At 43.2% G+C, this 144,179-nt stretch overlaps 2 protein-coding genes across 2 annotated transcripts; both read right to left on the bottom strand.

The window, feature by feature from the left end:
• Window positions 1-2,147: 2,147 nt before the first annotated feature.
• On the bottom strand, window positions 2,148-24,630 carry TNFSF8 (TNF superfamily member 8). Its single transcript, XM_026059770.1, is given in 5 exon segments — window positions 2,148-7,652; window positions 8,202-8,273; window positions 16,658-16,703; window positions 24,341-24,561; window positions 24,564-24,630. Coding segments are annotated over 5 exon segments (804 nt in total). The 3' UTR covers window positions 2,148-7,254.
• A 30,746-nt stretch (window positions 24,631-55,376) lies between these two features.
• TNC (tenascin C) lies at window positions 55,377-103,452 on the bottom strand. The gene is made up of 24 exons (XM_026059704.1): window positions 102,990-103,452; window positions 100,503-101,603; window positions 100,197-100,409; window positions 98,159-98,422; window positions 97,188-97,303; window positions 96,937-97,093; window positions 96,057-96,326; window positions 94,727-94,912; window positions 93,893-93,982; window positions 92,917-93,180; window positions 82,594-82,866; window positions 80,294-80,566; window positions 71,717-71,989; window positions 67,023-67,145; window positions 65,595-65,738; window positions 64,310-64,429; window positions 63,695-63,838; window positions 62,689-62,819; window positions 61,560-61,692; window positions 59,470-59,621; window positions 58,378-58,474; window positions 57,512-57,673; window positions 56,093-56,256; window positions 55,377-55,549 (listed from the first exon to the last, which is right to left on the bottom strand). The coding sequence occupies exons 1-24, from the start codon at window positions 103,450-103,452 to the stop codon at window positions 55,439-55,441; spliced, it is 5,424 nt and encodes a 1,807-aa protein (XP_025915489.1). The 3' UTR covers window positions 55,377-55,438.
• Window positions 103,453-144,179: the final 40,727 nt, after the last annotated feature.

Below are 144,179 nucleotides of genomic sequence, written 5' to 3'. Positions count from 1 at the left end.
ATGAGTCACACCTGTGTTTTCCTATGTGAACTTATAGTTATTATATTAGAATTGTTCTGATTTTCTCTATTAGTTTAATTTATTTTTTTTTAAATCCAGTGCCAGATTTTTTGGGCCTTTTGACTCTTAAATTCCTGTTGTCTTTTAAGTGACTTTATGTAATACCTAAACAAAATGCACACAGAAGTTCTTCTTTATTGAATTTTACAACCTTAAAGTTGAATTGAAGTTATTTGGGGCTTTAAAAAAATTAGTCTATATGGTAATGAGGAATCAAAGTCTAAGGAAAAGCTTGAGTGACTCTTTAAATTATTAAGACTGGACAAATGCGCACTACTGAACTGTTCGTATAATGTCACGGCTGAGAATTGCTTAGGCTTCTCATACGAAAGCACCAAAATGCAATCTCTCTGTCTATCCCTATTTAAAAACACTGAAGTATTTAAGTCATCTCATGTTTTTAGGGCCTCTTGGCTGCAATTAAACACCTGCTTAATGTGAAGTGCGTGCTGAAGTGTTCCTCTGAGTCAGGGCAAAAGTACTGAACGCTTTTCAGAATTGTATGCCAAATTTTAATTAGCATCCAACCGAAATGCTCAAAGCACTAAATCTTCATACAGATATTTTACTGGCATTGGAGAAAAACAAAATGCAAAGCATTGAAAGACCATGACAACTTTCTGCAAGCTTTTCTGTAATGCATGAAAGGCATTGCAGGATCATAGCCTCTGCTATGTTTTCAGGGCTAAAGCCTCCTCTCATCACTACTGTGTTACACCCAGAGCACAGTGTTACTTTTCATCACCGTTGTTCAGATTCCACTGACTCAGATGAGCCCAGAGGCAGCCCAGCCTCTTGCTCTGGTAACTGCTGCACAAGCCCATCCTGCCGCTGCAGCACCGACACGTGCACGAGGAGTTATTCAACTCACGTTGCATTTAAACCAGCCAAAAATGTTAAGCACTCCCCTGACATCAGAAGCCGTAATCAGTAAAAGGACAACTAGACGGGTGACTGAATGCTAGAGTTWTCCAGGAAGCTCGGATTTTTGACTTGGGAATTGAGCCCATGCCCGCGCGGTCCAGTCCCTGCATGTCTTATCAACAGCAGGGCTGTGAATAAGAACCCTCTTTTATTAGGCCCGCTGACATACATAGGAAAAGGATCTCAGGCACACAAGCCCGCAACCTCTACTAGCAAATGCAGCTTTTCTCGTGCCCCTAGCCAGCCCAGGTAAGGCAGCACCGCAGCTGTAACAAGGTTGGCCGGCGACAGCGCTTGGGCCRTTCTCCATCCTGCCTAGATGTGGGCTGGCCCTGGCGAAGGGCAGACGTTCACTGCAACCCTCTGCCCGAGCCAATGGTCTTGGTGGGAGGCAGAGGGTTGCTCTGGTCCAGCATCAGGCCGACGTGCCTGTGAGGAGCAGGTTTGAGTTTGGCTAGGCTGGAGGATCCAGGTCTGGACGCACCCCTATCTGGAGGTATGCTCTGCGATAGGTCTGAAGATGATGAAAGACAAGCTGATCCCCCTGTTGTGAATCAGACATGTTTATTCAGGAAAACAAAAATTAAAAAAAAAATACATTCTGCAACATTTAAATTGCAATAATTAACAAAATAACTATTGCAGTTTACATGATATAATTACTTTGACATTTTATATCTATGTCCATTGCTAAAGCCCCGGATGCACTGTCTCACAATGCAGTCAGGTTTCTACATGAAGAAAATACCCTTTAAATATAAAGGCTCTGATATACTGCATACAATTCTGCTTGCCAAAGGCAAAAGTTCTGTTCTTCTACCACTGTCAAGCTTCAGGAACTCAACTAAAGCCCCTAGAATTACATTCATATAAAGTTTTGATGTATTAAAAAATTACATATTTTCATTTTTAAGCACTTTCCCCCTTGAGCATAAGCTTTAGAAATACCTATTTTCAGATTATTCTGTATGCCAATATTCGTTAACACCCATGGAGTTAGAGCCTCAGTAGACCTCATTTAACTGTTTAAGCATTTTTTCCAATTCTTCAGGTTTCTTTGGTTTCCTTCCTYCCCCCCCCCTTTTCTTTCTATCTTATTTGCTTTTTCCATTCATTTTAATGAGGAAAAAGAAAAATAGAGGCAGAGAGGGAAAGAAGCAGAATAATGGAAACACAAGGAAATTAAAAATATATAAACTGAAGGGAAGAAAAAATTGCCAAATATTTATTAAACAGTTTTAGATGAACAAACACTCCTTTCAAAACCTAAGTACTAAATTGCTGGATAATTCCAAAATGTTCATTTCCCTCTACTGGTTCTGGGCACGTCCAAGTGAAAAGAGGTTGGTAGAAGTGAAAATAACCAAAGCATGAATAACTCCTTTTTTTTTTTCATCTATAAATATAACAATTTACGCAGGACTGAACACACAATTCCTGAACTAGTCTCCAACATTATAATGCAGCTGGCACTTGCATTTTGCCTTACAGACATTCTCYACTGGAGAGCCATGGGCTCTCCATGGATCACGCACAGCCTCAAGGCATAGGTAGCTTTCTGTAGGAAGCTCAGAAAATGTCCGTGAGTTATCAATACGCAGATTAAATCCTTTTTCAGTAATCTTGTGGCAAATGGAGCTGCTGAGAACGAGGGCCTGGGGTGTCTAAGCCTGCTGGGACCCCTGTGGAAATGCCGGTCCTGCACCTACTGGTGACGTGACTGAGTAAAGACTCCCCCACCGAGAACGGCAGTTTGCAGCATCTAATTGAGGCAGTTAATTTGGGTGCTCTGACTCACCTCCTGGAGCTTCCTGCTTCACCACTGACTATATAGGAAACGAGGAGCCTAAATTTAGATGCTGCGAACACGTCTGAAGGGAAATGGTGTACCAGTACTGCAGGATATGGCATCTCATAAAAAAGTCAGCAAATTTACTCATGATGCACAGCATCCTCCTCTTACAACAGAGGAAGGGGGTTGCTGCCTGCAGGGAGACCTTTGCGGGTGAAAGTTGCGTTGGGTGGGGAGTTTGTGAAGGCTCTGGCCCAGCACAAGCGTCTTGCACCAGAGCCTGTGCTTCTGGGAGCTCAGTCCTTCTAGCGCCACGAAAGGGTCTGAATTTCAGAAAGTGCTGCGCTTTCACTCTTTGGCCCCTGCCCCCTTCCACCCCAAGTCCTCAAGCTCCTGCTATTAGTCTTGAAAATAGAAACTGGAARTTTAGGTCGCTTAAGCTGAGCTCCTCTGGGGCTGTGGGCACTGCTGCAGAATGGGCTCTTCCAAAACACTTTGCCAAGACTCTGTATCCTCACAGTCCATCGTATGTTCTCACAATTGAACCTTCTTTAGCCAAAAAAAACAGAAGCTAGAGGGGATTTTGAGGACACAGAGCGCAGCTCCTGCTGTCACAAGTGTTGCTTGTCAGAGGTTACGTTTTTACAGTGGTTCCTCCTAGAGAAGCTGCCTGTGCTTTGAGGCTTTCCCTTGCTCTTCGCACTGAACACAGGTTATATCACTTCCACTCTGGAAAGGCACCTGTCAGCCAGGCCCATATAGAGGTCCCAGAAAACCAAGGTCTCTTATTTATTCAGGCTCTTTGTTTGCTTATTTGTGTTGATTAGTCTCTTTCTTCCTTAAATTGCAAGATAGGGCTCATTAAAATAAATAGAACTGCTGGTAATCTTTGTATCTAATAGCATTATGAAGAAAAACAATGTTAAGAGCATAAGTCAATGGCCCAGGCTTTTGCAGAAAGCTGTTTGCCCTCTGAAGAAATTTGCATGAGTAAGAGGACTGCAGAGGCAGTGATTTATTTTGCAGAAGGTCAGAACAAAGTTCATGCACTGTTGATCCAAGTGGTATCCTTAAAAGAGGAATGCTGCACATTTTTAGGTAGTACGTAGCCCCTGGTCTGGGCCATGGCATAGTAAAGATTTCACTCTAAGTGACTACAATGTTTCTTCCCTCTCAGAAGGAAGAAAATAAAATAAAACAAAAACAGAACAGAAGTGAATGCAAAACTCCAAGTTCCTCAGTAAGCACTTGTGTAGCCACAACCTAATTTTCGGATCTGAATTTTGAGGAGYCTGGGTTCAGGCCAGTTACATTGTAGATGTCATCAAGCCTCACGACGTGTAATTGCAATCCTGGACTCAAAGTCTCCCCAGCTCTGGGGAAGTTCAGATCCAGCTCTATAAGCTCTGATATTAAACTTGATCTGATTTGGTTTGCTGCCCCCGGGTGAGCTTGGATGGAAGTGTATGGCATTGACTTGATTTCTATTTAAGTGTCTATTAAAATTCCTAGAGTGGTTAACAGCCAGTATTAGGCCAATACTACACATTTTTTATATCAACCAGGATTGTGAATAATGGCGTATGTTAACACCTATAGTTGCTGCTTAACCCAAAAGAAAACAGTTTGAGAATGCAACTTTCTCAGTCTCTGAGAAAGGCTAAGAAACCTCAATGTAGCAGACTTCCTTGTGAGATTKCTGCTGCTTCCTGTTTCTGGTCAAGTTAGCAATAGAGCATACGCACAGAAAGCCACGTTTGCCACATCTGAGGACAAGGGGAGGAATTTTCAAAAATCCTCCGTGACCTCGGTACTTTCAGTAATCCACATTTCTCCAGGACTGAGCTCTGCGGTGGGGAACCGGAGCAGGATCTCCTGTCCCCTGGGACCGCAGTAGCTGAAGCAAAGCCAGTTTCCAGCAGGGACCCTCTGCTGAAAAGCCGGTTGCTGCAAATGGTGAAGTCAAGACCATGGGAACAAACACCCAAAGTGCCTTGCTGTTGACCTTGCCAAAAAGACATGGTATTGTGCAAAGATTCAGCCTGGACTTTTTTAGTATAGGATTGTCGTCAAGAATAAAGAAACTGCTTCAGACAGACTAGAAAGTAAGAAAAATGATGAGAGAGTGAAGTGAGTTGGAGTGTGCCAGAAAATAGGGATTGCTTGGCTCAGGGCTTTGTTTTAATGAAAGCTATTTAACATTCTTATAACTGATGGAAAAATTGCACACTATTAATGGGCTCTCTTTATGGCTATAATTTATTCTTATTTCTCAGCGGCAATGGAGTAGCGGCCAGATTGCTTTATCCTGTGGTATTACAAAGCCTGGAGGCTGAGAAGCTTAGCACTGTTTTGTCATGATATTCTCCATCTGGCAAAATAATAGAATAAAATGATCCTATGCAGAGAGATTTTTTATTTTTCTTAAAAAGAATCGTCTTTCTCCTTCAATTCAAAGCCTTAAGGGAAGGCGGGGTGTGTGKGGGGGAATAAAAATGTATATTTTAATTCATTAGCTGCCTTTCCTATATTCAGTAGCCATGATCCCTGTCTGGAAGACATACTTAAACTTCTCTGGGCACTAGTTGTGTACATCAAGGTGCAGGCAGATAGCAGTTAAAAACGCTATTCAGAGACACGAGAGTTTTATAGGGTCAAAGGGGTGAGGTGATCTCCATGGAGGTTAGAAGGTCTTAAGCAGGGCAAGGTGAGTCTTACAAAATGTGATTTCTTCTCTTTAAGGGGAGAAGGAAAGGAAGAAAGCACAGATTTAGTTTTCTTTTTCTTTTTTCCCAACTGCTCTTAGTGAAAGGAATTTTTTTTTGGCATCGATGTTTATCAAACCAGAAAGTTTTGTCAATTGCTGTATAAACAGGTATCTATATGCTGATATCTGCTAGGTACCTCTAACAGTGAAGCAGATTTGCGCTTTGTGATCCTTTGAAAGCTTTTTGTGTGTTTTGAAGTCACCCGGTCAAAGAGAAGAAACCTCACTGTATGCACCATGAGTCAAGTAGCACAAGCAGCAAATTACTACTGTCAGGAGTATCTCGAGTATGTTCACACAAACCATTCATTAGATAAGCCCGAATGATAAAACAGTTTATGGGTACTGAAGCCAGAAACAGATTTTGTTGCTAACTCCGTGACTAAATGGTTTTATGGAGACGGTTCATGCAGCTCTAGTCATGTGAGGGAAAGAAGGTATAGGTACGGAGGGGAAAAAACAGAGGCCAATGAAACAAACCTTGGTAGAACCTCAGTGACTAAGGGAAAAGAAATGTATTTGGTCCCTTCTCTCCCTTACTGTAAAAATTACATTTCAAGTAAATATCTTTGTGTTACTGAAATGCATAGATTAAGAGGGCCTGAGATTACTGGTTTATCCGTCATTTTCTAAGTTTTTTAGTGACCTAAAGAAGCTCAAATAAAACTCTATCCTCTGGATGGTCCAAGTACCACATCTCTCAGTTGGGGGCCRGCTTTGAAGTCGTCTTTGGGAAAGTTGGAACCTCAGATCTCAGTCTTGGATTTTCAGGAAGTTTTGTTGTTAGATAAAGGTGTGTTTACACACCTCAGTGCTACAGTGTCATTCAGTTTACTGTCAGATAGGCTGGACAAGATTCAAGGAAAACCTATCATAATGAACTTTGTTTTGCAGCACAACTAGATTACTATTTTACTATTTGTTATGGAAGGCTCTAGAAGTCCCAGATGAGAACAGAGGCTAAGCACTGTGCCTATACACGGTCGCTACCTCCAAAGAGCTTAATGTTTAAATAGAAAAGATGTATAAATAGTGAAAAAGGAGACATTTGGAACAAAATCCCATGAAGTCCCTAGCAGAATGCAGCACAGAAATATTTTGCAAGTCCCAAATCTCTTACATCCTGTCCCAGAGCAATAGCTACCAGCCTGTGAGTCAACGATTTCCTCATCTTTGCTTCTGTACAAGCTACCCATAAAGCTGCTCAAGAGTTGCAGTTGCACACTCCAGTTGTAAAGAAAGCATTAATTACGAGCTTTGACCRTTAGCTTTTGGAAAGACTAGCTCAAAAAACTATTGGATATAATTCAGATAAAGAGATTCCCCCATCTCCTGAGCACAGGCACCTTGCCGGCAGTCCATTAGCCAAAAATTCTCAATGTTGCCTATTCTTCCCATAATCTGGTTGGGTTTTGGTCTGTGTTTGCGCAGTATTGTTTTGAGGAACCATTGGCATGCCTGCGGGTTACATGCCGGATAGCCCAACATCACAGCAGTCCTACTCTGAGCCAAAACAGAGTGATCCTACGTCTGTCAGATGCGGGTGCTACAGTGTTTTAGGTTTCATTCTGGGACACTGCCACAAAGTTCCTTGTTTACCCTAGCGACGGAGTAAGATAGGAAATTTAAAACAAGGTTTTGCCTAGTAAAAGCAGGCTACTGTTGTTCAGAGAAAGATAGTCTGGGCAGCCGCGGGGAGGCAGAGAGCCGCTCACATTTCGTCACTGTACCTCAAGACCCCGAGAACATTTTCATTGGGAAGGGAAACTACATTCAAAAATTCAGGCCGATTAAGTCTTACTGATATCCGGTCCTTCACGTTTAGGTGTGTCAAATGGAGCTGGAACAAAGTCTTAAAAGTCTTGTTTTGGCAGGTGTCTGACGCGCACCATGTGGATAACGTCTGCCTGTTGATTTCGTCATTCACAAGGAGCTCTATGTTCAGGTCTCTGGGGTCTTTTGTGCAGTTGTCGAAGTGAAAGTTCAAGTGGCAGTAGATCAAGTAGAGACCTTGTTTCTGTATCACCAGCTCCTCACTCTTGCACTGGATGTCTTCACAAATACCCTTCTCGATCAAGCTCAGTTTTGAACTGTTTGCTGGGTTTGACACTAGAAAGGAAAGCAAACAAATTTTAAAATGAGCCACTGAACTCTAGCGACATAAATTTAGGKTTTTTTTGACTGCAACAGTATTTCCTGGTAAATGGGGATGCCTGTTCTGTGGTTTTCCTGCCAGAAACTCCAACAGAGGGCCCTGATCCCAGCTGAGAGGATCACACTTAAAAGTGGGGTGTTAAGTCCCAAGGACTGTGCAGCCCTTTGGGAAACCCAAAACAAAGACAAGCAGTGAAAATGGCTTTCTGCAATATTCAAGGGAAATAATGGGGATATACACTTGTGTATGTTGCGGGGGAGAAGGTATTTCCTTATTTACATTTTCTTATCAAGTTAAAAAAATATGCCTATGTGATCAGATAGGGGATTTACTGAAACCCCACATTTTCAAGAAAACTAAGGAATTTTTCCTATAAAATGCCTGCTTGATCAAAAAGCTATTTGCCACTGAATTCATTTTGAATAATACAAATAGCCTGCTCTCCAGCCGGCTCTGAAACATGCATTTGCCGTAGCTTGCCCTCAGCTGGGCTCCCCACTGACCTCTCATGTACGCGGCGGCTGTCTTGATCGGGACACTCTGTAGGATTCTTAAATAGTCTTCGGAGGTGTTCCCTGAAGGAAACAACAGATTAAATAACCACTCCAGAGCTGTTTGGGTTATGGGAGATGCTGTCAGCTGCCCATTGCAGTGATCCCCACCTCCTACTGTCCAGCTCAACCTTCAACTCTTCCCAGACGCCCCATCACCGCTGGAGGTGAGGGAAGCGAATGCTTGCTCCATCGCCCGCATGATGGGGTGCAGGACCCATGCCTGGGGCTGTGCGGGGGCCCAGATGCTGGTCGCGGATACAAGCGCTGCTCTGCATCCGAGCAGAATGAAGTGACTGTCTCATCACCACCACCTCRCTGGCTTTTACTCCCCTCGCAAAGCAATGTGTGGAGCTCCCTCCCACCTGAGTTTCCTTAAATAGTTTGAATTGCGTGTATTCTTCCAGACCTGCCTTRTTTAATGAAACAGGGCTATGGACAAACTGCACGTGCAATTGCGGCAGCTGCTCCAGAAGGTCAGTGATCTCCAGCAAGGGCCTGTGACAAACAGCTGGAGCTGGAGCAGAGTGTCCCAGTGCTGCTTTTTACCACGTGCCCAGCAGTATCTGATCCACATGTGGATTTTGTAGCAGCGTTAACTCTATCGGTAAACTTCTAGCAGTCCAAGGCCCTGGTAGCCTATAGTTATTGCTTCAAAAAATTGCATTTCTTATTCTGCTTCCCAGAAATTATGTGGGGATAAGCCTATTTAACCATCCTAGAGGGCTGAATTATTTGCGTGGTACAGTTACAGACAGAGAGCTTTGCACCTGTAGCTGGAACACGGTTCTGCAAATGACCTTTGGGGAGCTTTTGAATTGTTACTCTGTTCTCTTAGAGGCAAAATGTGGATGTCTCCAAGGCTGCAGGTGAAGCTGTTGACTGTTCAGAGCTGAGAGCTCCTGGCTAGAGCAGGCCACACTTTGCTTGTGTGAGGTTCTTCGTACAAGATCACCATCAGAGAGGAACTGTCATGCACCCTGCAAGTGCCTCAGCTCCATGCAGGAAGGAAGCTGGGCCGGCGGCGGTCACGGGAAGGCCCCCAAATCCCACAGCACATGTCAGGGGGGAGACCAGGGCAACAGAGCAGGGGACAGGTCCCTCTAGTGGGGTCACAAGCAGATACATTGGGGCAGCTGTGCCTGCACCCTGGGCCCAGCATCCCCACTCCTGCATCCCTGCTCCTCCACCCTGGGCCCTGCACACCTGGTGTGCACACCCTGGCCTGGCATCCCCACTCCTGCGTCCCTGCTCCTGCATCCCTGGCCTTACACCTCGCTGCTCACCCTTGCGCTTCACATCCTCACCAGATACGTTTCATTTTCTTGTCTGTTCTGTGTAAGCCTTTCCTTGCCCTTCTTACCAAGGGAGGCTTTCAGTGGCTGGCACTGATTATTCCGACTTTATTCTCTGACTGTGTAGAGAACAGGTTATACAGCCCTGTGGCTTTTGTGCTATACCCCACATGCATGTGAATGCAGCAACTAGATACACATTCAGGAAAATAAATAGAGTATATCCCTATGTGTCCTGGGTGGCTGCACCCAGGCAGATGATTATTTCCCGTTGCATTGACCTCTTCTTCTTTACATTTCCTAGCCCTGCCTTGGATGTGGATGTGCCTAAGCAGCTCAGGCAGGAGATCGGGAAAGTCCTGTGTTTTATTCTACAGCTGAATACAAAGAATACAGCGTGAACAAGTTTCAGCAGAGCCATATATAGTATATCAGTATATATCAGTAAATTCACTATATCCCCCTATGCCAGGGTCTGCGTATCACCCAAGTTTTCCTATGAATCAGTTTATAAAATTGGTATGATAGTTACCTACACTACAAGGTTCTCAGAAGGACGGATAAAACACAGAACTAAATTCAGCTCCCAGTTATAACATAAGTAAATCTGCAATAACTCCATGCAATAACTGCAATAACAGATGATATATTTCTTGTTGTTCCTAACATGAACAGTACAGAAAGGGTCTACTAAATGCAGAGCGAGTTAAGGATCTTAATTTTCATAAAATTCCTGAAACTAAGGGTGCAAAAAAGGCAGTTCAAGTCTCCAGACCTCTATGGTGTCTGCTTGGCCTGATAAGAGATTCCTGGTCAGGAGGGTGGACAAGTCAGGGAGAAGCTGGTCACATGTACGAGTCACACTGGTTGATGTTTTGTGACATTGCCATCTTCACACTCGTACCATTGGAGAAGCAGTCTGTGGATGTCTTGAAAGAATTGCAATCTTTTTCTAGATGCATTAACCGAAACTCTCTGGAAGGAAGCAGGTGCTCCCTATGCTCTAAAAATGAATAGGTTGTGTACCAAACTCCCTTGGCTGTGCTGGAAATCCCCGGAGGAAGAGCAAAACTTACTTTCCTGCTGTTAGTCATGTCAATGTAGTTTCTAGTGAGTGTGCAGACACTACGCAGATATGAAGATATGGAATAGGATAGGGAAAAAAAAAAAAGAAAACCCTTCTGGCCCTTGCTCCAGACCAACACTGTTAGAATGGCAGCAGCAGTCTCTGGTAAGGCATATTCAGCAGCCCTGAGCCCACTCACCTTGCGGATGTCCTGCATGAAGGGAGACTATCTTTGTAGAAACTCAGGGGCATTTAAGGGGGTTTTACCCTCTAAGGCTGAAAATCCCCTGCTGCTCAAGCAGACTTTGGAAGCTGCAGCCCTGTAACTTTTGCTAACCCAGCAAAGTGCTGCACCTGCCCACAAGCGGGCTGCTGCTTCCAGGAGCCGTATCCGTCCTGAGCTGTCTCAGGATATTCGCATGGCATCTCTCCCCATCGACTCCTTGCTGATCTGRCTGTATTTCGCATTTGCAAACTTGCACTTACATTCATTGACGTCAGCAAGTTTGTGTGTGTGTGTTTGTAAGCCATTTATTTGGTGACATCAGCTGTGTTTCTGAGAAGACATGGTATGGAAAAAAAAAAAGTTGTATAGAGACATTTCCTGTCCTCACTCTGCTGAGGCAGCTTATAACCATTTTCCAGGTTTATTTCTAAAGTTAATTCTTTTATTTGAAACATTACTGAAACTACCAGAGTTTCAGCACTGATCAGTGGATATGTTCAGCCACATCACCTAATTGGCTTTGCACTAATAGCATGTAAATCGGAAGTAATCCCACTGAAGTCAATAGGATTATATGGGCTAAAAAGTATGGTAAGAAGGAGGAAAAGCAAAGCCACGCTGTGGACTAAGTACCAAGGAGACCATACTGGTTTCACTTGTCCCCTGTGATGCAGGATACACGGACACTGCTCCAGACCAGGCTGCTCCAAGGCTACCCGCTGATAAAGGAGTCTCGATAGGAACCTGTTTAGGTTATTTTGTCCTAAGGAAGCTATGAGAAGATAATTCCCTTTCATCTTCCCGATCCCCTTTGTCTCCCGATGAGCATCCCGAGGGGCAGCCCTGCGGGAAAGGGCCAGAGAATTTGCTTGAGCCTAACGCAGCTTTTGCCCACCGAGCCAAAGGGGATGCACCTCAGGGCTGTGAAACGGGAGCTGCGGCTGAGGCTYGCGCAACTTCCACCCATGCTGCAAACGGGCGAGCGCCTTGTGCAGAAAGGCGGCAGCACCTGGCAGGCTGCGTCTGCCGGGCGTGGGAACGGGAGGGCCGTGGGGCTCGTGGACTGACACGGTGCCGCCGGTCAGCGCCCGGCAGGGCCTGGGGAGAAGCTGCTCAGCCTGGGGAGCTCTCCTGCCTCCTGGCTGCCTCAGTTTTCCCACCTGTGAGATGGGTACAGCAGCAGTATAAAGGGTGTTGAAACCAAGTGGCCTGGCAGAGCAAAGCTTTGCTACCAAGACGGGCAAAGGCCCCCCCACAGGACATTTGAGGCTCCTCCGAGTAGCAGTCATCTCTTGCAGTGCAATTCCTCTGCAGCGCCTGCAACATCAGGGCTGGCTGGAGATTTGAGCGTGGGCAGACACAAGAGCCTTTCAAACACTTGAACTCATCTTACGGATAAATTAAATAAGAAAATTATCCTAAGAGGTAAAGGCCGGTAATACACAGCTTTAACCCCCCTCACCCCCAGTTTAAGTGCCTTTAAAATTAAGCGAGATGATTTAGTCTCTAGCAGTATACTGGAGTTAGCAGGACTGACTTCCTCTTATTTCTCTGCAGTGCCTGTCTGAAGTCTCCTTAACTATCGCTAACTCATCCCCTTCCAGTTGTGTCCTGCAAGCAGCTGCCAGCCAGCAGAGGTAGACAAGTCAGAGAGGACTGGCTCAGTAAAGCAAACCGAGATTTGCGTCCCCAAGTGATGTTTCTCACCTAGGCACTGCTGTACGTGCTCTAGCCTGCTCCTCAGTATAGCAAAGGCTGCATAATTTCATGAGCTATATGTCTATACAGCCCCATAACTTGTGTTTTAAGTATTGAAGAGGCAGAGGACCCATCGTTTGGCATTTGGCAATACCAATCACCTCATTATTAATTAAATAAGAAACCAGCCACCCGTTATGACTAACTTGAATGCGTTTAGCTGCAGTTTCCTCCGGATGCTTGCTTAGGAGGATGCCTGCGCACTTTCTCTAGCATTTGCGAACCCAGGCTTACCAAATTTTTTTTAAGTGAAAAGCACAGCTCTTCTGCCCTGACTTCCCTAAAAGTAGACAGAGTTTCACACACATACATGCCCGCACTGAAGCTGAGAGAATAAAAATCTCTATGGTCTGAACGTGAGCTGTCCGTTTCTGAAGGAGGCACCGTGCCAGGATTAGTGACTGAGACCCCCGGGGGTTTCAGTGGTGCTATGCTGGAATGATGCCAGCCTGGAGGAGACCAGAATTAGTTGCAGCAGGCCCAACTGCGCGCGGTTATACCGCTGCCAATCTGGAACGACTCTCTTTACTTCGTTGGCTTCAGCCTGGTTTACCTTAGTGTAGCAAGGATGTGAGTCATCTGTATTATCTTAAATTCTCAGGGCCAGATTTTTATTTGGGAACCCATTTCCCATCGAAACTGTGAACGGGATGCTTAATTCCCTTTGCTTCTCTGTCTGCCAGTCTTACTGCCAGACAAAAATATACATGGTGTGCGTATGTATCTCTACGTTTTTCCTTTTGCAAATGAGAACAGGTTGTGTTACGTGTCTTTGTGATTCAAATAATAACAGGAAAAGCTAGCAATTGAGGGATACGACATTTATAGGGAAACAAGGCCTGGAGAGGAGAGCTAGGATGTCGTGAGCCCTGATCCTTGGCAGGCCATTACAAATTTCTCTGTGCCTTGGTTTTCCCTCCATAAAGTGAATGTAATGATAATGCCTCTGTGGTATTTATTAGCTTGCGATTCAGTGGCTGTGAAAAGTGGATGGGTTTCCATGGAGAAATATACCCTCAGAAAGAGCGTTTCACAAACATTTATTTCATGGCAAATTTAATTATTTCCYCTGTTGTTCAGCCATTCCACAGAGTATGGCAAAGAGGTTTTCGGGAGACTGGTGTCGTTTTTCACACCAACATTTAATTAGCATCGCTCTCAGCCACTGCTTGCAGATTACTGCAAACCCATCCATTGAGGATTGACAGCTGAGTCAGGAAGGTGCACCCTCCCCAGCTCTGCTTTAGCGTCCACTGGTATTTAGCTAATAATAGAATATAATCTCATCGGAAATCTAAATGAAATACTGCTTGTTTTTTTTTTTCTGTTTGGCTGTTTTAACATTACTGAATTAATTCAGGGAAGTAGCTATGTCTGGGCGACCGTCCATTTACGTTACAGAGCAGTCTCTGCCCGCGGGAACCCAAACCCTTCTCACTGGCACATTCCCGCATCCCCCCTTAGCATCCCCAAGGCGTTCTGCACAAGCAGGTACCACCAGCTTAGCCAGCGCCTGTAGCCTCCCCATCGGTACAAAGGTACACGCAGGGCTAGAGGGAGGCTGAGCGCTGGCATCTCAGCGTTGCTCAGTTTCTCCATCCTTGGCCGCTCTTATAGCTTCGAGGGCAATGTTGTGAACCAGGGGGTGAAGCACACAGCCAGACTGCTCTACCCGCATCTGGGGTGCCTGCGTGGCAGACACCCTGCCGATCTAAATCTCCAGCAATGCTCTGCCTGGCGCCATCCGGCAGCGCCGCGCCGCGTTTCTGTCCCTCGCGGCGCGCCGGGACCCCGCGGCGGGTCACTGCCTCCCCCTGCTTAGAAGTCAGCGAGCAATGCCCAGCGCCGCGCGACAGGCTTTCCTGCCGAGGGGGCCTCCGTAAATTAACCCGTGGGATAAATTAATCAATTAGCCCTGCTTTATGCATTTTAACAGAAAAATAAAAGGCCGTTGTAATTCACTCACACTTTACTGCTCCATTATCCTGCCGGAGCCATATAATAGACCCTGACAGGCAATGACAGCGAGGCTGATAAAGTGCTCGCACCCATCKCAAACAGCTTTCAGAGACCTTTCCTGCCTTGCGGGGTTTCTCTCTCATTCCCTCCTCTATCTTTCACTCATGGCATCGTCTYGGATTTACCAGCAGGATTCAGAGCAAGAGGGTGCCTGTAATCGATATTGACCCAAAGACAGAAAGGTTTCCAGCTAATGGAACGACATCTTGCAAATGCCTCCTGCCTGGCAGCTGCCAGTTATTGATGAGGAGAGAAAGCAAGAGGCACCAGCTGGCTGGGTTAAAAAAAAATAATAAAAAAAAATCAATGCACTTCTTTTGGATTAGATAGACTCCTCCTTCCTGCTCTGGTCATGCCAGCATTGCTCGTGCTTTGCATTAAAGTAATACTGACTGACTGACTGACTGATAATGTCTCTGTGGCTCCTCCTCTGTCAATCAGTGCACTCCACTCCGACAGCTTTCACTACTTCTTGCTACCTAGCGGTAAAACTCAGCCATGGAAACCAGCGCAGTTCTGGTGACTTCCCTGAGGTTACGTTGGTTTATGAGAGCGGAGGCTCTGCTCTGGGGTGTCTCTCTGGGGCCGCACCTTCTCGCAGTCACTGCCTGCCTTTTCCATTGCCACGGAGGTTAGAAACAGCCCGGCTGCAGAGGCAGGTGCTCGGCAAACCGTTGGGGAGGGATTAATTGAGGCGACTCGGTGACGAGCTGCAACAGCCTGTGTAAGGGCTCCCTTCTGGGCACCCCGCGGGGCGCGTTGGAGGGCCACAGCGACACATCTACCCAAATGCCCTTAGCCACCTCCGCCTTGTATATCAACACGCTGCTTTATTTCTGAGGAGCTTCAGGTACAAAATAATGCACCAGAAACACTTAGCAAGAYGTAACGACGTGCTTCAGATGATGGAGAGAAACCAATACATGCTTTGGATGTCCTGGCCCAGGGAGAAGAAAATGCCTCCAGTTTTACGTGAATTTTTAAAAAAATGATGGTTAGGCCAATGTGAGGTTCTGAGGTAGGGCACTGTGACATGCAGGGACCACTTCAAGACCTTTGGGGCACGAAAAAGCCCCAAAAGAGCCCTGGATTCAGAATTTCTCCTAGGCAGAGGATACGTTGGCCAGAGGCCTCATTATCCTGATTCAGTGCAAATACTGAGGTGCAGAAGAGCTGGTTACATAGTTAGGACTCTCTGAACCTTGAAGTTCGATTCCCAGTTCTGCCAACCCCTCTAGAGGAACCCTGTGCCTCAGTTTCCCCCAGTGTAGAGTGGAAGGCAATAGCATCTCCTATCCACCTGGGCTGAGTAGACGGTCCTGTTTGCAGTAGGCCAAAATACTTGGTACTAAGGGCCATATAACCTGGGAAGCAATTGCAACAAAATAAATAGGGCTATTCCTGATTTACGCTAAGCAAAAGCAGAACCTTGGCACACAAGTCTCTGCTAGTCTTGTTAGAAAGTTTTCACCTGCTTTGGGCTCCCTGTGTCCATAGTCTGCCTGTTTTAATTTCTTGCTCTGCATCTCTTGCTACTGTTTTCCACTTGCTTCTCCTAGATCTACCCCTCCTCTCCTCCTTTTTCCTGCAAACCAGTAAGAAACACATGACTACTCCAGACCAAGGGAGTTCAGGAGGAGTCAGTTGCTTTGAAACACATGCCGGTGCCTTTGCACCCAGGGCTTGCAAAAACAGGGACGCTACGCCCACATGTGCAGGAGCCAGCCTTTAAACCAAGACTAATAGTCAGACTGATGTTCACATCCTCTGGCAAAAATGCTCTGTTGCAAAAGACATCTCAGGGTAAGTTCAGAAATGCTTGTTATTTCCTCATGTACTGGTTTCCGGAGGTACCGAGTAATCTGAAAGCTTTTTTCTTCTTCTTTTTTTTTTTTTTTTTAAACACTGCTGTGGCTTTTCACCAAGAATAAGCTTTATGTGAAAGGTTAAGATGTGCACAATTAGCTTGACTGATTGTCATCTTGGGCAATATTTGCATTACAGATCAAACAGCTTGTACCTATTGACATTTTAGGTGTCTTACCTGTCCTGATAGGTTTTGCAACACCCTCCGTGGCAGGATCGGCTGCCTGAAAGAGAGGCATGAGAACGGATGGTTATTCGGAGAGCTGGGCATATCAGTGGTTAAGCAGGGCCCAGTTTTAAAAATGGATCTTAAAAATTTCCATTGCATCCCAGGAGGGCAATACAGAGACTGATGCACAAGGAGCCAGCACCAGCCACTGTGGATCATGTGGCTCCTATAGAGACACATGGGTCTGAGGGGGCTTGCTAGGGAGCACAGGCCTCCAGATATAACTTTCTTCACACACCCAAATTTCACCCTCACGCATCTCTCATCACAGCTTGTGGCAGAAAAATGATGCAAGCAGGTGTTTGTGTGGCCTGAAAAGTTCCATTTTTTTCCGAATTTATAAATCTGTGTTGCTGACATGGCCAGCAAGTCTCCTGGTGCCGTAGGAAATCTGTGCAGCTTTTGTTGGGGTCATTTTGGAAGCAAAAGCCCTGAACCCCCCATGTTTTGTGACTTGCAAAGCTTGGAAAGAGTAGGACAGAGCAGGGTTCCTCATACAGGACTGGTGGCCTTTGAGAACAACGTCCATCTCCAGAAAGCCCGTGGGTGGCCAGAAATAGAAGCTGTAATGCCCAGGACAGGTCTCAGAGCAGCGGTACATCTGTCCTGCCTCACAGCTCTTCTGGCTGGGATGTAAACCCAAGGGTCAAGATGGCAGAGGAAGTTGTCCTCGCATAGCAGGAAACATGCCCTGAGTGTGTAAATGTGGTAGACTTAGCCTGTGGTGTTTCATCACACCTCCACCATCCAAATGTCAAATCCTCGAGTGTGTGCTTGCTTGCATATTATTTCCATGCAGGTTAAATCACTGACAACTCACAGACCTGCAGCAATGTCCTTGAGGAGCAAACAAATTCTCCCAACAGACCAGGAAAGAAACTGAGAGTGTCTCAGCACTGGAAACTGTGTGTCATGTCCCTTCGCGCACACACATCAGGGCAGATCCACAGTAATTTTAGTATCAGGGAGTGGTTTTGCTCCCTTTCAGACTAGCCTAAACCAGCTCCTTTATTCTGGATACTGATTACCTGGGGTAATTGTGCAGTCTGATGTAGGCAGCCCAATTTAGCATATTCAAGAACAAGACAGTAGGGAAGCAAGTACTGACTTTGGCAGGACATCTAAAACCTCCTGTGAGCAAGGAGGCAGACCATGTGCCGGTAGGCTGGAGAAATCAAGGGTCTTATGACAGCAGTCTGGGATAAGTACTTTATTTCTGGACATAAATAGGATAATGTGTAGCATGGGGAGAAGAAAGATAGTTGGACAGTAAGAGAAGTCATCTTGTGTCTCTCTGCGGTACTTAAGGTCTTGGCCTTCAATGTGTAAATGTAGTTTTACTTAGACTCTGACCTAACGTGACCATTTTTTCAAATGCAGCTAAAGTACAGACCTGCTTCTGCTCTCAGCAAAACAATATTACCCTTGTGCTCTAATAGCAAAATGCTGTGTCTTGCAGACAGAGTTCGTGCAGGTAGTGTGTGATTTGGGTATCTGTAATACCTGATTTGTTGACTTTCTCTCCCCACACCTGTGTAAGACAGGGGAGAAGTTATCTATATTACAGCTGCAGGAGAGCCAAGGTGTTTCTCCATGTGATCTGCCTACGATGTACAGGCAATCTGCTGCGTTAGGAGCCGAAAGGGAATCTAGAGCTGTAATTTGGAAGAGCAGGGATTTCCAAGCTTTTTGGTCCCCTCCCATAACATCTATCCTCCCAAACTCCCATGGATCCCATGCACACCTATCATCAAATGTGGGACTGAAAACACCCTCAAGTCTTCGTGGTCCCGAGGACCACCTGCCACAGCCTCTCTGCTCCAGCCTAGAGTGCCTTGCATGACGCCATCCCTCCCATCCCGCTCTCAGGGCACGGAGAAACATTGCATTTCAGTGCAATGTATGAGCATTTCTGCCCTCTGCAGAGGATTAAAGGCATTTTTTCAGGAGAGAAAGGAGATGCGACATCCACAACTACATTACACCAAATGAAATCAGACAACAGTCCCACTGCTGCCTGCACAGGAGCTCTCGGTAAAGCAATTGAGACATTATTGTCAGAGCGAGGCGTTCACCTTGTAGACCTCCCTTGGAGACGGCGTGCAGGAAAAGAGTCTGATGACTCGCAGCTTGCTTTGTAGTCAGGGCAACAGGACCAAAATTAAAATATATTAATGTATCATCTTCTCACCAGTGGGTGAAAACACCAGATACTAATGCAATTTAATTAGCGACAATTGAGTAGTTATTCAAATAAAACTTTAGAGCTTGGTTTGAAATATTACTGACATTGCTGTTTTCTTTTCTGACAGCAGGAATATTCTATATAATGCCATAATTTGAAATGTAAAGAGTCTCTCTTGAGAGACTAGAAGCTCAAAGAGATTAAATTCTACTGCACAAGCTCAGGAAAAAAATCATTACAATGAATTTCACCCTGTCTGAAGTGACTTTGGGTGCTGGTAATAAAGGATTTCAGCCATTACTCAGCAAACAGAATAATTTGAGTTTGCTTCATTAGAGAAAATGATAATCAGGTCCTAGTGAAAGCCATTTCTTTCTTCTTTCCTCAAGAAATTTTTCCAAACCAAATCAGACTGGACCCTCATCTGTTATATGGTCAAAACCTTCTTATTAAATGTATCTTGCAATCCCCCTCTCATTAGAAGAAAATCTATAAAGTCAGGCTGGTCCCAACTGCAGAGGAATCGTACACACACACTTAGCAGTCAAGCAACAGCAAAGAGTGAGTGTTGCAAGGTGTTGTTATACCGGTGTTGGCGTATGCCATGATAATTCCTGAGCAGTGATGGGTAAATGAGCTCAGAAAGATGTACTCCCTGACCAGAACTGTTACCTGCTTTTAGGGCTTTAATTCCTGGACTGAAGAAGGGATTGCTCCACTAACTTCAGTGCTTTGGCTTAAGCCAGCATACTGAATTGCAGCTTGCCTTGATATTTTGGGTTATCTGTGAGATATTTGAGCAATCATTCTATTCCACTTCCATGTCTGGCTGTAGCCAGAGCCTGCAATGCCCGAGTGGCATATTCAGGATTTGGCCATTGTAAGCGAATGGTGTGGCTGGAGCCATTCGTCACAGAGGTATGGGCCCCAAGTGGTTTGAGCCCAGTAATTGCAATAAGACACAGATAAGCACCAACATTTCAAGGTGGGCAGGCAGTAACTTGAAGCCATGGTCTTATGGTGATGCTCTGGCAAAAGTGTCATCCTTGGAAAAGCACCCAGACTTTTGAGATTCCTCCCCCAGTTTTCAGGCAGAGGGTTATGGGTTAATTCTAACATCCAGGTCAGAACTGAATAACTGAGGTCTTTGGAGCACGTATCTGCCCCCCAGAAAGTCCAAGAGAAAAACCACCTCCAAAACACAATCCCCAGAAAACTGCACTGGGCCAGCTTCACTAGGGCCAGGTTTCTTCTGAGAGCCAAGCACATGTCCAGGCGTGTGCACACACAGCAGCTCTGCTGAGCGGATCCCAGGGACAAGCTCTTTGGACTACCACCCTCAAAGGAAGTTTTGCAATTGAACAACCTATCATCAGGACACCAGCTGAAAACACCACAGCGATGCCTGGGTTTCTGCTCTCTTGGGGCAGAAAATGAAGGGTCCCAGCTACTGACCTCCAGGACGTTGGTTCATCCCTGAGCCTCGAACTGTCTCATGGTCAAGACAGTGAGGAAGGTAGTGGTGGCTAAGGCAGCTGGCTCTGAGTCACCAGGAGGCAAAGGTAAAATCAGACATGAATCCTGCAGAAAATGTGACACTGTCTCCACTGCTGATGTGGTGACAAGTGCCACGGGAAATGGAGGCCCATCTTAAATTCAGTTATTCCAGTATTGACAAAACCTATTGAACTGACGCCTTTAGACGGCATACAGCTCTTAATTTACAGACTTGTTATGGCGAGAGTCAGAACAGCGCACTCGTCTCCTAAAATGCCTCAGTGGTTTTCCTGCACAAGTTCAACAAGTGGGAAAGCAACTTTCAGTGGAGATTTTCGGTTGTTTTTTCCGCTTCTGTCAAGATTGCCCAGCAGAGGGGGCCAATTAGCATTGATTGTGGCAGGCTAAGGCAGACCTTTTTTTAAGCATACATAAATCACCAAGTTGTTAGTGCAGGAACATGCTAGGTAGTATAGGAATAATTTCCAATTATTGCAGTCCCACTGCTAATGGGGTTTTAAGTTTTAACTGCAGCACTCTTGGAAATTAGTTCAGCAAGTATAAATACTCTACTGACTGTAAGTATTTGCCACTCTGGTGCCTTTACAGTACAGAGAAGATTAACCCACACAGTGTGGAGGTTAAAAACATGAATTCTATAAAACCCAGAACAGTGATGGACTGTCTCAGCATATATGCTTTGTATATTCACACGGAATTTGCCCATAGCACTAAATCTTGTGACTTAGGTGTCAAATACAGCATGCTTAACAGGACATCATAAGATAACCTATGGTTGGAGTGTCATAGTAACTACCTTTGCATAGCACTTTCTGTCCTGAAGTCTTCCACTAGATTTATATATACCTATATACATATACACAAATCCCTATATATACCTGTGTGTGTGTGTGTGTGTGTGTGTGCATGCGTGTGTGTGTGTGTGTGTGTGTATATATATATCCAGCAGCAGTGAAATGCAGCAGGCAGAAGGGTAGAGGTTTTGAGACTCTTAAACAGTATTAAGAAGGAAAATATAGGCAAAGAACCCCCATACAACAAACATTCTTATCCTATAGAAAATGAAAATCACTTCTGAAAGATCCATATAAGTGAATGACCTGATGCCCAGTGTCTGCACAGCTGCAAGCTGAACAACTAAAATGACCACAGCTCTGCATGTGATTCCAAAAAATGACACTTCCCTGGCCAAATATTAAATGTGCAGTGCTGCCCTTCTTGAAAACATGGTATGACGGAAAATTTTTAGGGTGCTGGAAAATGTGAGGGGATGAATATTGTATATTAGAAACAGTGTTTGTTAGGTTTAGAGAAGCAACTCTGGAATCATAGTTCTTTTGTTTGTTTGTTTTGGTCTTTCATGTTGGATAAATACTCAGAGCACCCAGATTTTGGATGGCGAGAACGCCTCCTTTTCACACCGTTTGAGTTTCCCCTTCTCAATGCATCTTCCTTCAGGCTGAATCAGACAAGTGTAAATTCATCAAAAGGGATGAAGGAGATTAAGCAGCCAATTTCCATGTACCTGCAATGGGGTGAGGTGACTTTAAGATCTGTATGCCACCAGAAGCCTCCACTTCATACGGTAGTACCTAAGACATGCCCCAAGGACCATATTGTCCCTGAGACCCTCTAGCACTCCTTTGACCAGAGAAACATGAAAGTTTCTTCTCGGCTCAGCATAAGGAGAGCATGAAGTTACCAGCATTGCACCAGTGGTCAAGGACCTCTCATGCACTTCAGCTGACAGCATCCTGGAGAGAAAATCAGATCATCCCATGGGGCTGATCACTCAAAATGTTGGTCCTCTCTTGAGAAGTTACAAAGAAAATAATTAAGCCAACTGATGATGCTTTACTCCCTACAGCAACAGGACTTAATAGCCACAGGCACTGAATTATGACAACTCCCCAGATCCCTGCTCTGGCACCTGCTTAAGTCAGTACTAAAAGATGCTCAGCTCAAGCCACAACTATATCACCAAAGCAGTTTCTGCCCAACCTAGCGCTGACAGGGTGATCATGAGCCAAGGTTTTTTTGGAGCAAACCCTGGAGTTCCTTGAGGGAACCCCTCTCACAAAATCAGCATTTTTTTCCCTGGTCTGGAAATTCAAGACGAGCCATGGATGGAGAATGACTCTGCTGCTTGTGGACTGAGYGTCTTTTAGCTCACAGAGAGCAAGAACACAAATCACATTTTTACTGCCAAATTCTGCTTGCAGTGTAAAATTGCTGCTCGACTTCCTTGTGTTTCTCACACACCTCAGCTTCCTACTTTCTCCTTCAGCCAAGCTCAGTTTCCAAAGCAGCTGCAATAATGTCATTATTCTTTTAAATGAAAACCCTGACTCTCTCAGTAATATAATTCCTCTGGCAAGTGGTGTAACTGCATTTATCCTGATAGCGAGCTAATTTAATGCTTACTTTCATAACAGGTACAAATGAAAGCCACATTATATAGGATAGCTGTGGCAATTCGGTAATTACCCAGGCTGTAATTTTAAAGATCTCCCTTAATGTCCCACTRCTTATCATTTAAAAATACCTATGTGTGATTCTAACCATGCCCAAACTGCTTCTTTTTTGGAAGAACAGTAATTTCAGGTAAATGACTCCTTGCTGATACAACTTAAAAAAAATATCACTCAAGCCCTAATGGTTCCATTTCTGGATAATATGCATATATAGACACATAAATGCGCACACGATCAATTTAGTAAGAGAAAATATTGTGCTAAAAGGTCATATATTGTTTTCCATGGCCAGCTTCCTTCAGCAGCCCAGAGCTGATGCTTTCCTTCTAAGAATAGCAGCGGAGGTTACTTCAGCACTTAGATTTTGTGATAAGATTTCTAAGCTTATAAAACTTCTAATGTGGCATTTTACCCCAGTGAAGTTTGTGGCAAACTTCAGAAATGCACYCTTTATTCTCACAGTCACCTGCACCAGAAGAAAATACTACCTCTCCCCTGGCTGGAACCACGCTGCTGGTTCCCTGTTCAAACCCAGCCCCACTTCGGAGAGGTCCTCTTTATTTTAAAAAGGTAGAAACAGTTGCAGGGAGAGGCAAGCATCTTTTGTCGGAATTTGCCTCACTTAAATCCTTCAGTTATCGTTGCTACAACTCTCCTTTTGCATTAGAATCACACGCAGGAGCAAGACGGACAAAAAAGAGAGGCACAGTGAACTGCTGCTCCCCGTCCACTGCTCTGAGTTCAAGAGAGCTCTGCTTCACCACATCACGGTACATGCTAACAGACAGCACCGTGGTCTCACCCCTCCACTCAGCAGCATCCCCGTCTCTTTCTTCGTCTAGCTGGGTCCCCCCACTGAAGGAAGCTGAAGGCTTTTAGGCATTCACTACAAAGGTTCTCTCTATTCTTGTTTTTTGTTTTGGTCTTTCCTGTATCAGTATCAGGCAATGTCAGACACCATGTCACATCTAGAGATGCCATGTTTTATGTCTGCCACCAAAGCAGTTAGCAGCATATCAGAGAAACAACTGTAGGCACTGCCAGACCAGACCAGACCATCTCACACCGCAGTTGGTCTCCAGAGAAGCCACAGGAGACCCTTCAGAAAAGGGTAAATAACCAGGTAGTAGACACTGAGGGAGTGATCTCTCTACACCTCTCCTCCTAAGTAGGCTGGACAGAGGATGACTTGAACCTTGGATTACGAGCTTTCCACTTCCATTGATAGAGAAGAAATTGCATGCTAGAAATTAATGTTGCCCATAGAGAAATCACTTTTTTTCTTGAAAGTTCTTTTATCTCCCTCTTTGTTTTGTCCTTCTCACCACTAACTCGTGTGTGTGCATTTATAACAGGTGGCAGTGACTGATTTTTCTGGCACAGGATAATTTTTGGAAAATGGGAGTTTAAAAAAATAAAAGAGAAAGCCAAGGAGTAAAGTTAGAAATTGCTTACCGTCCTCTGAATGACTAAGACCATGATGGTGGCTAACGCAAAGACGAGTAAAGCAACAAGGGTAGCGATGATGAAATACAAACATGTTTTGTTAGTGGCCCCAAGCCTCCTTGAAACGGTGTCTTCGGTCATATGCATGGCTGATTCATGAGAGTCCTTCACCTGAAAAAGAGTTTGCTCTTGTGCCGAGCACATTCTTATATAGCTCTCAGAGTACTGCTCTGTATCTCCCCTTGATCAGATTCAACTCGCAGCCCATCTCTGTTCCTGGCAGGATTTTCCCCCTTCATCCTGGCTCATGTGATCTGGAAAAAAAACTTCATCATTTGTGGTACAAAGAAAGAGGGACCTGGGGGCGTGAAGCAGGATGCAGCTGTGAAGAGGGGAAGGAGCTTCATGTTCTTGATCAGGGATTTCGCGACGGCAGTCTTGTATGCTGCATCGGAGGTTTCTGATGTCAGAAGGTGAATAGTTACCCAGATCAGTCCCCCCTCCCCTGCCACTGGCTTTCTGTGAAATGGAGTGCTATGCAAATTCTGTTTCGCTTTATACTCAGCGCAGTTGCAGTTCAGTACAGTAAATCACCCCTGAATACTGCCTTCCTGTTATACAGAGTAATCTCTTCTTATTCTTAGTAGCATCCTAGCGTTGCGATCTCCAGAGGTCTGGGTTCAGATATGACCTATGCTTTGAGTTTGGTGACTGTTGCTCCTGCCTGCAAAGATCTGGAGATGCTGGGTGGGATTCTCAGTGAAGCATTTCATAGAAAAGTGTCAGGAAGGTGTCTTAGATGCAGGACGCAAGTTCCAGGGAAAGCCATAGCAAGAAAGCAATCACATCAAAATAGCTGAAAGGGTGATGGCAAGATGTGCCCACAGAGTTCTGGGTGTCTGTATTCACTGTCGAGTCCTGAGTTATTTGCAGTTGGTGAATTAATTCTGATTTCTACTTTGTCCCTGAGACCCTCAGATACTCTAGACTAGGACTAGCTCCCAGCCATGGGGAATTGCCACAGAACCCAAATGAGATTTCTTTAACTGGGAAAATCTCTCTTCCATTCCAATGTGACATGAACAGTAATTGCAAACTCTGCATTTTTTATGAGAGATGACTCCTTGCTTTCTGGTTTGCCCAAATCTAAAGTTACTTCTGTGTTTTTGAAAATTTTTGCAGCTAGATACATGTCTTCTTTTGATTTATATCTGTGCAAGCCTGTTAACTCATGGAACATGATCAAACTGGCTAGGTGCATTAGTTGTACCAGTTCACAGTTCAATGATATAAGGACATAAGAATGGCCAAACAGGGTCTTACTAATGGTCCATTTAAATCAATATTTTGCCTTCAGCACAGAGCAATGAGAGATGCCTTAGGAAGACTATATCAGAACAGGAAAAGCAGGTAAACTTACTTCTTGAATGAAGCACACTACAAAAGCTCTTATAGATTTCCAAAATTATGTTGTTCAGAGAAAAAGCATCCCTCTATCACCATGGAAACAGGTGCTATCCATTTTAATCAGAGAAAAAGGGAAGCATCCTTCTGTCCATAAAGCTGAGACAATAGTGTAACACCCTTGCTTAGGGCTTTCTCAGTAAATTGGTCACTCAAGGTTGGATGATGTGGATTTTCACCCACAGAGACCTGCCTGGTGGGTGCAAAACTTTTGTGCAGCTGCTAACAGCAGTGGTTCTTGCTTGTCCTGGTTTTCACTGGCAATTAATCTTGACTTGCAAGGAAAAGACTTGCACATTCTTGCCAGTGAAGGGCCATTTGAACACTTAAACCAGTCGGTCCTGTACAGCAGCAAACCCATGCTTTGGGAAGCAGACCATGGACCTCCCCTAACACAGTCATTGCTACAGTCATTGCTACAGTCCTTGCTACCCTGTCAGTCCTCCCTGACAGTGTGACAGCTCTGAAAAGCAGGAGGGAGAATCCAAGCTAAAAAAGATCTTGAAGTGACCTGCTAGCATCTCCTATACTTGAAAAGATGGTTCAGCATCTCTTGCTCATGGTGGATTCCAGGTATATACCTCAGCAAGGAAGATGCCTTGCTAAAGAGGAATAGTGGTGGTGTAGTTTTAAGGCAGTTTTCTGGTTATGAAGCTGGGCTTAAATCCAGAGGTCTGGGAAAAGCCGCATGGTGAGTCAGGCTCTGTGTCACCTCGTCCTCTGTACCATGAAGAGGGTGCTGTTCTCTGTGGGCTTGTGGGCTTCTATGGTTGCACAGGGATTTGCACGGTCAGCTCTCCAAACTCTAAAATGCTTGTGCTAAATGTACTTATTAGTAGGCAGCCAGATACTACGCTGGTGAAAACCGCAAAAGAAAGAGATTAAGGAAGACCAGTGAGGGGAAAAAGGGACAAATTCAGCCCCTGTGTAAAGAGGTATAATGCAGATTACATTTGGCCTGTTACTTTCTAAGCTAAATTCAGTATCAGCCCACTCGTATGGCATTGAAAAACCGCAATGTTTAGACTGATTTCTTCTGTTTCCAGGTGTGGCTCAAAAAGCAGAATCTCTCTGACAAGTGTCAGAGCCCATCGCAGCCCTGAGCCAGCAATGCCAAAATCTGCTGGTAAGATCGCGTAATATATGAATGCATGGGAGCACAGAGCATCCACTCCTGCAATGATATTATGCAACAGAGAATTCCAAAATAGCAAAGGTAAGCGCCTAAGGCTGTCCTAAGTAAGGACAGGATTGATGAATGATTCCCCTTTTGTGTTGGAGGAAATATCTTGAAATGTAGCTAAAAGGGAAGCATTCTGTTAAGGCAGCTAGTAATTTTTAAGAGGTGAGTGTTACAGGATGAATGAATACTTCTGTAACTTTCTCTTAGGCAGTAAATAAACAACCTCACATCTTCATTAAACAGGTGAGCTTGGGGTGCTGTAGCCTCTATCCCCAGGCCTGTAGATGGTGAGGAATTTTCAGAAATAGCTTTAGTGCAATGCTCCATTACCCTTTACGTCCTAATAACTTCACTCTGCAAACCCTGTCCTACTCTCTGCTTAATTATGTAGTGTCTGATTTCCAGGGCACAGATCGCTGCTTCGGTGCCTGCTGACCAGCGTTGCGTCCATTCTCACGAGCTCTGGTTCGAGAGGCTGAACAGCAGGTGTTCGCCCTGTATTTGCATTGGCTCTTTAATACGAAGCACGTGCTGCAGCCTTGGCAGCAATGATCTTTGCATAAAAGGACAAAGAGGGAGAAAACAAGTGAACCACAAAACCAGAAATTCTAATTATTTCTTGGTAGAGTTTTCAAGTGACTCTGTTTAGCAGAAAAATACAAAATATCCCAGCCCCTTCTTAATATTTGTTTAGCTATTTTTCAGCTGAAAGAAACCAAACTTGCTGAGAACTGAAAACCCATCCATGTAGTCGATGGAAATTTACCCTCGCTTGAAGTCTGTGAGAACTGAAAACCTTCCTGAAAGACACTAATAGCCAATTCTTCAGAGATACTTGGGAACCCCAACTGCCACTGAAATCCAGGGGCGCTGAGGGCATAGATATCTTTAGGACTCTCTGTTTCATCCTCCTCTTGAATTGGGTCCATTTCTCATGAAAACCATCGCTCATGCTTATATGTGTAGTTTGCTGCCAAACTCTGGTCCTTAGCTTTTAAAGATCTAAGCTAGCTCAGAGAAAATGCACCATACTGTATTTTTCATTACCCAAACAGATTCCTAGAACAGCAGTGATGATGACAATTAAGTGTCTTTCTTACATAGCAAATGTATGCTATTAGCTTCTTACCTCCAAAGAGAGACCCCTACTCTAACCTCTTCCCTTAATGATGATAGTGCCATTTCAGCTGAAGTGTTCTTGAGTCCCCCCMCACACACATATGCACACACATAAACACACGCAAACACACTCAGGCACTTGTAGATCGCTTGAAATGGAAATGCAAAATCAGTAAACTGAGGTTACTGCAAAATGCCATTAGTACTCAAGGTATGAATCACAGGTTCTTAAGTTTTCTGCGATGACTCACTCTCTTGTATTGTGCTCTGGCGTATGTTTGTACCCCACGTCTCAGCCCGGGCTGAGGAAGATGGGTGCTTGGGCCCAGATCTTGTTCCTGAGCACAAACTACCACCTCGCTCCTGAAAAATGCTGCAATATTTGATCCTACGGGAGTAACATGTGAATTCTCATTTGGGGAGCAGAAGAGGTGCAGCCCACCTTGCCTTTCAGCTTCTAGTACACAGTGCGGTATATTCCCCATCGGAGGGGGAGATGAAGCTGGGCAGTTTCCAGACTAGAAATGTTCTGCCATTAATTGGAAGCGTAGAGAACCCCCCACTTCTGCCAGGGGAAAGCACTACAGGTAAGATTTTCAAAAACATAGTGTAGCCTCATTCCTATTGAAAGCCAGTAATTTAGCCTGGAACAAAGATTTTTTTTAAAAAAAAAAAGGCAGTTATGCGAATCGGTGCCTGTTGTGCTCCTGATCCAAGCTCGGTCACAGAACAAAGTAAACGACACTCCAGTATCATACTCTTAACATTGTYGTGATGATATTTTTGGCCATTGCCATAAAACAGGCTTTTGAGGGAGATGCTGTGTATCTGTCATCCAAGCTTTCATAACTTATTGGAAGGTTTCCATGAATGGAAATGTTCTTTTCCCATTTTGTTTCTCAAACAAAAATACTGAATAAAAATAGACATCAGATGGGAATAAAATAAGAGAAAAAAAGAAAGGTTAGTGCTACTGTTGTGCAGTATTAGCTCCCTGGGAAGCTACACAGTGTTTATTCTTGCTGTGAAGCTGTCTTCTTTGTTCAAAAGAATTATATCAGTCGGCCTTGTAAGGCAATAGAAAAGCAGGTATATTAAATTAGCTGAAAATTGGCTCTAGGGGGAAAAAACACCCTTTTATACTGTATGTGATATGCACCATCCATCTTTCTCTAAGTGCAGGTAGAAACCAGAGGCATTAAGATAGATAATAAAATGCAATAATAAAGCAGTACAAATGGAACAGTTATAAAAGCACAATAACTTCCACAGATTTGTCGGTTAGTGCCTTCCCTCAGCAGGAGTTACTGTCTGCCCAGACAGTAACTGTTCTTACCATGTAACCTCCTCTCCGGAGAGGAGAGATGTCTACTCTGCTGGAAAATCTTTGGTATCTTTCAGCAGCATTTGCTCATAATATTCAATCAAAATGAAAAAACTCTTTTCTGGGTATTACACCTTTCTCTATTCTCATTAATGACTCAGGAGTGGGATGAAGAAGATAATGCAGGAATTACCGAACTGGAAGAAATGGGATGATTAAAATCATTGCTTAAATTAAAAATGTACAATTATTTAGAAAGAGATTTTCAGCTGTGTCTGGAAATTTCGGGCACCGGAAGTTCCAGAAAACTGGAAGGATGCTCATTTCTAGTACGGTGCTCGTCACTTCCTGAAAATCAGGTCATTTCTGTGTGATTCAAGCAGCATAATCAAAAATTGAGCCACCCAGAGCTATATTCAGCTCTATTTGTGCCTCACTTTGCAGTTCAGTAAGAGAGAGAAAGAGGACATATACACTTGCTGGTCTGCGTATGGTCCTCTGGACACATCTGAAAATCTTGGCCTCAGAAAATCAACGATGCAGTTTCAAGACAGCCGTATGAAGTTCTAACAAATGGATTTGGGTGGTAGGAGAAGGTACCCATAAGTGCTAAAACACACAGAAGCGAAGGGAAAGGCTCCATTTGATTATGCTGGGCTTTGGATGAGGTCTACAGAGACCATGGTTTGACCATGTGCGATATGAGGGAAACCGGCACTGAACTCAGAGGTGTCTGTACACACCTAGGACTGGCAGGTAAGTGCAGCACTGTGATTGAGGGATCATTGACAAGTATCTTGCATTCTCATTTTGGGCCTAATACCTTGTTTTTTGAGGAAAACCTGAAAAAAAAATAATGACAAGCCAGGCAAAGAAACACTCCTCAGGTGGGGTCTGTGCCGTGGTGGGGGATCAGACTTGGGTGGCTTTAGGCATTTGCATGCTGCCCTCCCACCACCCCTAAGGATGAGTCCTCAGCATGTAGGGACTTTGGGCTGCAGATGAGCAATAGTTTTGAAAATGCCTCTCAGGTAAAAAAGAGGAGCTCAAGCTTCTCTGGAGGCATGGCTATAAGGATCTGGGTTAGGAAATGCTTTGCTTTTGAAATGTTAGGCTGTAATGATAGGAATTTCCCTGCATATGAAATGAATATAAAACTTGTAGTATCAGCCACTGTAGGAAGTGTAATCCTGAACTTGTTCAGGCTTGTTGGTCTGATTTATGTCAAAGCCTGTTATTTGTGTTCCTGCACAACAAAAGTGTATTAAAAGCTTTTGGTTAAGGAGAGATGAGTGGTTTGAAGGTCAGATGGAAAATAATTAAACCTTCATAGGGACCGAATCATCGCTGGTTAAAATTCACTAGAGGAGTGGAATTGCATCACAGCTGAATTTAGCTGGCAGCGTAATGTATCCAGATTAGAAAAAAGACCACACGAAAGGATGGCAGTCTACATTTGACTGTTAATAAATCTCCCTGTCTTATAAAAAGGGGAAATATACACAATCTGCTGAGCGTGGTGTTCGTATATTAAATCCAATAGGGAAATAATATGAGAACCAGGGAAAAGCCAAAGTCACATCTAACTTGAAATGCGGTCTATACATCACAGGAAGAAAAAGAATGCAGGATAAAAGTATATTTATAATTCTGGCAAGCTGAAAGGCTTCAATAGTTTGCTTCCCTCAAAATAATAAAAATCCATTACTCTTCTTCTTAGGGAAGAGGCTGTGAAGTTGTTTGTTTTTCCCATCCTTGTAGCCCAAGGAAGAAAAGAGCTTGCAAAACTTCCACTGTAGTGTATGTTAGCTGCCTTAGATACCAGAGCCACAGGTCACCACAAAGTCTGAGATGGGTTTGTCCTCACAGCACTGAGGCATTTAAGGTGGGTCAGCGCTGCTGTTTTCCCCATCTCCCTGTCCAAGACAGGAGATGAAGCATACAGAAGCCAAAAGTGCCTCCATATGGGCTTGGGGGTTTAATCACTGCTGTGCACTCAAGTCTCTGGACCGTCTTTAGGTGCAGGTGCACGCAAAAGCTCTGCTTTGGCCCTTTCCAGCTGGAAAGGGGACTTGTTGGGGATGTAGCTTAAGTGATCTGTCCAAAGCCACGCAAGAAATCACTGTTAAAAGAAGGAATTAAACACTGACTGCTCAGACAGTGCCCTTATCACTAGGCTGTGCTTTCCCTCAGGATGCGGGACTGGTGGGAATCCTGAGACTGGGGCAAGAAAGATGTTTTGGCCAGCCTTGAATCATGAAAGTCACCTGGAACTTTTTATTCATGGTAATTAGCGCAGGTCAGACCCAAGCCCCTGGCAGCTTTCAGTTATGAGTCTGGGCCACCTGCCAGCACTGGCTCCATTCTAGTCTCCCACAGATATAGTTAAAAGTAAAAAAAAATCACCATAAAAAAATTAGCAAGTCACCTCTGTGGAGCAATACAGTGTTTAGCTGCAATCAACACCTCTAAATGGAGCTGTTCAGAGTCCAGCCCTGTGTAATCTGCAATTATGCAAATTTGCAACTGTGAAAATTTACAGCTCCAGATGAGCATTTTTGTGCGTTGAATTTTCAGGGTTGTTTGGCAGCAGGTAAGCTTGGCTCTCGCAAGCTCTGCTTGTTGACAAGGGGTAGGATTTCCAGGAATGCCGTGGGTAAAATGTGTCTCAGCTCCCTGTGCCAATTCTGAGGGCAGGTGTCAGTGTAACCAGCACTGTGCTCTCTAGATAGTGGGGAGAAATGGGACCTCTGGTAAGTGATTCATCCTAGCCTAAAACAGTTATCTTAGGTTGAGTGAATCACTCTGGTAGCGTTCGTGTCCCCAGCCACTACCAGGGAGAAATTATAGACGTGGCCTAGAGAAGCAGTTTGGTCTGGATGCCTTTCCGATAGCTAAAGGCAGGGGAAATGACTGGGGTCTTGTGAATTAGGAGGGTGAATCCTGTTAGCAGTGTTTGCGAAAAATCATACCCACCGTATGGGAGACATGCCACCTTTCTGAGTGGGTACCAATTGAGAATAAAGCTGTTGAGAACACCAAGTTTGGGAATTAAATGATATCACCCACTATCACCCTGCTGCAGTGACCCAGGGAATGAGTGCCACCTCGGTCAGGTGCATCTGGGGAGGGGGATAGGGAAACCAAGGCATCACTGTGTCACACTACAGCCATGGCTGCCCAGGACCGTCAGGGCATGATTGCTTCTGAAAAACTGGCCAGTCATTTACATAAGCAAGAGAAAATTTATTGGGGAGATTGAAAAAGCAAAAGCAAAATCTCAGCCTTGAGATAGTTTTTATTTGTCCCTACAAAGGGAAATGTCAGGCAAAATACTGCGTCTGCTAGTACTTTCACAGGAGCAGTTACCCTAGAAATATCCAAAGCTGTATTTCTTATCCATGAGAAGGACATATCCAACATGTATCCTGTTCTGTATGCCCTCTGCAGAATTAAATTTGGTGTTTCTGTCTTTGATTGCAGTCACAGTGCACAAAAGCTCTGTGCATTTCCATTGATATTCACATCATTTCTCCTTCAGCTTCTCTTGAATTAATGTAACCCAGGAAACTTAGCAATGTCAGGCTCAATTTCTGTAGGCTTAGGCTGAAAAATTTAATCTTGGGCATTCTTGATTTTTTTCCCCCAAATTCCTTTTTTTCTGATTTTGATGCCTTTATACAAATGTCTTAGTATTTCCTTTGGCATGCAACACACCACAGGAGCACTTCTGATGGAAAAGCAGGTTTTTCACCCTTCTCAGAACAGCTGGACAACAGCTGAGAGGTCCAAAAGACAATCAAAGGGACCATCACCATGAATTGCTGCACCACATAACCAGTGCTTTTCTGGCAGCACTACTCCTCTTATGTTTTCTCTGCTTTGGAGAAATCCACCACGTGGATATCCAGTTGATTAGAGAAAAGCAGAAGGAATTCTGCAAGACTCTAGGCTCATCTGTGCATTCAAACACGCTGCCTTGAAAACAGCAATGTGTTGGTACATGTGTGTTCCCACAACAGCACGGCAATCACAAGTAGCCAAGAGTCATGGGGTCCACTGAACAGCAACCGTGGTTCAGTGAGTCAGCAGCAAACAACGCGGAGCGACTCAAACTGGTGCTAAGCTCAATTAGCAAACCTGGCCTGCGGTTTCATGCAAACCCTTTTTCCTCCTTTTAGACTATATGGGTTCATGTCCCCTGCATTTCGCTCTCAGTTTCAGGTATGAATGAATTCAAAATCTCTAAGTAAAATTCAGCCAGAAAAAGCTACCTAGTTTTGACTAGTTTCAGTACAAACCCAAGCAAAACCACAGAATTGCTCATGGTTTCCAGACCAAACCATATATTTCACCTAGTTTTTTGGGGTTTCATTACGAAAACTTCATGGAGTCTGAAAGAACAAACACAAAGCTTAAGGTCCTTTGAAACAAAGCTTAAGGCATTTTGAATTGCTATCTATATAAACACTTTTGTTATCTTAGAATAAAATGGTTGAAAATGCATCTCTTTAGAATAGGCCAATGTTGYGCCATATGGCTGCAAAGAGATGGTTCTTTGCAATCTGTAAACCCTCAGTTCCTTTTAAGTAAGAGTGGTCCATCTTGGCTCCTGAGCGCTGAACTCAATTTTGGCCCTCAGATTTGTCATGTTAGTGTATTTTCAGCCTTGAACACGTGCCTGGAAGAGAAAAATCAAGGATTCTCATTGCCGTCTTGGGAAAATAATAGATGGTGCAGGCATGGCATAGGTAGCATTTATATCCTTTAGGATAAAGAACATCTTGGGGTTTAGAGACTGAGAAAGCATTAATGCTCTAGTGATGTTCTCTCTTACTGATTAACAGCTGCTTCTTTCTTGGATCATCTCTAAGTCAGGCCAGAAAACTCCTGAAGCACTCGATAGCTCAAGCTTGAGGAATAGAAATCTGGCAGTCATACACATGTGTAAGTGTTGTACTGCAGGAACAGCGAATGCTAAAGATGGCTCCAGCCATGAATTCGCTATAGACAAACATTAGAAAAACAAAAATTGGAATGAGGTGAAGGATGGTTGTTGATAGGGTATATTTTATTGTAGAAAATTTGTCCCAAATTGTAACACATTTTTTTTGTAACGTATAAACAGATGCGTGTATTTTTTGCTGCATACATTTCCAAAGGCTGTGTCTTCTGTATTGAGCTAATTCTGTCTTCCAGGATCCATCAACATGAATCCTCCTTCTGACTTCCCTGGAAATCACCTTACTGAGCACAACTGAACCAGTAAATTTGTCTGGACTAGAAGATATTTAACAAGACATCTAGCTCTCATTTCCAAGACTTCAAGTGATGATGGACTTGCCATTTCTTTCAAGGAGCTGTGCCAATGATTAATTAACCTCAATTTCGCAGAGTTGTTTCTCTTTCCTACTGGATTGACAGGCAGACAGACAGAAGGAAAGAGAAGATGAAAGCCTTGGTGGTTTTTCCCCTCATCTGTCAATACTTCTTATTTCCATTGACTAGTAGGTCAAACCTTTCCTTTTCCCAACCTAAATTCACATGGACCAGGATCAAATTGTCTCTTAATTCCTCAATTGGATTAAATAGATCAAATCACTTGAATTTCTCTTCATAAGGGCACTTTCCAGACCCTGAATCATCTGCTCACTCATGCTACTCTAACTATTTAGCAGGGAAAATCTGTAATGGTATTTTTGTCAGAACATACAGGATAGGAAACTGCAAACTGCAACTTCAAACAATGCTTCAAATGAAAAAAAAGAACACACCAAATAATTGAAAGTTTGAGGCACCCACTAAACTGCAAAAAATGTCCCATATCTCTGTGGCTATTGTTAATGTAATTAGGCAGTTTCAGGATGTGTCTTGACAGGCTGTTTTGTTTTGTTTTAGCTATTTTCTAGAGGTGGTTGGCCCATGGGTACAACTCAGACTGAAAGGAAACCTGGTTTCACATCTGGGCTCTGCCACAGCCTTCCTGTGTGACCAGAGCCATGTCACTCAAACTCTGTGGCCCACTTTCCCCAGCTGCACAGTGAGGAAAAGAGCATATTTATTTGCTCAAGTAAGAGCTATGCAAACGTATGGCCTCGCCAGCTGGCTGAATCCCTTGAAAGAGGAGGGTAATTTTAGAAGAGGTGTTAAAGATGGCTTTGCCTTAAGTTTCTTAGGACAAAAGCATAAGGGAAGCAGATGGGAAGGGAGCAAATGACCACTCCGCAAGGAAAGACAGTGACGCCCACTCTAAACTTGTCTGTTTATTCTGTGAACTCTTTGGGAAGGGAGATATTTGAACCCAGTATTGAGCACAAAGAGATGCCAATGCCTTTGGGTCTATCACAATAGTTCTAACTCCAGCCTTTTCCACCCTGGACCTCAAACYCTTTTACAGGAAAGATCTACTTGATTTCTCCCATTTTACAGCCAGGAAAACTGAGGCAGAAGATGGAGAAACGATTAATAGTGCAGAGGCACCTTATGTGCTTCTGAAGCCTTTGCCAAAGCCACTGGGCAGGCGACCTCCATAAAGCTACAGTGAGTGCCCCACCAAGCTGCCTSCACAGCCAGTTGTCAGAGACGGCACCACAGGCCAAGGCTGTGAGAAAAAGCCACGCAGTCCCTGGAGGCAGCTGGTAGCTCCTGACCTTGCCTGGGTGGGCCCGGACAGTTGCTTCACATGTAACCAGGCACCCCAAGGAATGAGGGAAGGAGTTTGGTGAAGATAATGAGAAAGAAGAGGTGGTGGTGTAGGTTGTGAGAGCAGATGAAACAGCTTTGACATAAGCAAAGGAAACTTCACATTTGGAATTTCAAAAAATCGACTCAACATTTCTGTCGCAGCAGATAAACATCTATCTATCTGTTTTATTACTGGGAATCATCTTTTTTCTGATTATAAATAGAAACAACATATTACTTCATGTTATTTCCTCTGGGGTTTTTTGGGGGTAGATGTGTGTGGGTGGTAAACAGCTTGCGAAGAACTTGTTGTTGTTATTATTATTAGTCAATATGAATAACAGGAGAGGAGCATCTGGGGTTGTGATGTACCAGGTACTGTGTAGCCACAAACCAAATATAGGTCATTCCCTCAAGCACATCTGCCGTGAAGGAAGGACAGCATGGCTGAACAGCTAATCTGTAGCTGTGATTGTCATTGCTTTGTGATAGTGTCTGTATTGCCATAAGCATTTTTGTTGCGTAAAAGACAACTTAGGCAGAGACACAAAGAACTCAAAATCTAGAAGCTAACAAGATCTATGACCATTGATAAGCAGCTAGACAGAGTTGTCTGTGCACTTATTTCAGAAAGCTGAAAGCGCCTTTGCAAAGTCCTACCGTGTCATGGTAACAACTAGCAGTGGAAACATGCTGCATTAGTTGTGGTACACACGTATTATAAGGCACAGTCCCTCATCAAAGAATTTGTAGTCTCAACAGGCAATTAAGATACAAAGTCTGATAGAAAATAAAAGCACTGAGCTCAGGTTTTCTGGCATTTAATGCTCTGTCTTTCCGCCTGAAGGACCTGAACTTCCCTTGCTTGCCTGGGGCATTGCCAGCAGTATGCAGCAAGGCTGATTGATTGGCTCCGGTACCCAAAGCACCATCCTGCAAGGAATCGGCCTGGCTTTGGGGGAGAAGAGGAAGGAAGGACTGGCTGGAGCAGTGTCTCTGGAGATGGAGCACCCCACCTGCATTTCTGACACCCGGGTGGGCTCCAAGCGTGACCGAGACTGCCAGCAAGGCCAGCAGGGAGGTGAGTGCCAGCGGGGTCACCAAGCCCAAGGAAGCCGGTGGTCCCATGGGTGAGTAGGGCAGCTACCAACAAACAGCTGCATTTGGGGGCTCGCTATGGATATATCTGGGCAGTATGGGCTTTAGAGTGACCTACAGGGCAAGCTTAATCATCAGTGCAGCTGCAGGCTGAAGGAAGTGACCTGATGGCAATCATGCTGCAGGTCTGTGTCACCTCCCAGACCAGGACTTTGGCCAACTGAGTCCCAGTCTGATAGGGAGTGCAACTGTCTGGAAAGTTCGCAATGGAAAGAATATATACACACACACACACACACACACACACACACATATATATATATATATACACACATATATGTACATGCATATACATATATTTATTTATTTATTTTCTCACTGGAAAATGCTATCTTGTTAAAAGCAAACCCCTTTTTCAGGAAGGTGCCCATTCAGACAAAATGTTTCAGAAAATGAAAAAAAAAATGAGACATTTTAATAAGTTTGAAAGATGCCACTTCATTTTTGGAATAGAATGATTTGATTTTTTTATAAAAAATGATGTTTTGTTTTGAAACACTTCACTTAATACTTTGTTATTTATTCAATGTATTTTTTCAGCCTGGAATTATGGGCAAATTTAAACCCTTTGATCCCCCCCCCCCTTGTTATAGTTCAGTGGAGAAAGGGATTTTTGCATTATGACAGCTTCTTGAATCTCCTTTCTTTCTTTTTTTCTTTCTTTCTTTTCTTTTTCTTCTTCTCTGAATAAGTTATTGTTAAATTGCAGAACCATAACCTAAATACAAAAGATGATAGCTCCCAATGAAGTATCTGAGTGACCAGCAGGTCTCCAGTGATAGCAAATGTTATCAGCATTTTTATTTAGTAATTCAGGAAGACTTCTCTTACCGTCTTACTGAATTTTGTTACACTTTGAATATCGAGCAGTGTGCTTTGCTTCCCAAAGAGACAACTCAGTTTAATAAGAACTGGATGACAGCACACATAGATGGTGGAAGAAGGGTCAAGGTTTAGCAGACAGATAAGGTGAGTGGAATACAAAAGCTGTGAAGAGCTGCAGGAAAAGTTAGTAGCTGTAGAAATAAGTGAGGGACTGGGTGACTGAAATATCAAGTCCACGGGCCCACTGGCCCACAGCTCCACCGCGATGTGATCTAGAGCAGGGGCTCCCTGCTTCTTCCACCGCTAAATGTCGCTTGGGAACATTGCCAAATACTCTGTGCCTCACTGGAAAGGAAACGAAGGGCCAAAAAAAAGTTGTAACTATTCAAAGTTTACTCGTACGTGTCACAGATGAACTGCTATGCTATATCAGTGACAAAACTAAGGTCTCATTAGCTGCCTTGCTGTCCCTAGCAAGGGACCTTCTTCTGCCTTTCTTCATGCAGTACATGAGAGTGACAGGGCTGGAGAAGGGAGCTGGGTGATGCTGGGGACATGGGATGAGCCTGGGAGTTTGGCAGTAAAAAAGCTTGGGGTACTCTGAGGATGAGAATACTGGCATGGATATGGCCCGGACAGGACCCTTACCCTCATGCTTCAGGGACTGAGGAAGAGAAGAGGTTGCTGGGGCTGAAGGGAGGTAGCGGCACCTGCGTGTTGAGCTGCCACCAGCAAGGAGCACAGACGCGAGTTGAACGGTTGGTGGTGAGTCAGGACGTAGGCAGGGGAAGTGGTGCGTGGCCTGGATGGAAGGGGAAGACCCAGCCCCATGGTGCTTTCTCGCTCCTCTGGGTACTTGGAGAAGAGCGAGCAGCAGTGGTGGAAGAAGGCCAAGGACATGAGTTGGCCAGGTCTCAAGGGTGAGGGGCGCTGGCACGAGTCCTCACAGGCTCCTGCAGCCGCAGGACGTGGAGGGATGGAGGAAGGCAAAACAGACAGCTCTTCCCACCAGCCTGGAGAGGCGCATCAGGCAACACTGTGGTGACGGCACTCTGTCTCATCAGGGCAGTTGCTGGTTTGAGAACAATTTTCTGAATACAGCTGGGGCAGCTTCTCCATACAAGGGAGAAATATCTGTAGACCAAATAAGAGACTTTTTTTGTCTTCCCTTCCTATATGGTGTCACGTTGCAAATCTTCGGCATGACCCGCAGCTGACTCTGCAGCCTCCAGGAGGTGAAACCAGTCAAGCTGAAAGCAGAGGGACAGGCAGAGCACACAATGGCCACAGAAATCAAAGCGCAAGCCAATCAGAAAGAGAATATGAAGTTTGACAAGTTTATCTCTGGTAAATAGTATACTGCAAATCTGATAGATTACATGAAAGAAGACAGGGGAGTAAGTGCCAAAAGCATTCAACTTACTGCAGAAGATAGTTCTAGATGGCTGTACAGCCCACGAACCAGGCTTTCAACACTCCTACAGTGGAATCAGCTCTGATAGTCATCACTGAGCGAAGAGCCGGCTTCCATGAAATGCTGAGGCTCTAGAACTGGGAGAAATTGGTTTAATGAGTCACTGATTCATTGTAAAATGCACCTTCAGGCTGGCCAAGCCAAGCATTTTGCTGAATGGTGGTGGCAAAACCACAAATGCTGAAAACTTTTGGAAATGCTGAAACACTGAAGTTAGGCAGGATTAAGGAGCTTTAGGCAGTTCCGAGGTAAACTGCTTTGATATATCCAAAAGGTTTTGGTTTTGAAGACAATGCCAAAAAACTGAGTTAGGTTCCCAGAGTTGCTGGTGATGGAGGCACTATTCTTCATTCGCTAGCTAGATGATTAAGGTACTAATGCAGACTGTAATAACTATAGATACAATTTTCTTCTGTGACTGATTTGGAGAACATATTGTGCAATGCTCTCCCATCCTCAATAAATTGTTCTCAAGATCTTTCTTTCAATAAATTAACGGTTAAATAGTACACACAAATCAGAATAGAATACCACAACTAGAATGAAAGAGTGAGAAACTATCTGATAATTATTTCCTGAAAATTGCATGTTAAAATTCCCTATCTGAGACTCAGTTTTACTAGATAAGTATCTATTAGGTAAGTCTGTGACTTCAGACAATTATGGCCTGGACCCTGCAGTAGATCAACAACCAATTCAACACTAGTTGGAAAAGGAGAGAGCTGTAATTTTAATTTCATTCCAGCAGCAGCAATGGGCACTAGGGTGGTGGGACCTGTGTGTACAATAAAACCATTCTGGAGCTAGCGGGCACAGGCTGTCAAGAGCTGTCTAACAAAACACCAGAAGAGTTCACCACTTGCTGTTTTTGGCCAATGCAATGAGTCAGACCAAATGCCTATCTAGCCCACTATGCCATCTTCAGCCATAGTCATTAAGTAGCAGATGCCTCTGAAGAGAGTGTAAGAAACAGGCAAATACAGTGATCATCCACCTGAGTTGACTGATTCCTTTTTGAGTCCAGTTACATGCTGTGACAATGGGATCTATAATTTAATGGTGAAATGGACAAAACAAATGTTCTTTTCATTTATTTAAAATATTTTAACGTGCTTATTTTCCYGGGGTGCCCCTTAGACTTGTTATATAAAGAGCTAGAATCATCCCCTGACTCACTGCCTCCATCGCATTGGTTATTTCATAGTGCTCTTTCATATCGCCTCTCTTAAGAAAGGCAGAGAAGCCCAAAAGCTGTTGAATCCTCTGACTGTCCTTGTCTCCTTTAGTTGTTCTCCTACCAGTCCATCCAACTCCACATGGGGTGAGACAACAGCAAAAGATGCCTTTTCAAATAGATGGCAGTTTTTGCCGAACAATTGTTGGAGGAAATAACTAAGAGCATCAGCCCCATCGCACAAGGCTTTTGCTGTAACCAGACCTTGGCACAAGAGGGTCTCCCGGGCAACACAAGAGCTGTGAACATCTGGTCGCAGGAGATGGAAGTCGATGAGGAGCTTTTGCTTAACTGAAAGGACACCTAGCTCTGTGCCAGGAACTGTCTTTTACACTGACAGTAGAAGGACTGAGCCGGAAGAGCACTGAGATCCTTTTTATTTGATGGCTGCTGACTTTGGAGGCCACTAGAGTGCTGCTTTCACCTATCTGTAGCCATCTGCAATGCAACTTGCCTGCATGTACACCCATCACTTTGCAATGAACAGAAAGAAATAGACATTTTTAGGAGGGGTTTGGTCTAACTTTTTTACATATCTGCTTCAGGATGAGATGATTTGTGCCCTGGATGTGCCTGTTTCTCTCCATCGACTCAGATGCTGCCCGCTTTTCGTTAGAGGGCTCCATCTGCAGACGCTAAGGTGCCTGGACAGGCAGGGAGCCCAGCAGGACAGAGGAGCAGCCCCCCAGCTTTCCAGGTGCAGTACTCACCCGTGTGGTGCCTGGGAGGTCTTTGGGAGGTTAGTACACACAGCGCAGCGTGAAAGCACCCGGAGGTCTAAGAACATGGGGAAGAACAAGGCAAATCAAAGGCAAGGTGTGCTCTAATATGAAACCTGCAGGGCAGCTAGACCCGGAGGGCAGTGTCCTCAAGCCTCCCCTGGCAGCTGCAAATAAAACCCCAAAAGCCAAAGAGGGAAAAGGGGTTGTGCAGCTGTGTATTTGACCTGGACCAAAAGGCAGAAAAGTGAGCAGTGTGAAAAAGGACAGTGTCACTGTGGGTTTCTGGAAGGAAGAGGCACCAGCACCAGGAAGGGCTCCCTGCCTGTGCCGAGGGCGGATGGTGCCGCCCACACTTCTGTGCCCTCTGAGCCAGTCGGATGGGAAATGCAGCCCTTTCCCGCTACTGCCCAGCACAGGGAGCGTGGCAAAGCTAAGCTGGTCTCTCTTTGGTTTGAGATTTTTCACCTTCAAGTTTATCCAACAGCAGGAAATCCCAAAGCAGCCAAACTTATAAAGAAAACCCCAAATGCAAAGATATTTACTTTTTTTAAAAGCTGAAGCAGGTTTTAACATTCGTTTTCGTTGCAGTTTCGGGCATAATGTCAGGTCAGTTTTTCTGTTGGTCTGTCTTAGTCTCCTCATCCCTACCGAGGCAGGCACAGTGAGAACGCGTTTCAGAATATCTGACAGATTTCTAGTGTGGTTTTGTATGGTTTCCTGAGAATCAGGGGACATTTGTTGTTTTGCAATTTTACAGAAAGCCACAAGTATGCTTAAGTGCTATAAAGACCTAATAAACAGGTAGGTGTTGTGAAAGGTTAGAGAGGGGCAAAAAAATCGTAGCACTACCACCGTCGACTAGTCTTCTGGTCTCCCTTTGGTCTCGGCAAACGGGCTTTGAGGTTATTTGTAGCTGTATAGCATGCACGGCACCGAGGGATTTCAACGTACCGATGAGGCAGATGGTTATGAAGCTGCAAGAAAAATGCGGTTAGTTTTTACTAGCACCTGTGGCAAATTCCTCTCAGAGGTCCTCCCACAAGGCAGCGTATGTTGTACAAGACAGCGCTGAAAGAAAAGGAGGAGGGAGACTGTGTCATATGTTCCCCTGGGGCTCGCTATTTTATTTTTAAAAAAAGCCTTAGATTTCTTTCCTTTTTTTAATTTTTTTTCACAGAGGAGAGAACATGCAGTGGAAACTATTACAGTGGCATCCTACGGAAGTGCCAGGAGGCCTCCACCCGAGCGCTGCCTTCGTCCTCATCCCTGCCCCTCGAGGAGGCGCAGCAGAGGTCGACGGGAGATGCTCGCATGGCCGAAGCCATGGCGATGGCGGTCAAGAGAGGAAGGTGACGCTTGCGATTCTGCTCTGTACCCTTGAACCGGACATTTACTGTCTCTGTGCTTGGGTTTTGACCCAGATAAAGCAGAAATCCCCAGGGAGCTAGGAGGTTGGATATGGGGCTACTTGATGTATTTCAGAGGTTCCTATAGGAAGTGTTTTCCATGAAATTACTGTAGGAGAAGAAAAATTTAATATAAGAAGAAGGTTAGAAAAACATTTAAAGAAAGGAATGGTAGTAAATAGCCCTTACTTCGTACTCGTCTCCAGGCCACATAAAGTACAAGCTACTAGGCTACCCCTCAAGAGCACCAATAGCTGGCTATGGTTTTTTGCAGTTATACAAACAAAAATATATAGATAGGCTTCTCCCATAAGTGATGCTCTAAGGAGAAAGCAAGAAAGTTAGTGAGTCAATTATATTAGATGATTTACGTGCAAACCATCTCTCTTCTTCCAACCACAGCACTGTACAGTTGGTTTTCACTTTCTCCCAATGGCCTTGAAAACATCATCACCTTGAGGAGCAGACTGTTTTGAGCTAAGGTTTGTTTACCTCAGTCTACAAAAGTAAGCTGGAGTTCTTACAGAGGAAAGCACTTCTATGTAATTTCTGATATATTGCTCTTTTTTTTTGATTCATGGGTAAGAAGCATTGAAACAGTGTGATGTCTTTTACTCCTTAGAACACACGAAGCAGCTTTTGAAAGGAGAAAGACATGAAAAATAATCCTGTGACTCTTACAAGGACTATTTATCCTTCAACTCAATAAGTTAGAAATAGCACYAGTGCCATTTATTGCTGTATACCCAGCTAGAACCAATGTAAGCAGTGAAATAAGATCTGTCAGATGTGAAAACTGGCCAGAATGATGAGATTTGGACAATAGCTCTAGGTTTCCTGCTTTTCGAAGTCCATCTTGATAAACTTTGGACTAATTTTCAGAGGTGCTGTGTACGTACAACCCCACTGGGAGTGGARGGCTGGGCCTGCAGCTACGTGTCTCTGAAGAAAGGAAGCCTCTGAACCTCTCCCGTTGGCCACCCAGGAATGGAGGCCCCAAGGGCGCAGAGAACTTCGCACTGTGGTCACACTGGCCAACATGAGGGGCCTTTTTGTGTGTGTAGGCATAAGTCTGTCAACAGTTTCACATCCAGTTTGCTGTAAACTATAAAAAAAGAAAAAGAAAAAAAAAAGAAGAGAAAGAGTCCATCAGGGAATTTTAAGAGGGCAATGCCAAGACTCTGTAGTCATGGATGTTTGTGCAAATGTGTAGTTCAAGGGACATCAGTAGTGACTCCAGAAAAATACACCGGGAAGTTGTAGTAATTTTTGGCCAGGAATTTTCCTTCCCAGTACAGTCCACCTGGCAGCTCACCCATGGGGAGGCAAAGAGAGCAATGGCTCCGGGGCCATCGTGCCAGCTTGCAGCGTGGTGGAGACGTGGCACTTGTGTTTGTTAGAGCTGGTGGGGGGAGAGGGGGGGGAATTTACTTTGAAGAGTGTTTGCTTTCTGTGCTTTTATTTTTTTTTCCAGGAAGAGACAGCTGAATCTCAGAACTGATGCGCTCCAAAATCTTAAATGTTGGCACTGCTTATTAGTTGCTTGCTCAGTGGAGAATATTCTTCCTTATATAGGCCTTTTTAGAAACTAGGTCAGAAGATTTATGTGAGTACGGGTTGCTAAAATCCTCTTTGACAGCCTGCCTGCTTTTATTATTTTCTTGCCTTGCCCATTACATAAGCCAACGTACCAGCTTCCAGGCTGATTTCTCCTGGGCTGAGCTGGGATGACCACAGCAGACACCTTCGTTTCCTGATGCTGTGAACACCCTCCAGGCAGCGCTCATCCCTGTGGCCCGTTCAGCGGGTCTGACCCCCGGCAGCGGTTGTCTCCCCAGAAGGGAGACGCTGCTTCTCAAAGAAATGTGGTAGTGCCACAACAACCTGGGCACGCCGTTGATTTATCAGCGGACAAACATCTAAACGTCAGAGGCCCTCGGGTGCTAAAGGCTGATGTGCTCCGGATACGGTGCCTTTGCAGCAAGTACTGTGCTGAGAAGAGGGTAAGTGTCCAGCCAGGGTGTTATGGGCTCATCCAAAGCACCCCCTAAAAGTCCATCATCTCAAGCGGAGCTTCTAGGAAATAGTGCACTGCAAATAATAGCACTAATAACAACAGAAGCCTTCTGTGAAGTGTTTGCACTGAAACATAAAACCACACAGAATAGTCTTGCTTTTAGACACTCCTGTGAACTCAGAATGCACTGACGATCATTTGTGCTGATGGGATATTTCTCGCTATGTTGTTTGCGGGAGATGGTATCTTTCTGTGATATAYATATGTCTATATATATGTCTATAACCACATGTATTCATATATGCAGATCACCAATAAAAGTTAAGATTTAAAAATAATTATTATACACCCACTTGTCTGAAATAAAACAGATTTTCAAGCAGTGATTGCACAGACTATTATCATACGTTCACTTTATATACATGCTTAACCTGATTCTTCACCTGTATGAACATACATACTAACCTCAGGATTAAAACTGACATAAAATGAAACTCTCAGTGTAGGTTTTAAGATCTCTAGATGGTCACTTAACAAGATGCTCTTATTTTCAGAAATGTTAAGTGCACAACAGCCCCCCCAAAACGTGCTGTGCTTCCAGCACTTTGGAAATCTCATTGCTGGAGTGGGTGCAAAGTCCTCACAAGAGGCTCTGACTTTGTTGATGAGCACGTGGCCACCACGGACAGTAACGCAGCTGAGGTTTCTTTGGCCAGCAACGTATGYGAAGCTCAGTTCTCGTGGCTGAAGAAAGCCTGAAGTCCCACCGGTTTGATCTTCAGTAAGAATCAAAGTTGCTCGCCAGCCATGCTTAACATTTCTGTTGTTTCTGCTCTGCCTCCACAGTCTAATCCTCAAGTGTACAGGGAAGTAAATCCAACTTATCCGTTTTGAGTTTGGGCCCAAGCTGGTCAGTCTAGAACAACAGAGAGCTGAGCGTACCCATGTTCTGATCTCTTGCTACATGCTAATGCCAGATAGTCCATTCGCTGTAGCAGCCGTTGCCTTTGTGATAAAGCTGATGGGATATCCTCGTTTTTAAACCCTCTCATTTAAATGAAAAGATTATCTCTTTTTTGAGATACACCAAGTGTCTCAATTTTTCCAGTACTGTAAAGATCCCTGGGTATCCACATATGTAACACTGTCAGGTGATGTTTATTCAGTGGTCAACTAACATGGAAAAGGAAACAGTCTTCTCTAGAATAGAGCATGGTGCAAAGCCTCCCCAATCAGTGCTTTATTGACRTGGAAAAGCTGATGAGAATTGCCAAACGGTAGCAAGGAGACAAGCTCTAAAGGCACAGGCTGTTAAAGCCTTCCCTGGGAGAAGCAAAACTTTCCAGCTAGGAATATTAAACAAACACAGTAAGTACATGATTACTGGTCCTTTGGCTTGATTCATGTTCCTCACCTGCTCAGGTCTTAGGCAAATAAAGCAAGCTCTGGTCTGGGACAAATCCATCCCAGGACAGAGGCACCTGTTTGGTTTTTCCCTTCTTTTCTTTTCCTGTAACGTACTTTAAGTCCATTACCAGCAGCTTCTGAGGGCTGACGCTGAGCTCCTGTATCAAGGCAGCAGGTACCAGAGCTCAGTGGTTTCCTTTACCAGTGGTCTTTCTACCAGCGATGCTCAGCTGAACACCTCCCAGCATTGCAATGCACACACACACATGCGCACACACGCATGCATGCGCGTGCTCGTAGAACAAATACATGCTCGTATAGATGTACATTTGTGGACAAATACGTACACAGTCATGGATAATTTCTATATAYGCATAAACATTATACACACGGCTATATTCACTCAGCCTGGCAGAGTGCAGGACGCTCCCTGGCCTGGGAAGCGGGCAGGGAGCGCCTTCGCCCGGGCAAGGCATCGCTCAAGAGCCCGACAAAGCCACAACAGCCCACACGAGCGAGCAAGCGAGCATCAAACAGGAAAGAAAACAAGGCTGAGGTGCCCGCACCCGCCAGCGCTGCAGCAAGTCGGGACTCTGGAGTGACCAGAGATGTGTCACCTGCGTTGGCTCTTACGTCCTCCAGCACCGGGGGGTTTTACCAGAGGAGTTTCCCACCTGAATCGCTGCAGTGCTCTGATTATATGACGGCAGTCGCAAGGCAGCACAGCTAACGGCACGCGTGTACACGCGCACACACGCTAACACTCGTGTACGGGAGTGTTGCAGTCTAGGCATATGGCAACCTCGGTCCCTCTCTCCRTTAAAGACGGACTCTCCTGCTACCGTCTGGATGCAGCACCACGTCAGAGCCGCTGCTCAACTCCACGGCTACCCGGGCTTTTTTGGGAGAGCGGGGAGAGACGCAGGGCTTAGAAATAAGGTTTTGTTCAGAGGCACGGACGTTCTCGCAGCTGAGAGCCTCTAGCCCRTTTCAGCGAGATGAATTCCCAGCACGGGCTGCTGCTGTGACCTCTTGGAAAGCCTTCGGAAAGCAAAAGGTTCAAGCTGCCCAGAATCAATCGTAAATGTGCAATCAGGGTACTCCCCCCCAGGATATCCCCACTTTATGTATACATATATACACACACATRTATGCATATATACAACTATATATATAATGTTTTATGTGTRTGTGTGTGTGTGTATATATATATATTTTTTATAGCTATACACACACATACACACACACACACACACTCACATCTATTGCTATCATCTCCATTGCTGGACTATATTCACACACAGGGTTCGGATGTGACTACTGGCTGCCTGGAGACTGCCCCCCCCCCCCAGCCCTGCCTCCTGTGTCATTTGTTCTGATCAAATTCCTATTAAAAACAAACAAAAAAAGCCTCTGCAACTAATCTGACGCCGCCGTGCCAACACTGCAGGCAGGTGCCTTATTCTAGTCTGACTGCTACAAGGCAGAGCGTGAGGCACACAGCTCGTACTTAAAGCATGTATTAAAGTCGAGATCTCAAGAGTCTGAGCTCATATTTACCAATTATTTTCTAGGGAAAAGTCAAATGGTTTGGTGTATACACATATCAAAATATGATTATTTTTTTTCCCCACCCAGGTTTACTGCAGTCAGTTACACTTCTTGGCTCTCTGGGCTAGAAACATCTCTGCTGGGGCTGCTTGAACATTTCCCTTAGGAACAATTCTCTAGGGGAAATAGGTTTTTTTGGCTAAAAGTACCCCTCTCCCTTTTTTTTTTTAAAGGCAGCATCTCATTTGCATGGAAACCTACATTTTATTCATAAAAACATCTCAGCTCTTCCCGAAGCTTTTGCAATTGGTTTGATGAAACATTGGAAATTACCTGCAAGACTCAACTTGACTAGCTCTGCTCTCTAGTGACACAGCCAGGCGTTTCTCTTCCATTTGGGCAAGAAACAGTCTTTTTCACATCATTCCTGCTCGCTCATTGCCAGGTGCAGAAGCAGCAGGACAAGGCAGCAAGTAAAGTAAAAGTAAAGCGGCAGGGGAGGGGCGGGGAGGAAACCAGCACTTTCAGTCTTGAAAGTAGTTTCAGTTTAAGCAGTGGACAGAGTTGCAGGTTAGCTGTTGTTTTTAACCCCTCCTTGAACGACCGGAAAGAAGGGTGATGCCTTAGGCAAGCGGAGCCGCGGAGGTGCCGGTGAAAGGAATCGTCTGCACCGAAACCGTCCCCRGGTGCTTTTCTTTCCCTAATCTGTCTGTCGGTCTTGCTCTCTTTCTCTCTTTCCTCTTCGCAGCATATAATTTACAGTAAAAACACAGGAAGCTGAACGATTTCCTCTGAGGAAAGTACCTGACAAAGAGGTGAACGAGTAATAYTAGTAAGTAAATTCAGCAGGCCGGTTGACTTCATCGCTCCTCCTGTATCCTCCACGGTTTCAGGCCGAGATGYGATCTCGCGGCGCCGGGGCCGTTGAGGTGGGCACGCCGGTGTGCCGCAGGCGGYGGGGACGCCGGGCTGGGATTTTTCCCTACACCATTCCAAGACGTAGCCATAGCTGCCGTTTCGAACCGGTCCCCTCGACCGCCCTCCCCAGCCCTCCGAGAAGCCGAGTGAGGGACCAAAACCTCAGCCGTAAGGAAAGAGACTTGAGCAGCCTAAATTGCAAGGCCGCTTTGAAAAGCTCAACCCAAAGTGCTGCAATTTCAGAAGTCCTAAAGAGGGACTTTTACTCTAAAAAAAACTTAGCCAGCGTGTCACCTAAAAGGGCACAAGTGAGTAACTCCTCAGATAGCATCTCAGCGAGACCATGAGTTTCCTCACACTTTAAAAGTGACTAAAACTGAGGTGGGTTTTTGAGTGTGCACGTATCTAAATGTAGGAGTGGAAGGGATGAAAGATAAAGAAAAACAGAGATTGCATACTTCAGTAGAATATCAGCTTCTTTGCTTCTCTATAGTGCAATATCTTCCCCTTTCTGTCTTTCTTCTCCAACTCCCACTACCTCCACAAAACCATCCTTTCACTAGACRTGTTGCAACGCTTTCAGGTGATTATATTTTCCTGCTCCATCCTCCACTCGGGATGCCATTTCTACTGCAAAATAAAGTAGGGCTGATTCCTATTGCAAAAGGAAGATGAGTTGATACAAGCCCAGCTGGAGAATCCTCCTCAACACCACGGACATTGCCCCCAGGGCTGCTAGGCAAGGGAAAACCTCTGCACCTTACAACCATCAGGGCTGCTGCTCCCAGCTTGCTCAAGCTGGAGCCAGGAGCAGGCTGCAAGCACTGAGGACAACCCAGAAGGCCACAGCTGTTCTAACATTAAGGTTTTTTTGTTCTTTTATTTCCTGAGAATTGTCCTTGCCTCTCACCTAAACCAGCTTCTTCTTCTTCTTCACCACAGAAAGGTTGCGTTATTCTCTAGATTGAAGGTCTGATTGTGTTTTTGTTTTACAGTGAGGCTGTCAGCCTTCCAAGAACGACGATCATACGCGCAGCTCTTGCTGATACGTGCTCGCAGCCACTCACCTTGTTTATCAGGACAAACATATGTTGTACCCACACAACGCTGCTGCTATGGCACCTAAGGCTGAGATTTCTCTACCTGATGAGGCCGACGGGGAAATACCCAAGAAGAATGCATACGAATAAAGACAGGAGTCAAGAGGGTTTCTAAGCAGACTTTTTCAAAGAAAACGCTAAGGAAATCCTGAACAGGGGATATCCCCACCTGAAAATCTAGAGCTGCTGAAGGGTTTGTTTCTTCTTTTTTTTCTTTTATACAGGTATTTCTCCCCCCACTTCCCACAAAATACTTTTTATGATTTTTCTTGACTTAATTCAGTGGTGATGTGATAGTGCATGGAAGACCTAATACACGTAACATTATACGACTGTGTCTCAAATCTGTTCTTGGCTTCCAGTCTGTCTGTAACTGCTGACCAAGTGCAGGGAACCAGGAGCAATCGGCCACCCGTCTGTCTGGGCCCTCCTGCCTCTGCTCCGGAGGCTCACGTCACCTTGCCCAAGCCCCTTGGAAGCAGACTTTTGAAGTAGGACCCAAACTTAGCATCTGATAACTTTGACGTGCAAGTGCCCCAGCATCAGCCAAATGAGGCACGTCCGTGTGCATCTGCTGCGGTGGTTCCACCCTGCCTTCACGGCTCGGGGAGGAGCGAGGGCGCAGGAATGTACAAAATGGCTGTGAATACTACAAGACATTCTCCAGAGCCATCCTAGTCCTAAGCAATTTTTTCAGAATATCTTGGGATGCCAAAGGGCCTGGGCAGTAAYGACCTGTCAAGGAGAGCCTGCAGGGAGGCATCACTATCAGCTGAGGTTTCATAGCTGAGAGCATTGCTCTGACGGGAGGGTCTTCAACCTTATCTTTCAAAGAACAAATTCTTCCAGAGTTTGCCCAGAGACAGTGCCATTTGGGGGCCTACAGCCCTTCCTTAGTGAGGCTTCAAATGTGGGACACAAATGACCATCTCCAAAAGATTCAAAGATTCATAAAGATCCACAAGATCCACTAGCCATCAAGGGTTATGAGAAAGATATTGTCCTAGCAGCACACCTGGGCCTTCCTCCAGCCACTTGCCAGGTGGAGAATCACACTGCTGTTTATTGGTAACACATAAACATTTGTATTCAGTTTTCATTGCTACTAATCGATGTCTGATAAAGAAGGTTCACAAAGTTAAGGACAAAGGACACAAAAAAAAGAAAAAGTACTGCTCTGCCCAAGTCTAGCAACCCTCAGAGTTAACGTAGCAGCTGCAAGCAGGTTTTTTGGGGCTGCAGTTTTGGATTTAAGCACTTAAAACTGAGGCCGAATGGGTGGGGGGTGCAAAGGCAGGCACTGAATCACACAGTGCTTGACTCCTAGTTATGCATGCTCTTCAACCCGCGGGAGCCTTGCACATCTGTCCCCAAAAGGCTTCTTTGCATGCCGAAAGCCCTTTTAAAGGAGAGCGATTCAAAGCTGTAATTCTGAATGAAGTAACCTCCAAGGAAATACAGAAAATAGAAGCTGCCTTCTGTTATAGACCACTGCAATAGTGTGGGCCACTTGTTCACTCATGCGGGCTCGGGGAAGATGCCCTGGGCTGGTGGTTACATTTAGTCCAGCAGTAGGCGGGATTAAATTCATGGATTAATAAACAAAATGTAACAGTATCAGGAAGAGACGGAAGAGAGCTGCACCCAAAGGCAGGGCAGCCTAAGAGGCTGCTCATCTGGAGTCAGGAAGATGGAGGAATTAAAAGCATCTTCCACATCCCACAGGAGTGCTCTAGCCACTAGCTTATTCCAGCTGCACGCTCATGCTTGGATTTGCAAAAAGCAGCATTTAGTAGCCCAAGTCCCACTAAAACCCCAAGGGTTTAATATATTAACAGCTGCCATGAATTTGAGCCTCAGTCCCAACGCTGACCTATCCAGCTGTCTTTTGCACAAAGCTTGACCTACCGGCTTGAGGGCCCCACCGTGCCCCCACGAGTAAGCAATCCACGTCTGAGAGCTTACTAGGGCTGGAGTGCGAATAAGGGCATGGGTGTCTGGCAGACCGGGGCACGCACGCTGGCTGAATCAGGGAGGATAGGTGCAGCTGCGCTGGAATAGATTTGCCATCTACATGTCTCAGAAATACTTGATTCCTGTATGGATGTGGTCCTACCATGCAGATCCCATTCACTTCCCCCAATATCTCCTTCAATGCCTTTGAGAGCCTGGGCTTTGCTGCCTATGTATTTTTGAAACCCTTCTCCTCCTGCCCCCTTGAGGCTCCTACACTGCTTAATCTCATGATTTAAAAGCATTAACCTTGATGCTAACATGGTTTATACTGAGTTTGCAAACCAGCCAGCCAGCAATTTGGCACAACCTGGGCAGGTTTGAAATGAATTTCAAAACTGAGTGTGTTTTTAAGTTATTCTCACAAGTTGCAATCAGGGGAAGGAGGGGAGAGAAAAACACGGACAGAAAATACCCCTTAGAATAGCCTATGGTGTAGATGCTTGGTACCAAGTCAAGCTTGTGTCAGGTCTGAAGGGTATTTTGGCATTCATTGCTTCAACGATTTGCCAGTTTCTCTCTCAGTAGTAATCATGAAAAATACCAAGCAGGGCACCTACCAGAGGGTAATTACAGGAAACATCACCTTCCTTCTGTGCAGCTTGTTAGCGTCATTTCTGGGGCTAGGTGCAACGCTGAGCCTGTCTCCAGCAGCCGTGTTTGGATCTGCCAAAGCTACGTGACAACGCAGCCAGATACAGGCAGCTTTGTGATGTTACTAGAAACGAGGAAATCGTTTTATAAATGTCACTTCTTTCTCTGCATGTCTGCAAACAGACTGCAAGGGCTTTCGTGTTCCCAGTTATACAGAATTATTTACTGCCATTTCCTAATACCTTGAAAAATATCTTAAGGGGGGGCATGATTCTTCAGTGCTGCATTTGCTCTCTTYTATAGTGCCCATCATTTGCTCTGACAAACACCAAAGAAGGACTGTTAATTACAGAGAGGGAGTTTAATGTTGTGCTGCAGCTCAGACCCCACCAGTGCTCCGGAAGGGTAAGAGACACTCATGCTCCCTGTGCAAAACAAACAATATTCACTAGTATAACTTCAATTTGGGGAAAAGAAAAAAGAAATTCAAAGGCACATGAAATCATTTTCACAGAGAAAGTAAACATGAGTTCCTCTTTGTTGAGTAATTTTGCTGTGACATAGCTTCTGCAAGCCCAGAATCTTTTATCTCAAAGAGAAAAAGCCTTTTATCACAAGGAGCAAAATTGCTGCTCTGTGGCCATAGGGCTTGGCTTTACGCGAGGAGCTCTCCTCACAAAGAACACGGCTGCAGAGACACTGAGGACAGCTAAGAAGCTCCCAGTGCCAGATGCCACCGTATGAGAAGATGGCAGTGAATGACGGCAGTGCATGGGCTGATGCCGGATACCTGCAAGATTTCCAAGTGTTGCCAAGCAGAGTCCAGGCACAGACCAAGACAGACTCCGTGTGCCACCTGCCGGCCATCAGGGCACAGAAGTGCATTTGAACTGCACTAGAGAGAGTTCGGGGCTGCCAAAAGATGCTGGAATAAGGACCAAATGAACAGAAGACTTCCAATGTACTCCTAATTCTCTGAGGAACTGCTCCCACTTCCCCAGCCAGGTTTTTCCCTTTCTCATCCTCTGCACTGTCCCTGTGCAGTCTCCCAACCTGTGGTCCTAAAGCTGGCTTCATGGTGAACAGCTGAGCGCTGCGTGAAATGACTCCTGGGAGACACATTACAGGCACCTACAGCAGAATCATGCTTCAGGTAACGTTGGACATTTCTGAAATGTACTTGCTGAGACTGACTTTATTGCCAGTCTATTGCTGAGACTGACTTTTTTGTGCTTTACTGCCCAGCACGCAGGCTCTCATGCTCGTGCCTGCAGCCCCTCGTGCCTCGGCACGGCGCTCCCGGCTGTCTCAGTGCTCTCCCCCAGGGAGGCTGGTCCCAGTGCAGACCCTGGTGATGGGGTCTCCTCTGAGGCAGCGCCAGAGCTTAGGTCAAGACTGTGAACAAGACAGCCCTGGGACACAACCATGCCCAAGTGGCCAAAAAGCTCAGGAATGTAAAAATCAAAGGATTGCAATAAAGAAAAAGATACAAATTAGGATTAAGTGACCTAAGGGGAAGTGGTCTTTCACACCCTATGTCAAATCAACAATATCTGACCTTACCTAATAGCTACCACTCCACATTACGTCTTATTCACGGAGCTGGTCACATCTGCTCCTACCGAAAGCCTCTTCTTGCCCAGCCACATTCCAGTGATGGCAAAGGAAGGGGCAGAAACATTTGCTCTGTTTTAAAAAGTGCAACCTTGAAGTAGGGTAGAGAGACTGGATTAAAACAAAAGATCTTTTATTGTCTTCACTTGAAGAATATGATACAGAGGAACTACACATAACGTTCATTCATATAAAAAAGAGAGCCCTTTATTTACACAAGTGTTCAGAGTCACCGTTGGTACCCAGCCCCAGCTCTGCATTTTCCTTGTTCTCCTGTGTTAGCTATTCCCACCTAGACGGAGCAAGTGTTGGTCAGTAACACTTAGAAATACATGTAAAAAGCTTTTGGGCAGAAAAAAGAAGTAGTATGTTCTAAAAGAAATCAAATCATACAGGCCTTTCACTGTAACAAGCCCACCACAATACTCACAACCAACCACTAATAAAAGGAACCGTTTTCTGTATGTGCTTAGCAGCCCGACCCATTCTCAGCCTTTCTTTAACTTCCCCATGTAAGTAAATATACCCTGGACATGCACAAACTCAACATGTATGAAAAAAAGTAGAAATTTATTTAAAAGTAATTGTGCTTTTATTAAAAAAAAAAATTTACAATCAGACACTGTCCTGCTGTGTTTCGGAAAGCATGGTTCTCTTAAAAATGACAAAAACTTAGCTTATTATTATCATTATTATTATTACTTTGTCATTATATTAATAATATTAATTTTATGCTTAAGTTTAAAAACATACTGCTTTCCCCTTCCCACCCCATCCTTCTCTGTGGTACTTGATATATATATAAAAAAGGCTTTCCAATGACCAAAGGATTTCAGTTATAACTAATAATAATAATAATGATAATTAATCATACCCATTTCTGCGTGTAAAATATGGCTGGTTCTAAAACAAACTACCAATGTACAAGCTGTTCTCCCTCCCCTACCCTGGGCCACCCAAGAGATAGTCAGACTGTGCAAGAACTTCATCCCAGAGGCTTTCTGAGAAAATAAAAATTAATAAAACAACATACAACCCTTGAGATCATTGTCTTTGGTGTAAAGGACATCAACTGTGGGCAGCTGGAGCTGCTCTGCTGAAAACGCGGTGGCTGCGTAAGGCTTGTTGTTGGGATGCTGCAGAAGCCTCTGTCGGACCAAGTCAAGGGTCGCTGATGCTTTGGTAAGGTTACCAGCTCCTCACACCCCACCACCCCATGATGCCAGAGGATCCCCCCTCACCCCCGCTCTCTCCCTCCCCCCCATCGCCCTGCCTGTAGCCCTTTCATCACCCCGGGGCTTTACGCTCGCTTTCGTCTTCCTTCCAGATTTCGGAAGCTGGAGGGTCTCAGCTTCATCTCTGCAAACTGGATGGAGTACTCGTGGCCCTTCCAGTGGAACCAGTTAACACCCTGCAAAGGCAAAGATGAAGCATGAGAGGTTGCATATTCACTTGCCCTCTGTTTTCAGCCTTTACTGCCCTCATTTCAGATTGTAGGTTCAGTTTTCTACCTCAGGGAACAGAAGCACAGCAAAGTTAAGGGGCTTTGGGAAGCACAGGCCAGGGCTCTAGCACGCACAGCCCATATGGGCCAGACCGCATGCTGTCCCCCAGAGCTGCCACTCTTTGCCTGGCCTTCATGGCAGAGAAAACATTTTGTTTCACATGTGGGAACCTACGGTTGAATGGTTGATAGTTCTTCCCTGCACATTTGGGATGTTCCCATGGAAAAACATATGAAAAAAATCATCAGTATTTCCCCAGCTGACATGAAATTATTGTTTAGTGAGAAATTGCCCATGTCTTTCCCTACAATCCTTTGGCCTATAGAGTGGGCTTTATGCTCTGACATCTGGCTACCTGAACCACCTGAATGAATGAATGAACAATAGATCCACTATTGCAATTCCCATTCTTCTATTGCATTATGGAAGCCTTCAAACACCAAGCTCACCTGACTGTGGCTGTTGTCACCATATCTGCCCATCAGATTGACTCGGTGACAGTTCTTGTACCAGAATGCACCCTTGTATGACAAAGCACAGTTGGTGATGGCAGAATCATTGTCTTTGTCGAAGGTGGAGAAGGACCTTCCATTATGGTAGGTCATGGAGTCACCTGGATGAGGGGACAAAAGAAAGAGCAGGGTTCTGGTTTGCATGGTTTAGATTACACGGAGGGGACCATTCTGCACAAAATATTTGCACTGTGCCATGCGCCAACTGTAAGGCCTGGCTGTGTGTTTTTCAAAGTGGACTTGTTTTACTTCAGAAGGAAGTACACAGTTTTTGTCATTGGAAGCCACTCAGAACATTTTTCCGGGTCATCTGTAATCCCCAAGCTATTAAATGGTCATTCATGCAGCTCTATTTCTGCACTTCTTATTGTAAACCAGATTTTGGCCCTCTGTACATAAGGTAGTGTAAACAAGCCAGGTTCAAAGGGACCTCCACAAAGAGCAAGTTGAGGCCAGGGGAGTCTCCACACTTAGCTGGCCCATGCAGTTAAGCTACTCATCTTCATTAGCCAGCAACACAGCATACAGATGTCTGCCTACTGTTGACTTCCCAGGCCCAAGGTCTGGGTGCCCATTTATAGTTGGGTGCAACGAGGGAAGCCTTCAATATATGCATGGAGTTGAGCTCATATTCAATGCCTTCAGATCTCCTTTTACTTAGCCCTGAACACTCATGAAGAAGAAGTAGTCAGATCAGATCCTACTCGCAGTAGCAGCCCCCAGGTTAAATCCTGTAATAGACATTCATTCTAATACTGCTGAAAAACCTTTGTCTGCACCCCTATTAGCTGTGCAGAAGCTCATGTGATGGTCAGAGGGCAGAGTCCACAAACGGATCTTCCTGTGATCTGTTTTATACACCTTGCACTATAAAAGTATTTCCCTTTAAGACATCCTGTGGAGCTGGATTTATGTCCTACTCCTCGGAAGCCCCAAAGAGGACTCGATAAGGGCTGCAGGGTTTGCCCCAGTATAATTACAAAAGGCAGATGATTTGTTCAGCAAAATTGTATATCATGTTATAGCAGGAATATAGCATATTCCACTGACAAGAGCTGAGACTGTGCCAAGCTATTATTAGCTGCATAAATGACAGTCAAGCATTGCCCAAATGAGATATATGTCTGTTTAATACACTGGTTTATATTCTGTCATAAGCATGCCATAAAAAGTGGCACCTAAATGAATGGAGGATTTAGAACGGAAGCATAAAAGATATTGATATGTTCATATTTTCAAATGCCTGACACACAAGAGGTACCTGCTGTGGAGATGATCTGCCACGTTTACACATTGTTACTCTGAGCCAACTGGGAGGAAATAGTAAATCAGAAGAAAAAAAATATATCAGCTCACCTGCTGTGCCACTGTATCCATCTACTTTTAGCCGGTACCGGGTCTTAGAGTCTCCAACGCTGAACCTGTCATAGACAGCATAAGCTGTCTCACCTCTGTCTCGCAGATCCACACGCAGCTCGTACTGGCCCTGAGTAGTGATTTTGTGGAGGTTCTCCAGACCTGTAGAAATATATGAATGATCCATTTATCTCCCCATGTTTATTCTTCTACCATCATGTTATCTCATAAAGGGGATCTAACTGGCCTGTATAGATACAACAGGACATAAACACTGGTGAGGAAAGAGCTTTTTGAGCTACAGGATGATGTTAGTACAAAAACAAGTAGTAAAAAATGGGTTGGCAGAGACTTTAAGAGATTTGCATGGACCTTCTCAACCTTTCTAATCACAGCAGCATGTAACCCTTTGGGAAAAATTATCAAAGGTGTGATGCATGATCACCAAACAAATGTTGGGCAAGCTTTGAAAATTTGCTTTTTACTTCTATTTTTGCTTCTTTGGGCCATTTGCTTATGTTGCTTGGGGTGTTCTAGGTGTACAGGAGGAAGAAGGTTTGAACTTGCGCCTCAAGTAATCATGAGATTTCTTACAGAGCACCAGGGAATGCTGATTTGGTACATTCACTGACCCAAGAAGAGATGATATTGATGAACTGCAGCTGGAGGGGACTGGATAGGATCCAACAATCAATATATTCCTCACAGCATGCTCCTCCTAGTCTCCTTAGCCCTATCTTCTTGCCACAAGGGGTTTTACAAAATACTTTTGCCAACAAAATGAAGGCTGCTAAATGGCTCCTAGCCTTTTGGGGGTTGTCTTTTTTTTTGCTTATTTGTCTTTAAGATGAATTCTTGCCACTTACCTATCCAGAATTCATCCTTAGGATCTCCAAAACCAGCCACATAAGTCCTCCAGTTCTTGTAGAAATCTTCCTTTCCATTTTGGCGCCTCAGAAACACCTACAATCACAGCATACAAGGAGCATTATCGTCATACTGCCTTTGACATAAGGGGTACTAGCAGCTCTGACTTTTACACGTGAAGAGCTTGGCACTGATGACTCCCCCACCCCTACCATCCAAAGCAGCAGTCCCACTGCAATTACTGAATCGTATCAAGTCTGTTGAATGCTCCTTGTTTTTTAAAGCAAGTCTCTAGTTTGCAGGATTCCCAGGCTCCTCTGGGTTTTGTGGCCTTTTAATTCTTGTCCCCTGCCTTTTTAACAGCCCCTCATAGCTCTGTATTGCTCAGACAAGTCCTTCTACATCCCTCAGTGTCCTACCCACACATTTCTCTAGTTCTTTTTCCCTTTCTCTGCCTGCGTTGCTCCAGCATGTTCAGGTTCAAGGCCATGTCAGAGGAGAGCACTGGCATTTTTACTGTTGTTCCTCCATTGTCTTGGTGGGACATGTCCCCTGTAATGGCCTGGGAGGCCTAGCCGGCCACCACTCCACGCGGCTGCTGAATGAACACCTTCTCTGGCCTGGCTCCCCCTACGACTGTCTGCAAGGGGTAGTACCTCTGCTTTAATCTCCTTCACTCTCCCTGCTGTCTAAATTGAGTCAGTCCACCTTCATCTTACCTAACTAGCTAGTTTAGAAGGTGTATATCTAAYCTAAGATGGTCATTTCAGCTCCCCCTAGAGCCGATGGAGAGAGATCCATGCTATTTGGCAGCAATTTGTGCTTTCCTAAGTGCTGAGACCACTGACACGGCCCATCCCCTGGAGATGCCTCCCCCTCCTCTGACTACAGAGAGAGCTGGCAACCTAGCTTCTAGGCATGGAGGTGTCCTACACAAGACAAAATTCCCAAATTTTTAGACAAGACAGCCCTACCCTGATGGAGTACTATGAGAGACACTGTAGGAGACCAAGGCTGGGATCTGTTACCCCTTCTCATGGCAAAACCAGATGACAGAGAGGGTTGTTTCGGGCCCTCTACCCGTTACTCACAATCCATCCGCCCCCATCCTCGCCCATGTCGCAGAAGACTTGCAGAGGCTGCGCCTTGTCCCCGTTCAGGTAAATCGTGTAGAGCCCAGAGGCAGTTTCTCCATTCAGGAGAGCCTGGGAGCAGTCTTTAGGATAAGGATAGAGAAGACCAGCTGCAAACGAAAGAAAACAGGGAACAGTCCTTAAGAAATCAGCAATTACAAAGAGCATGTGGAAATCAGGTGACTCACGTAAGAATCTGTATTGGGTCAATGGCACAGCCAGGTACAGAGCCCAGAAGTTCAGGCCATAATTGCTACCCTTCATACAAAAGATTTACAGTAAACAGCAGATGATGTAGGTCATAGAAAATATTCAGAGACAAATTTGCCCTTTAAGTAAGCTTTTGCACATCTGTCTACAGTTTTGGAAGTGGTCTGAATGCTAAACAACTAACTCTGCTATGATAGGAGTGCATCCTCCAGCTAAATATTTAAATGGCATGAGCTGTGTATACAGTAGCTTTTGGGTAAAACCAAACCTACAAGTCTCTGATTATGTGATAGAGAAGGGAGAGAGAAATACAAAGGCAGGACAACAACCAAAAATAAATAAATCAGGAATTATTTGCTAGCAAGTATAATACTAAATACGTTATAAAACTAGGCTTTTTTAAAAAACAAAGCAAATAATGACAGTTGAAACTACAGGGAAATGTTGCTATGCATTTCTTTCTGACAACAAGCTAATAATATCATCGCAGTAAGTACAATTTCTAACCATAAAAAAAAGCTTTTTTTTTTTCTTTTTAATTCACTAAGGCCATTAACTTTTTAAGCCAATGGTGCAATTAAGTGATGTTCTGGGTGGGTCCATAGGAGAGTTTCCAACTGTTGCTGCCCACAGAGTGACTGTTACTCCCTCTCCAGTGTGCTGAAGATCCCTGTCTGTGTCTCAGCTACAGAGAAATTTGCATCAGCTTTGGGATTTGGGGGAAAGCATCTCCCTGCAGGGAGCTACTTCAGTGTTTCCCTCTCACTGAAACTAATAGGATGTATGCATACGTTTAAAGTTAAGCCCAGGCTTAAGCATTGTCTGAACGAGAGGCTGACACTGTGTTTGCATGGGGGAAGGTACCCCGTTCAGTTCCCGCTTATGACCAATTTAGCAAATGTCACTTAAATATACCCAGATTCAACTCTTCTCTTATTGCTGCTTGAAGATCATCTTGAATGATCTGGTGGAATTCACCCTGCTTTATACAAGAACTGACTGTGAGTAGACCTAGGGCTCTGTGACTTTTATTAGCATTTCTGTGAGTCCCTGAGCTGAAGTTAGTGCAAGTGGCAGAAGGAAGAATGCACACATTTGAAAGTCCTGCTGGGTCTGAAAGGCTGGAAACAGTGAAAAGGGAGACAAATGACAGGCAAGATTTCACAGTTAATACTAAGCAACATTTTATTTTCCTTGCCGTCAAAAAATGTGTCAGTGAGACCAGTGACTGCCAGCTATGTCAACTGTGAAGTGACCTTCAGAGAACCCAATTTATTATTGCATTCAGCTTGCTGGAGAGCCTTTCCTGCTAGAGCTGGAATGAACATGCCAGCGTGGCAGTGTGAAAACTGATCTCAAAGAGGAGAAAAAAATTGCCCAGGAATTCCGCTGACCGGTCTGAGGACCGCTGAACTGATTTTTCTGTACATGTTGGTTTGCTTCCTTTCAAGTTAAAATGCTGATTTGTTTTAACAGCTTGCTATGCCTCAACACACAAATAAATTGGAACGTCGGTCTGGATTTTAAAAAGTAATGCTCCTTTCAACATTTTACATGGGAAAGGCAGAATGTCTCATCAGGAGGACAACTATGGTGGTGAACATGGATGGATAGGAAGAAACGAATTTCATCCTGCCAGTCTGGGAGAAGCAGATGGGACTGAAGCTCAGGGAGCACAGAGACTTTTGCACTGACACTACCAGCGAACGAAGTGCTTACTGACAATTGTATTAAAAAACTTCTACGAGACTGTATCTGCTTATTGCAGAGCTCAGCTCTGTCCTGAGGGCAGTAACTTAAATGTTATTTCAGCTGCTTACACACTTTAAGGTTCTTACTTGTGGTGAAAATAGTCTGGATCACTTTGCTCTTCAGGGATTTGTTCAGTGCCTGAAGTTTCACCGTGTATTGAGTAGATGGGCTCAGCTCCGTCAGACTGTAGGAAGTTGTCTCAGGGCCTAGGATGACTTCCTATAGGGAGAATAAATAATACAGAGAAATCTCAGTGGGAAAATCATAAAGACTGGAACTGCTACATATTTTACATTTGCAGATGATTTTTATATAAATTATTTATGGTATTTTACCATTTAAATTAATAAAATACTTTTACTGCCTGAAGATTTTTATAATGCTAACTTTCATTAGAAGTATGAGAAAAGCTGTCTGGAAATGAATGTTTAATGTCATAATATTTAAGCTATGTAGCTTGAAAGCAAGTTAGCATAAATATTTACATGCCTTGAACATACATGTTTTATACATGTCTCTGTGAAACTCAAAAAAAATTGAGCAGGATTACCCTTTAGGACGTGCTGGGAAATACCACCCCCCAGTCTTCAAAAGACTGGATTTTGAACCTCCATGCTGACATAACTTTAAAACACTGCTTTTCAGTAAGCTCAGAGAATCTGCCTTCTTGAAAATCAGAACCCTTTCAGATGTCCCAAACTGGGCACCCAAATTCATCTGTCACTTTTGCTGGAGCTCACCTCATTAAGATTTAAGCATCCAGTGTAAGCCAGTCATGTAGGAACACAATAAAATTAATGGAGATCAAGAGACCTTTCCAAAGGCAATTCACCCTACCTTAAACACCTAACTTTCATGGGAATGCATTCTCCTGAGTTAAGAAAGGTGAATCCCTCTCTTTGGGGCATGTGAATTCATTCCATGGTACAGGTTTAGAATGAGGGAAAACGGCTGCTTGTGCCTTTTCTGTATCGCAGAGAGAGGACTGTCAAAGTTCAGGTTGCAACTAAGCTTCTGCTTCAGGATATGATTCAGGAACATATGTACGCAGGTTTTAAATTCACTTGTGTTCACGGCAGCACCTAAACACGTACTTCGCATTTTACCATGTTTAACTTCAGGCGTGTGTTTATGTCCCACGGCAATACACTACTGAGCATCCCTAGTGCTCAGTTTTGAGGCACAGCCTCTCTGGTTTGGATACAAGTGCCATACCTTGACTTTGCCATCAATGGACTCATAGATCAGGAGATAATCAGTGACGGAAGCACGTGGAGGCCTCCAAGTTATCAGAGCCGTTTCTGACTGAACCTCAGTGGCACTTAAATCTCTTGGAGCATCCAGTCCTGAAGGAGACAATATACCAGTTACAATCGCATCAATATAGAGTTAAGTACAGAGGCTGTCTTATGGGCAGGATACTAAAACAGGCCAGGAAAGCAAACTTTTTCTCTACAGAAAACTGATATTTAAAAAAATCATTAATTTATTCATTAAATTCATTTTGTGATTAAAAAATAATTTTACCACGGGAAGTTTTAAACTGCAGATATTTATCTAAGTTAAAATATCAGCCTGTTTTAGGCACTTTGGTTTATAAGCGGTTGCATTGAAATATCTTTTGAAACAAAGCTGTGCCTTTTAATATTTCATACAAGAAAACAGATCATATTCTCAGGAAAAACATTTTGTTTCCAAAGAAGCCTCTTTGGAACAGGCAAACTTTTCATATAATATACTTTGCCTGGTTACAGCCTCTCTTCTCTACCATAATCATAACACTGAATTTGTGTGGCTCTGTTCTTAACTCTTTACTAAATGCCCCTGGATGAGGCAAGTGTGCTCAGTAAATGAGCAGTCTATGCTCAGCAAAATGAGAACAGTGCATCATTTCACTGATATTCAGAGGAAGCCGTCAGGATGGAACCAGCAGAACAGGTTCAGTATTAGCACCTCACTATTAGTGCCCAAACGAGTGCTCCTGTTCTTACTTCATGCAAGAACTGCTGTAGAACTGGTGACAGAAAACTATCTCCTTGGCCAGCCAGGTGACCTTCCATCAGGGGAAAACACAGTGCAAAGACTATCAAAATTCAGATTTCTGGGCCAAAAACGTACAATGTGCTGGATGGCTTGATGGTATTGGAAAAATGTAAACCTGGTGGGACTACAAAAGATGGCAGCTCTCCCCGTCTCCCCACAGTGAGGCATGACACAGCACCTGTAGTGAACTTGGTGGAGAGGGTTTCACTCCTCTGCGTGTCCTTCAGCGCGTGGACCTTCAGTATATACTCAGTTGCAGGCTTAAGGACATTCAGGTCATACTCCACAGTGTTTCCTGACACCATCTGAGTAACTTCTGGCTCTAAGAAGCAAATACACAAGAAGAGGACAGATCCTGGCTACTGTTCAGCAGGACAGACATGTCACAGTTTGCTCAACTCCATGCTCTGCTCAGTGATCATTTTTTGTACCAGGTGGGAGTAAGCATGCATTAGCAGTGAAAGCACAGACCTCATTTCTCTGCTTACACCTACRCTGAATGTGGATTAATACCAGAGTCTTCTAACTAAAAGTGTTAGCACTCCCTAGTGTTCACATGAAATACAACACTGTATTTTTCCTGAATATCAGTTTTCTCTGTTCAGGTCTGAATTAGGAACTCGTAACTAAAATGATGGTGTTTCAAAATGCTTCCAATCAGAAATCTCCTTCAAATAACCGCTGTCCCCCCCATCCCATCCTCCTGGAATCACATTGCTGTACCCATTCCTGAGCATCCCTCTTAAAAGCTGTAATGCTGACAGCTCACTGATCCATCACTAACTCTTCTTACCATCCTCAGAAACATAGGAGACAACATAATTATCCACGGCAGCAATTGCCGGCTGCCAGGTTGCCAGCGCCTCGGAGTCTGTGATATTCATCACTACTAGGCCTGACGGGCTGTCCAGAGCTGAAAGAAAGAGAATACCAGATCGATGGAGTTAGACAAACACTCTCAGCTCCATGCAATGCTCTGCTTTAACGATATGATACAAAATGTGCAAACATTATTGCTTGATGCAACTTTTACGATCCCCCTTTGGAACAGCGGAGTTCTCCAGAAAAGACGTCAGTGCCTATAAAGAGACATCAGCTGCCTCAAATGAAAAGGGAGGTCAATGCCTGAAAAGATTAACCACTGGGAACAGACGTAACTAGCTCTGTTTTCAGATCTACTCTTGATATCATCACTCTTAAGGGCTCTGCCAGAGCTGACATATTTCTCTCAACACCTCAAGTCAGGACTGCTTTTTGGAGCGAACTCAGGAAAAAGCTTGGGAAAAAGAACTAATGTGATGGCAACCAATAGCCACTCTGACCTTCAGCTTGCCCAGCATGTTTAAAAATAAACCAATTAAACAGACAGCCAACCATCCAAAACCCCCACATGTCCTGCCTTTCTTCCTCATGGGACTCTATCTTGCACTTCATTTTATGCTTTTCCTGAATTGGGATAGATGTCTGCCTCCAGCACAACTAGAATGGGCTATAAATTTCACCTTATTATCCAAAACTCATCTTCTTGTTCCTTGCATCTCTGAAAACTTGCTGGTCCCCAAGAAAGAATGGATGAATGAGTCTGTGGGGTAAGATTAACAGGAGTAGAGTGGAACCCCATTTCCCGCTGGGATATTTAAAGCTATATTAGAGAAAATATGAGAGAGAAGATGTTTTTGTTTTAAGGATACTGGTCTGGAACTTGGGAGATCTGGAGTTTGAGTCCACACCAGAAAGCGGGATGAACTAAATTGAGCTGGCCCTTTACTCCCTCATCTGTAAAATAGTATTAATCAAACTTCTGGAATTTCTGATGCATTAGGACTGTGAACACATTAAGTGTCTTTGTCTCACTGCAAGTTGGTTCAGCACTTAACAGAATGGGAACCTGATTAAACTTATGAGCTCTAGTCTCATCTGAAATACAAACACAGAAAGGGAGAGTGGGCAAGAAAAGTCCTACAGTTTGTGGTGATAGCCAAAGTGGTATCTCACTGGGTCTTCGGCTCCAATTCCTGAGTCTTTTTTATGGCATGAACAATGCATTTGAAAATAACTATTTCTTCTGTGTGTATTACCTGTTTTCAGAGTTCCAGAGATGGGTTCGCTTTCTTCAAATCCTTTCATAGAGATGATACTAACAGTGTAGTCTACGCCTGGGATTAATTTCACCAACTTGGTCCTTGTCTTGCTTCCATCAACTGTAACAACACTGGGAGTACCTAAGATGAAGCCAAATACCAAGGGATTAATAACATAATGTTCCAGTAAATGCCTTAAGGATGTGTTTCAGCTGAAAGATATTGTGACCACTATGGATGAACTTGTGCAGAAGGGGCTGAATTTTCCCCAATCACTTACAATCACTAATGTCGAGGGACAAGCTCAGGAAAAAATACTGTTGCCATGAAACCTAAATCTAAGATATTGATTTGCATTTTTTCCTAGTGGTGTCAGTGCCAAAAGTAAGAAAAAAATGAACATTTCTGTTCACAAAAATACCAGAAGTTCTCTAATGAGACAGCTGAAAACACAGGTCTCTATATATGTTCATACACATAAAAGGACAAGGCTTGCTAGTTTAAATCTGTTTTGTTTCTTACAGGGGCTGGAGAAAGATAAGCTAAGTATAAGGAATTTCTCCCTTACCCATCTTATCTCAAATATAGATACAGTATTTCAAGAGGTCCTGCATATGTGGATGAGGACTTAGGACATATATTTATTTCAAATTCTGGGTTTATTCCAGCAAAGCATTTGGGCAAATACTTCGCTTCAGGATTTTGGATTGCTCCTTTTCTTCTGTGTGATTACTAATATGTTTAAAGTTGCATGTGTGCTTACATAGTATGTTGTCTAGAGGCCTCTATCTTGACCTGTCTTACTCAAAATGCACTTCTTCTGTGCTCCTGATATTTTTAATATTTGTTCTTTATGTGATTTTAGCTGTATCCGTTCAGAGATATCCCTAAGTAATGCTAAAAATCTACTTAAGTACAGGAAGTTTTTTTATGCTGAACACTAAAACAGAGATAAAATGGATGGAATGAAACAACATTGGGGAATACGAAGAAAACTCACTGCCTTGGAAAACTATTATAACCATGGATTATGATTATTATTTTCAAGGGCAATCTTTTCAGATATGCTTAGCTCATAAAGTGCCTATAAAAGAACGAGGCAGTTCAGAAATATGTCCTTACTTAGGAGGCTCAGTGGGAACTGAGCTTTTCGTGAATGCGGGCCCAATTAGACATGCAGCCATACAAGCATCTAGCTCCGAGCTCCCTTGCAAGCGTTGTCCATGGGATGTGGGACATGTTCACACAGAGGCTGGCCATTGGGACCATGTACGCTCACTTGTATTCCTGGTCAACAGTTGGAAGGCACAAGAGATGATCTGTGTAAGATTGCTACACACTGAGTGATGGACACCAGTGCAACTAACCTTTTCTGCTGGCCCCCTCTACCCATCTTCTTCCCTCTCCCTCCTTGTACTTACTCACCTCCCGTGACAGGGACGTAGGAAATCCGGAAATTCTCCACGCGGGTGCGTGGCGGTGTCCAGCTGACTGTAGCTGAGTTTTCCGTGATGTCCGAGAAAGAAATTCCCTTGGGAGATCCAACAACTGCCAGTGGAGAAGAGAGGACAAAGACACCACATAGAAAGAAAAAGGTAAATCGTTTGTTTATCAGTCCTTCCTGCTGGAAGAGTGATTTGTCTTAGTCTTCTGTTCCAAGAGCTGATGCTATCAATATTCTGTCCAATGTGACAACGACGCAGGGAGCGCCAAAGAGTTAATGGTTTTAATACATACTGAGAGCAATAATCTATTTGGTCTAAATTTTGCTTTTTCATTGAAATTACAGTAGTGCGAAGCTTAAAATTCCCCAGACATGTATCTATATATCATGCCCAGGGAAGCAACAGAAATTTCAGTGGTTACAGAAAAGTATAGAGGATTATTTATAGGAATACTGTTCTATTACCTAGGGTTCATTGTAATTATCATCTTCTCTATCCAGCTTCACTTGAACGATTTTTAGTTTTCTCATTGAGTGACATATAGCAGACAACTGCTGTTGGCAAGGGCAAGAAGCTTCTTCCTGAGCACAAAGTTCCTGCCAGAGGATGCCTAAAAAAGACTTTGATTCACTTGTTTGAGAGGATGGAGCCCTCAGTGCACTTAAGCACTGACTGTCTGAAACTTCTCTTGGTTTCAGATTAGAAGCAACAAGTTTTTCTTCTTGGAATCTCTATCTGAGACTGTGGCTTTTCATAGGTAAATTCAAGTACATCCATCCAGAGGACATCCAAGTACATYCATCACAAGGAAGGCACTTGGGGTTGCACTGCAGCTCTTTGGTGTACAACCCAGCCTCACCCTATATAAACCTGAGCACTACATCTGCCCATACAAGATAGAGCAGTAAAGCAGGACAGATTCACTGGTATGATCCCGTTGTTTTGCCTTGCTGTCGAAGTCCAGTTTAACTGGATTTCCTGCTAATTTCGGAGCAACATGATGCTGCTAGAATAGGGGGAGAATGCAGTCCTTTATACACTACTGGTGGGATTTATGATGACTTATAAAGGGATGTAGGATACTGCATTTTTTTTAAACACATAGGCATGCATACAGCCCCAAACACCTTAACTCTTCCACTAGAGGCAGGGTGTTGCAGCTGCACTGCTTGGAACCAGATGTTGCTCCCTTTCAACAACTGCCTTGGACACCTGGATAGTAAAGAGAGCGCCTGCTTGTCAAAACCTAATCTGAAGATGCGAACCAACATCTACCACAGTCCAAGTAACATTCCAGTCAAAGGCTTAATTAAGCTACTTCAAAATGAGCATGGAAAGGGCTTTTGGAAGCACATGGGAGAGACCTGCCACTTAGAAGTTTACATTCAGCATCTCATTTCCAATTCGCCTTTTTGACTGTAACCAAAACAATCTTGACATGTGTTAAAAAAAAATAAACAAACAGCCCACACAGAGAAGGCCATTAGCACAAAGGCGACAGATACCAAACACCAGCCATGTTAAGAGTGGTGGAGACAGGTGGTGGGCAGGGGAAGGGGGGCAAGAGGAGAAAAGAAATGACTGTGCTTGAAATAGCTTGAAAAGAACATGTCTGCGGGAAAGAAGTCTAAGAGGGCTGTTTGTTCCATGCGTCCCCAAAGCTCTAGCAGCAATGCACTAAATCAGCTGGAAGGCAAGGAAAGAAAAATAACTGAGCTCTCAAGAGAAACATAAATTATTCCTCTGGAGCTCACTAGATATGCTGGGTTTATGGGGCTCGCTTATAAGGAAAAGCCAAAGAAAGAAAGCAAAAAAATAATAAAAGATAAGGAAGAAAGCAAGGTAGGGTTAGTAAAGCTACACGGCACCCAGAGTTGCTACCGATCCAGCTACAGTCTGAGGGAAACAGGGAGAACACAAAATAGCCAGGTAAGGAAGAGGAATGAAAAGCACAGATTTTCCTGCACAGTGCAGGTGCCCTTAGCAAAAAGGGCTGGTGGGAAGTTGTTCAGGGTTTTCACGGACACAGGCAGTTCAGCCTTGCACAGAAAATAAAGCCCCCGATCCAGCCTACTCGGGCTCTGCAATGCACACATCCGGGGGCACAGGCTTCGTGCTCGCGTTCTGTGCCGGCGGAACTGCTGCGCAGCAGACGGGTCACGGGAGCTTCGACGTGAGAGGTAGAGACTGGCTGGTGATTAGAGTTGCCCCTCCCGTACTCAGAGCCAGGAAAAAGCAAGTCCCATGTCCCCAACTATCCCAACCACGGCTACGTTTCTGAGAGCAAACAGCATAAAGAACCACCACAGCAAGCATCAGTCCTGGAAAAGTCCCTGAGACGTAACAGAGCTGTTCCCTTGAGCACAGGRAAATGAAAAAGGAGCAAATGAAACGATCATCTTCAGCTACCTGAAAGCCAAGATTCAGCAGGCATAAAAAATAGGCAGTGAGTTTCTGTCTTGCCATTTATAAAAAAGGAAAAAAATTAGGCGCAGCTGTTGGGCAGATAAAGACAATTCGCGTTATCCTCCAGCATCATCCCCAATAAGCTGTATGAGAGACTGAGGACCTTCCTAGGCTGCGAGGTTGTTAAAACATCCATGGTACCTGAGGAGCTGCTATTTTTCGTTTTGACTAAAAAATTGTTCCTTCGTCACTAACAGACTACAGGAATATGTTCATTAGTTCTTTTCCCCTGAGTAACAAGAAACATCAGGCTACACTTATCGTGTACGAATAGCACGTGAGGTGTTCGGGGATCCTCTCAGATGAAAAATGCCACCACAGTGCAGCAAAACACAATTAGAAGATATAGATATTTTATATATAATATATATATATACATACATTTGTCTAATAACTCGTAAATCAAGGATCTAGTTAGATGCCTTGGTGGCCCCAGCTATGTGGTGCAACCTGTGGTCTGAGTTATTTAGCTGGGTTCTTGTGGATCCAGCTCTCCTATCAATTATCCATAGACTATTTACAGCTGACAAACATCTTTGGGGCTGCTGGCTTCAGTATCTGACGTGTTCCTAAATCTCTCTGAAAGGGCTGAATAAAAATGTAGTCATGAGGAAAATGATAGCCGTTAGTGGTTTACCATAAATAATCTGGGAGTCAGTAAAGACGGGGACAGACTGCTAACAAGTGCAGCTGACTTTAAACATCCCTCTCCATTACAAGTCGACCCTCACAAGCGTGGAGAAAGGCGGCGTGTGATGGATGCATGTTCTGGTTCATGTAAAAGTCTCGGTGAGTGTATATATTCCCTCGCTGTTTATTCAAGGGAGGTGATGGCGGTCAGAAATGTGCCTTTCCGTGCTAACAACTGGCATCACAGACCTTGAGGTGAACCATGAGGCCCTCACACACTGAACTTATGCTTCCTCTTCTCCTCGCCCTCCTCCCTAACTTAGGTTGATTTCAAATTATTACACTTTAATATCAGCAAGCTCAAAATTTTTAAAAGAGAATTTGGGTCAAAGGGCATGGGTTCATTTGCTTTAAATAAAAATATTTTGTTTCGCTGATGCTTTAAAAATAATAACTTTAAAGGATTTAAATAAGTTAAAATGCAACTATGATTTTGGTAGAAAAAATGGAAAGGCTTCATTCAAAAGTGCCAAATTGAAATGCTTCAAATTGTGAATCCTTTTTTGATTATATTAATCTGAGGAATTCAACCTGAGCCTCAAAAATTTTTTACTTGATTAGTATCTGCATATTTTCATAGAAAAACAATATAAGAAAGAACATACATCCAGGTACAACCAGCAAACAAATTCCTCCTCACTGACGCTGTGCAAATGAGGCTTTGTTCTGGTGGACATTTTTCAGAAACATATAGAGGTTTAGGCTAACTTCAGACACCAGACATTTGCATTTTCATTTAGAAGGTTTCTTTGCCAGTGTGAGACGATGAAAGGCAAGAGCTCCAGCTTTGTGGAATCGGTAACTGAGGATCAAGGCTTTGGTATCTTTAAACAAAACAGCAGTAATTGGCACTCATACCTGCTTCTTTTCTTCTAGATGATTTTACCTGGATAATTCACTAAGATAATTCACTTCAGGATACTTGACACAAATGAATGGGAATATATAGCAACTTCTGCTGGAGGATTTCAAAGCACTTCACAGGCATTGAAACTTTAATTTTGCAAGAAACTCAAATTTACTTTGAATTATTGAGCAGCTGTTACTCATAGTAAAATCGATCTGAGTTAATGGTGCTCAGTCCTTTGCTGATCAAGTCATAAACAAACTTCTCAATACCTCTGGCAAATTCATTTCATCATCCCTTTTTTCCAAGTAGGTAAATTGATGTGAAGTGGGGATATGTAATTAGTCCCGGGAAATCATTGATAAAGCCTGATACAGACACAATATATTTCTTGGCTCCCAAATCCAATGCTTTAGTTTCTAGATTCTGCTGCCTACTTGCAGACCATGGGAATAAATAAATAAACCACATTAAACAGATAAAGACAAAGCTAAGGAATCAGAGATGATTGATTATAAATCAGTACACTGCATAGAACAGAAACTTGAATGAGGGACATGGAGAAGACAGTCTGAACACATCAGTAACAGCTCAAACCGTCTAGGAAAAGGAGACACATTAAAAGAAACAGGGATGAACATGTTCTGCTTTTGTTACTGCAAAGACAATACCTGTGGTTGCTACTGCACTTATGGGCTGGGAACGCCGTCCACTGCTAACTCCATGGAGCTCAATTTCATACTCAGTACCCTCTTTCAGCCCCGACATATCCTGGGTGCGCTCATGGCCTGGTACTGTTAGTTCCAGTGGATCAGATCTCCTTTTTGTATCCCTGATTTTTAGAACAAAACTGTCGAAAACCCCATCATCTGCAGTCCAGGACAGACGGAAGCCCTCTGGAGTAGCATCTGAAACCAGAAGGTTGTCGACCTCCGGTTCTGCTTCTAAAAAAGGAGAAGATAGCAGTAGGGAAAAAAAAAAAGATGACTTTTTTAACCAGCTCATTAGTGACCTGCCTGAGGTCTGGATATAGCACACTGCAAGAATCCAACCACAGTTCAAAGAAAGGGAAACAATCTGCCTGTTATTAAAAAAAAAAAAGTATATTAGCATTACACACATTCTGAAGAAGATATATGTGAGGTGTGGGCCTGCTCAAACTTTTCACTATTTCATAGCAAACCCAGTATATAGACATACACCATTTGCCTCTGCCATGCAAAATTAAACATGCTTATAGTAAGTTTGATGTGCATTTGTCCCTTGCTTTTCACTGAGTTACCCATCCTATGCGAAACCTTCATGTATAATAGAAACAAGCTCTTGTTACAGATCTGCAGCCATGCCTATAATATTGTCAGATCTCCCTCTGTTAGGAGTACGACACAGAAGCCACTTGAAAGAGTCTTTTCCTTCATGCAAAACCCTTTTTCCATGCAGTTCTGGCCTCTGTAATGTTTCTGATCAGATAAATCCTTCACTTCTATATTAAGTAAATGCTGAAGCGACAACAGGGAGTCATGAAAATCCATATCCCTTAAACTGCACACTTAAATACAAAGTGAAAGACCTACTGTCATTAGTGAAAGAACCCACTCAAGAGGATCCCAGGAGTTCTAAGATATTAAGTAACTCTGAAGTATCTTTAACTCAGTACGGTCAAACATCATTACCTACAGATGCGTAACTGGAGTGCTGGTTTTTCAGCATCTCCAGTGCACTTATTTCTTCCATAGGAAGACATTCCCATTTATTTCCTCACCAACCTCCAATCAGGTAACCCTCAGCTTTACTGGTGCATAGTCAGCAACATGCAGATGAGCCTGGATGGGTATGGGGCTATGGAATCAGTCTGCAACGATTTTCCAAGAAAGCTCAAATGCAGCTGGAAAACAACAGCTACAATGAGTTTGAGTACATGAGCTAAGGTTTTACAGAGAGAGATGCCAACTTTATGGGTGGCAATGATCACACTTGACGGTCTGCAGGTGGAACTCACACAGAGAATGAAAGAGAGGAGGTCATGGGCAGGAAAGCCAGTATGACTCTCCTCTTGAATGGTCCTGATGGTTGGCAAGTTGGAGACTACTGAGGTGCCCAGCAGCTTTTAACAAGAAAAACTCCTGCATGAAGCCATTTTTTGTTAAAGACTCCAGTTAGAAGTAGCTGCATGACCATAGCAGAAATTTTCACCGCTCAACCCACATGTGATGCTTCTCTACTGGCTCCTTCTCAGAGCCAAAAAGGAAATGTCAAGTAAAAAGGAATGGAATTTCATTGGTGAACCTATCAATCATGAGGAGTTATGTGTAGCCACGATGCAGAAAAGGATGCAAAAGCCAAGGTTTGTTTTGCAAATGGATTGCATGAAACATCTTCCAAGAGGTGAGAAGAAAAGCAAGAGAGAAAGGGTGGAAGAGAACAATTTGTTCACGTTAAAATACCTGTAACAGCCATAGTGCTTAGGGGCTTTGTTTGGTGCCCCTTGGCAAAACCATAAAGCATAACCTCATAGCCAATGCCAGTAATAAGGCCTTTAAGCTTCAGTTGCCGCTGGGCTCCTGTAAGGAGGAACTCCTGTGGGTCCAGCAGCTTGCCAGAATCCACCACGACTACTAGAAAGTTGTCAAAGGCATTCTCCGATGCCATCCACGACACTGTGAACCCATAAGGGTTAATATCAGAGACAGTTAGGTTTTCCAGTGGGGGCATGGCCTCTAAGAGAAGGGAAGGTGCAAAAACACACAAAAAAGAAGCGAAAAACATTGCAAATTAGAAAGTGTCACAGATTCCACCAAATATCAACCACAATTTTTCCCCCCAAATATGGATTTAATGGAAATGCATAGCCAGGACGAGAAGACTAGGATTTTCAATGGAGCCTCCAGAAGTTAGCTGCTCAATACATCATTTTCATTACGGGTGTGTCTGCACCTCATCTCACAGGCTCCTTTGAAATTCCTTCAAAGCTCACTGTGTAAGCACATTTCTTCTGTTATACATGCACTATAAAAAAGCACTATATATATATATATAAATATATATATATGCACACTATAAAAAAAGCCAGTTGTAATTGAAACGGTTTTTGAAATGTTATGCACAAAGCTGTCATTTCCTTCCACTTGTCTCCACCATCAGTGCTTCAGGGACAAGCTTCAACTTTGGCATTCACAATTCCTGTATTTTCCATTCTTTACCTCTCTACTTCACATGAGTATCTCCAGCTTTTCCTTCCAGTGGTGGAGGGTCATTGATGCCAGAAGGGCAGCCAGAAGCAGGACATTAATCAGGCAGGGTTATAGCCAGTGCAAGTGCTAAATACTGGCAACACAGATTTTTAAGGGTATATGAGAGAAGCAAGAGCTTGCACTGGCTAAGGACAGGGGCTAATGATTGAAGAACAGAGCAATCATCTGCCCAAAGAGCTTCATAGACAGCTGCTGATGTGACATGTTGACAATTTAAAGAAATTCCTGGCAGTTTTTTTCACATCAACCTGATACGTGTCAAAGTTTAGAGGCTGAGGACCAACTTCTCAAAACTTTCTCGTCATAGCCCTGAAAAATGAGGCCAAATTTCACAGGATATTTTCTCAGTGTTTTATATTCTTTCAAAATCTGACAGGACAAATAGGGAGATCAACTGGCTCTGCTAAGCCTTGGGTCCCAGCCACTGCCAGTGTTTCTCTAAACTTTTCGGCAAGTCTGGCTTTCTAGTCCCAGGAGTTAATTCATCAAATCTTGCAATTACTCAAATTCTACTCACTTAAGAAAATATCAGTTGGTTAAACCCAGACCTTTAGCTGGGAAAAGGTTCTGAGTTTGGTTCTGACATTTCACAACTGTTGAAATTAATGCTGTGTTAGAATTTGGCATAAAAATTCCCTCCTGAAGTTTTATAAGTCCTTACATTTTGATGTTTACACATTGGGATGCTGTCAGAATTTTATTAACTTGAAGCCATTTATGCAACTTGTTTATTTGCTTCTAATCAAGCGTTCCCAAACATCCATGCTCCAGTTTGGTCTCTGGGAGGGTGGGTAAACAAATGAGACTCAAATGCCGAAACTATTTTCATGGGATAGGTGTTGAGCAACACCAACACTCTAAACCCAGCAGGTTTATGCGAACTGCTGGCACATCTTACTGCTCTGTAGAGTGTGCCACATATTTACCTAGCTGTGGGAAGCTTCCTTTCAAAATACCAATTTTCATGTTGCATTTTTCAAAAGGAAGCATCTGTGCTCTGGCAGAGCAAAAGAACAGGAGTTGTAAAAGCAAACACTGGTTCACTTCTAACTACAAGTCATCAGGGAGGCAAGTGCAAAATGCAACTATTTTCTTTAAGGGAAATGGTCAAGAAGGTTGCCTTCCCCAAAAACCACCAGCCCAGATGATGTGAGGGACACTGCTACTGCAGCTGCTGTTTCTGCTGTGTGTTGATGGAGTCACAACAAAAAGAAAAAGGCCTCAGTTTCTGCTTCAATCCTATTTAAGGCTTCCAGATGACTATGTAACAAGCCCTAGCAGAGCATACTAGCCACATAATACCTAGAATGCAAGCTCCATGGCATTTATTTGATGACTTAGATGGCATATATTGCTTAACTGATCCCAGTCAAAATCTGGCCAAAATATTCAGGTGTGAGTAAAGGATGCGTTGAGGGAACATTGCAGGACAAGAGGTGGTTTAAAATCCAGTGCTCTCTGGATCTTTCAGATGGAACTACTGAGTGCAAGATAAACTGCAAACATGAGGTGAACCTATTTCTCCCTCAAACTTCAGGACTTCAGGTTATTACATCTGGGAGAAAGACTCAGGAGGGCTCTTAACTCACTTGAACCTAGTGCTCATCCTGGACAATTTCTTTAAGCGTCAACATGACTGTCTGACCCATCCTCACAGGAAGCTAGTAAATGAAACCAGTGTTGCTGGAAAAGATATTCAGTGCTGTAGAGAATCTGTCCTTTCATCCATGCTGGAATATATATTTTTGTAAACCAATAAATAGACTCCAAACCTTTAAGCAGGTACCTGTCATGACAAAAGCAGTGAGGGGCTCTGTGTGAACACCTGCATCGGTGGTGCCCTTAATGTTAATGTCATAGCCCGTGTAATCTAGCAGGCCTGAGATGTGAGCGCTGCGAGCACCTCCTGACACCGTAAGCTCCTGGGGTTCATGTGCTGCATAAGAATCTCTAACATGTATAACAAACTTGGCAAAAGGCCCATCTCTTGTGGTCCACGAGAGGTTGAAGCTGTCGGGGGTAACGTTTGTGAGTGTGAGCGTGCCCAGCTGTGGCTCAGCCTCTGAAGGAGAGAGGAACACAGGTGAAGAGACAGCATTACTCAGTGGTGGCAGGGTGAATTAGTAGTGGACAGTTAGAGCTGCTTAAAGCTATGGCTGTACACACCCTTTAGCCTTGCTCTGCAGTGAAAGAAGAAGAAAGGAACATTGCAACAGCTATTTGTAAGGTTTTAGAAAGAAGCCAGGGAAATCAGTACTGACTTTTAATTTATCTTTCTCATTCAATTTTCCTAAACTCAATTTTCCCAATGAAATGTAGACCTGATTTACAGAAGCACCACCAGCATACAGCCCCCGGGTAAAACCATGGAAACTGCAGTTACTCAGCATTGAAAAGCTGATGGGGAGACCCAAATCCACAGCAAGTCCAAAGTAAGATAAAGGAGGATTCAGGCAGGAATTAGATAAGTCCAAAATGTACATCCTTGAAATCTCAGCTCAGGTTCTGCTTAATAATTCTGTTGCCTAGAGTTGTAGATGCTCATATTTTTGGATCCTGCAGTTTATTAGGGGTTTCAGTCCTAGCAGTGATTAGGTCAGCACCGATATTGGGCCAAAATCTCCCTGGGCTCCACAAATAAGGTGTTCCTCATCCTCTAATTAGGCACCAATAGACAATGTCTAGTGGACAGGACAAAAAACCTCAACACATCAGCAGTTTTCCTTTCCCTCCAAAAGGAGACTGCTGCTGGTCTCCTTCTCTCTGACAGTTCAGTGGTCAGGACACTCCTTCAGGAAGCAAAAACTTTCCTATTCTGCTGGAGGAAATTCAAAACCACATCTCTCCTCTGTTAGGAGGGAACCCTGTTTTTCAGGCTATAGCAGGAGGAGAGCTCTTCACCCTTCCTGGCTTAAAGTCGTTCCATTTAGCATAAAATCATTAAAGATTCACTAGAGCAGAGAGAGAGCATGAACATGACCCTGCTGTCTGGTGGTTAGAGAACCCTGTGTCTGCCCCCAGGGCTGATTCTCTACTTTTTGTTTTGCTAATTGGATATAAACCAGAACACCTAGGGAAATGCAGCCAGCAAGATACATGAGAGTAATTACATAAGTGATTCATGCTGGGAGAAAAGTAAGCAAGATACATCTCACCGACCAAGAGAACAACGAAAGAATGAAAACCTCTTTGTAACTAAAACATGAACTGCTGCAGGATGTTCCAACTTTTGCTCCCCATCCCTCATCACAAGACTTTTAAAAAATAGTTCATCTCCTTCTCCAGAAAAGTCTAGGAACAAGTGCATCCAAGTGGCCCCAGTTAAGGACACATGCTGGATCTGTTGTCATGCTGTCAACTAGTGACCAGCAGTGCCACCACGGCTGACAGTGAAGATGCCATCATGTAGGCATGGTACTTCTGAAGACAGGGGAGGAGGTCAGAAAATATTCACAATGCAAACAAGCATGGGTGAAGAACCCAGTGAAACTGAGCATGGAGCCATCAGCCCTGCATGCAGGTCAAAGAGGACAAACCGATCTTTTCCAATCTTATCCTGAAATGGCCACATTCCTTTACATGCCATTTGCATCCAGTCAGGCAGGCTCACATCATGACGCTCAAACTCCAGAGAATTCCACATGCAACAGAAGTTGAAATCATCTCTTCAGGCAAGTTTCAGTGAGCTCCCATTATCCCGGAACCATTATCACCATGGGAAAAGCTCTGGCATCCAGTGAAACCAGACAGGCCTTTCTCCTTTAGGACTCAAAGGTGTCAATGCAAGTGACAGCGGTGGGCTGAACATCAAGAAAGGGTGGACTTCCTTTTTGAGCCCAGCTCTCTGCTGGAAATGCATAAAAATACCAGGCAGAGAGGATGCTGGAACAAGCACAAGGTGGCTGGACCACTCCACACAGTTTTGGTTGGACATCTAGCATGCTGCCTGAAACTCCCATGAGAGAGGCAAATGCCTTGGAAGACATTTTACCTTTCTAAAGAAAGAACCAAAATGGCATGCAGGTGCCAGTCTGATCTGACAAAGACATGAAGGCCCCCCCCCCCCCACCAAGAACAAAGCAAGTGAGGATGGGATGAACAGAAAGATTATTCCAGATCAAATGCAAAGATATTCTGTGAAAAACAACCACCAGCTGGAGCAAGCCGGTTATATATACACAGAACTTGCAGTTAAGTGTATATATAAAGGAAACCAAACATGGTTTACCACTAGCTCCCTTAATGCTGGGGACACTTTTTCAGCCTTTTCCATTGTCTCAGATCTCTCTTTATCCAAGTGCTCTCAGACTCAGCTTATTTAAGCCTGTCCTCATAGCAATCTTCCTATAATTTACCAAAGGAACAACGATGAGTTGGAGACACGTTTTAGAGCAGTTCGGTGGACAGCAAAAGAAAGAAGAGAAAAAAGCAAACCTTGAAGGTGAAACGGTGAAATACCTGTGGTTGCCAGTGCTGTCAAGGTCTGACCACCTTGCCCATCAATTACACCATGGAGTTGGACAGTGTAATTAGTGGCAGCTCTGAGAGTGGTGATTACATAGCTCCGGGAGGCCCCCGGCACTGTGTGCACCACGGAGTCCAAAGGGAAGTCAGAGTTTCTGACTTCTAGAATAAAATGATCAAAGGCATTGTCCTGCGCTTCCCACGTGAGCGACATGCTGTCTGAGGTAGCATTTGATACAGTGAGTTTGCTAAGGAGAGGTTCCTCTACTATGGGAAGAAAAACAAATGGAAATGTGTTGCAATTATTAAAACCCAAAGCAATAAAATAGAAGTTTGAACTTTACATGAGRCACAGGTCACAAAGAATATCTAGCCTTGTATTTCTCAATGTTTTTCATTCCAGGACCCCCGCAGTCACCCTGCCCATGTTACCTGTGATTCAGTAAGGATATTCACAACCTGCTGACACTAGAAACTGCAACCCTGTATTATCTGATCACTGATATTTGATATTATGCTTAATATCACTGACCTTAGGAAGTTCAAGATCACTTTGCGGGTCATAGTTCTTCCCCTTCTAAGCTTATTTTAAGATAAAACTAGTATATTCCTTGTAGTCCTTAAGAAGATACAATCTGTATCTTCTGTACAATCTATGCCAGGTTAATCTATTACTATGATAAATTGCTATAACAACTTTTCCTAAGATCATGTCAATAGGCAAAATCTGGTAGAGATATTAAATTATCACAACATGAGCTGTTGTCTGCCTGCTTTGAAAATGTGCCTTCTGCTTCTGTAATCTAGTCCTCTCCTTCCACTTTCACACTGTAATTAGCCAGCACACATCTGACATTTGACTCCCCTCTCTCCAACAGCCTGTTCTGGAAAAACTGTCAGTCATAAAACCTCAGGATGTGCAATGTGCCAACAGCTAAATACCTACTTATTTCATTTACCCACATCAAGTCAAATGTACTCTTTCAATCTCTCATCCAATGTAAACTGAACTCTGAAGTCAAATTAAAGCAATGCATTGGCCTTGTGGGCATCTACTGTCACAAACTAAAATATGCCTGAAACCTATTTAGAGAAGCAGGATAAAAATGGTATCTAGAAATCTGCTTATCTGAGAGAAATAGTGCTTCCTTTATGCAGAGTAACAGATGGAAACACATGCCACAGGGCTAACATAATGCATCATCTCCTGGTTGGTTCTTGGGAAATTTGCTGTGTTTCTCATTTGTGTCACAGGTTGCCCCTACCCTGATGTTTTGAGTAAAGAGAAAATGTATTATTATGTGAATGAAATCACATCACACTGTGATTGACTGACTTTGCTGGATAGGATGGTGGATTAACATTCACAGTTCCAAACGTCTCCAGCAGGTCTTCCTTGGGAGTGGTCAAGGAATGAGGTAGAGGATTTGGCAATGGGTAGATGGATGGGGTAGCAGAGGGCAGGGAAAGGGGCACAACCTGCAAGGAAGAGTTAGAAAAAAGGAGAGTTAGCATTGAGGTAGGTTTATATACCTGTTGTAGCTGCAGCACTTATTGCCTGAGTGCGGAAACCACGAGTGATCCCATAGAGGTAGACAATAAAATCAGTGCTGGGGGAAAGCCCTGAGATATGAGCAGTTCTTGAATTGCCCGAGATGTTGAATTCCATGGGCTCCAGCAACCTGTTAGAATCAATAATTTCAATAGTAAAGATGTCAAAGTCCCCACTGGTGGTTGTCCAAGAAAGGTTGAAGCTTTCAGGAGTAATGTCGGAAACGGTTAGCTCACCAACTTCTGGGTGCACTCCTGAGGAGGGAAATAACATTGGTCAGAATGGGACAGCCCCGTACTTCCTTCTGCTCAGAAATGCTGAGCTTTGCTCTGCACATGCTGATAGCACTCTAAGCTGCCCTTGGAGAAAATGTTTTGAGTAAAAGCTTTCTACAGGCAGGCAGGCACTAAGGGGAAGAAATCAAATGAAAGCACCTCAAAACGCTATATGGGGGGGTGGGGAGAAGAAGCTCTAAAGTTATGGCTATTCCCCTTTGCTTCCAGGAGCAGCCATGCATCTTTGAGGTCTGAGCATGAAAGCAGACGCAAAAGAAGATTTCCAAATCCAAGGGCTTGAAAAGTCAACTTTCACTTTTAGTGGAAGCTGAAACTAGAGCCATTGCTTTATCCAGAGGGAAAGGTTGTGTTTTGTTTTAGCTCTTCTACTTTCCTTTTCAGCTTAAGACTATGAAAGCTGGCATGTAATTTGGGAGTTGGAGCCAAAATGCAAAACAGTGATAGCTGCCTTAGGGTTTCTTCCTCTCTGTAGACATCCCTGACACTCTACAGGAAGGCTCAGAAAATTCTGACAATTGGAAGTCCCTAGAAGGGAAAAATTTTGAAAAGCCGGGTGCTGAGTGTGACCCAGAAAGGGAAGGGAAAACCTCAGCAGGGCATCTTCTGCTGTTTTCATTAAGTTAATAAAAAGAGAGCACATTGTGTACTTAGGCAGGACACCCATGAAGTCGATTTTCTTCTTTGTGCCCCCACAGCCTACCAGTCTAGTCGCATTTGTCTATTTTCAATGGACAATCTGCTACCAGCTCACACTCAGGACTCTCAAAGCGCAGGACTTCCAGCCTGCAGAAGGATACAGCCAAAGGCAAGCGCCTTGTGTTACACACACTTCTACCTAAGCCAAGCTGCTTAAAGCATTATTGCAACAAACAAGCTGCACTGTGTCCACTTTTTCAATTCTGTTCAGTTCTCCTGTGTACTTTTATCCCCTTCCATGCTGGGCAATGTGTACTCAGGGAAAGCATGCTCCAGCCACTCCACAACTGCAGCAGGTTGCAAAGGGCTGTGAGGAAGCCTAGAGCCAGCAGATATTGTCTACAAGAAATCATCTCAAAGACGAGCCACTGCTGCTCCTCTATTGCCAATCGATTCACATCCTGTTCATTACCAGTGATCCTAATACCTGGAAGGAGCAGTGAGCTATATAGGATAGACATAAGTGTATTTTCTATGTCTCAGAGTAGGAGCTCACAAAAGGTCCCACTCATCCAAACCGCAGTTTTTCACAAGGTCAGTCAGAAAAATATTTTCATGCCTCTTGATTAGTGTCATGCAACCTTCTGATGATGTGAGACTTAACTTTCTTGTTTTGGGTCAGTTTTATACCAATGTAATTCTGTTGATTTGGATCTTCTTGCATTATATCTTTTCCAGGGCAATCAGACTGTTTAATAACTTTATACAGCTCAGTGTATGATACTACTCTTGGTAGGCATCCACTACTTTTCCATGGAAGAACTTATGCAAGGTGGCTGTCCTTGACCTTTAGTCAGCTACATACGTTACACTCCTGAGCTTGTACTTACTCAGAAGTTGGTGAATTGTTTCAGAAATAGCTTCTGAAGGATAAAACCCAGAATACTCTTGGCTTTGATTATCTGGGCTATAAAGAACAGGTATTCATAATTTTAACAAGGCAGCCTGGGCTTTCCTGACCATGTACAACAGCCACCTAGGTTTTGCAGTTAGTGTCAGCCAGCAGAGAAGTGAATAAAAGGGAAGAAAACAAGCCATTCTGAGAGGGGAAAAAAAAAGAGCATTCCTAAAAGCAAATGGCTCCATGAGGGCACTGAGACTCTTATTGGAAAGTCTGATCATGAGACATTTCCATGCCAAAGATGTTCAGCCAAGCTTTAATGAGTTCAGCGCACCCCATGCAAAACAGATCAAGCGAGCAAGCTTTCACTAGCAGCTGAAATAGGTCTGGCTCATATCCCCATCTGCAAAGTAAGGGAGGCATGACGCTGGGTGAATTGAAAAGATACCTGTCGTGGTTTCAACAGAAAGGGGTTTGGTCCTGTAGCCTTGAATCACACCTTGAAGTGTGATGTTATAAGGTGTGTTGGCCTTGAGGCCTGTAACATTCATAAAGTGCAGTCCACCTGGGACTGTGATAGTCCTGGGTTCTTCTGGTTTGTCAGACTCCTGCACCTGAATGATAAAGTTCTCATAGGCCCCGTCGGTTGCCGTCCAGGTGACTTGGAGACCATCCCAGCTAATCTCTGACACTGACAACTTCCCGAGCTCAGGTTCCTCCTCTGAATAAGGACAGAGAGTCAATCAGTTACTCAGATTACAGACTAATGGAGATGAGCTATTGCCTAATGACTTTTCACATTAATGAATTTCATTTGTAATCAGAGATGCACGCCCCTGCACATTTCCATTCTTGGCTGCCCCAGAAAACTCGTAAAGTCTCTTCAGAGACTTGGCAATACAGAACAGTAAGAAAAGAACCATAATAATAATAATCATATTAATGCTAAAACAGTGCTTACAGAAGACAGTTTATAGACCATCTTACAGCTGCAAGTGTTTTGCCAACATTAATTACAACTCCCTATGAGACAAGTAAGTATTACTTTAACGACTTTACTGCAGCTCTTAACAACTCAGTGTTTGTCATTATGAAGTGATTGCGAATACTGCAAAAAATGTCTGTTGTAAGGGCAGGAAGATACTGTGAGCTTATAGCTCTCAGGGCTTAGATGTTTATGCTTTTAACTGTGTCCACATGAAAGATACTACTTATTCTTTTAAACTATTTCTAATCCAAAACAATAAAGAAAGAAAAATTTCCTCTCTGTCTGCATGTCTTCAGTTTAATAGATTTGTCTCCATTATGCTAAATTATTCTGTCCCAAAATCTTCCTGGAGGCAGAGAAACTTAGATTTGAGTTATTGATGTTAATCTACAACTGAAATCCGCATTCGCAGAAATCAGCATTCTAATAAGCCATCACAGGTGTAGTCGAGGAAGTTGGGAACCACCCAAGATAACTCCCTGATGCTGTTAAATTTGAAAGCTTAGGTCATTTTCTCAGTGAGAATAGAAAACCCTCTGGTACTGAGGGAATACAACTGACTCCTTAAAATCAGCAGTCACATAGGAAAATGACACAGTACTACCTATTTTTTTTTTACACATGGGAAATCTTGTCATATAATCTATCATTGACCTGTGGGCTAGGATGACTTTCTATCACTTTTCTTATGTACTTGCACTGTTGACACATAAGCACAGTACTAAGAAGAGAGGCTAGCTGAGTAAACCCAACCTGCAGGACTGAACGTTTATAACAGAGAGATGATCCATGGAAGGAAATGGATCGAATTTGACAGTTTTAAACTTCAACTTAAAGTTTTACATATCTGAAGACAGTGTAGGTAAAGTGGCCCTGGAATAAATGAGAATTAGGCTCAGTGATTACTTGTATAAATTTTTTACTTGTGAGAACAGAGTGCTAATTGCGTGACTGCTGCATGGCCTGATACAGACAGGTAGGGCTGTATTTGCAGGGGCTGGCGCTCATGGATCACAGTCAGTTATCATCGGTGTGATCCACTCATGCTCAGGCACTGCATCTACACATAGTAAATTGCTACCACTCAGGTACACAGAAGTCTTGATCAGCTCTTCTCATCCTGTTAGAAAGGATAAAGTTATTTACAGAATAACACAATGATGTTCAACAACAACAAAAAAAAACGCATGAATCCAGAGCTGTGTTGTTTTATCAGGAGCAGGAACGAGACACTCCTCGAGGCAAAATATAACTCCTGTCAAAATAGCACCATTTAGCTGGAAAAGAAAAAGCAGGACAGAAAAGGAACTGGCTGTATCAGAAATGAATGATCTTTCAATGGCAACAGAAACAAATAGAACAAATGTATTTCCTTTAAATGAAAATGCAACTAAACCAAAAGTAACAGTATGGCAAAATCTTTCAAGTAAAAGCATGATTATAAATGAGTAATGCAGGAATAGTCACATCTTAAAAGCAAGTTAGATTTCTCTGAAGAATGCTCAATTTCATTCCCCTCCAAGATGCAGAGTCCCTTTTCCTCCCATTTATTTCTCATGCATGTCTGAAATGGAAGTACACACAACCCCATCATGCTCTACGGAGACCAAGAGATTCTCATATAAAATCATGCACCAACTTGAATTCTGGAGAGCTCAAAAAGCCTCATCCATAAATCATCCAACATATACGACAAAACAATGACAATATCATAGCAAACGATACCAAGAGATGATGTTTCTTAACTTAAAAAAAAAAAAGAGAGAACAAACCATTGAGAGATAAGACTGCTCTAACCAAGCACTAGGTGTGCAATAATCTATATGTTTCTGCATGAATACTTTATCTCATATAGTGAATTTGGTTTTGGGTGATGGACTGGCATGGTCACTAGACTCCAGCTAGGTTCTCCAGTCATGAGCTTAAACATCAGTGCTTTGATCATTATTGAACTGAGCTCTGTGGCTACAGGCCTGTTTCCTCACGAAAATCATATATTAGGGATAATAGGTGGAAGTTTTCAGAAAGGCATACTCCCAATGTGTTACAATCTTTTTTTTCTCAGACATCACCACTTCCATGCCAACGCTGCAAACTGCAACCTCCTTGCAATCTTTCTTGTGCTTGAACTACAATCCAGACAGATCCCTGTAACATCTTGCTATTTTCATGTGCTTTGGAAATAGCAGATGCATCATTGTCTCTCTTTGCATGCAGTTTGAAAAGAGAGAATTGATGCTATGACACCTGAAAAGCTGCATGGGGCATTGTCCATGCTGTACAACTTAAAGCCCTCATTCCACAGCAGTAATTGATTTATTTCGTGCATTAAAAAAAAGGAAAAAAAAACAGAAGAAAGGCATCACTCCCAAAGCCTAGCATTTCTGCAATGGAACAGTAGTACGAAAATGAAGCTCTGCATTTCAAAGCCGGAAAAGAACATATGGCTAATGAATCCAGAAAAAATACCTGTAGCAGCTAGGGCTTCCAGCGACCAAGAGAGCTGACCTTGAATGCTTCCATGGAGGTTAATCTGGTATTGTGTGCCAGCTGTGAGATTGGTAAATTCTGTTTCTCGTTGGTTTCCCGGCAAAAAGATTTCCTGTGTTCTGTTTAAACTGGACAGGTCTTTCAGAGTGATAAAGAACTGATCAAATACCTCATCTTGTGCTGCCCAGGACAGGGTGAAACTAGTGAAAGTCCTGTGTGTGACATTAAGGTCATGAAGAGCATCAATGGCTTCTGAGATGGGAAGGTCAGTGGGCACCGAAAGCAGAGCATGAGAATCAGTGCTGGGGTTTGTTAAATAACTTAGCTCAGTAGGTGCAGGACTGGTAGGATTAAATGATGTTTCATTGTTYGATTCTCCAGGTGTTGTAACTAGATTTGCTAAACAGAGGTAAATTACAAGTTAAAATTTCCTAATCATAAATCCCAAAAGATACCAAGCGATGTCTAACATCTGCTACAAAACAGTTTCTGTGTTTTGCATTAAAGATCTTTAAGAACAGAGAAAACATWCAGGTACTTCTTTTTTGGAGACTGAATCCAAGTCATAAGCGAAGATAGTGTCACCAAGCACARCGTGGTTCTCACACAGAACCAAACTAACTAGCAGATCCAGAGCAACAACCATCACACATAGCCATCCATTGACACTGGCTTTCAACAGAGATATGGGCACATCCTCAAACGATGTAAATCAGTACACTTTGGCTACCTCCGAGGAACTTTGCTTATTTACATCGGCTAGGATTTGAACCCTAAATCTCTTAAACATGCCTTTTATCTTTACTACAGTATATCAGTTATTGCTGCTGATACAAACCAGAAGTGGAACACATGCCAAATATTGCAACTATAGCCGAATCCAGACTGAGAAGTCAGCCGCAGCAGAAGCATGCTAAATCTCTTCCTATCCAAAGAAATACAGGCTTYGAGCAGTTGTCCATCTGGACACATGCAGAATTTTCAAAAAAAGGGAAGGGATCCATAACTAAAAGCCAACAAGACAGAAAGAATTTGAGTGGTCTTTCTTTAAAGAGATCTAAAAGGATGGAAGGGGAAAAGATCAGCCTTTAACATGCTGAACAAGACTATGAACATGCCCTGTAGCACAGTCAGATTCCAAAAATCTGAGAGCTGTAGAGATGACAGAGAATGTCTATTTGATCACTGCTGCAAGGCAACAGGCAGGTAATTTTTCTGAGACTTCAATTAGCCATGCAGAATTATTTCCTCATTAGTGGAATAGCCACACCATTTCACACCCCAATGACTGCCTTGCTTTCATGCCCCACTGGCATCCAATTAAGACACAGCAAGTCATCTACTATCATCAGTCAGAACAGCACAAATATGTACTCAGGATTCAGCATCTGTCTCCAAACTGACACATATATCAGAAAAATATTTCCAGAGAAGAAAGATCAATTTAAAACGTTTTCAAATAAAAGCAGAAACGTTATCTCAAAAATATACTCTCAGGACAAATACACACGTAAAAACATTCTTTTCTGCTCACCTCCAGGAAGGAAAGAAGCCTGTGAGGCAAACAGTGATATATATATATTTATATATATATATATATATAAAACTATAACTATATATATGTATCAGCGATACTCTTGATTTAGGTAAGAGTCCTCCTAAACTACCCCAGCATGTGATTCGAACCAGACCCTACACATGATACAACCTGAAGACAGCAATGTTGTCATCACACTAGCATATGAGCACTGGTAACTGCTAGCTTAATTCCCTCTTTTTCAATAAGTACGCTGTTAGAAATATTATCTGACCACTCTGGGGTCACCGAGTTAATGCACTGTCCCCAGGGAACAAAGCAGGAAGACATGCAGCACCTAATCATTAGCCTTCTGTGACTCTATCAACTTCAAATGCACAATCAAAAGCCAAACAGCTCTTTCCTATTCTGGGAATAGGCAAAAACTACAGCACCAAACAAGTGACCTGGTAGTTAGTCAGCCTTAAGGCTGCCTACTTAACATGCATACTAGTAGCTGGGCTTTACAGTGAAGTATTTCTGCAGGAGACATGCGTACACACAGTGTTCAGACCAGTGGAGAGGGAAGGGCTGCAGTATGTCACACAGATACAACTCCATGCTCCGGATACTCCCACCGGGGAACTGCCATGCACCCTGCGTTGGAAACCCAGGAAGAAATGTCAAAAGGAACAAGGGAAAAAGAAAAATCAGACTGGCCTTAAGGTTCTGCTTTACTGAGGATCCCTGAGAAAATCCTGAGAAGCCAGTTTTGACTAACATTTCATATTTTCCCTCATTTTACTTGACCATCCCTAGTGACACTTACCCCAGGTATTTGGTAGTTACAGTATGAGCACACAAAGACTTTGATTTCTCTAATCTGAATGGGAAACAGAGCAACAGTTCAATGTCATCATCCAAAAACGAGGAACCGACCCCCTAGCTGGCATTTTAATTCAGCATTTTGCCACTACAAGTGGGTTAAACATACTGTGCCAACTCTGACGAATCCATGTGGGAATGCCACGCACAAACTGTGCCATGAAGCATGTGTAATTCCATGTAGTTACATTATCTCTGATTTTTTTTAGACCTAATTGTGAATACTACTTTGGGGTTTAATGACTAACTCAACAAATGAATTTGTGGATGAGAAAGAGTAATCTAGCCATCTACACACACACACAGGTAAACACACACATACCCCACATTAAGTTAACATGTAATAGAGGAATATGTGGTTTTGTGTACAAACATACAGTAGATAGAAAAATGAAAATGATATGAATACATGGAAAATACCCTGATACCACAGACAGTATTAGCTTTCAGTGTTTATCAGATAGAATATCAGCTAGAGAATAGATAAGGGAAAATTTGGAGAGCAATCGATGAACTGTTAGATAAGACCACCAATGAAAAGCAAACACTTGAGCAAGCAACTAGGGGAATAGATGGGAAGACGAGAAAGTCAGAGCTCTAGGAACCCTAGGTGGGTGGATGAGAGCCAGATAGGATGATTCATAGTAGCAAGATAAATGAATAGCAGATGCCAAAGAACCGAAAGCTGTGTAGAAGGGAACTGGATGGACAACAAACATATGCTCTTTTTCGAACTGCAATAATTCTTAATATCATTGTCTTCATAAATTCTTCAGGCTGAATATAGCCTAATTATGTCTCTATTGCTGTTGCTAGCCTTCAGAGAAACTCCATTTTAATGCTTCATTGGCATTTTTACTAAGAAGAAYGTTAATGTCAAGCCAGGACATTTCCCCGGTTACTTGGGATGGAGCAAAGAGTATTCTGTATTATTTCTTGCTTCCGTCTCTTGGATTTTGTATTATTTTCCAAGAGAGGCTACCAGCCAGTTTCACTGTGGAGTCTCTCATCAGCTCAAACAAACTGTAGGATATGACTGCAGCTCCAGGAAAGAAGGTTATAGAGCCATGGCCTACCGTGATATTTGCACTCTTTTCAGAAGCCTTCATCTAAATAGTTTTCCCCTCTCTTGACCAGCTGATTAAATTGGGCTTACAGTGCCTTTGCAACTCTGAGCTCCACAAAGGAAAATATTGGAATATATCACAAGCCAGGAATACTACAGTAGCTATCACTAAAAATCCTCAAATTAATATCTGAGATTCCAGCTACACTTAGCAGAAGAATCAGCTGAAGAAATGGGCACTCTTTACTGGCAAATTCATTTTCCCTGTGGTAAGCTCTGTAGTTTCCCATCGAACTGGCTCACCTAATCACTCTTCCTAACGTTTCTTTGAGTTTGTATAAGAAAGGGTGGCACAATCCAAGACTAGCAGAAGCCAGGAGAGGAAGAGGGACTGACGCACAACACAGACAAGGTCTTTGGTAAACAGCATAAATCTTAACAACATTCAACAGAGTGGAAAGCTTGCTTCTCCAAGCCATGCTTCTGGTCAGTTCTTTATGCACAACTCATTTCCAGAGGCAAGGCAGCATCATATCCATGATTCATCAGCAGTTGCTGCACAATCTGGGTCCTGCAGCAGAGGAATGTTAGGCTGGCACTTGGTTTCCCTAAGGTCCACTCATTTATCTCCACAGGCTCTCATGCCTGATGTATTACCATCCCTCCTCCTCCAGGAGCCACATTGTGCTACACAGGCAGTGCTCCAGGACCAGAGCAAGGAGGAACAAAGCTGCAGTCTGACTGCTCAGCCTCCTCAGAGCTGGGTTACGTGCTCGCCCTACAGATTAGTTGTCAATCTCATGTAACATTCTCCAGACATGCTGCCAGAGAGGTCCTACCGGCTAACAAAATTACTTGTTTTCCTTGCGTCCTGAAGTTGATCTAAACCTAAAATGCAACATGATGCTGGGTGGGACCTCCAACAGGTAAGTGGTACCTGGTTCATGATACCTTAGTTAATAACAGAAAAGAGGTACCTGTTGTAGCCACAGCTTCCAGAGGAGGGGAGCGCTGTTCTCCAGCCAATCCATACACCTTGATTTTATAGGAAGTGTTAGCTTGGAGGYCTTCAATCACAGCACCTAAGGATTCTCTGGGAAGGAAGATTTCTGCAGGGGGCACAGCTGCCAGTGACACTTCCTTGTATTCCACCACAAAACTACTGTAGACGCCTGCGTTCGCATACCATGAGACACTAAAGCTGTGGTCTGTTACCCTGGAGACCACAAGGTCCCTCAGTGCATCCTCCTGCAGCCCTGAGGCCTCTGGAGCAACAAAGCTCCCAGAGCCAGAAAGCTCCTCTGRGTCAGGAGTCATTGCCTGCATTAGGGTTAGACTATGTGGAGCTACAAAGAAATAAACAAGCAAACGGCAGTGTGAAATATTCAATCTTTCCTTTTCAACAACACAAAACAACATTTAGCAAACTGAGCACTTTACAGTTGTTACCATCCCTTGAATGCAGATCCATGGACATCAGAACAAAAAAGCTTTGTCACTTGAGCTACCTTCTTCCATATGAAAAGACAGAAGCAATAGAAGGCTGCCATCCTGCAGCATGGAAGATATCATGACATGTTCTTTGCTAGAGGTTCATGAGGTCTGAAAGTTTTGACAATCTGTGCATGGAGAGTTGACGCACATAAAAAGATAACAGGGACAATGTGAGGGGGGTGAGAAGGCACCAACAGAACATCTTCAGCTCTGGGGCTAGAAGCAGCCCTATTCTCAGTGACAGAAAATTCACTGTACAGACAAATAAAAACAATGTTYGGGAAGCAAAAGCCCTGACTCTCCTGGACATCTGCAGGCAGAGAAGCTTGACTGAACCATCAAGACACTAGGAAGAACATAAGACCAAATACCGGGAATCTGGAGAAGCAAAAGAAACTCTGGAAGGAAATACTCTCAGCCCTCCTGGAGTACCTGGCTCCTTTGYTCAGCGAGGCAGGACTAAAATGGCAGGCCTATCTCCTCCTTGCACTCACCAAGAGCTAGTCCAGCCCTAGCTATGCTCCTGACATCTTCCACTTTAATCAGTTCCTCTCTCTCCCTTGCTGTTCCAAGTGCTCTCCCCAGCAGTGAAACGGACCTGAGGTCCCCTACAGCTCTGCAAGAGAAGGTAAAACAACAAGCTTGTTTGGCTTAGCCTGAGGACTTGAGGACCTCCCAAGTACTGGGAATATGGATGAGATGGATTGAGGAAAAGGTAAACTGAAGTGACCTCTTGTCTTATACTCCACAGGCTTACAGGCCACGTCTGCCTCCTGATGCTYATGTGTTTGGATATGCCCATTCCTACACAGGAGGAAGGTCACAGAGACAGGTTATGTCAACTACTGCTGTTGACTTTAAGGAACCGCTGCAGAGAATTCTTTGTTTACTGGTCGCTCTGAGCAAAGACTTAAAGCAAATACACTGGCCAGATGAATATATTTTAAAAAGAGAATCACAAGGAAAAAGAAGGCATCTTGAGGGACTTTTGGAGCTGGTGCTGGAAAGACCAGACTGTGAAATTCCACAGCTTGTTGTTTATGCCRTCTCATCCTTTACATGCATTTCTTGTGAGACTACTTAGTCTTCAAACAGGGGGGGAAAAAATAACCTTGGAAAAATTAAAGCCTGCTCACTCCCACCACTTAAACCTTCAGCTTCCTTTTGTATGTGCGTGCCTCAAGACTTTCTAAATTCTCCCCACACTGGGCACTAGCCTGACTTATGCATCAAACAAGTAATTCAGTGCTGACGGCTTTCCGTTGTTTACACCACAGCATATAACTCTCATCTGAACTAAATTACCTGACTCTCTAAAGCATTCCTAGGCACTGCTGGTATGAACACTCCTATGGAGTATGAAACTGGTTTTGACCAGTTCAGTTGTATACAAGCATTAATTTGTAAAATCCGCAACTTCTGGCATGTGTTTACCTCATAAGTGGTCTTGGAGAGAAAACGCTATAATAAGTATATATTATACAATGCAATAAAGATAAAAATTCTAACCCCACTGATTCTGATTTCACTGGCTCTGCTGAGTGACAGCAATTGAGGCTTGGCCTCACAGTATCTAGCCTGAAGGCACCTGAAGATTCAGGACTCGCTTATGTTCTATATGAAGACATTAACTCTAYGCAAAAAACTTTGGGTGAAAAATATTCACAAAGAATAAAACCTTATTCAACAAGTAACCCATTGATTCCAGTTAAGTAAAAAATAGTTTGTGCAAATAGAGATGGCTGAAATGGACCCTTTCTTCGTAGACAAACGTAACAGTCATGGTATCCAACGGAAACGCTGACTGTGACTAGATTTGTGACATTAGCTTTCCTCTGCTCTTGGATGAAAAAACTGAAAAAAGGGGAAAGCAGAGCCCTGTTGACTCTGCTGAAGCTGATGGATGGAGGCATACTGTGAAGAGAAGTCATAAGGCAGGAATAAACCATGTTAAACACATTCTGGTTGTTCTTCCTCTTTGTTTTTGGCTGTAGAAAACAAAACAAGTTATAATGCACAAAAAAGCAGTCCCTTTTAAGACAAAGGATGAGGACTGCATTTCCTGCAGGACAAACAGCTGTGTTGTTTATGAGTCTTCTCAAATGACAGCAAGAAATCCCTGGCAACATGGAGTTAAATACAGTAGTAAGGGAAATACACAGCTTTCCCTCAATAAGCCTATCATGCTAGACAGATAAATCAGGCCTCTGCAGGCAGCTGAGGTCTTCAAGCTGTTCCCCAGACATGACTTACAGAATCAGGTGAAGCTGTGCTTGGGCCAGTCATTGCCCAGTGACATGGTGCACGGCACCTACCAAAAGCTGTTACTCACCAGTCGAACCCTTGACAGTTGTGGGTTTGCTTTTGTGTCTGCCCTTCTCTGCGACCAGACTGATGGTGTATTCTGTTCCTGCTTCCAACTCTCGCAGGGTAAACGAGGTGCTGTCCACAGGGACCTCCACTTCGTTCTTCCTTCCAGAGGGGCTAACATAAATGAGGCGGTAACGATCAAACTTAGCCACTGGTCTTCTCCAGCGAAGGGACAAGGTTGTTTCAGTGGGGTCACTGACTTCCAAGTCCTTGGGGTTATCAAGATCTACAGGTTAAAAAGGCAAAGTTGAGATGTTAAGCAGGGTCTCTGATCTGCACTGGGACAGTTTCAGGCACCTGCAGACAGAGCAGCATTTATACTGCGTGTCTAGTGACAGCTCAGAGTCTCATCTGCCTTTCTGTGCCTCTGAAGCCCTGTTGCATGACCTAAGTAGAGGAAGATGAAGTTCCCTTTACAGGCAAACCACACCAGATCCAAATTTCCCCCGCTTACATTCACTTTAGCAGGTATTGCATGAAGGAGAGGCAGAATTTAATCCTTCAGAGCATTTGCCTGGGAAAAGGGGGATGTTGGGAGAGAACTCCTGGATTTGAAGGGCAGTCAGGACTACTGCAACCTCTGAAGCTGAGCTCTTTGTCAGATTAATCTTTATGCCCTAACCACCATTCCTGCCTCAAATCCTCACAACTAGAGGACAGCCAGGGTAATCACTGGAAGCGTAATAACCACTAAGGAGCTCACCTGGAGGTGAATCTCCCAGAGATCCTGGTACAGGAAAAGGAGCCCAGATTCAGAGGCTAAGATGTCTGAGAAATGTTTTCTCTTTCCCTTCAGGGAAAATGTTYTATTTGTATCAAGATGAAATGAAGAACTTCTAAAATACTTCTTACAGCATTACTTAAAAATGAAAGAAACACCAGAGTGGCTCAAGCTGACTTGCTGCTTCCTCCAGAGCACAGAGGAACAAGCTACTCACCAGTCCCAGCATTAATGGTAGCAGGAGCACTTTCCCTGTCCTGTCTCACTGCTGTCACTCCAATGCCATATTCAGTTCCAGGCCTCAAACCTAAGAGATAAGGAGAAGAGGTATGAGTCCCTGTCTATGGGAGATGCTGAACGGCATTTATTTAAATAAGGAAGTCTGAAAGTAAGTGAGATTAGATATATTTTTTCCTGTATAAGTGGAGAATCAAGGTTTCGTTTACCCTGCAGCCGATCTGAAGTGAACGCATCTTTTTCCATGGACATACCAGACGATAAGGATTACGGCTGACTAAGATTGCATGCTAGACACTGTGCAAATACATAATCAGAGACAGATTCCACTTGCAAAAGCTTGCAGTGTAGGTACTTCAACTCAGGAAAAGGGTACAGACATCCATATTAAATGGAGAAATTCTAATTATCTATCCTTGCAGGCAGGTAAGGCAACTTGCATGTACACAGAAAAGCTGCAAGCTGGCATCAGTAAATACATCATTAGCCCATGCAGAAGTGTCTTAAACTCGGAGATATGAAACCATCCCCACAAAGAGATAAAGGTACCTAAAAACTCAGGGAAGTGACTAGTGGGATTCAGAGACGCACATGAAAGTGAAATAGTTAGACACCTTTTGCTGTCTAGTCATCCATCTGCAGGTGTGCAAATAAACATTATATGTATTTTAATTTAACTGCTTGTATTCAAAATATGTAACCGCTGCTTGTAACCTCTTAGATATGATGACCAAAAAGGCATTTTTTTCACTACACCTTTGTGTACTAGGGTGATGATAACAGCATGACATTCACAACCTCTCAATCCTCCTACCTGTGAGTGTAGTTTTGGTTGTTGCCTGGTTGCCCTTTGGCACTGTGATCTCAGCATGGTCTCCACCAGAGATGGGAGCAAACTTAATTCTGTAGCTATCGATATTTGCATGGCTGTTCTTCCACTCTAAAGTAATGCTATTGTCTGTCTGTGACACCCGCTTCAGGTTCTTTGGAGCGTCCAAGTCTGTAAAAGAAAAAAAGAATCATTCTCTTATGACAGTAGTTTTCAGAAGATGAGAATGATCCAAAAACCTGATATTAAATTTTCTCACATATAATACCACTATGTTCAAGCCTTTAACTACATCAAGTAAATTTCTTTTGGCATAAAGTGGAGAGTTCACTAGAACTGTTTTGGGAAAAACTCAGTGAAAGAAGTTCAACTTTTACCTCCCGAAACAAAAATAGCATTTTTAACTTCAGTGATTTTTTTTCTTACAAAATATAAAATGCTCATGGAAAAAATATATTTGGATGAAAATCTTATTTTTCCTTTGTAAATAACTCAATTTTCCAGTGAAAAAGACCCRTAAGAAAAAAGAATTGACCAACTCCAGAATTTCTGTTCAGCAAACACCTTCCAATCATGGCTGAAGGGAACTCTAGGTCTCAAAAAGAAAGGAGAATATTATGTAGAAATTCAATGGGATTTCACTGTTCACTCCTATAACAGACTTAAATCCTGATTTGAAGGAACGACTACATTTTGGGGTGAAAAGGGAGGTAATTCTCCATGTTCCATTTACTCAGCTCCATTAATGCATCCAAACTTTGACAACATGCTAAAGGACCCACCTCTTTCATAAAACACTCCCAGGATCACTAAGGGGCAAACTAAATTTAGAAAAAAAGACAGCAAACATTGCCAGAACAGAGGATGGAGAAAGAGCAAAGTTCTCCACTAATCTGTTTTGGATTTAGGAAAACAGAAATAACGYCGCTGCTCAGGTTTTAGATGTTGTAGGAGTAGGAACCATGGAAGATGGCTAGCCCAGCAAACAGGCAATAACCTAGAGGAACTCTGTTTCCCAGAGCAGGGATTTAGCATAAGATGACCAAAAGCTTCTAAGTGACCTAATAGCATAACTTCCATTTTCAAAAGATGTTTGGAGACTTGAGGGTCTAAATATTTTGTTGGGAGTCTCACTCTTAAAGTCACAAAGATGCACAGGAAAACAATCTCCACTTCCATATATCTCTGTAACAGAGGTGGTTCTGTGTCAATGCCGTAACTATCAGCTTAAGTCACATGTTGCAAACAGCACAGGAACACTGGTGGCAATTGCATTACCCTCCCAGAAGTTTGGGCTGGTATCCAAGCCTCTTACCTGTGACAAAGACTTCTTTCACAGGATCGCTTTCCATGTCCCCTCGCCGAGAGATGAGCGTCACTTCATATTCTGTGTGTGGCTTCAGGTTTCCAAGAGAATATTGGTTTTCGTCCTCAGAGAGGTCAATGGTTGTCCTGTCCCCTGGAATATTCTTGGGGCCGTAGGTGAGCTCTATGCCTTCGATTTCAGCCAAAGGTTTGGACCATGTGATCAGAGCTGTGGTATCCGTGACATCTTTTGCTTCAATCTGGCTAGGGGCATCAAGCTCTGTTATGAGGAGAGAAAAATGTGATTTTTTTTTTTTAAGGAATCTCACCAGAAAGATCATACACAGTCAGGACTTCAAATTGCTGAATCAAGGCAAAAGAGAGTGGTTCCTACCAGCTGAAGCTTATCTTGATTTACTTTCTTCCTTTAGCTATGTAAGAAAAAGTGCCAAATGGAGCCAGTTCATCAGAAGCTAATTCATCAAAATTCATTCACTTCAGAAGTTGTCAAAGCAAAGATGAGAGGAAACCCTAGTTGGTTCTCYATCTGCACAACAAAACCTCTTTCTCCTAAATAACTTCTTCATGCAGTCACTGCCAGGATGACAGGAATTCTCTTTTCTGTCAATGTACCTTTTGAACAAGAACCAAGTGCATACTGCTAGCTACCTTCTAGATAAAAACAAATTTCCTTTCCTCTTCAGTCAGGTAATTTGGAAAGGAATTAATTTCTCCTTATGCCTTTTTATTAGCAGCTTCAGTGCTTCCTTTTTTTCCTCGGGAGATACAGTACATAGCTTGGCTTTTTCTTTGTTTAAAAATTCCACAGACTACACCAAATAGCAGTTGTTTTATTGGTTGTGCTACATCAAATATCAGGTTGTGCTTACTTGTGGTTATCACCCTTGATAGTCCTGGTCCTCTGGTATTGTTTCTCACTATATGAAGGGATACATTATACTGTTGCCCTGGTGCCAAACCTGGCTGCATATATGATGTTTCTGGCCTTTTCAAGCTGCTGGTTATATCTCCATTATCCTCCTTTTTCTGTAACACAGAACAATCAGTTAACATACATACAGGAAACAACAGGATCCTTCACTTGCATATGGCCTCTATGCAAGAAACGCTGCTTCCTTACCATATTACGGAAGATCACCTCCCATCCATCAAATGAAATGTTCAGAGGATCCCACTCCACCTGGACGGATGTTTCTTTGACAGATTTGAATTTCAGACCTTCTGGAGCAGGCAGGTCTGTGACAGAGAAAAAAGGGGATAACTACATGAGCAATGATTTCCCACAAATGAGGGCACTGGCATTGGGACATCTTTACACAGCTATAAATATCCACAATGTAGTGACCCATATCTGAGATGTTCAGACTCTCTTCACAGCCAGTTACTCTGCCTTTGAAGTGACATTCCTCTGACCTATTTTAGATGCCATCTTAGAGTAAAATGAATTGTGCCCTAGAAATGTCTATTTTTTCCCTTTATCTGTAAAGAAGCTTTGTGTGGACTTGTCAAGTTAGATGAGATGAATCCTGCCCCAGGTGTCTAAAAATGATCACAGTGACAGAAGTCAATGGACATCTTTTGAGGCTGAGATGTTTAGATACAACTGTGATGTGCACGATATAAAAAAGAAGATGAACAAGCAGACAGACAGCACAGGAAAAGTAAGATGTTGTAAGACACAGTGAAGATGCAAAACACTATAATCTCCATTTTAGTTAAAACACTTTGAATCCAAATGTTTGCATATTGCTTTTTTCACATGCTGCTATATTTTTACATTATTTTAGGAAGCATTACCAAAGTTTAAAAATGTACCTTATTATGAAAAAACGGAGCATCTTAATTTACAAGGACTCTATGATATTCATTGGGAGGCACTGCACTGAGCAGAAGAGCTAGTGAACTGCAGTTTTAACATAGTCTTTGGTATTGGAATAGTATAGAAAATGAAAGTGAAGATGACTGTCTTGGTCCAGAAGAGAAGATGAATTGAAAATAAAAAATACAATAGAAAGAAACCCCCAAAGAAAGGATACAAATAAATATACACTACAAACACAGATAAGTGGGTGAATACAGGAACAAACTCACGTGTTGCAACCCTGGCACTGACTGGAATACTCTTCTTGTTTTTAAGGATCGCAAAGACACGGATAAAGTATTCCACGCCCGGCTCCAGTTCATGAATAGTGGCAGATGTCTGATTTCCTGGCACAGTGAACTGCAGATCTAGGCCACCACTGCTGGTAGGGACGTAGGTGACAAGATACTCATTGACTAGATTCTCATGCTTCCACTCCAGATTTACGGTCTTATCTGTTATGTTTGTCACAGTCAGCTCAGTTGGAGGAGACACTGGGAAGGGAAAAACAAAACAAACTTTTAAGAGCTTTTCAAGGCTAAAAAAGGAATGACTTACCCAGTTTTACATCTTCCCAGGAGGAGTTTATAAGAATCAGCTAACAAAGAGGGAATGGAGAAGCCATGTCACACAAATTAGCCAACTGAAGAAAGGAACGTTCAAGTGATGAAGACTACAGACATTTCCAAAAGTCACGGGCCAATTTCTGCTCTCACACTCACATGCAACCTATAGCTCATTGTGTTCTAGCTCCTCCTCTGGTGGCTAATGCACAAGACTGATGCAGATGACTACTCTAGCAGGCTCCTTAGGGATTCGGTTAAGTCAACTGCCAGCAACACATGATTTTATAGCTGAAAGTCCTGGGCTTTGCATATGCAGAATTGCATGGATTTTCCGAAGTGAAATAAAACGTGATTATTTTTTCTAAATACTTCCAGTGAATTACTCCACATTTGCACACGCAGAGCACAAAATGTGGCTTGGGAGTCTTCCAGCAGGAGGAGATAAAATATGGGAATTTCTTTTCAAGGGTATTCATTATCTTTTATAATGTTCCCGCCCTCAAAGTACTCCTTGATTACTCTACAAAGACTTCAGTTCCAAAATTACTCCTCAGGGATCTCCTAAAGAAAACTATCTCCTTTATAGTGTAACGTCTGTCATTATCTAGCTGCAAAAATTTTCTATCAACTTCTATACAGTCAGCGGTCCTGGGAAACTAAGCATGTAGCTTTATAGCTAGGTTTCCACTCCAGCTGATTCTGTAATTTTACTACAAACTTTGTCAAACCCAACAGTATGAGTAAGAAAACACTTAAAAAATATATAATCAAATTTTGCTTTACTTAGAAAAATGCATCTGACCAGCTGAGAGATAGCCAAGGCCCCAGTAACCCTGAAAGCTTGCACTATAATGCTTGGAACATCTGGCCATCCTATTGTGACAGCTGCCTCACACTGATAAGTCAGATAGGACAAGGTTATTTTATGAGTTTGCCTTGCCTCCATTACACCCTCTGACTCCGCAAGGGTTCCAGCTCAGAGAGATCTACCTTCACAGCAAAACCACTGAGCCATTGGAGCCTGTTCATGTATTTTCAGTGCCATGTGTTTGTTTTCTGCTCCTACAATAGTGATGGCACCTCAAGTGCAAATCCCTTTTGTACCAATCCAGCATTGGAATAGGAAGCAGAAGCTGGCTGTCAGAAACATTTGATACCTAGGCTATTTATTCCCTGAAGTTCATTTTCCACATTACTTCATTCCTGCAGAGCCTTATTTTTCAGTATAAATTTTCTCTGTATTCTTTTGACTAATACTGCTGAGAACCTAGGAAGAAGATTCTGCATTCATCTCCTTCTTCTCCATAGTCAGAATGTTTTTTGGGGGATGAATCTTCTTAGCATAAAGAGGTGTTATGAGAAACTGAAAGGTAAGGGTGACAAACCCYCAGTCAGCACTAGCTACCGCTCCAGTGACATTGCAGTGGGAGCAAGCTTGGAGATAACAAACTGATAGCACTACCATTATCAGCTTACTGGCCACCAAAAGACACCAGCAAGGACTACCCCACATAGCCCTGACAAGTAGGGGAGGCCAAGACCTTGCTCTGGGTGCTGTGACTCCACTGATTCAGTTGTTTGGACTATGATAAAGTGGAACCAAGGTCCAGCTACACAGAAGGGTTCATAGAGCCTCCTACACTGCTGGATGAACACAGACATTACCCAAGGGAAGCGGGTTGAAATGGACATTACAACCTACCATCAGAACAGTCGTCCCCTATGTAACCATCCTCACAGATGCACTGTCCCTCGACACAGCGTCCCACGTTGTTGCAGTTGTTGGGGCAGGAACGTTCACGGCAGTCGTCCCCGACAAAGCCTTCCTCGCACATGCACCGTCCATCGACACAGCGGCCCCGGCCATGGCAGTCGTTGGGGCAGTGCCGTTGGCTGCAGTCCTCTCCTGTGAACCCTTCTTCGCACACACACTGCCCGTTGACACAGCGCCCACGGTGGTTGCAGTTGTTGGGGCAGGCCAGCTCCCCACAGTCATCCCCAGTGAAGCCATTGTCACACACACACTGCCCCTCTACGCACTGGCCTCGGTTGTGGCAGTCTTCAGGGCACCGCAGCTCCCCACAGTCCTCCCCTGTGTACCCCTCATCGCACACACACTGCCCRTTGACACAGCGCCCGTGGTTGTTGCAATCGTTGGGGCACCGCAGYTCACCGCAGTCATCCCCGATGAATCCCTCGTCGCACACACACTGCCCATTGACGCAACGCCCGCGGTTGTGGCAATCGTTGGGGCACCGCAGCTCACCGCAGTCTTCCCCGATGAATCCCTCGTCGCACACGCACTGCCCGTTGACGCAGCGCCCGCGGTTGTGGCAGTCGTTGGGGCAGCGCAGCTCTCCGCAGTCTTCGCCCAGGTAGCCCTCGTGGCACACGCACTGCCCGTTGACACAGCGCCCACGGTTGTTGCAGTCTTTTGGGCACCTCCTTTCACTGCAGTCGTCCCCCACGAAGCCCACGCGACAGACACACAGCCCATTCTCGCAGCGACCGTTGTTGTTGCAATTGTTGGGGCAAGTCAGATCCCCGCAGTCCTCCCCGGTGTAGCCCTCCTCGCAGAAGCAGGTCCCGTTGACACAGCGCCCGCGGTCAAAGCAATCGTTGGGGCAGATGAGCTCGTTGCAGTCTTCGCCAGTGTAGCCCTCGTCGCAGACGCACTCGTCGTCCACGCAGCGCCCRCGGTTGTTGCAGTTGTTGGGGCAGAGAGGCTCGCTGCAGTCCTCGCCGGTGAAGCCCTCGTTGCACACGCACTGCCCGCTCACACACTTCCCATGCACGCTGCACCCCTGGGGGCAGAGCTCCTCGCCGCAGTCTGCGCCCGTGTACCCCTCAAAGCACACACAAACCCCATCGACGCACTTGCCTTGGTCGTTACAGTCCGACGGGCAGGTGGCCTGGCCACAGTCCTCACCAGTGAAGCCTTCGTCACAGATGCACTTGCCACGGACGCAGCGGCCCCTGTTCAAGCAGTTGCGCAGGCAGTTGGGTTCGGAGCAGTTGGGGCCTTTCCAGCCAGGCTCACAAACGCAGCCGCAGATCTCGGTGCTGTAGTTTCCATGTCCACCGCAATAGGGTGTTGTGTCCAGGCGACCTGTACCAACGAATCAGAAAACCTGTTACCCCCATTGGCTCTGGGTTGTGTCAGACCAGTGCAACACACACTCCACCCCCACCATGCCGCGTGGGGCAGGGTTACACAGATTAGCGCCTTTGCTGAACAGCGAGGACAGCCAGCCACAGGTCGTGGTGCCTGTTGCTACATCTTCCCCCTGAAAAATAAAAATGATCATGGTGGCAGAAATGTGCCGGTGACATTGGATACAATGCCCATTTCAGTCCAGGGGGTTTGGAGGTGCATCCAAAAGGTTTACAAAGATTTAGAAATCTGTTGCTGCGTGCTGTACCACCAGCACCCAGAAAATAGCTTCTTGCACTTCATCTCTCTGCTCCTACTGCCAGGCCCAAACAGTCCAACAACAGTTTGAGAAAAACTAAACAGTGAGAAACTATAACAAACAGGGTAACGTTTCTAAAGCAGTCAGGAGATATTCAGCCTTTGGGTCCCTTACTGGAGTTACCTAAAAGGGGTCTGATTTTCCCAGATCCCTGCAGGACATGTCTCTTTAGAGATTTGCCAAAGCTTTTGAACCAAAATACCTCCTCCTTTTTCTTATGAGATTTAATTTACCAAGAACAGTTTAATTCACACTACTGACAGGGAAGAGCCCCTGCCAACTACTTGGCAAATTAGCGTGTTGGATTTGCCTGCCCTTCTCAAAACCTTTTTCCACTGACAGAGCAGCTTTGCCGACAGCTTCATGAGAGCATGCACCATGAAGCATTATTCACCAATTCACTCCAAAACATAAAAAGCCGGGCAGTATGTTGTACCATTGGCACTGAGACTGGTTCTGTGCTCAGGGGGATAGATTACTACTGAGAAGATCTCTGCTTTCTCTCTTGTATGACCAGTCTCTTACCTCAGTTTGAAAAACAGCAGGAAGGATACTATGTTTTTTTCTCTCAAATCATTTGTTCTCACTAGTATTCATCTATAGTCTATGCCTTGTTGTATTTTTATTGGTCTCTATTAGAGAAAACTTGGAAACAAAAATAGTTACACTGGCAGCCTATTCAAGGGGATAAATGCAGAGCCAAGAGATTGGACTGTATGAGTTTAATCTTAGCTCTGATGCTGACTGTCACCTTGCCCAAGCACCATACACGCTCAGTGCTGCAGCAATAGTGTGGCTGACCAGTGCTCAGGCAGAGCTCTGACCCACAGATACATTAAACTGCAAAACTGTGAATGAACACATCTTGCAAGCTGGCCAGACGCATTCCCAATTTTGATTACGTTTCAAATTTAACAGGTTGACTTTTGCTCATTCTTGAAACAGATTCTAGTATCTATTCTAAACAAGGGCTGCAGCCAGCACGAGAGTTTCCCGGAGAGCAGCTCCCCCGGCTGCCTTACCTTCTGCTGTTTGGGCACCGGGACAGCATCCAGCGCCGCTGGCACACTGCTCTCGTAGGGAGGATACCAGCCCCTCCAGCTCCTCTAGTCTGCTCAGCAGATCCTTAATGTCTGGAGCAGAGGCACAGCCACAAGCCCGGCGGGGAATGTTGATCCGGTGCGTGAAGACAATCTGGTTCTCCTCGTTCACCGTGTGCTCCTCGTAATGCTTGACTGGCTCAATTTCTGCCTTCAGGTCTGCATCGCCGCTAGCTGAATCCAGGTCCACAGAGCAAAGGGAGCCAACAGGTAATTTAATGTTGTAGACGTGGTTAAAAACCACGGGCTGATTATCTTCTGGCAAGGTCACGTTTAGCCCAGTCTCCCGCTTCTGCCGGATAATTCGCTTGATGAGTCCACCACTGGCATGCTGGTATAACGAAGCTAAGATCACACAGGCCAGCACCCGGGTGGGGAGTCCCATTGTGGTGTTCAGTTCCTTCTGAAAGCTGATGGAGTCTTATTTCTGTTTGGTCTTTGTAGTCTGGAGCCAAAATTGGAGAGCCAGTTCAAACCAAATTGGATTTCCTTTCCTTTCCTGGTACAGTTGTTCCCTAAAACAACAAGGAGCCGTGTAAGAGATGAACAGCAGCTGTACCACCCARCAAAATGTCTGCAACACTGCACGTGCCCATGTCCTGAAAGAACTTGGCTGAGGTGCTACTCAACATATAATCTCACTCGACCCAAACTTGCTGAACTTGCACTTAAACAACAGCGCAGTACGTTATCTTCCAGGATCTTAGCGTGCTTGTGAACAAAAACTAACAAGACAGCAATCTTGAAAGAAACTACTATTATTTCCAGTTTAGAGCAAGTATAATGGAGTAAAGAAGGTTYAACTGTCTCAAACAGAAGACTAGGGCAAAGCAGCCTGCCGAGTCTCACCTCATGCAAAAACACTACTTTCATATAGAGATGTAGGSCCCAGAGCAGGGACCTACAACAAAAAAAATACATAAAAACAAAACATATGTTCTTTTATTATACAGATATTGTCAGAAGCCTGCATTCCCTTCCCCCACTACTCCACTGCTTGCAGGCTAACAAAAGTTAGATCACTTGAGAATTTGAGACACTTTCAAAAGGCATATCAGCACCACTAAGCCTACCGCAGCCCTTTTCCAAATGCTTTAATTTAATCTGCTTGGGAACCTGAACTCCAGAGCTTATAGCCAATAATAGGCTCACCATAAAGCTAATTTGCCCGCAGCAGGAAGATAAATGGACCTTTCTGAAGAACGCTGCAGGCTCAGGGTTCTGGAGTCAGTGTCCACATCAAGTCTAGCAATATTTTAGCATAAAAGTAATGAGACACAGCAGATCACCCCAGATGAGGCTCCAACAAGGGTAACATACTRTAAGAAATATCAGTCCGAATATAGGAAATCTGCTGAACCATAGTGTGCTACAGCAAACTTCAAAGGATAWGAGAGCAGGCAGGTGGGCAGGAAGGGAAATATTAACAGAATTAAAAAAAAAGAGGAGAGGGAGAAAAGGAAAAGGAATCCTTTGATCACCTAAGTCCTTCAAGAGAAAGGGARAGCTTTACATTGATACAGGTGTGAAAAAGCCTTTTTAGCAACCAATTAGCCCTTTCATTAGGCAACACTTCCCAGCCTCTGATCTTTCATCAGCTATAACACAATACCCCTCTTATGGTCCCAAGCACCTGGCTGGGCTGTAATAGCTCTTCCTGAAAGTCATTCTTGTTAATTAGCTTCAATATTTCCTCYTCCTCCTCAATCCATACCCCTTCATTTCAAATGATATGAGTCAGGGGAGCAAAGAGTAAGGCTGAAAGACATCTATTGACTTCCACGCAGAATCGGCCCTTCAGCATGCAGAATGAGAACCAAAGGCAGCTAATRGACAGACTAAACAAGCACACTTAATAAATGTCATCTTAACATTTGTTTTTCTTTCTACTCCCAGAAAAGCTTGGTTAAACAGTTAGGTCAGTGACTCGGCTTTCATTGGTTACAAGCTTTTTTTTTTTGTTCCAGTAATGAACAAAACAACAATTTTTTCTCTAAACACCAGTTTCGATGATAACCCATTTGTCAGATGCTAAACCAGCTTCCTCTATCCTTCTGCTTCTCATAAACTGTAGGGATCATTTTTTTCCCATGCTATCCCAGCTGCTTTTGCAAAAGAGTGGCAGTAATACAGGCACTTTACTGAAGTTAATTTTCTGTGTAGACAACAGAGCTCACAAAGAGTGAACTTTACCTCCTTTTTATAGGGGTATTAATCAGAAGTAAACAAGCAGCAGCAGATGCTTTTTGCTTGTCTTGGAAAAGCATTCAGTTCCTAGTCATTTCTAACACCCTGTTTCTTCAAATACATCTGCAATCCTTGTCTGCACCAGAAGAGATCACAAGGAAGCTAATAAAGAATAACAGAAAAGGACAGGGTCCAGGTCTCATTTGCGGCTCAGCTCAATCCCTCAATAGAGCTGCAGTTCGTGAAATGCGCTCAAGACAGTTTTTGAAGTGAGATTTTAACTTTCAAGCACTCCCATTTGGGGTTTGCAAATTGCTTTCCATGCAGTGAGATTTCCATACGCCTCTTGCCCTGAGACAAGGTTATATAGTAAAACTGCTGCCTAATCCTCACCTAGTTATTTAAGGGATAGGCTCCTTGACAGATGCATCACCAGGGGTAAATGGAACAAACTGGAAGCAGCTGTGCATCTAACTCACTGAATTTCAGTGAAAGTTGAGCATCACTTTCCCTATGGCTTTTGTAAATCCCAGTCTACAAGAATATGGGCCCGGTCCAAACCAAGAAAGTCGCTGGTAGTTTTTCCGCTGACTGCTGTGAGTTTACATATCATTTTATGACAGTACAAACTGCGATTCTGGACTATGCCAGGAAAATGAAAAACCTGCTTCTGACAAGAGCCACTGTCACTGTTACCTTCGCTATTGATTAAAGCCACATGGACACCATTAGTTTTACTGGATATTCATCACATTAGAGTCAGCCAAAACTCTCAACCTACAGATGATACYGGAAGACTTAATGTATCTTGGCTAACATCCTTTTGAAGTTTATGAAGAGTGGTCTGGAAGAAGCATTCCCYGGAGTCTGATCCGTGACCTCTGTGTTTTGACACAGAGTGCAATGTCTGAGCTAATTCAGATCAGGTGTTTTTCATCAGATCTGCCTAGGACCCAGCTTGATAAGCTGAGCTCCAGTGCTAGATCTGAGATCTACAGAACAGGACACCTTCATACAATTATTTATACATTAGCCGTATTTTTGGCTGGAACTACAAAGATGACAYCCTTCTCCAACTCCCATCCCTCAAACATATCTACACAACAGCTCAGGACATGAAGGACCACCCAGGAGCAGACCTTTCTAGAGAGAAATRGAAGCCACAGCAATTGTCAGGCTTTGTTGATCCTTCACTTTTCCCCATCTTTTTCCCTTCAGAACACTCCCCATTAGATTGTATTCAAAAGCAGCAGACATACCACCTATTGGAGACATCCTCTCTGTATTTTCTTTGCAGACATCAGCTGCTGGATTGTTTTTAATTACAGGCGCCTAAAAGCCTTACAGCAAGACTTTGCAAAAGAAGACGACYTTTCTCATCATGAGCTTGGCCTCGCTGTGATGTATACAAAAGGAGCGGGGTGATGCTTGGGGCATGTCTCTTAGACATGCTGAAGGGTTTGGGTGCCCAGGAATGTGTCCATTTYTAACAAGCAATTTGTCTAATAAGAAGTATTATCCCTCCCTGCAAATTGTGCCCCTCTTATATCTTCCTACCACACTCACTGCTTCAAAAACCTTGTCAGTGGTTATGTGGTTGGTCTGCAAAACCTTCTGCTTATAACACAGAACAATAAAGTCTGGCTGCTCCCTTTTTCCCATTTGATCATGGGCATCTTCCTATTGTCATTACCCTCTTGGATCATTGGACAAAGATTATCTTTTAGGTCTTTGCACAGCATCTCACACCTGGGAGCTTATGCCTGTTCCCTTAGGCACAACCACAATACAAATAATAACAAAAGGTGCTGTGTTCTCTCACACCCATCTTAATTTTCCTGGGTCAGGAGTGTTCAACTTCCTGCCGGACTGAATTTTGCAGCCATGTCACTCACTGAGTTGTGTACTGGCACTGGATAAAAACCAAATTCCTGTGGGTATCTCTCAGAGTCATCTGAGACCCACTGTGCACACCTTTACTTCCAAGAACCCATAGGTAGCCTYACCTAGCTAAGCACAGCTCGTGCAGCTACAGGCTGTGCAAGGAAGCCCTTATTGCTAACTCTGGACGCACAAGCCATCATCATAAGTGCATTTTTTTTTTTTTTTAATTGTGCAAGCTCTCCTTTGAAGCACATAAACTCAAAAAGTGGTATGTCTGAAAATCTTGTTCTAGGTGTCTGGGTTAAAGATGTTAATCTCTCTCTGAGAAAAGTGCTCTCTGTACCTAAGGGACATGCGGAAAGGGTGTTTGGCAATGGCTCGGCCACTGSAGCAGTAGCAGCGTAGAAAGCTTTGAACCTCTGCAAGCAGAATGGACTTTCAGTGAAGGCATAAGACACAGGCTCATCTAGGTACTTCCACAGTCTATGCTACTGTCTCAGCACCACACTGTTATAACCTTAGACAAATGCTTGAGGAATTAAATAAATTACAGTCAGGAACATTTTTGTATAGAGCACAGGATACGACCTGGACCCTGGTTTTTAAAGCAACAGAGAAAAGCAAGGCTCCCCTGCCAGCTGCGAGGCAGGAACACCGTGCAGACCCAGCATTTTGCCCTGGTGGAGGCTGTGGAAATGCCCATCAGCTCCAGTCACAAGAGCATAAAGATAATGCACGTTTTTTCATCCCAGCCATGGCCTAAACTTGCTGTCTCCACTGCACTCCTATATCTTGGCTGGCTCTAGACATGCTAATATTGACTTTAGAGTTTCTTTAGCCTGTTTAAAAAATTTAAGAGGCTAATCATGGCATCTGCACAGTACTGCCTGACCCAGAAAGGGTTTTAGAAGAAAATATGTCCTTGTCTTATATAAASACTAGCTGCAAATGTTAGATGTTATCCAAAGAGAAAAAAAGAGACCACTCCTAGAGAAACACTCCTTAAAAACATGATCATTAGCAAGTGACACTCTTAATAATACATGGTGGAAGTAAGATGGATTTTCAATAGCACAAAGAAAAGGAATAATTTTCATTTCCACTGCAATCCCTTTCATCTGAGGGTCTGAAAGCACATCACATTCTGGTTGTCAAAAGCTGAGAAAATTAGGGTTATTTTTTTGTTTACTTATTTGCTTTCTTTCATTGTTTTCCCAAGTGACATCAGAACTGTTTCAGGATCTTTCCATTTAATTAGAAATTTGTTTCCTCTTAATAGTAAATTTTCAATCAACCTTGAAAACWSCCYKRGAGTCMKGACTCYMRGGSWATGCTAAGCAAAGAAAATATATGAATATTTTGCTTCCTCAAAGACACATTTGTTGGAAACCATAAGGAGTGAGAAACAAAATCAATGTTTGCCTAGATGACAATTCTGGTGTACCACTCCGATCTCTCTTGTAAATTCAGGAGTGGCAGAGCTGTGAGATGACTTATGGGCACAGGGAGCGATAAATATGCAAATGAGAACCCTGTGTGATTTCAATCAAAACAGATTGCACRAATGAAGAAATGGAGGTGTTAAAAAATATCTCTTGCTGTCCTTCCTTAGAGAAGGCAGAAGGCTGATTAGATCTGCTCAGACACCTTCTACACGTCAGGACTTGGAAATTAGCCTTAAAGAAGGCAGGAGTAAAAAGAGTGGAAAAAATGAAAAAATTCCTAGCCAAACAGATATTTCCAGCCTCCCAGCAGGAATGGATCAAATATTTTTAGCATATATTGGATTCAAACAGATCTTGTTAAAATCTGGCAAGTAAAAGTAATGGGCTAGATTCTGACAGAGAGGAAGACTCATCTGGAGCAGAGTCAGAGCCCTCTACTGAAAACACAAAATGGACCATTTTTAGGTTTGCAAATTGCTAACCTCCAAACAGCTTTCTGTGATTTGTTAACGAAAGAAACTGTTGTGCATTTTCTACAAGCAATACCAGCAGTGCCRTTACACCGGATTAATAAATGGAAGCTGGCTGCCAGAGTGGATTTTTACAAGGAAGGGCTTCAAAAGATGTAACCTTTTAAAGAAAAAGCGCTAATAACAGAGCTTTGCCAAGACCATGCGACTCTTGAGGCTCTAGACTTCTTCTCAAGCACAGATGGACTAAGTCTAAGTATACTGAAATATTTTCAAAGAAAKACTGGGGGGACTGAAGGTTTTGACACAGCAGGCCAAAACACGAGCAGTTGTGACCTCATCAACTTTCATTGCTGTTTCCATACATTCATACCCACAGAAAATCATTTTCTTTCCATTTCCAAATCCAACAGGCCAAAGGAATCAGCAGGGAAACTCAGCGTAGGTTAAACTGCATTAAATCACAGTGGAGAGCTAAAATCCGTAATAGTCCTAAACTATCAGCGCTGAATCTTTCCAGCAGCTTGAAGAAAAGATCAAAGCCAAATCATTGCATCTTTTTCTTTATTTACACTGCAGTCGTTCTAAGGGGAATGATTTTTAAGGAGGCCACTTCTACAGTAATTCAGAAAATCCATGGGGTTCTCTGAGGCTTACAGATTCAAGAGTAAAAAGAAGGCGGGTGCAAAGAAATTTTGCAATTAGCTCAACACCCATCAGACTCCACAGATATGAATAGGACCTTGGAACATGAATTTTCAAGGAAAAAAAACTCAATTCAGARTTTTTCTTCAAAGTCTTAAATCACCTGCAGAAAGAAGGGAAAACAGGATCATAACTATCAGGGAAGAAAGAAAGAAACCAATTCCCTGAATCAGATAAAATGCAGTGCCATAAGCTATAATCCATCCAGTTTCTGAGTTACACAGTGAAGACTTATTTCTAGTTTTTATTAAAACAACTTCACTTCTATCCCCATAGTCAGCTCATGGAGAAAACTGTCCTGCATGTATTCTAGGGAATTCTATAACATCTCTACATTTCTGTAGGGAGGTATTTATCCATTTTTTTCAAAACTGAAAAGAAATCCCAAATCTGGAAAACTCCCAAACAAACTATGGAACCAGACCCAGTGACTCCCCTCTTTTACAAATGCCAAATGCAACAGCCCAGATTTGAATGCCTTTTCCACCTACCTCCAGATCTGCACACTGAACTAATTCCTGAAAGTTAAAAGGAAAGAAAAGCATTTGCTGAAAGGATCTTGCTGTCTGTGGATGTCCAACAACCGTGAGAAAGAGGTAGAAAACACCCTCTGGAACTACTGTCGGGAGAAAGAGGCAAAAGGCAAACAGCTGGGAAGGAAGCTTTGAAAAGTACTCATTTAACTAGAGAAACAAAGATCTAAAGCTACAAGGTATAGGTACCAAAATCCACCTTCCATTACAGAAGTGATTCAGAGTCGTTTGTAACTCCAAAAAGAGGGCCCCACGGCACTCCTGCGCACTGCAGGAGTGGTAGAAAGCCTTTTCTCCAAAGGTTTTATAATCATAGCGAACAAGCTAAGCCTAATTCCTCTATTTTAAGTACGAAAAAGTGAGGCACAGACAGGCCAAGCTCGAGAGACCTAAGCCCCTAGAAGCCTCTGGATCTAAGCCCAAGTATTTTACCCAGGGCAAGACTGACGAAGCTAGAAATAGGATCCAGGTTTCTGGAGCCCCATCAGTCGTTCAACCACATGCCCATGCTTCTGTCTTTCTCAGCACCTCCCAGCACCAGACCCCAATATCATACTTTCCTTTTCTTAATTCTGCCTTTATAACTTAAAATCTTTATTATTTAAGGGCAAACTGGCATTTTGTGTGTGATGTGGGTAAGTTTCCACAATTAAGAGCTCTGGATACATCCTGAAGCCATCTGTGTCTCATCTAGTTCTAGCACTGCATATTTACAAGGAGCCCCCTTCACGGGACTGAGAACACTTATAAATATGGTCATTTTGCATGCGGAGATGTGAGCTGATCTGCACAGTTAATTCATGATTGATTTCTGAGCGCTCATGGATTAGGTTTTAATGTGCAGAATGCATGCCTCATGCATTTTGATGGTGCAGTTCAAGAACACGCCACTTTCAAAAATGGCGATTTGAGGGCCTCCTCCATGCCACAGTACTTACTAATATAATCAAAACAAATTGTAGAGTACTAAAAATGAACCCTGCAGTCAGTCCTGTGATCATCTGAATTGCATTCAGATTTATACCTCAGACTGTATCAAAGAGTAGCAGCAAAACCAGATGCACAGACTTTTTTTTGCCCCATCCAGCCCCTGAGGTCCTGCATTAAACATCACTCAGCTAATCCTGAACTCTTCACTCCAGTTAATTTTTCATCTTCGGCTTCAGCTCTTAATGACRTTTCTGCTTGGGGGAAGCTGTACTGTTTCTGGTTCACAGATCCTACTGTACGTCATCCTTAAATGAAACCATTTGGATTCATTTTAGTCTCCTCCCATTCTACCTTGGCTGCAAAGCAGCATATARACAGGACTTTGCCAAGGCTGTTTTGGAAGGAATTTTAATTAATTGCTTTGTGTACAATTTAGAATTTAGCAAAGGCTCATGTTTCAAAGGCATCAGCATGACAGTACCACAAAGGGGGAGAAAAATAACCCACTGAAGCCAACATCCATAAAAAATGTGAAAGAGCTATGGTAAATTCTGAATGATAAACATAAAAGGATCCCCACGAGAGACTCAATCTTCTGTTGTACGGTGACTATTTTGAGTTAAATTAGCATGATTATTCCATTATAAACTGCTTTGCCTCAAGAGTTTCGTATTCTTAGCCATAGAAACTCTCTCTAGACCCTAACATTGTTCAATATCTCAGAGAGAGAACATACGTTTCCAAACCAAACAACRGGTTTGGCTGTTTTTCAAAGCAGAGCAAAAGTTCAGAGATCAGAAGTGGTCTCCTTCCCAGTATCAGTAACACCTTTGATCAATAAAGTATTAGATATAATGAGCAATAACCATAAGAAATGAAAAATGAAGTCAACTGGCAGAGATACAGTTGGTGAAAAATGACTGATGGAAACTTGCAATAACTAAACAGAAGTGAAAAAGAGATTATGTGAGGAGGTGCCTGCAATAACAGGATACTGAACTCAACGACCAAGACGTGCCTTTCAGTTCCAGAGTCCTAAAGACTTTTTTGATTTATGTTTCTTAGGAATTTCACAGCTGATGAGAAACCTAAAGAAATCCTGTCTGAACATATTGCTGCTGCAACTAAGGAGCAGCAATTCAGAGGAATGCCAGGAGTGTGGAAATGGCACTGCACTGGCACTGGGGAGACCTGAGATTGCTCCTAATTTCTAGAGTAAGCTTAGCCAAGTCGATTAAGATCTTGACTCCTAAGAAGTCTATGGGAAATTTGCATCCTATACAAGGTGCAAATAACTGAAATTGCTTAATCCCTTTGGAATTTCCCACYATAACTCTAGAGAGAGTCATCAGTTGACTCACTGTGTAAAAGATTCTCCCTCTTCCCACAATTTTCTGCTTAAATTTTAAGGTCTTTGTGCCAGAAGTGGTCTCTTAATGCATGTACGCTGAAGCCCTAGCATCCTCTAATATAAACAAGAATAGCCAAGTGGCTACAGTTTTTACCAAGGAGGTTAATCACAGTCACCTTCTAAATAGGCTACAAATAGACACTAGACAAGACTGGTGGTGAAAAGGGCAAGTGCAATGCCTTTGGAAATTGTATACTCTGGTTATAACAGAACCACTCTGAAACAACTACCATGCTGTTCAGGGCTGCTGGGCATAAGATACTCTTGTTAAGGCTATGCCTATGTAATTATTTATAGAGTAAACTCAATGCTTCCTTTGGAGCCATTCCAGAGGCCAGCCACTGATGGAGGAAATTAAATAACAAACCTGTGTTTAACATTATTAAAAGAAGATTAGCCTCATGGCAACACTCTGTGTTACTATAAGGAGACTTCTATTCTGAGTGTATTCTACACCTATCACATCCCAAAAATTAGATTTGAGAGGAGTAAGTTCCCTCCACTGCTGAAGACATCCTTCCTGAGCACCATGAGCCCCACTGGGACTGCTGCAGAACCAGCCCTCTGGAGGAGAACACCCACCAGTACCCATCTCCTGGCTGCTGGGAGGTGGTTTCTGGAGAATGAGGTAGGCCAGGCAGTACGAGGCTAAAGCACACTTACAGTGACCGGGCACAAGTGGGAGAAGAGCTCAGACCACTTCACAGCAGGATATCAGCACAGCCCCTGCACTACCCTACCTGGTTTGCTCCTTCCAGTACTTCATTTAGGGTAATAAGTTAAACCCCACCTGCTTAAACTTGTGCACAGGAAGAGACAGCTCCTAAACTCAGTCCCAAACCAAGTATTGGAAAAAACCTGGGAATGCTCCTTCTCCAAGCAGTGGRATGTGGTGGAGAGGGTGCAGTGATGGCTCAAGTCCCCATGTACACAGCCAGCAATGCGGTGCCATGGATGCTGCAGCAGAAGCTGCACGTTYGCCACTCTGCTCATTGCCCAAGCACAGCTCCTGCAGGATGTGCAATGGGTCATTACTGCTCAGCTTTGTCCCCTGCAGATGACTTTGAAGTTATCCATTCATGCTGACAAACCTGCTGCCCCTTATCAAAATGCAGAGGCACAGCTTGGATTATGACCAGCTGCATTTATAATGGCTTGGACCCGCACTTAAGCAAAATGTTCACAAATATCCATTGGAAAACCTCAAGAATAAGGATTTGCAACATCTCTTACCCCACCAACAGGTATGACAAGTGTTATGTGGAACCATCAAAGATTCACATGTACTGGATCAGGCCCTAAGGGAAGGACATCTGCAGAATCCAAGCTTCTCTTGAACTGTCAGAGCCTTATGGCTGTTTAAACACACTTGTTTTGCATCCAATGTTTACATAAGAAGTATCCAACRTGGCATTATGTAATAGTTATATATAGCTAACCAGACTCAGGAAGAGACCCATACTAAACACAGGAATCTGAAAGCTCCTAGTAACTCATTTTTGATGCCACTGGAATTAAGACAATTATGTGAGTTTGAAATGAATTGAATAAYTGCTGAGTGACTTAGATCCATAACKCAGAATTATTCATTTCATGCTCATAACTTGGTGTTTAATCTCTCATGTAATGTATTGTCWCTTGCACATAATTTGAAACAAATAAATGATACATCTCAGTCTGCTGCAGCTGTGTTGTTTCCAGCATACTCCTGGGCTCCTGGCTATGTACAATGTGGCTTATACTAAATATGCCTCTAGCTTGTGACTTGGCAGGATGTTGCCATTTCAGTTAATTTCCCTTCAACATCTGCAGAACCCTTTCTTGCCTTTGCTCGGAGACCATCAGGTCTCTGCTGCTATACCTCAGCCAGCACAGCCATGCCAGGGTGGGAGGCTGTACTGTTCTCGTGTCCTCCTTGTCATTCATAGGAGCAAGTGCAAGCTATAGCTTTGCACCCAGGCTGGGATTGCAAGGCTCCTGGTTAGAGAACAGGCACAGGCTTCCTAGAAAGTGCCTGTAAAGAGCTAAGGATATAAGTGCTGGCAGACAGTAGTGCTAGGAACCCTGAGAGCATCAACACAACACGATGGTGTTGCTTCTTACATGCTTGGGAGGGATATGTGCTGTCTTCTGGCAAAGAGTTCGTCTTGGGAGTGCTGCGTGCCACCAGGCAAGCGTCCCCAGAGCACAGCTCCTGGCTGCTGAGGCTCTGAGCACCCGATGAAACCAAGACACACAACGGGAGCTTGAGCGAAAACCAGACTTGTTCTGTGTCTGCAAAGCCCTGCCCGAGCTCACAGGTTCCCGGAAGGCGACGGCCCAAAGGCACAGTCTGGCCAAAAGCTTTCAAGGGCATGGCAGGCTATTTGCAACCAGGAAAATCTGCCTCGTGTTGAATTTCCATACGTGCTTAATCCCAGGAACCGAGGAAGACATTGGCAAAGTATATGTCCTGCCAAAGAGAGGCAAATAAAGCACCTCACTGCAGACGGAGCCTAACATTTATTTTGGGTGTGCGATGGAGTCTGAATTCATGTGATAGAGTAATCCGGTCGATGAGGTCATGTGTCCCTCTGAAGGGGTTTCTTTGTACCTCGCGTTAGTTAGCAACGCTTTTTCTGTTATCAAGCATCTGATTCAGCTCACAAAAGCAGGGTCTTTAAAAAAGAGTCTCAAGCAGAATTGAAAAGTGAATAATTGTTTTCTTCTCCTTTTCATTTTATCCAACAGGAAAAGAAGAGAGGTGTAAGTTGGGAAAGGGGCACAAGAAAGGGGCTCATTGTTCTCAGACRATATAACAATGATCTGAATCTAATTTCAAGTTTTCTACAGTCCCAACCCTGTCGCAGATAAGAGCGATACACATTTACATGGCATATTGCATCTCAAAGAACCACAGTGCGTTATCCAAATCGTACAAGACTCCCCGAAGCCAGCCTATGCCACTCACTGCTGGAGTGACACAGGGTCTACCTTACGTAGTAGCGAAATCCTTATGAAAACACCAGGCTTTTCCTTCAGTCCTGGGGGAGGTAAATTAAAACTTGCTTCCATTGTAATTTGACTTGAAGAAAGATTCAACCCTTGGATGAGACTATATCGGCCTGTGGCTCAGACAACTTTTGTAGTCCCCCTTACTCTGTGCCAGGAACACTAGCTCGGTTCTGACAGACAGGGAAGAGTGAATTACAACTAAATCATCACCAGCTCTTCCTGCAATCCCTCGACTTCCCTTGCAGAACTCATGTTGAGATCTGCTTAGCTCATGAAGCCTAAGAACAGCCGAGCTTGAGTTGTTTTGCAGTGATTTACTTGTAAGCACTCAAAGACACCAGTAAACTGCAGGATACCTGCTGCTGTTAAATACCCATACTTAACAGAGTTGTATCATTCTATGTCAGTTATTTGGTGGCACCATTGGTCCACTCTGTTAGAAAGAAGACCATAACTCACTTCCCCACATGCTGGATTATTTCATTCAGTGTTTCCCTGTCCTCTCTGTTGGAGAGCTGAGCAATCAAGCAGACAAATAAAGGCTGGCTCAGTAAAAACAGCTCTAGAAAACAGCCGCATCTGAGATATGATGAAAGTAACAGGTATGACTGGTTGGAAAGGTTTTCACAACACTTAATTTGTCATTGAAAGTTGCCCTTTTTCATTTGGTTCTAAAAACTCAGCAAGAAGAAAATTAAAAACATAGTCAGCAGCATTTCAGGGCTTCTTCTCAACAAGAAATTCTATCCTAGCCCTGAGAAACCTTCCTGAGGAAACCTTCCTTGAAACCAGTAATTTCTGCGCTATGGTTTGCTTTCACAAAACTGCGTTTTTTTAAAGAATGACTGCCTCAATCATTTTTTCAACTTCATTTTTCTAATAAAACACAGAGCAGCCCGGACTTCAATTACTAAATGAAAAGCCCTAGCAAAACAAAACCACACTGCTCATGCTCTCCTTTATCCCAGGACAGGAGGAGACAGAATGAACCTTATGTTCATTTAAACCCCTAAAAATACAGATACACACCCAAAGAGAAGTAAGATACATCGGTGCACTTCAAAATACCATGAGACTCCAAACTGAATTTTCAGGTCCCAAATACTTCAAAAATAGTGGTAAAAGAGCCAAACAGCTTTCTACTGATAGCTGCCTCACTGTCTGGTTACATTCTGGTTTCTTACTATCTTTGGGGGACCAATTCTTATGTTTGCAAGGCAAGTTCTGCTTAGTTTTACCATACCATCAGTTTTTGCTGATAAATAACACTCCCCCCCCCACCACCACCGTGCATGTTTGGCAGGAAACCATCTTCGTTCAAGATATGAAGCAAACAGCTTGAAAGACTGGTAAAAAGAAGAGAAAGGAATGAGGGGGGTGAAGTAGAGTGGAAAGGTACTCAGATTGCTCAATTTTATAATTTGATTGTATTCTTCTGGTGTATCGCTTGACAGCACTTTTCCTACAAAGCAAGTTAGACCAGCTGGTGAATATGACCCATGGTGCTCCAGTGACTCACAGCAACTAAAAATACTTCTCTGCAGTAGTTTTGCTTTAAATGCAGGGGGGGTTGATGGATTTTTTTTGAGGGAAAATTAGAARAAGTTTCTTAGATCATGTAAAAAGGATGCTGCTGACTGAATTCAATGGAATAATGTGAACTGTACTGGGCTGACTGAAGTAATGTCTCACATGGTTTATATTGTTTCCTTTCTGGCTTAGTTGCAAAGCCCAGGAAATTAAACTGCTGCTTCTATAAAATGCACACTTTTTTCTTTTTCTTTTTCACAAATTAGGGGCTATCCCCTGAATGATGCAGAGAGGTGAAACTCTGTTTGAACTTRGAGCTGAAAATGCCAAACAAATGTTCATTTGGAGTAAACTGCTTTTTTTTTTTTAAATATAGCTTAGCTGACATTTACAACAGTGGCTTGTATGTTAGTGTGAGTTGGTTTCTGCTACACAGGCAGCATGAGAAAAGCAGCAAGTATCTTCTGGATTTGACCTGCTGGGACACACGGAAGAGGATGGCAGGGAAGGGAGCGTGCCGCTCAGCTCTGCTCTACAGCASAGCCCTGGTCTGGGATGCTCTGATCACAGCCTCTTCTCTCTACTCTCAGTTATGGATATGGAGAATGAAGAGTATCAGATGGACCTATGAGGGAGTCTGCTGCCCACCGCTGTGAAAATTAAAATGCAAATGAAACTTGAGATGAACGGGTGTACAGGGCAGCCAAAGCAAACGTTCAGAGAATTACAGTTCAATGGTGAGGCACAGGCTGCTGCCTTACAGTATCATTGCAAAGTGAGAAATGCACGGGGCTCACACTGAATGGATTCCTCCGGCCTGGACAAGCTATGTCTCAACAGTAGCCGAGATGAAAGCTTTCCACCCAAGGGTCTGCAATCCAGGAGTCTTCTGAACCGTAACGAGTGAAACGAAGCTAAACAGAGCTGGCTCATTAGGGTTTGATGCTTGGAGTCCCCACAGAAGTGTCTGCTCTCAGCAGAGACTCCAGAAAGTGCTCACAACCTTTGGATTAACAGGAGCATGGTCCAGTGGTTGGAACAGAGGACCGAAACCCAGGCTTCCTRCACTGAAATTATTTTATAAATCATTTGGTGTGTCTCAGATTATCCATTTGTAAAATCTCACAGAGGGAATGTATGTCTCAGTGGATTAAGTACTCCAAAGACCTCACAGGAAAGGTGCTCTCAAATCCTCATTTCCTATAGCTAGAAACTTTCCTGAAGAATGCTAAAAACAAAGCCATAAAATACGTAAGTAAAAAGCAGAACACTGCAGTGTGCTCCGCTAAAATATGTAAGGGAGAAAAAGAGTCAGATAGAGAAGTGTCTTTTGCACTGGAGAAGAAAGGCTGACCAGAGACRTGCAGAGAACATGCAGATAGCTACATGACTGCCTAAAATTCTAGGGTAGCGACAGCAAATTGAAGACTTAATCTGAAGTCAAAACATTGGATGTGCCAAGCCAACTACCAGAATAAGAAGATGAATCCATGGAAATAAATGGYGAGGTTGACAAAACCCACACAGAAACATAGCAGAATTTGAGAAAAAACTGTAACCAAAACAAAATGCATGGGTCCCACTAGTTATCTTACACCTACAGAATGCCACTTCTTCTGTAAGWGTCTCCAGACATTTTATGAACCCAGTGCAGGAATCATTCATACACACATGTACACCCTGTCTTCCTCCGTGACGAAATGCATCCAGTATTGTGTAGCAACATCTCATGCTGCTACACAACTGAAGTGATTCATGCTTTCAGATAGGAAGCAAAGAAGAATACTACATCCAGCTGAAACCACAGGAGGATTTTTATACAAGCCACAAGCCACTTATTTTACGGGCAGATTATCCAAATGTGTTATATATAGACTAAGAGATAGAAACTCCAAATTAAGAGAGACAACTACGGGCAAACTAACACCCCTCATCTCCCACCTACTTCCCACTGACTGAAAAGAGGCACAAGTTAACAGGAAATTCAGTCTGTGCTTGGGGCTTGTTTTTTTGTTAAGAGCTCAGACACTTGAGCATCAATTTCTGGAAATGGGAACTCACAAAAGAGAAACAAAACAAGCAGGTCAGCGGGGTGCTTTTGAGCTGCTTTCAGACTCCTGGCAGGGTGCACAGCAATCAGCCAAGTAGAGCAATTTCCTACAGACTTGAGAGGAAAAAAATAAAATAAAAAGACAAGAGTATGCATCTACCAAATACCTTTTTTTTTTTCCTCCCATCTGCAAAGCAATCTCTGTTCTTACCRTAGCTTTCAGAGCTGGAAGAAAAGAGCCGGTGGCAGATACAGCCTGGACAAAAACTATGGATTAGGAACAGCAGGACACATTAGGAATGCGAACAGCAACAAAGGCAATGAATTCAGAAAAACTGTCTCTGTTCTAAAAACAGAAGCAGAATGATAGAAATGGGTCATCTCAGAGTGGCTCCAYGGAAAGCAGAAGGGATGTGTTCACACCTTCCTTTTGCTTTGTTTCCCACTGAACCCCCCCCATTTGCATTTATAGCACAGAAGTCAATTTTATCCGATAGTCTCTGAAGATGCACATGGCGTTCTGGATTGTTAAATGTGGAATCAAACCAGATCCATAGCAGAGCTGTCACAGAAACTGAAGCTTAAATTACTGACTTTTCCGATATAAAAGGCCTTTCACAATCAAAGCAACTTCTGTGCATAAACAGGCAGCAGAAGTCACTGTTGCCTTCAAAGTATGTACTGTACCTTTTAATAAAGCCTTTCCTAATAGCAAAAGCATTTGCTTGCTCTCTTGGCTTTTCCCTCCTCATAGTAAAGACGTATGCAAAGCTGGAAAAGATCTACAGTTTTCTAAACTTGTCTTTGGAAAGTTTTTTTGCCAAGTTACACTTTGTCAGGAGCTCATTATTTTCTGGGTAGACACCAGAGACTTGGCTTTGAATTATTTTGAGGGCTTTGCTGATGCAGTCTCAAACTATGAGGTTTGTATGCTTTTTTTGCATGAATCACAGCAAGTTATGTTCATTCTGCATACAAAGTTCTGTCTCATTTCCAGACCCTTCTCCATAGTGTCTCTTCCCAAACCACCCGGAGGTTTTCCGGCGCCCATTTCACAGAGTTCTAGAAGGTTTTGTGACGTGACAGGAACAGCAGCAACTCAGGACTTCTGAATTTTCTTCACGTTCCTTCACTCACAGGCTACGTGATGCTGGTCCACTCTCAATTCCTCTGCACCAATACCAAAATTGACTCTAGAATGAATCTGTACAATTCTGTCCTCATTTACACTTCAGAGCAGCTGCCCTGGATTGATACCAACATCAGCGAGACCACATTTGGCCCAGCAAGTTGGACCATACAAGACTGACCCCTCCCCATAGACAGAAAGAAGTGACCTGAATTTTGCAGGACTGAGCTTAGCAATACCTCACTTTTACACCTCATGGCTTCCATAGCGAAATCCATAAAGGTGAAGTAAAGACCAATGTTCACTATAGAGTCCAAAAGGAAAGTGAGTGGGGTCCCAGAATGGTACCCCATCACCAGGCTGAGCAAGAGTTTGAGAGCAAGCCAACAGCCAAAGCAGAGGCTAGGAGCCTGTGAAGTCTCATTTGTCACCAAAATTCACAACAACAGAGATATAGGTCAGTTTTTCTACTAATAATGATAGGTAGGAGCAAATCATCTTTGTGCTCATAAGTACTATAAGTCATTGATACATTAAACAAATACACACATAGTATACAAGGGAATAGGTTAAGCACACTGAGACAACATTGCATTGTGGAACGTCTCTACTGAAGATGTTTTTAAATTGCTCCTGAAGGTCAGGCAGAAGAGGCCAGCCAGCAACCCACTCCATAAGGCCAGCATCGCACTTTTCCACATTCTAAGTTAGTTTACCTGAAGGAACATCACATACAGACGCAAGTGCAGGAGAATTCTTAGGTTTTAATGATTGCACAGTAATGAGTAACACAAATAATTCACATGTGCGTTGGCCTGGAATAACACAAAGTGTTTAAGAAGTATGAGTTGGTAAGATGATATTGGTCACCAGGCAGCAGGAGACTTTCAGAATTCATTGTGGTTATTTGCATGCGGTTTGCAATTTTACTTTGATTTAACCACATACTTATTCGAGCACTGCAAATGACATCTCTGAATTGTCTCAGAAGGCAGTTATAAGCCTGTACTATTCTTAGGGATCAGARATGTTATTGCTCATCTCCTGTCATCAGCAGACTTTGGCCTTCTTAAAAGAAGCTGGGGGAGCACATGGGCAACCCTCCCCAAAACAAACCTCTGCTTTTCAACAAATTATTAGTTTACTTTTCCTCCCAGCCAGAGCTCCTCTGTCCTTGGTACTAGCATTTTAAATGTGCAGGAATGCGCACATTTTTCTAACTCACAAGAGCRTAGAAGGAGTTCCTTGAAATCTGACTTCCAGTAATATCCTCCAGGCTAGATATCTGCCTGACCTAGTTCTGTCAGATGTCATGATATCAACAATTTGCATCTTCAGCAGCCTAGGACAGGGTAGCAAACTCTTAGCAGAATGAAACATATAATGGAGATTTGAAGAGAGCATGAAACCAACCACAGGGAGGCAAGACAAAATAAAATACAAATCAGATTCATAAAATATGAAGCAAAGTGAGTGTGAGTCACTCGGAAAAAGAGAGGAGACTGTTTCTAAACAGTCCAGTCTGAGGATGTTTCTCAGCGCTCTGATGTAAAGCAGAAGCACTTATTATGTAATGTAATGGAAAATATAGCCATATACACAGCTCTGAGCAAGTGATTAGTTGAAATGGTGACTCAACTCAGACAAAAATCTGCTCTGCTGCTTCAAATATCAACAAATTGAGCGCTATTACACTAACGAGAGATTTGAGAGACCTCCACCGGCAACGCTCTGACCTCCTTGCACAGTTACTTGAGACCTGTCTGTGCAAAAGTCTCAGCTGACAGCAATTTGAGCCGTGGAACAAAAGAAGGGATGTGGAGCTCAATTATCCAACAACAGATCTCCACTGAAATCAATGCTATTGTGTCACACGAGAATTTGGCTGGCAGTCTCTTAAGTCTGCACAGGAGGAACGATCCCCTCAAAAACGCACGCTGAAATGAGGTAGACAAGAAATAGTGCAGACAATGAAATACAATTCTATGCCAGAAAAATGCTCAGTGGACTCCAGTTTCCTCTCCCTCAAATTGGTCTTACCCCCAAGTACTGCTCCATGAGCAGTACTCCTGACTTGTGCGAGCACAGATCAGATCAGCCCAGCCCAAGGCATTCTCTGCAGAGAGAAACTTCTGCACCATATAATTAAGAAAATGTTCATATTTAACTCTCCATATTCAAAGTGAAATAGTAACAATTGCTCATGCTAGCAGAAGCAGCTCTCAGCGTGAAACAGCTTAAGTTAGACACCTTACGCTTCAATATGATTTACCCTAAAGCTTCCTTTTTATCAGTCTGGTAGGGCATATCAAGGAGTTTCATATTTTTTACTTCAAGTGCAAGTTATAGACATCCATATCCATCTACATGCAAACACAGTTTAAGGTCTCCTGTGTATATTAGGAGCAATGTAAGTCAGTCTTAGTATAAAAGAGAATCGGACAATAACCTGGAAAGCACTGTAATAATTTCGAGTCAGTTCTATCTTCTTACAGATGAGCCTTTACCTGTTTGAACAGTGCCAGTGGGACCATTAGTAACGTATTCAGTAACATGGGTATGTATTCACAGCCATATTTGGAAGGATCCAAACCAAATCAAAGCAAACAGACTTTGTCCAAACCGATCTTCCTCAGCGCTGTCATGGCATTACTACCCCAGAAGCACAGGGCTTTTGCAAAYGCAGATGGTGCAGTTGCACTGAGTTTCCCGAGTTGCAGGAGCCTAGGCACCAGTTCCCATGATAGGAAAGCATGGAAAAGCACTGATAGTTGGCTGGTAGAAAACTGTATTTCCTTGCTTCTGCCAGGGACCCTGTCAAATCCCAGTGTACTGTTACTAAGGCACATGGACAGCATGTGAAATAAAGGTCCGAGAGTGACAAGTGTAAAGAATGTCTAATGTGTTTGGGAACGGCTCTCTCTAGGTCTTGCATTTTTTCCATCAAACCTGGAACTGCGGAACTTCTGGTGCTGGGTCACTGTGATTGACTTGCTAACCTGTGAAGTGTATGAGCCTACATCCTAATTAACGCTTGGCAGTGGAAATATAAATTCCCTGGCTTGTAGATGGTATATCCTCCTATAAACACTTCACTTGGCCACAAATCTGGAAAAATAGATAGGACATTCATAAGGAGTGCTTGGCATAGGAAAAGCCAGCATTTTTTTCCTGGAAGCCATTTACATTGCCAAAATACTTCAATAAGAAGAATGATCTGAGACCTTGCCCTTAATATGCATCCTGTTCTCATTTGACTTGTAGTCTACAGTGCACAGCATTCATTCCGAGTCAAACTCAAATTACTGTAATCCAAGCAATGCAGAAGGGAAGTACATGCCACAAGCAAAGGAAAAATATGCATTACGCTGTCTCACCAAGAGGAAGGGGTTGCCTACACATCACAGGCTACCTTTATATCTTTCTTGGCATARACTTTTGTCACAGAGCACAGAGAAGCTATTTAGGAGGATTCAGCGTACCCAAAAGGGGCCCATTTTCCAAAAGAACCAGGAAAAACAAAGAACCAGTGCAAAGTGGACACTGAGCTCCTTTTGAAAGCCTGGCAAACTGACTTCTGACAAAATGAGATCATGCTAGCCCAAGAAAGAAGATAACCACTAAGGTCTTGTACTGCACTGCACAACGCCATGTACCGAAACCGAAGCGTCTATCCCATCCCAATAAAGACTTTTCATCACAAAGAGGCTTAACACCAGTCACAACAGCGTTCACCTCACAGTTGGCTCTCTCACCTGCTAATTCTGCATCCTGTCCTTGAGGCAAGCCCAAATCTGCTTGATAAAATCTGCCTGTTTCCAGGTCTTTTAATATCTTGGGAATGAAAAGAGAACTCCTTTCTTGGGAGAAAAAAAAAAAATCTTTAATCCATTTGCAGCAGGAGCTCCTTAATGGTGGAAATAACTGTTTAGCCAGTTCCGGCGGGCACACAGGGAAACAATTTTAGGTTCATTTTCATTTACACGCAAATGAAGACATTTACATCCACTTTTAGCTTTATGCTGCCAGACTGGTGTAAAAAGCCTAAGTTGAAGAGTCAAGCTTTTTTGGGATTGATATTATCATTAATACCCTAACTCCATAAGAAAATTAGCATTTGTAATTGTAGGTTTATGAGCTTATGATGTTCTGGTGCATCTTGGGATAGAGCACAGACAAATGCTCAAGTACTTTGTTGAATCAAAACCATTAAAGTGGAATTTCCCCAGGCACCCAATTCCAGACTCCTTTGAATATCTTGGCTGATATCTATACACGTACAGTCAATGCTCCAGCCTGGCATGGGGAAGAGACAGACTACTACAATAGACCTTTGTCATGCCCATGATTCAAGCATTTGTTTTTAAAATCTGTATTAAAACGATTTCTGTCCCACCACCCTGTACTTTCTACTCAATTACTAAAAAGAATATGTTTTCYAAGCATGAAACAATATCATTTTTGTCAAGGGTTTGGAAACCGAGCACTTATATGAATTGAAGAAAGCTTCCTTTCTCTTCCCTGCGCAGTTCTGGTTACAGGGAAAGAGCTTTCTGTGTGAGTAATCTTTCTAAGTAGGAAGCAGAACTCCCCTATTGCTAGGGAAGAATGGACCTCCAGTAGGCTAATATGTGATGGATGACTGAATGCAAACTTGGCAACGTTGTTCTCCGTTCCCCAAAGAATACAAAATGCCACAGGCTATTCGTACACAGGGACTTGCTAGTTGAAAGTTCTGAAAACTTGGCAACATCTTACATTAGTTTAATTGAAACTACAGTGGCAAGACAATTAAGGATGTGAATTTCTTGCAACCATATCAACTCAGGATGAATTTATCTTTGGAGATTGACTTACACATAAGCCAAACAAAAACAAAATGGAAGAATATTTTCATTGATTCCATGGCCTGAACAGCAAAATCTTGCATTTATGATGGGCTATAACCTCAACCCTCATATATTTACCAGTATTCTTTTAAGTCACTAGAACCACTGCCAGATAGATACAGCTGCAGCTTCTTTTATGTTTTGTCAGCAACATGATATGAAATATGTAGCAGAGAGAGGGAGGATGCATACAGAAACACAGTAAAGTACTACATTAAGTCCATATCTAGTTATAATAGCATATACAACATTCTATTAAACATATGCTGTAATGAGTTTTCCCCTACTAATGAATATCAAAAAGGGATCCCAGGTAAATCCCAACTTTGTCCATTCAGCAGAGCAATCCATATTATAATCCATCTTTCAATGCCCAAATATTTCCTGCTGGACCAAGAGACACCTTWTGTCGGGCAGGATCCCTTTTGGACCCCCCTCCCCAGCCTGCCCACTCTGCACAGTGTAGTTACATCATACATTGAGAGATTTCACTAGCTGGAAGAATGCCCGGTTTTTAACTTTTCCCACATGTGGAAGGCATTTAACTTCAGCTCAGATGGGACAGAGGGTCGAACGCCCGAGTAGACAGAGAGCACCCTGAACTAGGGGAAGTTTCACTTGTGTAAACCCCAGAGCCCAGTGGAAACTGAGACAGCTCAATGTCGTCTCTCAGGGTTGCTCATTTTCCTTCTTTCCGGTACTTTTGTTCCTCAAAGAACTGCATTCTTCCTTCTTCTTTTGTCTTCACCACACAAAGACCTTTTTTGAACTGCTAATAATAGCAATTGTAAGATCTTTGTGGAAAAGAGAATCACTTATTATGTCTATTCACTTTTTCTAATACAATGAGGGCCTAAAATACTGCAGCAGTAGTAATAACATCATCAACCTCTAATAAAGTCCTATCCAAAACCTGCATAAGGCAAGGACATCAATAGACATCAGAGCAGTTTAATCAGTTAAATTACATCTTATAAACTCAAAACTGACCTGTACAAGTCTCTTATTTTTCAATTCTTGAGCTCAAATTTTTATTTTTTCTGTCCAGAACTAAAAGCTACCAATCCTACAGTTACTTGCACTGGCTTTTCATATTTCTGAGCCTGGATGAAGATAAAATATTGGCCCATTGAATTGTATCGCTCTGATTGCTATCTCCCTTACCTACCTTCCTATCTTGTTACTTTGGTAACGATGCTTTTTCTGCAATATTATGTCAGCCACTTCCTTAAAATGACTTTAAAATACCCCTGTAGGTATTACATTTTACAGTAGTTTACAGTACATTTTCTGTAGTTTATAACCACTGGTTTTGATGATAACCATCAGTCCTTGAGAAAGGTGTGCTAAAAATCACACCAGAAATTAAGTCTGAGAAAGTGCAAGTTGGCAAATCAGAGCACAGTTTTAAAGCCCAATGGCTCAACCTGTCACAGTTCAAAACAAGAGCTGTTTTATTATTGGAAAGCTGAGATGTCTAACTTTCTAGCAATATAAATCATGCATTTCTAAGGCTAGAGCTTTATAAGACACCGGACCTTAAAACTGTCAATGGCCCTTTGGCTTAGCAGCACTGTGATGGCACGTGTCCAAGGTCAAATATATCAAGTCACAGATTTCAAACTGTAGATTAACTTTTAACCATTCTTAATTTCTCATGTTTTGCAGTATACCATGCAAGTAAGACAGATAAACGTGCAGCTGACAGTGAGGCAGGGACCACCCTCTGCATTCACTTGTGTTTCTAAACCTAACATCCAACCTAGACAGGTATCAGGGTTCACTAACRAAAACAGCCCACTGAACGATCACTATTTCTCCCTTACAAATCTGCCAAAGAAGGTCATCCGTTTACACCAGACAACTCCATTATACAATCCGGTACGCTGCATTGACATTTAGCACCACTTATACCTCTGAACACACCCTACAAAGTTGCATGAACAGTCGTACTGATGTGTTGTACCAGAAAAACAGAAGAAAACTGTACAAGCAGGTCTATTATTTTACATGGTGTTACCAGAAAGGATGAAAGAGTTAAAGGTCTGGCTCCAAAGCAACATCACTATTTCAAATGTACGCTCTTCAGTTTTGCTTTGCTTTTGGGAAGGAAAGGATGAAAAAAGGAGAATCAGTCCTAAGAAGTACAGAACCTGATACCTATCTGGTCTTCTGGAGCCTCTATGTTTTTCAGCAGATCCATTGGCTCTTCTACAGCTTTGGAAGCACTGATAAAGTAATTCTAGAGTTATAGGATTAAGGATTGGAACTTGGAAAGAATTTTCTATGGCATAAAAGGAACCAGAGGATGAAATTAAAGAACAAAAAGTCTGGCAAATGAGTGGTAAATTGCTAAGGATAGGGAATGCGAGTGTCTGTGACAGTGGGTGAAAGGAGTCCCCGTACAGCATCCCTCTTCACTCTGCCCTTTTTCAGCTGCTAACCTCCTTGCTCCATTCAGATGTGGGTCCCTTCCTGAGCGGATGGCGCAGAGGTGTAACAGCTGCAAAGGGGACTTGCTATCAACCCCCTGATAACACTTCATGTACTTTTAAAACTCATTGTCAGGGTGGTCAACTGCAGACAGACTGATTCCCTTCTTTTGGCTAAGCACATTCATCTGGTCAAACGTTTACTCCTCAGTTTCCATTATCAGCAAGAAGAAAATTTAAAAAAGCTCATAACCCACTTCTGCAAGCCTTCCTGGAATTCAAAGCAGTGTGGCTAGTCCCCACTGCCTAGCTCATTCACAAACTACAGCACCCTTAAGATTTCACAGCTCTAAAAGACAAATGCAGGACCCCAGCATAATAAAACAAAAAATACACAAGCATTAATCAGGAAGCATGTAAAATGAATTCCCATTATTTAATATGAATTTTAAAAAATGAACTGGAAAAAACAAATAGAAACAACAGCTCAACAATAGGGCTTCTACCCAGTCCATACAATTAGCATGCCATTCATTCATTTCTATGTGCATATATATATATATTTTTTATATATAAGGGAGAAGTTAATAAATGCTTTTATTGTGCTTCTTACTTTGATGATGTCTCCACTGTGCAAGAAGACACATCATGGTCATGTCAATCTGAACATAACAGCCTCCTGCATGGTATGATACAGACTTTTGAGAAGTTTAGAATAACTGCCAAAAAACTCTATCTCCCAGGGGCCAGAGAGTAAATCAGGCAGGGAAAACTCTGCAAAGGTGATGTAACACAAAGTTTTGAGTAGATAAGTTTAATTGCTAAATGAAGCCAGGTGCTATGACCTTCCCCCAGTCAACCTCTGCATTTCAAGTCAATCTGAGCCTTACTGGTAAGCACAGAGAGAGTCAGGCTAAAAACTGCAGTGCACAAGGAAGCAAGTAGTTAAGACTAAGGCAGACACACACTGTAAAGCAAGTGTCTCGGTTTTTCCATGATGATGGCAGAATTTCACCCTCCCCCTGCTCACAACCCACCCATTTAAGCCTTGGTAATCAGATACCAGTTGAATCTTCCTTTGTCTTTTRCTCCCCACTACAGAGTCAGATGTTACTGTACTCCTGAAAGAAACCGCAGCCGGGGGGGTAGGGAGGAAGGTGACAAAGCCTCCAGTGCAAATAAGTAGGCAGGCAGCAAATTAAAAAGCAAAAAGGTCCTGACTTTTCAAATTGCATACAACAGCACAGGAAGGTTACCTGGAAGGTTTAAGGAGGGGATTTAATCTGATACGCGRGGTGAAGATGGGGGAAATATTTGCATTACTTGACTAACCAAGAGGGAATCCCCCACACTATTGATTTTCCAGCCACCCTGTCAGTTAGGTTTTTATCTAGATTTCTGTAGGTGTCCAGCATCCAACTAACCCATCCTTCATTCATTAGTTCAAATTGATACCACTGAAACATTTATTACATTGCTCTTACACTGGATAATAAAGACAAACTAAAGACAGGCATACTCCAAATTTAAAAACAGTTCCTAGTAAGACCCCTACCTGTTCAGACTGAATAAAGTCATAGCTGTGAGGGTCGCAACAGAACACTGTGTTATTGCAAACTTGGGGGGTGGAAGAGCTCCTGATTTTTTAATTCAGGAAGGAAGCAGACTTACCTTACAGGCTCTGACAGAGATTAGATCCCGCTGTGAGCAGCCTCCATGAAATAAATACGATGTTAAAGTCAGCTCTCAGGCTTCCGACTTTGTTGCTGTCCTGTCAAAAACTCAGAAAAGTTGTGTTGCCTGATATTGCGTGTGTGTGTATGTGTGTGTGAAAGACAGAAGTGTTTGACAGTAAGGCAAACTGGTCACATCAGCCAGATTCTGCTGGGTTTATATAGCTGAGCTGCAAATCCTGATCCTTGGCTCATTCCACTGTAATAGGATGCCTGAAGGCATTTTTTTCAGTTTTGCTTTAAAGGAACAGCCTCTCTCTTTGGCTTAGCTTCTGAAAGACGCACACACACTCACACACGCACAGACAGACACACACACAAAAAAAGAATTTGCATGCAATTTATGGCTAAAGAAGGAAACCCCTGAACCATTAAAAAAGAAAGTCAGCTCAGGGCAAATGACTCAGAAAGCAGAATATTTTCCTTACAGCATCAGCAAAGTACATTATCAGGAGCTTTAATTCCCTCATCCCCATTATTTTAACATTACAAAAGAGTAACAAAATTAAATAAGATCAGCAGATTCACAAGTAGGATTTCAATTCTAGAAATACCTAGAGGACATATGGGGTCAGACAGCCAGCTAATATAAATCAACCATGCTCCATTGAAGCCAACAGAAAAATTCTGATTTACGCAAGCTGAGGGTCTGGCAAACTCACGTAACTTCAAGTTCGTGATCTCAGTGCACTGCTTCTGCCTGCTCAACAGCTCTAGGGAAAAGAGAGGAGAAAGCAAGGAAAAGCCTAGTGATCAGAGTCCTAGCCTGACTCTTTGTAAAGAAGAGAGAAAAGCCGAGAGAGAAGAACACAGGAGGGCTTCCCTTTCTTCACAGATCTGATAAAAAGAGATTATATGGCTGGGGCGTGTGCCCGCGTGTGCAAGAAAAGATAATCCATCCCCTTTTGTGAGGTTTATGGTTGTTTTAGTCATTGCATTCTCTCCACTTCCCATGCCAGAGCTATCAGTARCACACAGACTACTCATCGGGGACCATTTCACAGGCAACTGTTATCTCCCAACTACCCTTGAACCTCAGGCTTGTGGCAAAGAGTTAAGATCACAGTTGAAGGATTCTCATTAACACTGATTTTCCTCCTACCTGACACTAAAAATCTGCCTCCCCATCCTCTACACCCCATCCCACTTGGGGTATTTTTTTTCTTTACGCTGGCACAGTTAATCCTCAAACATTCAAGTCTGTCTTCTTGTATGAAGGACGGAGCAGCTCTTCTGTTTGATGATTTAGGAAGCATAAAAATGCTTCTGAAGACAATGAAAATGCTACAAACTGATTTCAATAGGCTATGGGACAGRTCCATGAGAAAGCAATAGGACTTTCCTCCGGAGTGGGAAGAGGACACTCACAAGGATTAGACTTGGTTGCCAGGTCCTTCCAATCTTCTTTTCCTTTCTGAATGCATCTCCTCTCAGCTGGCTTTTCCTAGGCTTCAAGGACTTGCCTCACACTCTGGCACATCAGGATTTTTCCTCTTTGCTGCTTTACAGGCACAGCAGTACCAGAAAGATTTGGCCTATCCTACATGTCTAGGAAAGGACAGGAGAATTCCCGACCCTGAAGTCCTAATTCATTATTTTAGAATCATTATTTTTGTAGATCATATAACCATAAATCTGCTTAAACCTGTTTTTCTGTGGCTTTAAGACATAACATTGATCTCCTCTGTGTACCCTCTGGTGTCTAATATTATGGCTGAGCTCAAGCTGGGTCACCATCCTCAGTAGGTGGCACAAATTCTGGTCACTTCTAAATAGATACTGATTAAAAAAAAAAACAAGGAAAAAAGTTTTTAGAAGTTGTTACAAATTATTTTTGCAAAAAACAGATTCTGATCCTTCAACCAGTTACAGAATTGGTCAAAAACCACTGAGATGGGAAGTTTCAGTAGAAATAGAGACATATCTCTCTCAGTCTATTTCCAATTTCTATTCTGATTTTTTGCTATTTCAAAGCAGTCATGCCCTAATAGAAGAAGCTGGAGATGGTACTGGAAATACTGTCAAAATTGTTGGTTCATCCCAAACAAAAGCATCAGGTCCTCTTTGATCACTAATTTCTCCACAGTAAGTCTTGTTCTGGACATCTCCACCAATCCCAAAGGCAATAGGGTCAGCGTATACAGCCCCCTGTAATTCCCCAATTCTTGTGTACCATTCTTCTCATAAGATACTCAGGAGGACCCTGGTGCCAGCCGACATTAGCTCTCCCTATGGCATAGTTCTGTGAAAGTCAACTAGAATTGTACTGAAGGACAAAAACTTGTGAGATGTTAGACAATTTGTCCAATAAAACCTGATGGGGACTCGGAAAAGGTAGCTCCCCATACAAGGAGCCATTTGCTGTCTCTTACTTCCAGAGTCAATTGACATACATTTGAGAAACATGCACTATTTCATCGTCCATTTGCACAAGACTAAGATGGTTAAAGCTTGTGTGTAAACTGTGGAAAGCAATTTGCAGGATTTGGGTTTTTTAGCACTTGTTAATACCAGCTTTTCTGCTGCTAGTTGTTTAATCAAAATTTAAATCACTTTTTTCTCCACTCTTTCTCTACCCACTCATCTTCTGACTTCAAACAACATGCCATGAGAGATATGTTTCAGGTAAGAGTTCAGGCCTGTTCTTGTTTTATCTTTTCTGGCTCACCCATCCTTAATCATACTCTGCTGCAAACATTGAATGATACCCTGACTCAGAAGCAAACGATAACATGAAAGAACAGGAAAATTTATTTCAATCAGAAAGATATCTTTAAGTTGTGATCACTAATGAGCAGGACTAAAGCTGATTTCTGTGCCCTGTGGTATCCTCTGTCATCAGATAAATGTGGATAGCAATTGATTTTTTTTAATGAAAGGAGGAGGGAGAAAGTAAAGGAATATTGAACTTGAGGCTGTTTATTGCTGTGTTTTTATGCACTTACAAGATGATATTGGAGACGAAATTCAAGCATGTAGGGAAGGCCATAACGGACAGACAAATCTAAGAATATATTGATTTYCATGAAAGGTTGAGAGACACCCTCAATTCATTATTCTGGAAAATATAGTGAACTGCACAAAATATGCTCATCATTACATTCGGACAAAATTGTTGCAACACAGTTGACTTAGTTCCAATTTAATACCTGTACTGGTTCACCAAGGCCTCAAAATAATCTACTTTGTAGCAGAATGTTTGACTGTGAAAACTGCTCTGAAAATGAAGAACCGTGAACACAGTGGGAATTAACATATCGCTACTGTAGCCAGAGAGGTCTTTAGCCAGGCACAAGGTGCAGCAGATTTCAGCAGCATGCAGATGGGAACACAGCAAACCACTGGAACATAACTCATGAAATATAAGTGGCCAGATGACTGTGCTTTTGTGCATGGAATCAGATTCTTGATTTGAACAATTTTAGGACCCAGGAAAGTATCAGTACCTGTGTCTGTTAAAAAAAAAAAGTGCATTTCTCATAGAAAACTCATGTTTTAGGACAGTGCTCAAAAGCAGCACCCAGTAGTGCAGAGACTGCAGCATGGAGAAAGCCCAGGCAGATTCAGGATAGACAGCTTAAGAAATGGCACCAATTTAGCCACAACAAGCCTGAAGAAGATAGTCTACCATACTTAATGTTAAAGGAAAGATAGAAAAATAATGGTTTAAAGAGAGACTATAATATTCACAGGGTTGATCCTTAATGGAGACATGATCTTAAAAGATCCTGTGTTCCATTCTTACCCACTGACGTTTACAGGACAGGTAATTTTCCAGAGACATTTTGATCCTTGCTCAGTGAATACTCTTCCCTTGCACTATCTTTTTGAGCCAATATTCACAAGATTTCCCTGGAGCAAAATCAAATCCACAATGCTTTTGTCTTTACATCTGCATTGCCTTGATTCCTTCATGACTGTAGCCAAATGCAGGTCAGTTCTAATTCACGTCGAGAGGTATTCTAGCACGCTTGCTCTTGGGCTACCATCTTATCTGCTGCTTCTCAATTGATTTCTTACTAATTTGCAACAATTCATTTTTCCAGTGAATTCACTGCTACCTGCTTGGGAATCATTTGCAAACAGAACTTTTAGATTTATGAATGCATTTGTTATTTAAAATTGCTCAGCACTGCTCCACAAGATGACAGTTCAACTTATTTTCCAGAAAATATATAAATTATTGTTTTAAATATTTGCTATTTGTAGCTTGCTATTCTTGTTGCCCTTTCAGTAATATTTTTTCCTTCCCTGCTTTGATGATTCCCAAATGTAACAAGAGCTTACAAGCATGGCAAGCTTTCCAGCATGGCTACTTGTCCAGTGATTATATTTATGTGAGAACATCAATTTATATAGGCATACACAGAACTTCCTTTCCCAAATGTTATGACCACTGATACAACCATGTTAACCACGTTGAAGAAGAGTTTGGTTTGAAGCTGGATTGATTCTGGTAATTGCAACCCATATTGAAAGGCATAAAAGCATCCAGTGTTTTGATATCAGAGAATGCAGAAGCTCATACCTAACCCCCGGGGAAGTCTGACCAACATAGATGAACGCAGTATCTGAAAGTGCAAGTTTGCAATCACTTCTCAGAACTGCAGTACTGAGAACTTCAGCAGAATCAACTGCACATGTAAAGATAGTAAAGTTGAGGCCCCATAATATCCAATGAAATAAAGATCAAAGATCATGCTAGTCACTAAAATTACAAAATATACTTAAAAATTTGGGGATTTTTCAGAGATTCACCAGAGAGGAAAAGTAAATTTCCCCTAGTATTTGCATTTATCATTATTCTCAAGATATTTCCCAAAGGTTACCTTTATCCCCTAAATGATAAAATATGAAGCAGCTGCTTGAAAGCAGACCTGTCGGGCTTGTGCACTGCTTGTACACAGGAAGCTGATTGTGACTGATGTTCATTTAGTCTTTCCTTAACTATTCTTTTAAGAGCTGAGTATGTCTTGGCAGCATTTATATGGCTTGAAAAGATTGCAAATCAAATCTGAAAGAGGAGGTAATTGAGAAAACACTGATGCTTAATAAAGTTATTTCAAATTCTCCTCCCACAGTAGCGAAAAGCAGCTATGTGCTTGCTAAGGGATACACAGGAGTAGAGCCAGGTGACACAGATGCTAACACAGTATCTGCCATACTCTGAACGATCACCTCGATCACGTTCTTTCCTCTCTTTCCCTGTTCTATAAAACCGAACTAAATGCATAGCAACACACTGCTAATACAAACTAGACAAGAATTTGCTGTTAGTAGTATCTGAAATGTTTAGAAAGAATAGGGATAGCACTATGCAAAATTCACTTAAGAAAATCAAAACTTCACTGCAAAAAATGAGTGAACTAAGAATAACAACTGTGCCAGTGCATAAATATTTTCCATCGAAACTGTTGGTGCCAGACTGTGACACAGAGTAGCCTCTGAGCTACATATCTTTGGCAMTTATTGTATTTGCAATAAGCTTTATTAGAAGTCTGCGACAAAATATGGCTTTCGCTATGTGTCAAAATAGCAAAAAAGAGACAAGGAAGAATATGCCAAGTTGTTGAGGACAGAGGGTGAAAAAGAAGTTTACTATGTGGGATGGAATAAAGCTTTTTTCAGCATGTTAGCACTACTTATGAGTAGTTAAGCCACAGATGACACAGGCAAACTTTCACAACTGATTGCCAGTAAACGCTTTATACTGTACCATGCCAATTTGTATCCTCTAGTGCTTGAGTTCACGAAAACACTTAAGCACATACTTCTATCCATCTCTAAATACTTAAGTACGCTCTCCTATAATCATGTGTTTAAGCCTATTGATGCCAATATTACAGCTAATCATGTTAAACATATGCTCAAGTTTCTTGCTGAACAGAAYGTTTCCCCAGCGAAGCTGTAAGTAAGAATAGCAGCAAAGCGAAGTCCGTAGTGCATATCCATTCTATCTGAAAGATGTTCAGATATGATAGTCGTTATCAGTATATGTCCTAAAACAGTGATGAGAAGGATTCCTATTCTAATAAAGACTGAAGGGAGGACAGCCATATAGCACACGTGTATGTGCCCACACCTATGTATCCTTTGTTAGAAACTATGATGCACTTTCACCCAACTATCATCACAAGGGGTTTGCCYTGGGAGGCAGATAGTCTACATCAGCCGCAGGATTGGTGCCAGAGATCACAAGCACTCCCTTAGAGAGAGATGAGGGGATCTAATGCATGTGGTGCTTGAAAAATGTAGCTCTCCACAGAGTATGATAGTAACGTTCCACTGATCTGTACCTCAGTGTGTCAAGTATGGTTTGTTTAACAAGAACACATTTTTATTCTTRATAGGAATTTGATAGCACTTGTCAGAAATACCCTTGTTATGATATTCTATACCTCCTCCCTCAGCAAAAGAGCCTTAGACACTCCATAACCTTTGATGTTCTCCTGGACTAAGTGACRGCCCTGCCCTGAAGGGTTCTGCAGTGAAGTGCCTGAAAGAAGCACTTCCCTAAGTACAGAAATGCTGCACATAGAAAATACCTTCAGGCACTAAGATAGATGCCAGCTGGTTACCACAGATCGACCACTCACCTTGCGTGAGCATGGGACAACACTTCTGCAGAAACATACACCTGGGCCATGGACATCTCTTCACTTGCTGCTATTAAATATAAAAAGCACTTTTCCAGGAGAAAGGAGAATGAAGATTCAAACAAGAAGTACTCATGGTAGTTAGATATATCCTTACGTGATTCTCAGTAGTGCAAGCCATGCTGTGCTTTAACTCAAAGACAACAGAGAAACGGTTTCATAAGTTAAAATGAAGAGAAAYATTTAGTCTCAACTACACCTTTCATCCAAAAATGTCACAGCACTTGCACAGAACAAGAATGAGATGGGACCATTTAAAGTTAATATAGTCTTTCCCTAGGGCAGAACGAGCTATACTAGAACCAATACAGAGTAGTAAAATGAGCTCTGCAAAAGAGAATAGTATTTTTTGTGCCCCCAAATTAACCATGATGTCAGTACCAGAATGAGAAATCAAAGATTGTGACATGGCTTTCTGACACCCAGCCAGAAGCCTATGCGACAAATTTGACGTTTTCTGGCTATCCATACTGAAATACACAACATCCTGGTTCTGTTATAATTCCTACCTTAGAATGAAGGCCTCTTTTCCGGGGAAAACAGGATTGAAAAATTCTTTCCTAGTAAGGGAAAAAGATTACAACTCAGTTTAGTCACTCATGCTTCAGGGAATGCTGTCAATTAAGATTAAAGCTGTACTTGGCCTGGTTAACCAATTGCTGTTTAACAGAAAACCCATACGAAGCGTACATATGCAGAAAAATGAAACAGAAGAGAAACTTTATAAGCATTTTGATCCATGGGATTAAAGCTGGTAGGTAAGACAGTCACTCTGCAGTGACTATTTTTTGCTAAGAGATAATACGTACTGGCTGTCAAGGTAACTAAGCCCAGCCTTGAAAGTAGAAAGCTCATCATCATTGCTGTCTTAATGCTGAAACAAACCCTGACACAGGAAAAGGTGTAGAGAAACGTGACAGAAGGATCTTGAATCATGACCCCTCTAGAAATTAAGTAAAAGCTACTGTTTAACCATCATACCATCCACCTCATTACTGGGGCATTCCTGTGACTGAAGACCAGCAAGGATGTGGACAAATTACTGTTTATGATAGGTTCTTCAATCAATATTTGATCAATAGCATCCACAGAGGACCCACTTGAAGATAAGCTCCCCTTGTATGTGATGGTGGGCAGACAAACAGTGTCTGTCTCAAAAAGTGTGACCGTCCTCTATGAGGACAGTCCTGATCCACCGACAAAAACGAGAGGAAAAAAATTAATTAGAAGCAGCCCAATAAGGGAGCAATAGACCCGTTTGTCCGTCCTTTGAGTCAAAAGCAATGAAAGTCTTAGAGAACAGCTCTGTCCAGACTCTAGAAATCTCAAGCTGTGCTTAAAGAGATAAGAAACATCCCATTAAGGGGTCTAGGAAAGCTAAGGAGTCTTGCAAAGTTCAATACCTTTCCACAGAAATATTTCACTACTTCAACAGATGTGCATATTTTTTTACACTATTTGATAATTTTGCCTTGTTTTAAACTAACCTCTACATTAAAAGAGGGATGAACATGTGTAACAGAGGAGAATAAAAACACCATGCAGTAACTCTATTAATGAATAAAAATAATGATTTTTTTTCCCACTCTTCACCTGTTGGCAACATTTTTAGAAATGCAGCTACTATCCCAGTAATGTAAGAAAAACGCAGAGGCACTTGCAGAAATAATCAAATCAGTAGTACCTTTCAGACTATTCCAAATTCATAGCTTGGGCTCAGTTATAAAAAAGCAAGGATTTGAAAAGGTTGTGAAAATTTCTAGTCTGAAGGAGACTAAAAATTCCCTTTATAATGCTGGTCCTAGACACTTATATCTCTAGTATTCAAAGCATATCCTAAAATGTGTTTTAAAATAATAAATCAGCCTCATAAATTAGCAAAATTTTTAGCCTATTTATCCAGTTTGAGGACGAGTGGCAGATGAAGTCATTATAGAAAGTCAGGAATCTGGCTGATGGAGAACCGACTGTTTTCTTTGCAATTCTTAGCTCCTACAATCRGTCGAAGAGGTGAAAGGTTCACAGAAACAGTCGAGAGACAAGCCAGACAGCGAGGCTGTTTGACCTGCACAGCCTTTGTACAGAGCAGCCAAGTGTTTTAGTGTGAGAATTGGTACTAATATATTCAGTTTCAAGGAAGAAGCAAATTCGGATGTTGAACCTCAGGTTCAAGGTTAATATCCTGGGAGCAGAGGGGCAAGGGTCCTGTAGGTACAATACACATGTATCCTTGAAACATAACACCGGCTTCCTAGCCTAAAATGAAGAGGTTTTTATAGCTATGCTTGCTGCACTGTTGCATTGGTTATCAATAATGTAACAAGAAATAGGGTCAAGGAAAAGCAGAGATGAGAAAATTTGCACTYGTGTCCCCAGCTCCTTCCTGTCTCRCTGATTTTTTAAGCAACAAGTGCTAATTAGCAACTCCCTCCCCTCTGGTGTTTTTTTCTCAGCATTGCCCCCTGACCAGCTGGGATGTCACATCCAGGCTGTCGAAGGCTGGCAAGCAACCTCACACTGTGCGATTAAGCCCACACGAGAGCGCTCAAAGCGGTTCATCTCCAGCGTGCAACCAGCCACATGGAGATGGGAGCACGATCCAGCCACAGGAGAGCGATGGAGGAGGGAGAGCCGGCAGCAGCTGGGCAGCGCTCTCCTCCCAGGGGCACGGTGGTGCGGAGGAGGACAAGCTCCTTCTGCTCCCTCCTCATGCAACACGCTGCACCGTGTTGCTGCATTAAATTGTTTGCAGTGAGGTCACATCATAAAAGCGGACAGAAAGAGCACAGGGAGGCATTTTTCCTTGCCTTTCTCCCAGCATTTCCGGTAAGAGCCCATACACCTCTCCTCATATCCTGCGTTTGGCAGCTTCTGGGACCAAAGGGAAACCTCAAAGCAGATGGGATTTAACTTACTTACATTCTCTATAGCTAACTCAGGTTTCATTAAAGACAGCTGTAATCCCAGACTTCTTTGAATAGGTTAGCTCAGTTCTTTCTTTKCTTTTATATCTCTAGAGATCCAGGCTTAACAATAATTTTGAACCAAGGAATGAAGGCAAGTGAGTTTGTCATAAGCATCTGACAGTCATCAATTTAACACACAAAATTACAACAGTTGGTAATTGAACTCTGAGCACCAACCCTTTCTTATTCCCCAGTTCTTCACACAGGCAGTGGTGTCCACCCTAGCCCGAGACTGGGGCGCATAAGATACTCTAGCATATATTCTGCTTATTGCTGTGTTAAGGCAGAGGTTGGTGCAGAACTGGCTAACCCTTATACCCTTTCGCACCTTCTACAAAATCCAACCCCTTCATCTCTTCATAAGTTTGGGCTCTGTTAACATTAACAGCTGAAGAACAAGTTTAGTTTAAGGCTTTTTCCTTGCTCAGAATGGTCTGTCTTGCTCAGATTTAAGATTGCCTCCCTTCGAGAGCTAGTAAGGAAGGCAAACCTCTACAACAGAGCAAGCCAAATCACTCTGTGCTGAAATAAGGTTGCTTGCAATGTGATGTGCCAAAATAGGAACCATGCATGCTGCTTTTATTCCAAATACGTTTCTTTTATCCCCACACTTCTGGAGCGCAAGTTATATGACAGTGTTGTGCAAACATTCCTCCAAAACTTCATTTACAGAATTGAGATTAATTGAACGCACAAATTCAATTCACAAAAGAACTGACAAGTTTCATTTTCTGGACTTAGAACATCAGTTTAAAGTGTTAATAATATTATGTTTTCAAAATAACCAAGACAGCAGAAAATTCTTGTCGCTTGTTGCAGGGGTAAATTCAGTTTGTCAGTTATTCCAGACGAATGGCAGTCATTGCCTATACTGAGGAATGCACAAAAGCAAACAACTAAGACAAGGGTCTAACCAAGAGAGAAGAGTTCCTGCTGTAGATCTCTGTTCTCTCCAAAACAGCCCAGATTCAGTTAGAGTGCAGGTAACACTCTTGCAACTAAAGCAGTTTTTAGGGCAAGCAGTTGCMTTATGAAGTGTTACAGTTATTTCCACTGTTACTTGATTAAATCACATGTATTTTGGCAAAGTCAGTGTGTCCCATAAGACTGACTTCTAAAAACTGATGCCCAGAGAACAGAGGATGCAGAACCAACATAGGTATCCAATTCCAAATATTTTATTTCCTCTTTAAAAGYTTTTTACAGACGCTATTATGCAATGAGGATTAGAAGCACTCATGTAACAGCCAGTGCTTTAGCATCCCAAAACGACCATGTCCAAGATTGCTCATTACACTTAGGAAGTGATTCCATTTGGTAAAGCCAACAAGATACACTGTGTCATGAATTCCAGTCAATTATAGCTGAATTCAGCCCAGGTTCTCCTGCTGTAGTTTTCCACCACCTCAACACAGTAACAGCCACACAGAAACATTTTGTGTCTCATTACCCATTGTTAAATGAAATTAAAAAAAAAAGCGTGGTGGGAAACCAGAATCCAATACATCAAGCATCTTGGGTTCGAACTTGGCCTTTGGCCAAAGTGCAGAAGCACTTATGGACTTTACACATATTTCTTTGATAGCATCATGACTCCTCTTTCTTTTTTTTCCTCCCTCTGTCTACACTGGTAATCTCTGTTCCCAATTTGCTGTGTAATGAAGTGACACAGGGTTTAGGAACGTCCCCTGGAACAAACTACCAACTCCCACCGCCTACTGCAACAGCAGACTCATGTCTCTGACTTCACAGCACCCAGGACTAACAAGCTCAGAGCTACTGCTGCAGCCCTGGCAAGAATGAAAAAAAGCAACCGACTCCATACGTCCACCCCAGTGCTGAGGGGGGAAGTGAGTGAGGACAGATTTTCCATGCTACAGCCAGAGGCCCATCTTACGGGAAATTTCAGTCAGTAAAAGCAAAATGTTACTGGAATGTTGCCTTCCCTGAGCTTGCATGGAATTTATTATTATTAAATCTGGAGAAACAGGTGTGAAAAATTCATCTCTTTCCCCATGAGGCTTGTTCAGACACTGCGTGGACTAAGACGCAAAAGGGCTTCTGTCTGGCAGTGCTACCCACAGACTATACCTGTTTCTAATTAGTTGCAGGTGATTCCCCCCGCCACCCACCCCAAGACAAGGAACTAGCAAGTCAGGAGGAAAGCATTTGGCAATAACAGCGATATTGTCTGCTGGAACAAGCTGCCAAATAACTTCCTTTGCTCTCAAAGTATCCCATGAGGTAGCTGGAGAAGTTAAGCTGGGACATCTTAGTGCTTTGTGAGCAGCCTCAATGCAAATAAACTCCCCTCTGCAGGTCAAGGATGCTCAGCCCGGCTGAGAGACTACCATGAAATGACATGGAGCCCCTATTAAACTGCCAACTGCCTTTATTATTTAGGCAAGGTGGCACAGATTGGCTTTGTGGAGCTAGAAAGTGTCTTTGCTGTTTGTGCCACCTCCTCAACCATGCTCCCAGGTCTCAGGTCCTCAAGGCAGGACCTCAGGGTGGATTTGAACCCTTACTGTGCTGACTTGCTCCTGCTAGTACTGAGACCTTGCGCTAAACGTGAACACAACATGACTCATTTAAATATTCACCTTTAAGTGGCTTGATAGGCATTTCTAACRAGTCAAGAGTGTAAGCTGCTGCCAAAGAGACCATGACCTATTTAAGAGAAGCACCACTAGTCTAGAGTAGTTAATAACATTAAGGTAAGAAGCTTCTGAGTACACGAAGGTATATCAGAGCAGCAGTCAGTCAGACAACAATAGCAAGATAACTAAAGAAAAATRCCCTTCGCTTTATTCTGTGGAGCCCTCTGTTATAAACTGCCTATGTTTAAGTAACAATTCAGGAAGGATCATACAACAGATTTTACTCCCTTCAGTGGCTGCCCCAGGTGGCAGAGACATGGATTCAGGTGGTCCCCTTTATTTGTGTGTTTGCAGATCCAGCAAAAAAAGCAGAGCAAAGAACAAACGATGCTTCAGTTAAAGAACTTGCATCTCAGAGTATGGACACTTGAGGAAGTTACCACAATACAACTTTGGAAGTGACCTTCAGGCACCTGTGCCTGTTCTAACACTGTGGTRAAGATGAGGAAAAAAAATCTTATTTTTGGCATCTACTGATGGACAAAAGCARACAGTCCAGTAACTAGGGCAAAATGTCACAACTGGTTCCTCACTTAACCTGTGTCCTTTTCAGAAGACTCCAAGGGTTGCAATATAGCAGCTATATCAAGGAGACCAAAAGACAAGCTAGACAATGTATGAGCTGCATTTATTACAAAGTTAATTTTCTCTCCAAACAAGAGACTTCATTATTGAAAGCAATGTTTTAAAACCCTGTAAATGTTAATACTGCATTTTTTCAAAGTTGGTTGCTGGACAACCTGACAGTCAGAGCTTTTCTCAGGGGAATGTTTTAAGTGGGGTGTTCGTTCCATAATTAACCAATTTAGAGACAAGTTACTGGAGTGGCTGAACTGCTCTCTAGACCTGGTCTGGTAATTCTCATTTTCCTACAAAGTCTGATGGAGTTGCTCATATACCACATATACCTTTTAGGTTTTTGAGTTTTTTGTTTTTTTTTTTTTGATTTACCATTAAATTTCTTACCTCATTAAAAAAGAATCTGATGAAAGGGAAATTTTTTCAGAGGAAGCAGACAGAGTTACCACAGTGCCATGGGACTGCCTAACCTCCAGACTGCTGTGGGTTTAAGCAGAATGTGGGAGTCTACAAAAAAGTCAGGGTGTTTTAACCAGGCAGGAAGGGGTTGAGGGAAAGGAGAACATTCAGGAGCACATTCTGATTTTACTTAAAAGGGTGTAAACCCAAAACAGGTTCCCTGAAACCAATGACATTACTCCAGATTTTGGTTGGTGTAAATGGGCTTGGAACCTGGCCTTTTAAGTGACAGGTGAAAAGTCTGATGTTCTAGACTGGAGGAGAGGAAGCGGTTAACATTTCACCACACTAAAAAAACAACTGTGTCAATAGACTATATTCTACCTGGAGGAAGAAAGTTTCTAAATGTGGTTGAATTTGACATCAGAAATGCATAGGTGCGGCCTCCTACCATAGTATCAGAAAACACAAGGCGAGACATAATACGTCAATGGAATATTATTTTTTCCCTGAGAATATGAATAACATGATCATTGAAAGTGTGGTTTAGGGAGCCTCATGACTCAGGGTGGTGCAAGTCTCAAATTCCTTCACAGGTTAATAGTTCTATTTGGAGAAAACGTCAACAAGCTGGACATGGCTGCAAAGCTTTCTCCAAATGCCTCCAGGACAATTCAGCTGGAAACAGGGCTGAGCACAGCGTGAGACCCAGCTGTCCTCAGAACTCCAGGGCTTGCTGGGTCTAATTGAACTGTTTCCTTCCCTAGTTAAATGCAAGTAGCACAGGAGGTTTTGAGGACTTAAAATTTAAAATGACTACAAATAACATATTTAGTATTCCAAAAAGGTCAGTGAAAGTTCCTCATCGCAGATCTACTGAAGATCAAAGAGAATGACTGGGCAAAGACCACAATTTCTATTCTCCAGACAAGGGGGTCAAAAGATACAAAATGATGCACCATCTGCATCTTTCAAGTCTGAGACCATGTACACCACCACATTAGAAAGGCACTTGGCTCTTGCACCTCAAGATTCTTCAAGACTGGAAAGTCAGTCACACCTTCACATAACTAGTTGTCCCTCTGATGAGATCATGACCTGCATTTGCCAGAGACACAACTACAATAGCYATCTTTGTTGGGAGCAAAAGGCCTGCATTTGAAATGGCTGCATTAAGGAGAGAGGGAGGCCTTGGAGATAACAGGAATAATGTTTCTCAACTCCTCAGGGCACACGGCACACTTGGCAACCCCTGCAATCATATGCTGAGAATAAGCCTGCCCAGCATGTGCAACTTATACCAGAATGCTACCAAAGCCTCTTCCTCACTGAGAAACATCCCACCTAGGTGATTTTACACCGCTTGCATAGTTAAAATCCTTTTATTCCTCATGCCTGCAGTGGAAATGACTGATAGAGAGGCAGGTCCTTGTACCTGCTGTTCCACCAACCAAGCACTGTCAACCATGTATTCTCTCATCAAGTCTGAATTCAAGATCCAGATTATGGCTCAGAAACAGCTTGTAAAGA

This window comes from Apteryx rowi, unplaced genomic scaffold, assembly GCF_003343035.1.
Source record: "Apteryx rowi isolate R43461 unplaced genomic scaffold, aptRow1 scaffold_16, whole genome shotgun sequence".
NCBI lineage: Eukaryota > Metazoa > Chordata > Aves > Apterygiformes > Apterygidae > Apteryx > Apteryx rowi.
Note: the sequence above shows the minus strand (reverse complement) of the source record. Positions and strands in the feature narration are given on the sequence as shown.